The sequence below is a fragment of the Ostrea edulis genome, chromosome 1 (genome assembly GCF_947568905.1).
Source record: "Ostrea edulis chromosome 1, xbOstEdul1.1, whole genome shotgun sequence".
Classification (NCBI taxonomy): Eukaryota; Metazoa; Mollusca; class Bivalvia; order Ostreida; family Ostreidae; genus Ostrea; species Ostrea edulis.
The window spans coordinates 100543768-100667637 of NC_079164.1; the positions used below are offsets into that span (position 1 = coordinate 100543768).

Consider the following 123870-nt stretch of genomic DNA (forward strand, 5'->3'; position numbering starts at 1 on the left):
CATGTTCTTGAGCTTTGTAACATCGACTTCACGTTTGTCTAGTAAAGACGATTTAAATATTGTTTTCGAGTATTTTTCCTCTCGACCACAAATATTCCAAATTTCCCCCACTCTTTTCTCTTTTCTTCAAAAATCTCTTGACCTTTTCACTAAAAGCAATGTCTGAAAAATGAACACTGTGTCCGACTGCACTGATAGCTTTTATTCTTTGATCTTTGATGTCTGACAGTCGTAACAAATCGAAATTAATCAAAACTATATCATAAAATATAGCAGATTTATACCTATTCCACGCATGTCTCCATTCTATTGCAAAAACTGACCCATTCTCAAGTGATAAAGAACTTGTTAAGAAAAGCACAAATTTCCCGGAGTCGTTAATTGTCTCTATCACACATTCCTCTGTTACGCCGCCGATATCGGAATCCCTAACTAACAAAAACGTTTTAAGACGTAGCGTTTGAAGCATGGGAATAAACGATCTACGTACATACCTTAAAGCCTGTTCATTGTCTTCATCAATCGATATATAGACATCGTATTTAAAATCGTGATTTTCTTTGATTTTCAATACCCACTTGTGAAAGACAACAATATACTCCTTGTACCTTTGGTAAACACAATACACAATGCTGATTAAAATGACTGAAGATGCAAGACCTACTGCAAAAAACAAAAAGTTATAGTTTTTCAAGAGATCATTATTAGAAGTACCTGCGAGATAGTCTCTTGCATGAAAAGTTTCCATTAATCTGCCAGACACATGAAGTTTGATCGTTGAATCGTACATTTTACTATGAGTTTTCACATTTTCGATCATTTTTGTAAAATTTGGAAGTTCTGTATCCATTTTTGTACAATTGACAATAATGGTATATTTACTAGATTGAAAGAAACACGAGCAACCTTCATGACAATGATGGAGCTGACAAACAAGTATGTCAAAATCGTTGTTGTGAATAAGATCAACAATTGATGTACCTCGCAGAGAGAGCGGTGAATTGCAAGTATAATCTTGAAAAACTCCATTAATGGCGAGCGTGTCTCTCGTGTTTCCCACCTGCCAAAGGTATTCTTCCAAAAAGCAATCACAGGAAATTGGGTTCCGATTTATATTCAACATAAAACGGTTTAAAAATTTAAAGTTAGGTACCCGTTGCACATGGTTATAAGAAAAATCCAAATATCCAACATCTCCTAAATTATCGGTTTCCGTTATGGGGTTTGCAGCTTTATTTGAGAAATCTTGGATTTTATTGTAGGCATAGGAAATTCTGCAAAATGTTTTTGGAAGAACGAAATTAGAAAAATCCAAAACCAGTATTGAATTATGCGAGACATCAAGATTTATTAGACCAAGGGTTTCGTCGTTGAATGATCCGGGTTCTATTGAATGAATGGCATTATTTGAGAAATCCACATTCGAGAGAAATGAGAGGCCGCGGAAGAGAGACGCCGAGAGGCTGGTTATTCTGTTGTAGGACAAGTCAAGCGAATATAAGCGATGTATGCAGCCAATGTCCTCCAGTTTTCTGATTTGGTTGTGCGCAAAGTTTATTTTAACAATGTTTGGAAAACTACACAAATTGGACGGAAATAGCGTTAAAAAGCTATTGGTCTCCGACACCTGATATAAATCTCTATCCAAACCTGGAACATCATAGAGAATTCGACTTCCACCTTTACGATTAATGTATTCTATAGTAAGTTCCTTGAGACTAGAATCTTCCCACATTGGAACAAATTTGATTGTTTCTTCCTGTGGTACATTTAACATTGTCCTCGTTTATATTAGGACAAAGTAAACCCAACCTTGTGTGACTCGGAAGGGACAAATTTGTGAAAATAATATTTCCATTTTCTCTCTTCATACAAACATAGGGATCAAATGAAGCGCACGACGAAGTGATAAACACGAAAACGAGTGAAACATATTTCATCATTTTGTCCAACAGTTGCAAAGTTATCGGTTCACCGGCAATGGTGACGTCTCCATACGAGTGAAATATTCTCGAGAGGGACGTTAAACAATAATTAATTAATCAACCAATCAATCGATTGACCCGTCTCGTAATTCAATCTATTGCTTGTCTATGTTGGATACGATTGATAAATGTTGAGCTCTTGAACAGGAAGTTTAAAAGAGTAAGTGTATTTTATCAACCTGATAGCGCTGATCGATTAGTATGGGTCATATATAGACCTTGTATTTTCTTTTTCCTCACACCTTTCTGAGAGTAAAGAAGATTTTTTAAGATTTTAAAATACTTTTTTTCACTAGAGAGCCATATTGGTTCCACCCTAGGGCATATACTCCTAACCCATGGGCCACGAGTTTTACAATTTAGGTAGAAATATCCATGTACATCATGACCTTGCATTTAGTTTTTCTCACACATGTCTGAGAGTAAAGAAGATTTTCTAAGATTTAATATATCTTTACTATATGGCCATATTGTCCCCACCCTAGAGGCTGAACCCCTGACCAAGGGCCATGAATTTCACAACTTTGTTGAAGGACATCATAATCATGTATTTGGTTTTTCTCCCACATGGAATAGAGAAGAAGCTTTTTGAAAATTGACCTTCTTTTGCAGTTTTGTCCTCACCTATGGGGCCATGGGGGAGCTAAGATAATAAATTTTACAATCTACATTCCTCTTATCCTAAGGAAGCTTCACACCAAAAATGGTGACAACTAGCCTTGTAGTTTTCTAGAAGTTAAAAAAAAGACGCACGACGACTGATAAAGATCAAAGACAATAGGTCACTCGAGTTACTCAGGTAACCTAAAAAAAAAAAGTCGGCGCAAAAGACTTTTGAATAACCCAATCCTATCTTGAACTTGAATCGCCTTCACCCATGAATGATTTGTACCAAGTTTGTTCCAAATTAATGTGAAAAATGTACAGACGGACTGACGGACGAACCGATAACGCCTTAACATAAGTCCTTGTCTCACGACAGGCGAACAAAAATGTCAATGACTGCTTTATTTTGATTGAACAACTTTAAACATCGGAAACGGATATCAAATCTTAGGAAGCGATACCCGGTCTGACATTTTTTATTACAACTCGAGTCGTGTCAATTTTGGAATTTTTAATTTAACTTGGACATGATGTTGGAAAAATAAAATAATATTTTTTTCTACTTTGTTGAGTCTCAGCCAGTCAGAAAACTTCAAGATGATTCAATCATGATAAAAAAAAAAACACACCCCCAAAACCCCCAAAGAACCTTCCATAATTGGGGTACATTTTGTGGTAAAGTTTGCAGATATTCATGAAAGTGCTTATCTTGGAAGCTTCTTTATAAATATGAATAAACCACATTTAAACAGGAAAGACAACTCGTGCGCTCTTAATAGACACATCAAATTTTGAAGAAGTTGTCCATAGATAGGGATAGTAGTTGTCAAAGTTACGCTCTCCTATTGTTGCCAAAATGACTAAAACAGCTTTACAGTGTTTGCATAAAATTCATCACTGACATATTTTAAATCATACCTCATGCAATCTTTAGTTGTAATACGGATATATGAATTTCTTTTCTTTAAATGGAAAGAACGGCCGAATCAGTATTGAATGGAAGTCAGTTTTTGTTTTTAAAGGTGAAGTGTCACAAATTTCTACCTATGCTTAGCGGTCAGGGCCGTGTAAGTGAGGGTACCATTGCCTGGGAGTTCAGTTTATTTCGCTCAAACCATGGAATGGTAGATTAGGTACGCGAAACAGATGTAAAATCTGGAGAACTGACAATACTATTAATTTTCAAAATAAACATACATAACTTTCTTAAAGATACCGGCTCTTTAGAAGACATGAGTTCACAAATCTTTTTGTGTTTGGGGCAGAACAATATTCTATATCTAAAAAAAATATTTACGTATAATTTGGACAAAGCTTTACATTCCAGAATATAATGAAATTCATCTCCAATTTGGTTACATTTGTTTAATGTACAAAAGCGTTCATTTCTTTCAATATTACTCTATCTGCCTACTTCAACGGGAAGGTGATGGTTTGTAGTTCTAAATTTAATAAAGATTTTTCGTAACTTTCTTGGTAATAATGACAAATATTCCTCACATTTACTATCGCGCCAGGACCTCCATTTTAAAGGTGAGATCCGAAAGACCCGTGATAGCTAAGCAAGAACGTGGCTCGAACTCACGACCTCCAGGTTACGAGGCAAAAGCTCAACCACTGGTGTGAAAGTAATTCATGGTGGAGAGATAGGGCATCATTTTCACAAAATTCAATCTTAAAGGTATCTCTTTTTTACTCCGAGATTTATTTATCTACCTTTTCATCAATTCCAATATTTAAAACATTGTTTAAAATTTTAAAAGTGCTTTAATACTTCCCTGTTGACAGCTAATTCTCTTTTATTAACACAATTAATTTATGCTGCCAGATCTCAAGCATATGAAAGAAAATATTATTTTAGATACCAGTATGTGTGTGGGGGTGGGCGTGGGGGTTGTAGCGATTCCATTTTCTAATGAGACCTTCATTTGCCCCTAAAATCTGACCATCGTCTGAGAAAGTCTGCATTCGATGGACGGGAAACAGACACGCTAAAATAAAGTTTACTCTAATAAAACCTTTTATTAAATTCTTATTTCGTGCTTGCTATTTCCCTGCATAGCTTCTCCCTCAATTCTTCACTGAATGACGGAAGCAATTTTGACGTTTTCACGCATATGGCGTCTTGACTGTTCAACACAACCGACTTGAAATCATGTATCTCTTCACCATCACACTGCCCAACAACTAAACCAACGATGCGTATCCCGTTTTGTTTCAAAGTCATCGCCTCCTGTAGCGTCTGTTCGCGGTTGCCTTCCAACAAAGCACCGCCTGTGATGAGTAGAACTAGATTAGGCACAGTGCTACGGTCCCCGCATTCACCAAAAAGTTTATTTGTCACGTGTAAAACAGAGGCCGTATTTTTGTGCCCTCCTGGTTTCAAGTTTTTCCTAATTCTGCTCTCAACCGCGGACCTTCCTCCCGTCCTAAGGTCATGGTCAAACTGCTCAAAATCGAACACCAGGTGCGATTTCGTGTTAAAGGTTATCATAGATAATTTGATATTTTCTTCACCAAACTTGTATGGTCGGAGTAACTTAATAATAAACCGTTGCAGACGTATCATATCCCTCTTTCGGAAATCATCGGACGCATCAACCAATATTGCCAGGTCCATTTTTCCTATATAACAGCTGGTCGCAGCATCGAAACCTGAAATTAGGCGTAAATGTACAAGAGCATTATTCTTGATTTTTGGTCAAATGTCAGTGTATGTGTATGATGATGTTAGAGTCTTACCTGGTTCCGTATCTTCTATATCATTTCCGGTATCAAGACTTTGCACATGCGCTCTGTCGGGGTTTCTCTCTTCCTGCTGAGGAATATTAGTAGATTTATTAAGACAACTTAATGCCGCTGGTGCATCATTTGTTTTCATCGCCGATATAAGAACGGGTCCCAAGTGTCGGTCTATGGCTGCGCGTACTTCCTCTCGTGTTAACGAAGTTAAATTCCCGAGAAGCTGTTCAGCAGATGCAGAATGGTCGTCTGATGAGTTTATGGAGGTAGTTAATGGGGGTGAAACATCTAAGCCGGGTCGGTCCTCCGCTGTCGTGTCCTCGAGATAACCATTCTCTGCTGTTATGGTCGATTCTAAATCATGGGACGGCAAACCAGCCTGAAGAGGGGCTGGATCTTTCTCCTGATGTAAATTTGGAATAGGGTCCTGATTGTCCTCTGCGTGTGAAGGGTTTGTGTATTTAGATGAGTCTTCCTGAGTTGATTTGTCTTGTAGTATACTCACTGAATGCTCAGGAGAGTGTTCGGAATCGTCAGGAGAAGTGAGAACTTTAGAGAGATATCCATCTGAATGTGAAGCATCTGTCTCTGATTCCTCGACAACATCTGTTTCTCTGAATACAGTTGTAGATGGCAGTGAGACGGTAGACGGAGTCACTTGTTTGTGAAATAACAACGCACTGCCTATGTGTGTGTTTGAGAATTCCGCTGGAGTTGTTGTCTTTGCATTGATTGCCTCTGGGTTTTCGGAAAATCGAATCCAGTCATATGTTGTGGTACTCGTCGGTTGTTTTGACACGCTTTGTTCAATGGTCGTATGGTAGAGGTATGCGTCATCAGTGGTCGTATGGGAGAGGTATGCGTCATCAGTGGTTGTACGGTAGAGGTATGCGTCATCAGATGAACTCACCCCCTCCGTCATTTGTGTTTGAGGATCATCTGTTCCAAATCCAATGTAACTGTCGGAGAGTTGCGTCTGTACAGAAGCATCGTCCTCTTTATCCGTATTCAGATACATTGCATTGCTTGGGGGCGACACGTGCATCTCGTTCTCTTCACTTGTATTTGGTAGAGTATCCTGTGGTGACGTCACCAAAACTAAATTCACGTCTGGTGTGTGATTTAGTCCTCCAGTGGAAGTTTGAGAAACAGAAGACAGAGTTGTTTCATATTCCTTCATGGGAAGAGTGCTTGGTAGATGGGTAATACTAGTGAGATGAGATGTTGGTGGATGGGCATCACTAGTGAGATGAGATGTTGGTGGATGGGCATCACTAGTGAGATGAGATGTTGTTTGTGTTATCTGTTGTGTTTCATGGTTTGTGTCTCTGGAAAATGACAGCTTCTCTTCAGGATCCCCCATCGCTGTAGAACTAATTTCGGAAGCTTTGACTGATGGTTGTGGAACTGATGTCGGTTCTGTCTTTAGGTATTCAGTTGTCGATTCCTCCGGTCCCGGTAATCTGGGCGTTGCCTTTGCAGATTGAGGTATAATTTGGGACTTGTCCAGTATATCTCGATAAGTATATTCATCTGTATCTGCTAATGACAAAAAGTTCAAACTGAGCGTTAGAGTTTTAATGGATTAATTTTCATCCTATATTAAATTCTAAAACGGGTGTCTTAGTCAGAAGAGTGTTCACTTAATTCGTGTGCAGGAACTCCGGGTTCAAGTAACAACTCGTCTTTCGCCAAGACTTAAGCATTAGACTGAAAGTCGCGCTTATGAATGAAATATGTGAATGACAGATTATTGAAGGGATGCAAAATTAGCAATCAATCAACTAAAACTAATTAGTAAGGGTGCAGTTTATTACTGTGAGGAAATAACAGTTATGTATACATATCCATCATTGTATACCCGTTTTATCCGTCGCGGTAGTCGTTTAATTAGCACACTCACTTCACAACCGTAACATCCAGGTTCTGCTCTCGATCCAGGCGTCCGACAAATTTATATTGAGCTGCTTAACACAGATAGTGAATATATCTTCACCAGGCGTCCGACAAATTTATATTGAGATGTTTAGCACAGATACTGTTTGTATCTTCACCAGGCGCCATTTTAATGATTTTTCGTTTATGATATTCTTTTATTTTATGAAAGTATTATTTTTTGTAGAAACAAGTGTTCCAGAAAGCAGGAGATTCACCATCGGCGGATACCCACGGCTTGGGAGGAGTAGAAGACGACATCAGCCCTGGGTATCCAACGACGGGCCTTCATGCGAAACATGTCATATTCCCAAGTCCCCAAAAGGCTCTCAATGACGCCGTCCTATCCTTGTGTAAGATAACATCTCTAAATAAAAAGATGACGATAATTCCTACAAGGAACACAATATTAAGAGAAGGGCAAACACGGACCCACGAATATACCAGAGGTAGGATCAGGTGTCTAGGAGGAGTACGCATCCCCTGTCAATCGGTCACACCCGCCGTTAACTGTAGCCCTTTATCTTGATCAGGTAAACAGGGTAATCCGCAGTCAAAATCAATGGGTAAATGTTTTATTGAAATTGGCTGCCAAAGTCATGCATACAAAGAGCTTCCTTCCTAATGACCTTGACATTTTACTTCTGACAAAGATATCTATGCAAGTTACAATTCTGCTGCTGATAAATTTCAAAAGAAATTCAAATCTTGTACATAAGGAATGTCTGGGGGAGGGGTGTCAGTGTCCTTGACTTTTTACCATTGACATTCAAAACCAATAGATCATTTCAACAATGTGAGTTACATTCTGAACCGTGATAAAGGCCGAAACAACGAATATACACACGTACAATGTACCAATTAACGAACGAATAAACGAACAAATTACTATAGATTCCTCTGAAACCACAGGCACTTGTTTCATACATGAGTCCCCCCTCCTTAATAATACCATGGTATCATTAAGGAAGGGGGGAGGACTGGTGTATGAAACAAGTCTCAATTACGAAGGGATAGAGATGCAAAAGACAAATTGGAATGCGTGATTCAGTAGTCTTCATGTTGCTCTAAATGTCACCGGTTTGAATCCCAGGGTCGACATTTGAAGCGCGTTCGGAACCTAGATGTCCTTAGGTTCGCGAATGTCAAGAATATGTGAGCATGAAAGAGTTCGTGTAACAAGCGTAAGTTTCCAATAATTCAGATACTTTTTAAAGATGCAATAAAATAAACCCCGCAATATAGAAATACACGTATAAGCATGTACTACTAACTACCCTGTTCACATGCCCTGATTTACTCGCGGGATGCAAATTCTGCATATATGCAAAATCTGTACCCGAGTGTAAATTTGAGCATGTGAACGCAATTGCATATATGCAAAAGTAAATATACATATGTGCAAATATATACCCGGGTGTAAATCTGCACCCACTGAGACCAGATGCAAATTTACTTTTGCATATGTGTATTGTGCCGTTACCTATTTTCGATAGTATCCTAATTTCGATAGGTTATTATTTTTAACGATCATTCGATAATTGTAATGTCATTTTTCGGAATGTTTTTCCCAAAATCAGCGTCAGTAACAAGAAGTGTCAGATAGCCAAAAAGATCGAGAATTACGCTTTTCAAAGAGGTAAGACTACAATTCTGTGTGCATCTATTCTGAAAACGCCATTTTTCCCAATGCCAAAAAAAGACCACAATGAAAATCTGATTATTTTCCGTCGAAAACAGCGTCCTCTTCACCTATGCTGTCGTCTGATAATAAACTCAATGCTGTGTTTTAAAAATAGATAAGCCTCTCTTTGGGTGAACTATCGGTTCAAGAGAACAGTATGGAAACGCATTATAGTCATATTACCATACGTTTTTTAAAAAATTCTCTGTTTTAAAATTTGTTTTTATTGATTTCTTGTTTATTTCTTTGCAGATATTTTCCATCCAGAGAGGAAATTATAAGAATGATGATCCAGAGGCCTTGGGCAATGCTTTCCAGTCGATAAAATATGGAATGAGTGTCCATGCTGAATTGTTACTGCCAAATGTTTGCAAGTCCCCTAGACAACTTTAAAATATGATAAATGTGCGTAATAACATTGGGTGTGTGTCTTCAGGACCTTCACCACTATTTAAAATTGTTTGAAGTTGCTTTATTTGTTCATTATTTAATGTAATCAATTTGGTCGAAAAAATAAGAATAAAAGAATCATTCTATTTAATGTTGTTTTAACACTAACAGCGCGCCATACTTACTATCGAAAATAGGTGACGTCAGTCAAAACAAATTTGATTATGGCGGATCTAACGAAAGTTGAAATGCTACCTGAATTTTGATAGTTTTAAACAAAAAACAGCATATATGCATTAGATAGAGTTTATTGATTAGAACAGATAAAATTCAGGTGAGAAATAATTGCTGAATATATTAAATATGTTAAAATAGTACTGCACTATCGAAACCGGTGACACCAGGATATATTTACTCCTAGTGTATTTTTCGTCATGTGAACGCACACACCGAATACAACGTCACACTCGAGGAATCGTCACTGGATCACGAGGGATCGGCTCCGAAGCGGGGCAAACGCAGTATCACCGAATATGAGATCGGTTTTCTCATAAAATACACCGTATTTCTGCGAACATCATATTGCATAGAGTGTCGTAGACATATCTTGATCAATCAAATTTGTCACCGAAGACTACACAGTAAGGGAACATCCTCCTTCTCAATCGAAAGTAATCCGCCATCTTTATCAAACTTCGAGAATCATTGCCATTTGACCCTAATTTGTTAAGTACCATGTGAACGCTTAGCAAATATACTTTTACACACGGGTGCAAATTTTGCATATATGCAAAATTTGCACCCCGTGAGTAAATCAGCGCATGTGAACGGGGCTTTGTGGTTCTGTATATTTTGTTACGGCATTTAAAATAAAACTACAGTTTACAACGAAAAGAGGTGCACGGTTTTAAGTTTTGTTTATGGTACTCACAAGTTGATATAACATCCTGTAGAACGACAGGTAAAAACACACCATAAATCCAAATGAAAAGTTTGTGTCTGTCCATGGTCATTCATCTAAATTAGATATTGATCAATTGGGTGCAGTTTTTGTTTCAAAAGATTCCAAGGTAATTTTACTCTCGGTGATAAAAGATGAAATATATTCTATACTTTCCTACCTATCTTTCTTGCGACTGATTGCTGCGGAATCTGAATTCCGTCTGAGGAAAATAGAATCATCCGGCAGATGTCCGTAAATTCGCTGTGTTATTATATTCGCGTTATTTCATTATTCGCTATTTATTGCGGTGGGCGTGTCGTGTTTGAGGAGGCCTCGTGCCACAGGCGTTCATAGACAATCTTTTATTTACACATTATACGATATCCTGTTTCATTATTTACCTATAATTTATGTAAATTCTTGAATTTTTAATATTGATATACTGGGGAAAAAATATCGAAATATCCTGACATTATTAAATTGATGATTAAATATTGGTAAAACATAGTTAGATTTTGAAGTAAGATTTTATCAATAGGGTATCTCGTACACCCGTGTTACTGTACTCAGATTGTTCTCTAAAGAGACCCCAGCTAGTGTGTTCCATAATTATCAAAGGACCTGGTGCGACAATAGGCATTCAGGACTCTAGAATTTCACCATTCTCTGATACAATCTAACTGCAAAATTCATTAATTTTTCATGTTGAAATAGTCAACAAGAGCTCTTCAAGGCGGGACAAATCCCCTCGCAATGAGTGTCTACAAGCCTTATAAATGAAATCCCTTTCTGACCTTGACCTTTGACGTTTTGACCCCAAATTTAAAAAGGTTCTTCCTCTTTTGATATGAAAATGCTTCACGCCAGCTTACATCATGGTTCTACCTCGAGGGACATGAGCTGTGAAAGTGACGGCAACCATTTGTTTTCTCACAAATATCTCAATGGCAAAGGAATATATATCAATGACTAGAAGAAAAAAACCCCGTTTATTTTGTACAAAAACAAGAGAAACCTAGTAAAATTACGTTACTACATGTTCCAGTGTCTGCTTTGTTACTACATGTTCCAGTGTCTGCTTTGTTACTACATGTTCCAGTGTCTGCTGTGAGGGTTAAAAGTCTTTGAAATAATTCGATACTGTTGTTATTACTGAAATATATAATATAGAGTAATTTTCATTGTATTCAATTTTTTCTCTCACGAAATTACAACTAATGCCCGTCTAAAAACATTTATAGAATAATTAGATATTTGCAACTAATTAGAGAGAGGATTATGTTTCTTTGAGTATATTATGTTAATATCTTGTGGACATACATGTAGATTGCTATTGATTATTAGCTGTTTAATGATGATATTTATAAATCCGGTACTCTCGATGACGTGTGTTCGAATGCAGCTTTGACCTTTATCACATTCTACATTTTGTCGTCAGGAGCACATCAGAGAAAGTTGATATGGATGAAAAGTGGAGGGTATTTTCAATAATATTTTGATTTTTAAATTTACTTTACTTAGTCAAAAAATGCATTTTAGTAGAAAGTAATAGGGGGGGGGGGGGGGGGGCAATCAACAGATCAGCAGTCAACACATTATATAGCGACTGAGCTACCCAACTAGACAATCAATTTCAAAAGGAATAGACAAATATTGCTGATATTCATATTTTATCCATGTTTTAAAAGGAAGTCAGACATAATGTCGATGTAGCATACCTCTTAAGTGCCGCGAATACTTGACAAAAACACGTGAAATAAATGCGGTATCGCAAAACTGTCTTTACTCTATATCTAATGAAGGGTTGATTATACTGGGAAGTGAAGTTATACATGGATCTCTAATTCACCTTTGAACATAAGTAAATTAAAAAGATGTAATCTTGAATCTGGCCTTATCTGCAGGGGGTAGATTAAATAACCACAGCGTGAACGTGTGTTCCTGACAGAGATTGCTTAATCTATAGATACTAAATTGATAAATGGTTTCAAGTCAATTTGTAACATAACACCCGGAGGTTACCGGCATTTGTCGTTAATATAGTCTGGGGGTGTGTCACCTTTAGTCTAACAGATCAATTGAGCTGTGTTTTTATGTCATTTACGATTTTCTTTATATCATTGTTTTGTGATGACATCGCAATCTGTACTTCATCATTTCCGATACGAGTTACAAGGAATCGTGATTTGTTTGTGTTTATTTTGCTGTAAGGATATATATTCTTTAGATTACAGAGCGTGACGTGCACGTGCGTCGATGTTTGTGCTTTATCTTCATTCACCGGTTCATGTTTTACACGACGCCTTACAAAGATTCGATTAATGTGCGCCTCTCCCCCGCCGTTAACGATAGGTGGTAGTGTTTTTGCCATTCTGTCGGCATGCCTGGCTTCGAGCTCACGTTCATCACGCGCCTGGACCCCGTCAGATGCCTATGTCCCCTGTGTCGTCTGCCCATGAAGGACCCTGTCATCATCTCATCGTGTGGACATCGATTCTGCGACGTTTGTCTGCAGGAGTATTTCAGGTAAAAAGGAGAAAAATAAGTCATTCATATAATCAGTGAGAGTATTATATTATGATATTACAATGGTATGTAGATATATTAATAGCTCTGTTGTAACTCTCACGTTTATTTATTTTTTTAATATGATGTCATGTTTGTGTGTTGGATCAGCTGTTAATTTTATCTGTGTCAAGGTGTGCACATTAAGGTGTCAACAATGTGTGGTGTTTAGAAACCTGATGCAATATACGCAATATTTAAAAGGAAATTTGAGAAAACATATAGGACCATTATTTATTTTTTTTGGTTAAAAAAATAATCTATTTTGGTGAGATGACTTGGTTGTATGCAAATAAAACACCGTATTTTGTTTTTACTTTCTATTTATAAGGATGCGATGTGATTTTAAATTATATACCTTCAAAATAGTTCTTGTTATGAAATCATCTTGAAATTATTCTTCAATTCACTGAAAGCATGGGAAGAAGAAGAAAGCATTTCATGTAAGAATTATTAATTTCTCATAATTTGTTAATTGTTCAAATCTGTTTTGATTAAAAAATATTTTATTAAAGTTATTTTCATCTAAAATGATGATATATGATACTATTGGCCCATTAATCGTGCGTGTATTATGGATTTTTGCTCCTGAAATCATTATACTGAAATATCGTGTTATTGATTCATGATTTTTATAAGCAGTTAATGGTGTGTGATTAAAGGTGGACATTAATTCAATATAAACAGGGCAGGTGGCTGGATGTGATACACAAACCACTTTAATTGATTCATGGCTTTTGTATGGACAAATCAATGTACTGCTCCCAGCAAATGACCATTTGTATGGCTATTTATTGGTAATTATCACAAGCACCTGCAAAATTCCAACTGAACCATCTCATAGTGTATGATAGACTACCATACCATGTTTTATAGACATTTATACTTACAAACAATTTATCAGGAAAAAATATCTTTTTACACTTTGACCCTGCACAAAAAAATATTTTTCTCTCTTGTGAAAGACTTTAAAGAGCTATAATCCAAATGGTTTAAATATGCTCATTAGTGTGTTGGTAGCTTGTACAATTTAAATGTAAACAAATATTTCCTTTTCTTTATTTGTGTGAAGATGATCTGACTAATGGAGCCAGTTTGACAGGACATTCTGATCTTTTGAGCTGACCCTGTCCCGGCTGTTTCCTGTTTATACTGAGGGTTGTTGGAGGGGGGGGGGGGGGGGGGGTATATAATCCCAGTGTAATACCATTAAGCCTTGGACTGCTTACACATCCTTTTTGTAATCCCTTGCCATTTTAGTTTGATTTATGCACAGGAAGTGTTTAGTACTTATTTGTATTGACAGAATATTTATTCAATTATCGGCTGGTTGACACTGACAGCTCACAAGAAAGTGACAGATTTACAGAGTAACCCCTATCAGATTCAGCTATACAGGAACAAGGCCATTCTGAAGATTTTTAAAATTAACTGCATGACTGTTTTGAAAGTTTGTAAAATTTGTTTCAAGAGGACTCAATATTATTATAGTATATATACAAAATCATTTTATTACTTACCAATCATCAAAGCTGCTGTGAATGTCTTATCGCAAGGCATGCCCCAAATGGAACTAGAGGCCCATTGGCCAAAAAGCTCACCCGAGTCAACTTGGTCCTGCTGTACATCAGGAGATTTTAAAATGATTCTTTATATACACTCCTTATTCCCATGTAAAAGTTTTGAGCTGACATATTATGACCCCAACCTAGCCCCACAGTGTAATGACTTTGGCCCATGTGAACTAAAAATGGTGGCAGTGGCAAAATTGTTTAGGAGATATTATGAAGACAATCTTACTACAGTATAATACAGACAAAATGAACCCCCAGGGACAGCCATATCTTGTTATAATCATAATTCACTATATCTATATAGAAATCATTCCTTACTTTTGAAAATTCTACTTTGTTACTATGACTACCGTTAACTTCACTATAATAATTTTCAATACAGTTGGTGCTTTACATTATAATCAATTAAAAGAAAATAGTCAATGCTCAATGAAAGATAAAGACAAATTTCAATGTTGTCCATATATAGTTAACTTTTGTTAAACTCTGCAGATTTCATGTTTGAGTATTAATTAAATCTTTGGTGAAAATTTTGTTAGCTGCGCGGTCAAGGTTGCGAGGCTAATAATTGTGAATTTTGTTACAATAGGACTTCGGGGCATTGAGGGTCATGTTTCCATAGAAGAATTGTTAAATTAATGTTATTGTATTACTTTTTGTATTACTTTTTTCTCCATTATTTTTGAGATTCTGTCAATATAGTGATGAAACCTGATACTTATAGTACACACTGAATCGTTATATATAATGTCCGTAAGCACACACATCAATCTGTGAATTTTTCTTAAGGGGGGGGGGGATTTTGATTCTTAGTTCAGTCAGCATTTGTAGGAGGAACTTGGACGTGAATAATCCCATTACTGTAGTAGGTCCTTAAGGTCCTGCTATCAATGAAATGGGAAAATAGAACACGCTAAACAGATGTCAGGTACAGATAAATTATCTCCCCCTTATCTTAGTATGCTTTAAGATCCTCAAGGGGCAACACATTCAGATACTGCACATTCTTTACTTCATATAAACACTTAACAAAGTTGTAAGTCATCTGTGTCAAGTTACAAAACTAATGAAATTACTATTTTGCATGGAACTAAAATGGTAAGATTTTAAAAACAAATATGCTAAAAATATGAGTATGCTAATTTATGCCATAATTATCTTAGATTTTTCATATCTTTTTGCCTTGTTGTTTCAATATATGGACCACATTTTCTATCTATCTTTTATATAAGCTGTTTGGATTTTATGGTTATATATGGTTCCTTATAAACCCAAACATTATCTTAAGTCATGGGGACTGGGGACTTAAGCTGTAAATTGTCTTGTTTAGACGTTTATACTCCTTGAAAACCTTTTGTGTTTACTTCAAGTACACTGCACTTTTATAAATTGACTATACAAAGACTGAGGACTTTGAGAGACATAGAAATCAATGGATCTGAAATAGCTACAAAACTTCATGAATTTTCATTAATCGTGGGCTTATCGCAATAGGATGATCACTGCCCAGAAAAAAAGGTGTGGAATGATAAAGAAAATCCATGCTAAAATATTGACAATTTTTGGTTCCTTCACAGAAAATTATTAATTTTTACATCTCTGAGTGTTATGATGTCAGAGAATCCGAGGATATTAATGACTAGGATCAGAGAATGGTTTTTATTGTGATATTGTGTGAAAATTAGTCTAAAGGGAAATCAGGCTTACACAGTGTAGTGAACTACAAAGACATTCTTATATAGACAATCATGATATATCACATACAGGTTTAGGTAACCTAGCAGTTGTACAATTTTAGATCTCAAACTGTGAAAAATGGTCAACTCTCATTCCTTTAGGCAGGTGAAAATTTCTGCATTTTTGCTATTTAGCAATTCATATTTAGTTAGCAGGTGATAAGACAATCACATGTATTGCAGAATTTTAAAAGAGCGTCAGATGTTGAATGAAATTAAGTGGCACCGCTTTGTTTAACACTGAGCTGAGGGTATTGACACAGGTAAACTTAGCACCTGCCCCTGAAGTGAAATCAGTAAACAATCTCTGAAAACATCAAACAATTTTCAGAATAAACCCAATCTGCCCACCAAGTATAATTTTCTTCACATTCCTGTTCAGTTTTTAAAGCAATTGTCCTTCATTGTTGGGCAGGGTTTGACCGGCCCCTGAACGCGTGCCGATGCTCTGCAAATTACAATATTCATACAAAACATCCTTTATGGTCAATTGAAGCAAAAGTTCAAAATAAGGCTGAAAATTTAAATGCTGACAGCTGGGTCGTGTGCCTTCCAAAGGATTAACCAATCAAATCAACAAGATTTTGCCACCTACAGTTAAACCCCATCTGTCAGATTTTGGGGGAAAACTTAAATTTTTGTCATCCGGTCTTCTGAATTATTTTTCTGCTTCTCTGCTGCAAGATGGGGGTGGAGGAGATTTCTTCCCAGATTCAGAGAAATGATTTATACAGGGCTAGCTTAAAACTTCTGCAACACATTAAACAGTAAGTTATTCATTGTAAATTTATATTAGTTTATCACATATGTGTGCGTATATTGTAACTTTTTTGTTTTCTAATTATTCAAGTCTTGTGTAAAGAGATTGTCAATGGATAAATTTTATATACATCTGTAAGTGAGGCCTGGATTTCTCGAAAAGAACTTTTATAGTCAAAACTTTAAACTCGAGTCTGAGATTTTACTCAAATTTTGGCTGCTCAAACAGAAGAAAACTGTATGCAGTAAGAGTCTTTGTCTAACACATCAGAGCAAATGATTATTGCATTAATTAAAATCGGCTATCAGCATCAATTTATGAAAGCATTAATGTAAAATGTTGACTAGCTGCTTTATACTAGCTCTAAAGGACATAAAACTATATATGAATTAATGATAAATGAGAGCAATAGTTTCAGTTTTGTCAGAGAGACATCTCACAAATTAAGGTGATTATTAATATCTTGTGTATAATTAGGAATCTACAGTTTAAACAGGTTATTCAATTAACAATATAGATATGATATTGATAATTGATGATTATTTTAAGATAATATGTATATACATGTATATGTATCTTCTTTAAGTGAAAAGAACCAATAAACGAAAGGGTACGTCATCAATCAGCTTCATGAACATATATAACATACAGTATTATAATGCGTCCATGTTTATACAGGGCATGTGTCAAATTCATGCAAGACATAGCTGAAATAAATCATCAGGTTATATTTCAAAAGATATTGATACAGTTGAAATCTTTTAATCTCTTTATAATTGTATGTAAGTATATATACATATTGTGCTACTTTCTTTGGAGAAGTGGACAGGGATGGCCTACATCCATGGATTTTATGCCTCAGACCACTTCTCGATTAAGAGAATAGCATATACTGTCATTATGTGTACTCCTTGATGGGGACCTCCTTCTACAGGTGGGTAATAAGTGCATTTCAATGTCCAGTGATTCTGCTGGCTGATATGAACTATATGGATCCAGTTTTACTGCTAATAGATGATGTCAAGCATCTGTGCGACTGAGAATAAAAAAGCAAGATTGGATGAGATCAATATTTTATGCCTCTTGGATAAAAATCTCAAATTGTTGATCGATACGCGCTGTGTGCCTGATACCGCCAGCTAGTTTCCTCCTTCTCTGGGTGGATGTCAAATTTTATGGGATTTTCAGTTCTGTGTGATTTTCACAGTTGGGAGTCCACGGTTTAATCATACTGGACCTTTACAGAGGGCTATAACAACAAGGAGGATTGGTGTACTCTGAAACCACTAATTATCATCTGGACCTTTAATTCTCAGACTTTGGTGGGTTGTGTATTATGTTTGAAGGTGACTTTAAATTTGAGAGTAAAGTCATTTATGAGGAAGTGTTAAGTTTCATGTCCTATTGAATGTAATAGTTAGCTACATGATAACATTGCTAATGTCGTATATATCATATATATACGTACTATAAATGACCAACGACACGACAACATGAAATTGTCAAATTTTCAGGACGACACTATGAATATTTACATATACATGTAAGCACATAAGAAGGGACAGGTCGTCCCGAAAATTTGACAATTTCATATTTTGTGTGTCGTTGGTCATTTTAGTGCTTTATATAATCCTGATTTATTTGACCTCGTATCTATATTCAGATCCAACACTTTGGATGTTGAGTGTCGTTGGTTTTTAGTGACTTATATAATTCTCATGAGTTGCAAAAATGCTGTGATTGGTGGCATTTACTCTTATGATTTAGCTGGCATCTGGCGTGGGCATTTGTGTTCCTTTACCACATCTTGGTTTTGAACAAAAATGCTCCAAGTCTAAATGTGTTAAGGTTGTACGGAAGAGTTGTTTTCCGATTACGGTGTTACCTGAGGAATTCTCAGACAATTTTCTATAATGAGGGCCAATATTCCCTCTCTTTTGGATTCCCTGTTTTGGCTGTCATTCAAGGTTGTCTAACTTAAGGTTCCTTTCAATAATGTATAAAACCATCATAATTCTAATTTGCAGAGGGTTCTCCACGTCTAATAAACATGCATGATGCATGAATTGTTCTTTTTTACTTGTACATTGTATCATTGTATTACAAATTGTAACAATCCTGCCATTATGTTATATATATTAATATACATGGTAATGTGAACAATAATGTGAAACAATGGCCTCCATGGTTACGGTTAACTGCTTGACGATATCAGGTCTTTGAGAAAAGTACTTGAATAAAAAGATTTGTCAATTCAGCTTCATCACAGTTTCAATGTCTAAACTCATACATTGAATGAATAGCTTGATTTTGGATCAATATGTGGATATCATTTCGACTAAATCTTTATGCAGTGATTCATTGCAACCTTTAGGAAAGTGATTTAACGACATCATTAGTGTGATGGCCGTTCAGTATTTGTATTTGATACTGGCCAAACAATTTACGTAGATTGTGGTATACTGAAGGATTCCACTAAGTTTGTTTAAAATGGCTGAACCCTTTAATTCTTTGTACTTTCTCTTCTTCTAAATTGGTCTCTTTGTTTGATGTGGGTATAGTTTCTTTGTGGAATATTGTCTCCTGTTTAAATGGATTTTATTAGCTAACAGGACCAGACAATCTGTTCACAGTATGAATTTTTTGTTAACCACATGTATGTATAACAATATTGATCAATGACTATTTTACTGACATTCGCTGATAATGTGCATTTTGTAATTGTAGTGGTGGGGTATCAAAATGCCCGGAAGATGACAGACCATTGGACTATGCACAGGTAAGAGTCTAATTGTGTAATGCTCAGGTAAATTTCTTATTCATGCCTGATGGAAAGCATTCACTGATACTAAGACCCATATTGGATTGAACTTCCCTGCCTGCTGAGTCTTAAAATGGGGCTTAGGGATGTCAAAGGAAGACCTGGTCCGGATCCCTGCTGTTGGGCTATTATTGTTCTTTGTGAATCAAAATCAGATTGCCTTTTTAAGATGGGACATAATGGTAACCTCTGTTACTGATGCTGCAGCGTGATGCTGTCATTAAAAGAAGAGGTTATCTAGTTCAGTGCTGAGCTGCAGTTGATGAAATCAGCATTGCTCGTGCAGTAAATCTATTCTGAAGTTTTTTTTATTAATATGACTCCCGATCGATACATGCTTGGTTCACCGACATAATCTGGACCAAACATCAGGGAGTTTGAGAATAAAGATCTGCACTTTATGAAGCTCTGAAGTGGCTTGTGAGTGCTGATTATAGAGATAAGAATCTCATTTGGGGTATACTATTCTAATCATCTGGCCATAGGTCTGTGCATTACTCAATTTTCTTCTCCATTAAACTGTACATTTGACCCAGGCTTGACCAGATTGGTTCAGTGTGAGGAGATGAATTTAAGAGTACCCTTTTTGATGGAGCCTCTATGATGTTTCAGGTAAGAAACACAATATTTAGAGACAGGTTTTCTTGTTGGGTATCATCAGGGATCGAGTCCGGTGGTCTTTTGTCCAGAAAACTGGATGAATCATTGAGGTGGTTAAATATGTTTTCGTAGAGTATCAGCAAAGCATCCAGGAGTATTTAGGGTCGATTTAAAGATTTATCTATCTAATACACCTACCATTGTGAAGGCCCAGACGATTAGGATAGATGGTGAGTTGTGATAGTGGATGTTCATTTGTGTGCAATGCTATACAGTGGGTGATCATTCAGTGGGGAGTTTTATAGACAGTGGGTAGTGGTATATGCCATTCAGTGGGTAGTTTTATAGTGTGATGCTTTACTAGCTCCCAGTAAATCATTCTGAAGACCCTGAGTGTGGATTATATCATAAGGAGAGGTCAGAAGGGTGTTTCTACAGAGATGACCCATTGGATGGTGTACTGGCCACCAACATTACACACCATAAAACATCATTGATCTGGTGTGATGGATAGAACAGGAGCTTACAAACGAGCATGTACCTGTTAAATTGACACCGGAGCTGTAACAATGTGACCCCTGACAAGTTATTGGAAACAAGCAATGAATTAAAGGAGGCAGACTGGGGGATAATCCTTTGACATAGATGGATGGGATTTTCAGTGCTGAGGTATATAATTACCGTGATTTGTTGTAGCTTCTTGTTCATAGCAGATTAGAAACATTTTATTTACAAGAGCAATTAAAAATATTGTTGTTAATTAAAATAGTGCTCTGTCCTTCTCATACAAAGGTTCTATATGGTTCCAAATGTGTAGTTTGTCAGTGGGTGTCTAAAGAGGATATAAAAATTCTGACTGATTTTCTTATATTGTATATCACAATAATCAATAGGAAAAAATATCAACATGTAATTTTGCCTTTGAAGTGGTCAATTAAGAAGTGAATTTCATTTTGGAAAATACATGAGGGCATGACCTGGGATGATTCTTGCTGGCATGTCGTACTTCATGAAAAGTAATTGCCAGCTGAAGTGTTGCAGTTTACATGTTAATATTGAATTGTTTTAGACTGCCAGCATTAACTGGGAGAAATAGGGGTAGATAATGGAAGGAAGTTTGTGGGGATGCAATAGAGAGAAAATGGCAATAGGAAGAGAACTGATGGATATCACTTGGGGTGAGGGGGGTGGGGGTGGGGGGGGGGAGGTTGAGAATTGTGACAGAGTGAGAAAGAAAAGTCACTGACAGGGGAGAAGGGGGCAAAGGAAAGATAATCATTAGGGGTGGGAGTCAAGGCAAAATTGTAAGTCCCAGAAAATTCCTGTGAATTTCTCATTTCCATATCCTGTCCATCTTAAGCAATGTGCAGTAATCATCACCCCATCACATCACCCCTGTCCTCAGAATGCCCCACCCCTGTCTTCAGAATGCCCCACCCCTGTCCTCAGAATGCCCCATCCCTGTCTTCAGAATGCCCCACCCCTGTCTTCAGAATGTCCCACCCCTGTCTTCAGAATGCCCCTGTTATTACCCCTGTCTTCAGAATGCCCCTCCCCTGTCTTCAGAATGCCCCATCCCTGTCCTCAGAATGCCCCACCCCTGTCTTCAGAATGCCCCACCCCTGTCTTCAGAATGCCCCACTTCTCTTCATTAATTATTTCATCCTTTATGTTTGATATTTACCTGGAAGGATGTAATCATTTCCCTGTGTATTTTTTAGCTGAAATATATTTCCCAGCACAGCAATTACAAAGTGAAATCTTATTCCGCAAGTGTCATGAAAACTTGTACATGTTGTAGATTGACATCATATTAGATTTCATTGATCAGAAAAGAACTTTATTTTCTCATAAGGTAATAAATTAAGATATGGATTTCTCAACATCATTTAGAAAACTTCAACAGGAAGATTTTATTAGATGCAAGAATTGTTTCCTCAACAGCCACACGTAGTTTAGTAACAACATTGATATTAAGAGGGTTCTATGGTTGCACAGTTCTTTACTTTAGTGGAAATATTTGGAGATTGTGAAGTACTCTAGATAGCAAAATCCAGGTGAGGTATGAAAATGAAGGTCTGTTTATCTGTTATTTTGTCTGAAGAGGAGACAAATTGAGAAGAGTGACAGCTGTGTTGCTTTGTGAAAACGTGCAGTCACAATTCATCGGTAAAAATGGAGGCCTATCCATCGGAAGTCATCCCTCCGGAAGGAAATCAATGAAGTCCTTCTCATTACGCAGTTTATGATATATTTTACTGAAAATCATTGGATGGGAAATAACTAGGCATTTTGTGGTGTGTTTGTACAGATTCTGCCGACTTTGTGTTATGTTTTAATGGATTTTGTGATATGTTTTAACGGATTCTGAGGGTCAGTGCACCATGTTTTGTCATCCATTGTATACCTGTGTTGTTTATGTCGCTGAGTGGATAAAAGAGTGTCAATTGATTCAAACTCATTTTTAGACAATTTAAGACATTTGCCAAAAAGAGGTCTTGAATCTTTAAATCACAAAGCAGTCTTAAAATATGATATACCTATGTAGAGATAACACAGGAGATGGTTTGAAATTTAAAACTCTCTGAAGACAAATTTCATAATAGATATGGAGAATAGGGGAAAAAGCTTGATCACCCAAGTCAGCAATCTCACAAAGAAACTTAAACAAAACAAAAATAAAAATGTCCTAAAAATGAATAACAGAAAAATGGGGTAGAAACTGATGTTCTGAAGATAATGAGACTAGCACCTCGATCATGCAGCATGTGAAAAACAAGAGCAAGACTACCAGCCTAAGGGGAATGTGTTAGCCAACACGATTCCATGTTTGTCATTAGCATCAAAAATTCATTTGATGTTTCAGATCTTATTCCGAGGCTGTGTTAATCAAGTGTAATACAGAGAGGATTGTAAATTCATCTCCTAAATCCCTAATGTCAATAATTAATGAGTTTTTTTTTTTTATGTGAATATCCTGTGAAGTACTCTGAGAGATATTTGATAGATATATACTAAATTGAAACCTGTTTACCATCTTAAGCCCGAGTTATACTGCCAACATGGTTTACAATTGCTTTTTGATTGAATTTTTGACTTATTTAATCAAAACGTTTATTCTATGTTGATACGGAATTTAATGAACACCAGTGGATAGGAATATTTGGTGACATTTGGTTTGTGAGAATTTAACTCTGGCAACATGTGGTCGGAATGAGATAATGTTGTGCATCCCTGGACAGGAGAATTGTAGCAGCCTGTGATCTCATTACAGATTTATCCGGATGAGGATCTAACGACGGAAGTCATGAACAGCCTGGTGCGGTGTCGGAATTCCAAGGATGGATGTCGATGGATTGGCAAGCTCCACATCTTACAGGTAAAGTGCAGGTATCAGTATCTCGTAAAAAATAACTGATCTAAATTAAATTCAAATTTTAGATGATTAGAATTGTTCATATACACAAAGCATGTCTTTATTTTATCAAATGCAAAGAAATTTATAAGATTTTGTTTTTAATTGCTTTGTTCCATGTTAAATTTTTAGAGGGCTGAGATGAAGTCTGAGAGGAAATAATTTGTTCATAATTTGTTTTCGATATGGTCTGCTTAATTTGATTGAATATGAATTTGTTTTAACGAGTAACACACACATTTGATATCTGTAACACGTTGTGACTGATCATTATCACTATTCACTAACAGTATCGAGTAACAGTACTAGCATCAAATATCTCCCCATTATTACTGAATTTCATCATGTGATACAGATAAAATTGACACCCCACATATACTTCGCAACAAATCAATTTTAAACATCATGAAACTGAAAACTTGAATATCAATATGAAAGAAATATGTTGTATTTAAACAGCAAGTCCTTGCATGTATTTATGTCATTCTTTAGGTGAAATAAAATTAAGTAGTCAGATTTGACATTTTAAGGGAGATAACTGTTACAGTCATATCTGCTTGTTTTCTTCAGACACATCTGGACGAGTGCCAGTTTGACTCAGTGCCCTGCCCCCTGAGGTGTGGGGCGGTGCTGTCCCGTCTGGACTTGGAGGACCACCTAGAATTTACCTGCTGCAGACGCCAGGTGGTTTGTGACTTCTGTGGGAAGAAATTCCCCGGAGATGTCTATGAAAAGGTAATGATTAGCAGCGCGGGTAACAAAAGGTAAAACCACGGATGTTTCACATGATCAGCAGAAAGTTACAAGTAAAAACATAGGAATGAAATGATACCTAAGCACCACAGGTGTTTCACATGATCAGCAGAAAGTTACAAGTAAAAATGTAGGGATGAAATGATACAGCACCTTCATGATTCGACACAAATCAGAATTTAATAATCTCCATTTCATTGTGTTTAATTTCCAAAACATACAATGAATTATTGTCTTGTAGACATTTATACTAAACATGAGTTTTATTCTTCTTACACAGCAGCATTCAGGGCAGTGTATCTCAGAAGTCCTGTGGTGTGAGAACAAATGTGGCGCTCGTCTGGAGAGGCGGTTCCTAGCCAACCACATGAGAAACGAATGCCACAAACGAACAGTTCACTGTCAGTTCTGTAACAGGGAATTCGTACAGGAGACATTGCAGGTAATTGGAGAAAAAAAGAAAATATGAATAGTTCCAGACTGATAGTACGGGTATATATATAGATCATTGAGACCCTAGTATGGAGGGGGAGGGGGATGAGGCTTTTCTATTTATTGTATGTTTATTGATGAATAAGTCTTGATATCAAATATTCTAACATGTAATTCTTGATATCAAGAATTCAGTCATAGTTTCTTGATTTTAAAAAACATGAAGGAATTCCTTCTGTCAATAAAATGAAGTTTATAGATTCATTCTATAGATATTTTTTATAAGAATCTCTATTAATTCTACATCCAAAGTCTCTGAGATTATGGGTGATCAAAGTTTGGAAATGGCTTGTTTCTTTTTCTTGCCAGTCTCTCCCAAGGTTGTCGTTCTTTAGAACCAACTTTTGGTAGAGGTTATTGACTGCAATGAATTGACTGCAATGAATTCATTGCAAGTTTTCTATTGAAACTTTTAGATATCACAGCTTACTCATAAATCTAGTTAATCAACATTCTCTGCATTGCTTACCAGATATATTTAAGAACTAGATTTTTGAAAATACATGTACATGAGGGATATGAATTACAATACTTCATGCTGGCATATTTCAAAGAGCTTGTTAGTACTTCACCTAAAGTATGCCGGCGTAAAGCATTGCAAGATCATTCATCATGTGTTCTCAAACATTTATTTTTTATATTTACATTCTACTATCATTTCTGTCAGAATTCCTTACAACCATTAAAATAAATGTACTATAATATTTGTCAAATAATTCTGTAATCATACTCGCATTGTTTACTATACTGTAGCATATACACGACGAAATGCCTATCATTACATTTTGTAAATTATCAAAGACAAAAACTTTGGAAATGAGAATATTTTTTTATGAATCATATAAACAAAGCATTCTTTTGTCAGTATGAGGCACATACTTTTCGAAAGGGGGCATATATCTTCAAATGCATACATTTTCAATGGCACTCAGAAGAAAAAAAATAGCCCACTTGATATTTCAGCAAAGAAGTAATAAACAGAAAATCCACACTTCATATGCTACTTTGCAGGATAATTTTATAATACAATTTTTATAAAAATTTTATTTTTTTTTAAAATCAGCATTGTAAGAAAATATGTTAAAGTAAAGAAATGTTTTTTGTATATAGACTCATCAATACCATTGTCCCAGATTCCCCGTGGTGTGCCCCAACAGGTGTGACCCCACAAAGATCCCGCGGGAGGACCTTGATCTTCATGTCTCTGAACTCTGCCCCTCGGCCACCATTTCCTGTTCCTTCAGAGATGCAGGATGTAAACACAAGGTAAGAGTTAACTCCCTTTGAAAGCATTTTCAATCACTGAATTTTACCGTTAGGTGGTATGCTAATTGATGAATTTATGTAGGGAATCTACATAAGTCGCGATGATACTTAAAAAAAAAAGTTGTCATGATTTCAATGAAATTATAGTTGAAGAAATATATGAACATTTATTTTATGATATTAACATTTGCCTTTGAGGACATAGGATGTCCTCAAAAAATTGTTGTAGAAAAAATTGTTATAGAACTTTGTAAAACCATTTGTAAATGATTTGATAATGCTGAAAACCCATATTTACCATGAAATTTCCTTTGAAATCACTTTTGTTTTTGTGTAATTTACAAGTCTTTACTTGAAAATTCAGTGGGAAAACATTACCAAAAAATTGTAATCCCTCAAAACTGTTTTTATTAGTGCATTTCATGTAGTAATGACCGAATTGGATGTACATTGTTGTTTTATAAAATCCCTCGTAAACACTGCAAAATCCTACTTCATTTGATGCATCCAAAATCTTGGGTATCCTATGGCTTTAAACTTTTGGAGCAAGCACACATTAAAGGACTGTAGTACAATCCCCTGAACAACGCCATGTTTACCTCCAAAACATGAGCATTTGACTAGAATTTTACTATTTTATCAAATTATGATGCAGACAGATTGTGAAATAGACTTTTCTGACGTTAAAATACAATGGATATCTCATACTATACAGCAATGATTGAAGAATGTAAAAAAAATTCCTGTTATCTGGATGAAAAAAAAGTTGAAATGAAGAATCTGAACTGTGTTAAAACAAAGAAAACCTATAGTGACTTATGTTTTACAAATATTACTGTGTGCAACAGTGTGTTGTCTCAGGAAAAAAAGTGAAGAACTTTCCAACATCTAAATGATGCATCATTCTGTTTGGTTTATTGAAAATGAAGCTTTGAAATAATTCTGTACATAATACAAATCTCTAAGTTTTGAATAAGTCTATATGTAATACTGTGACATATCTAGTTTTGGATGATTTAGGTGGTGTTTATGTACAATAATATTTTGAAATGGAAAACTTTCAAAACTTTATTTAGTCAAAATTTAAGTTAAAAAAAGAAGATTAAAACCAGTGATGGACTCAAACCAGTGATCTACAGATTAGCAGTCAACAAGTTAACTCAAACTGAGCTACTCAGCTGAGCAAACAAATTTAAAAGGAATATACAAATATTACTGATATTTATTTACCATTTATGTTTTAAAAGGAAGTTGGCCATCATGAAAGTATAGTATTACTTCCTAAATAAAGCCATGTTACAACAAGTTGCCACTGGATATCATTATGATAGGGATAAATTGGTAAAGATTCAACACGAATCTCTGAAATCTTAATTTTCCTGTTTGTAGTGTCCAAGATTCAGCATGGAGAAACACATAACAGACAATGTACAGCATCATCTCAAGCTCATGTGTGATTTATCAAAATCTCAACAAAACCAAATCACTCAACTGTGCAATGCCCTGTATTCACTCACGCACGTCACAGATGGTGTGTTCATCTGGAAGCTCGAGAACTATAAGCAGAAGTTCCTGGAATCGGCGTACAAGAGTGTAGAACTTGTAAGTGAGCCATTCTACACATCAAGATATGGCTACAAAATGGCTGCCTCAGTGTTCCTGAATGGAAATGGTGCAGGAGAAGGGAAATATTTATCAGTGTACATAAAAATCCTCCCAGGGGAGTATGACAACATTCTGGAATGGCCATTCACGTTGCCCATTTCATTTTCCATTTATGACCAGAATTTGGAATATGACCTGAGAGCAAACATCACTGAAAGTTTTCTGCCAGATCCAACATGGAAGCACTTTCAGAAACCAGTCAAAGACACTTCCACTCTGGGTTTTGGTTACCCCAAGTTCGTGTCTCACGAAATCCTGAAAACCAGAAACTACATCAAAGATGACAGCATTATCATTAAAGTGAAAGTAGACAGCTACAAAAATTGCATGTCTCCATGACTACCTCCTTGAAAAATCAAATGGATAAATGTTTTCATTATTACGATATTTAATTTTATGTATTGTAATTGTAAATTATGGTATTTTAAAATCTGTGTGTCTTCATACCTTGTTTGATGTATGACAGAAGTATGTAAAGAATGTGTCCCTGTCAAAAGAAGGAAGCCTTGTTATTATATTACTAACAAGGCCTACATTGACTGATTGCTTTCCACGATTTATCAATGTGTGTTTGTGTGTGAATGAAAAGTGAAATTGATTGATTGTTATTCCATATACACCTCATGTCACTATTTGAAATAAATAATTGAAAACTTGACAGATTTAAAAAAAAAATGTATTCATGATAGTGATGATTACTAGGGTTCTGATATGTATGCAAATGTGATGTTTAATTTTAAACAGATTTAACAAGGAATTTAATTCATCAGATCATGATTTTTAATTTATGATGATTGAAAAAAAAAAGTTGTTTTCTTAACGATACAGCTGGTCTTGCCAGTGACATTAATTTTCTTGATCCACCGTGTGTAACTCAAAACTGAAACTTGGTTCCGTTTTTGTTCTCATCCATAAACCTCATTAATTTATTTATCATTTTACTGTAAACGCTTTCCAAACCATGAAATCCGTAGCTGAAATGGTTTGATCTAGTTGAGGAAGCTACAATAATTTTCACAAGTTACGAAATTAAATCACCGATACTTGCCAAACAAATGAAATCTAAAAAGGCGAAAGAGATGTGACTTCCTGGAGGAAAACTTGCACCTTAAACAAAACCTTCATTATTTTGGAACACTTTCGTATTCATCTCACGGCGTTTAATCATTAGGTGGATGCAGTTTGAAGTATAAGCTTTATATAAATTATATCCACATTTGACATCTTTCAATTAATGATGCACGTGCCCTCTTCTACTAATAGAAACAAACGAATGTCTGCGACGGACGTCCGGTTCTGGTCTGCATTTTGACGACATTGGATGCAGTGGAGTAACTTTCTTTCCAGCCAGTTTATGAACTTGGAATATATTACAGAGATTGATTTATGTATGCAATAGATGATATACACATCATTGAACGATTAATCAACAGGAAATCTGGATAAAATAACCTGTCGATGATCGCAGGTAGATGTGCTAGCAGTTCGCCATTTTCTGTGACTGATTTTGGTGAGAGACATGGAGTTTCTTTACCAGTGGCTGTGTTTGGTGTGTGCGTTGTTTCAAGCTTCTGGACAGATCCTTTCGGGGGTAAACAGCATTTCTTTTACTTTTGTTATTCAAATTTTGTTTTTAAGAAATGGACTTTAACCAATGATATGTTGAGCGTTTAGATGTAAATTGCTAGTGTCAGTGGGAGTAAATCATTTCTAGTATTGATATCGTGAGACAAATATATTGTTCGTTCGTTTGTTTTAAGTCCCTTCAATGTTTATTTCACTGATACTGGGATATAACCAGCTGTAAAGTACCGGTCGCTCAGTGGTAGAGTGTTCGCTCCATAACCGGGAGGTCGCAAGTTCGAGGCTCTTTCATGTCATGGCCGCGTCAAACCTAAGACGTAAACATAGATAAATCTAGTGATTGCTCTTTCGCCAAACGCTCGGCATTTAAAAGAAAGGTTAAGATAATGAACAGTGAGAATCATGGATCTTTAGGACATGACCTTAAAAACAGAGGTCACGTGTCGTGACAGGCGTTGGCACGTTAGAGAACCTCACTGCTACAGTCGTAAGCGCTAAGCATAGGTCTAAATTTGTAATCAACTACAACTGGTGACGTCTGAATATGATTAAAAAATTTCTACGGGGCGTAAAACAAACAAACAACTAACAAGCTGTAGATGAGGTGCCACAAATTTAGCTCATGCGTGGCGCTCAGGGCCGTAGCAGGGAGGATTCTTTATCGTGCCAACGTCTGCCGCGACACGGGACTTCGGTTATTAAAATATTACTCAAAAGACCTACAATTCTTATTGTAAGTGCCATGCGTTTGGTCAAGGAGCAAGCACTACCTATTTTTACGTCTTATGTTTAACACGAGTGGGGCTCAAACCCACGACCTTTCTTCACGAAACGAACGCTTAAACCACTGAGTCACCGCGACCGGTGCACGTAGGACTAAATATGATTCAGTACAAGTGTTGACACGGTGAGACTGAATGGTGTTAGTTTGAATAAATTCAAATTAGTACAAATCCCGTTCAGAGGGGAATATGACACCGAATCTGATTCCTTTTTCAGAAAGCGCATGGAACCACACGGCAGACAACACAACCAGGCAGGCTAAATAGGCACGTGAATACTGTTTCTCAAGGCACCAGCAGTAAAGTGCGTATTCCTGAGACGAGACAAGCGGCACTGATGGGTAATAAAGGATCCAGCCCTCAAATGATGACAATGATGCCAGGATATTTTCTCTCGAAATTTCCCTCAACTCGAGCGACGATGGCGCCTGGAATTCAGAGAAGCAGTTTAGGAAGTCCACATCCATTTAATACGAATGAACCTCGACACGGAGTGGTAGGGTTCTTAATGCAAACTACCCCTTCCCCGAGATTAAAGATGATACAATCCGTGAGTGCAATTGTCAGAAAGGAATTTGTTCCCCCAGCTCAAGAGAGAATACCCATAAAACGTTCAGATCAGCCTTCGCATTCAGTGACTGTTAACTCGCCTTTCCGACAGCTAGTAAATTCACGTGGTACTGAAATTTCACAAACACCCTCATCCAATACCCTGCAAAACGGACCGTTTTCCCCGCGAGGTTTTCCAGGAAGAGTGAAACATACACATGTTTATAATAATTTACAAAACGCACGTATTCAGCAACAGGGAAAGGAGCATGCCCATACTTCTCCGTCCAATGTTTTACAAAATGGTAATAGTAACCAGCACTCATTATCATCAAGAACAGGACCTCCGCGAACCCCACCTAATGTTTCACAAAATCTGCCTGTTCAACAGCACATGTCAAGAGTAAAGGATGTGAAAACTTCATCTCGAATTGTTCAAAATCCTCAGCATCAACCGTCACAAAAAATGAAGCATGTAAAAATGTCATTATTTCATGCCTTGCAAAGTCCTTCATTTGCTCCCCAAAATGCACCACAGAATAGAATTGACAATGCACAAACTTCTGTTGTCTCACATAACCAGCCTGCTTCCAAGAATACTGTACCAATAACTAAGAAGCATGGTCAGACTGCTGTTAAAATGCAAAATCAAAGTGGCCATCAGCTTTCAACACCCATAAGAGCTGGACATACGCAAACATCATCCAATGTTGTACAGAATCCGCCTGTTCTTCAACATATACCACCAAGAGCGCAAACGTTAACCAGTGTCTATCAGAACCCATCTAATCTACGTCATGTTTTACCACGAAAAATTAAACATACAAATGATCCTTTACATTCAATACCAACCCATTCGCAACAACTAGTAAATTCCCGTGGTACTGAAATTTCGCAAACGTCCTCATCTAATAACGGACCGTTTTCCTCGCAAGGATTTCTTGGAGGAGTGAAACATACACATGTATCTAATAATTTACAAAACGCACGTATTCAGCAAGATGTTCAGCAACAGGGAAAGGAGCATGTCCATGCTTCTCCATCCAATGTTTTACAAAATGGTGGTAGAATCCACCACTCTTCATCCTCGGGAATAGAGCCTCCGCAAAACTTATTAGATTTTTTACAAAGTTTACCTACTGCACACCAGGTACCAGGATTGAGGGATGTACAAACCTCATCTAGAATGTTTCGAAACTCATCTATCCCCCAGTATGACCCACCACGAAAAATAGAGCAAGTGCGAACTCCGTCATATAATGCCTCAAAAACTCATTTAACTGTTCCCCATAAAGTAGCATCGTCATCAAGAATTAGAGATGCACCGACTTCATATGCTGTTCCACAAAATCTTGTTCCCCAAACAGTGACACCAAGGAGTATGGGGCATTCACAAACTTCGTCCACTGGCTTGCGAAAACCACCTTTTCCCCAACATGAAGCTCCACAAAGAAATGAACGTACTCAAACACTATCAAACATTTTTCAAACTACACTTAATCCACAGAAGTCAACAATGAAAATGGAACAGGCAAAAACGGCACCACCCTATGATTTATCGACTTCACATACTTCAAGACATGTTTCACCTCAAGGAATGGAGCATAGGACTAAGGCCTTACAAACTCCAAGCATTTCAAATCGTTTAGCATCTGACAAAAAGAATCCTCATGATATTTCTTCATCAAGTGTTATTCGAAATCAACATACTTCCCAAAATCAAATAAAGATGGAGAATTCACACACTTTATCATCTAACATTATACGAAAGCTTCCAGTTTACCAGAATGTTGCAGCACGAAAAATGGAACCCCGACAAACTAAAAGTGCGCTAATTTCATCCACCAATATTGTTGAAAGCATCCCTTTTCCCCTGCAAGAAACTAGACGAGTAAAGGAACCAAGGGGGATAAGACATGCTCAGACTTCGCCGTCTAATGCGCTATACACCTCACCTATTCCGAATTCTCTAACACCAGGAAGAGTAGAATGGACTCAGAAAACGTCACCTAATTCATTAATTAATGGACGTCAGGAGAATGTAGCACCAAAAGGAGTAGAAAATGCGCATATATCAAATTCCAATATATTGCTTAACTTGCTAGTCGACCAGCAAGAATTACCACAAGGAATGAAGAATGCTCAAATTTCATCAGCTAATATCATACGACACTTGCCTGTCGACCAACAAGTATTACCACGAAGAATGAAACATAAACAAATTTCATCGGCTAATATCGTCCGATACTTGCCAATCGATGAACGAGCACCACGGCGACAAATGAGACACGTGCAATTTTCATCATTCAGTAACGTGCAAATTCCAAATATTCCCAAGCAGATGAAATCTCGAGAAATTAATAATATGCAATTTTCACCACCAAATACTTTATCAAACGTGCCGGTCCGACAAGAAGCAATTGCAAAAGAAATTGCGGCTGTGCAAACTCCATCTTCGCAAAAGAGAGCTATTCAGACTAAGCAGCAACAGAAACGACAAGTTATATCCAATTCGCAACTTGGGGAACAAGCCAACAGCAAAGTCCAAACTACTAGCCATAGAAAGCAAAGAGGTTTGCCCAAAGCGCAACCAGTTCCTACAATAATTAATGGTAAGAAATATATGGTAAACCCGTTGTTTATTGGTCTCCTAAAGAATTACTTTGCAAACGCAGGCCTTGATATGAAAACAGGACATTCTAAAAGCGCAAACGGAAAGAAGACTGCCCAAAATGTGAATATGATTGACAAGAAACAGAGATTTCAAACGAAGTCTCAAGGAAAACGCAATGAGATAAAAATGTCAGATACTCAAACGAATAATGGAGGAGTGGGAAAGGGACAAAATCCATTTCCAACAAGAAATGTAATACAAGCACGGATCCTCAACGAATCGTCTGTGAACAATCAAAAAACACAAACTCAAGACATGAAAACTACCAGAAAAATAGATATAGGTGCGCACCCTAGTACAAAAATTCCCAATGCTAGATATACCACTAAAGCAACTACTCATCCATACAGTTCATCGTTAAGTAACGATTATTCAAAAAAGACCACCCAACCACACACGCCGTATGTACACACTATTCGTGTTACAAGTACAACCACAAAACCAACGACTGCGTGGAATACAGCGAGAATGAGAAGTACACCTCCACCTTCATCCATTCCCAAACCCTCACAACCACAAAGTGTGATAAAAACTACTACACATACAACCATAAAACCGCCATTACCAGTTACACAGACAACAACCACTGCACCTAAGAGGAGAAAGGCACTCTTGATGCCCTTCAGGAAGATGCCTGTAAAACAGATGATAACCCAACCTATTACAAAACCAACACCATATCTTCCGACCCCAATTATTCACAGAATCCCAAGCGCTTCCAATGCTAATATATCAACAACATTATCTCAGAATCTCTCTACAAATACTCCGAGGACATTTACCAAAGAACCAACGATACATGCAAAGGATGCTACCACTACACGTTCCACATACCCTTCCATGACCAAGGTAACGACATATGCACCTACATTAACTTTCCAACCTTCTGGAGGGACACAGACTGTTATTGATACACCATTAAAGCCGGAAACACAGCTTTCTAATCCATTCAATGATAGTTCATCGATTAATAATACAAGCTCTACGACGAAAGTCGTTCCTTCAGTAAAGACCACCACTCCCCCTGGGTCTACACCCAAAGGCATTACCGTGGCAAAGAATACCACTCTTTCTGGTTCAAACAAACTACGGACGCCGGATCAATTATCTAATCCTTCACAGAAGCAGACCCAAAAGAAGACAGAGCCAAAGGGAAAAAGAAAGGAACAGACAACTAGTCCCATCGACATTCCAAAGAAGAAACCCGTGAACGTACGACTTGGATTCGAACTCAATCATTTTAGGCATACTGATATGAAATCTCAAAAGGAAAGTAATAAACTGATCGATGGTGAAGGAGTATTATTTGGTGATATTTTTAGATACAGTAATGGATTGCATCCTTCCGGGAGGGTAGGAGTTCATAAAGGTTTTGCTGGATTCAACAACCGCGTAAACGACGTGGAATTATTAGTGTTGAGGTAGCTGCTCCTTTTGGTATCAATGCGCTATATGATATATAGGACACAGATGATGATGGGTTACGGTTTCACGGGAAAAGGTGGAAGATTAATTGTTTCTCTATTGTTGATGTGCCTCCGTGCAACTCCGTGTAAGCTTGTGCAGATTCGTACTAATAGATATCCAATAAATCATTTAACTGTACTAGTTATGTTTTTAATAGAGAGAAAATACACGACACCACAACTCTCCTTACAATGCTGCATGGTGTACCCCTCCTTTCTGTTCATACATTAATGCTGGTCATCTTATCTGTATATACTGGGAAACATTTAATCATGTGCATTTTATCTATGTATACTAGGAAACATTTTATTTGTGTCTACTAGGAAACCTTTAATGCTGAATATTTTATCTTTGTCTACTTGGAAACATTTAATGCTGAATATTTTATCTGTGTCTACTAGGAAACATTTAAAACTGAATATTTTAACTGTGTTTACTAGGAATCATTTAATGCTGGCCATTTTATCCGTGTTCATTGGGACACATTTAATGCTAATCTTTTCTGTGTATATTGGATACATGTAATGTTGGGCATTTTATCTACTTATATTGGGGCATATTTGATGCTGAATATTTTAATTGTGTACTCTGCGGAAACGTTTAATGCTGAGCATTTTATCTGTGTCTACGAAAAGTTTAATGCTGGATATTTATCTTTGTCTACTAGGAAACATTTAATACTGGATATTTTACCCATGTCTGCATGGAAATATTTCATCCGGGCATTTTACCAATTTAACCAAGATACATCTAATCCTGGGCATTTTATCTGCGTTGCTTGGAACACCTTTAATGCTAAAAATCGTTTCTGTGTATACTGGGATCTTTTCTGTGTATACTTGGCATGTATCTGTGTGTATGCTGGATACATGTAATGTTGGCCATTTTATCTTCTTATACTGGGAAATATTTGAAGCTAAACATTTTAACTGTGTACTCTGCGGAAACGTTTAATGCTGGACATTTTATCTGTGTCTACTAGGAAACTTTATCTGTGTCTACTGGAATTTTTTTTATCTGTGTCTACTAGGAAACTTTTTATCTGTGTCTACAAGGACATTTTTTATCTACGTCTACTAGGAAACTTTTTATCTGTGTCTATTAGGAAACTTTTTATCTACGTCTACTAGGAAACTTTTTATCTGTGTCTATTAGGAAACTTTTTATCTACGTCTACTAGGAAATTTTTTATCTGTGTCTACTAGGACACTTTTTATCTGTGTCTACTAGGACACTTTTTATCTGTGTCTATAAGGAAACTTTTTATCTACGTCTACTAGGAAACTTTTTATCTGTGTCTATTAGGAAACTTTTTATCTACGTCTACTAGGAAACTTTTTATCTGTGTCTACTAGGACACTTTTTATCTGTGTCTACTAGGACACTTTTTATCTGCGACTACTAGGAAACTTTTTATCTACGTCTACTGGCAAATATTTAATACTTTGATCTGTGTCCACTGGGAAATAGTTAATACTAATAATCTTATCTGGGCATTTTATCTGTGTATATTGGGAAATATTTAATACTGGGTATTGTATCTGCGTATAATGGGAAACATTTAATATTGGGCATTTTATCTTTGTTTACTAGGAACTATCTAATACTGGAAATATATCTATGTATATTGGGAACCATTTAATCCCGGGTATTTTATCTACATTTAATACTGGGCATTTTATCTATGTATATTTGAAAACATTCAATACTGGGTATTTTATCTGTGTTTACTGGAAAATACTTGTATTCATAGTAAGACATTTTATCTATGAATGCTGGGAAACATTTACTGCTGGACATTTAATTTGTTTATACTGCTTGTTTGAATTTGACAGCAAAAAGTTGATCAGATACAATCTCTATGTCAATATGACCCTCTGACATTGATACATCAGAAGACATGTATCTTGATAAAGTGATTGTGCCCCCAGGCAGGAATTAATTTGATTTTTTCCATTACAATGTTATATCGAGAAAATGTTCCAATGATATTGCAAGTTGATGGGTTTTCATCCTTTTCTTTTAGAGTTTTGATCTTGCATAAGATAAGCCTTTGTTTATGTCATCATACACCTTAGTTGAATTGCATATTCATAGAAATACTGCACACAACATATTATTGACACAAACGATATTTCTACCAAACCCTTGACAGATTAAGTTGAAATTTCCATTTGAATATAAAAACTCTGCATGGCTCCATGAACAATTGCATGATCCAATGAACTTCATCGTCTTATTCAATACCAGATAACGACACGTGTTCCAACACACACTCAACCATAAGCTGGTATAGGTAATGGGGGACCCCCTAGGGATCTTTGCAAGCAAGTAGTTTTTGAAAATACATAGTCCCTTGATTATAAATCAGGTTGTTTTTTTACTTTCTAAAGGGGGCGTTTACGAGTTTTGGGAAAAAAGAACACCATGAAATTTGTACAAATAATATACATGTAGATGAAAACTATAAAAAAAAAAAATCTTCACATCCGATATAGATGGCATTGACATTTGCGAACAAGTATGTTTTGAACGTATGTAACCATTTGATTATATATCAAGTTGTTTGACATAAATATGTCGGGGCATTTACGAGGTTTTGGGGGCTTAAACATGATTTGTTTTCTTTAAAATTCGCCGAAAAATGGAAAACCTCTTTAGATCCTTTATAGATAATATGGACCTTTGAAAACAATTATTTCATGGAAGTATGTGACCCTTTAATTATAAATCAGATGGTTTGCATTGAGATCTTTTCGGGTTTTTAGGCAAAAACGTTGTTAAAAAATGAAAACACTTCTAGAATCCTACAAACACAATATGGACATCAGAAACATGTAACACATTGCAAATAGCAGTTTCAAGCCTCGGTAACTTCTCCAATCACCTATCATGTTTAATAGTGTAATTTATTTAGCAGTTTCAAGCCTCTGTAAGTAACTTCTCCAATCACCTATCATGTTTAATAGTGTAATTTATTTAGCAGTTTCAAGCCTCAGTAACTTCTCCAATCACCTATCATGTTTAATAGTGTAATTTATTTAGCAGTTTCAAGCCTCAGTAACTTCTCCAATCACCTATCATGTTTAATAGTGTAATTTATTTAGCAGTTTCAAGCCTCAGTAACTTCTCCAATCACCTATCATGTTTACTAGTGTAATTTATTTAGCAGTTTCAAGCCTCAGTAACTTCTCCAATCACCTATCATGTTTAATAGTGTAATTTATTTAGCAGTTTCAAGCCTCAGTAACTTCTCCAATCACCTATCATGTTTAATAGTGTAATTTATTTAGCAGTTTCAAGCCTCTGTAAGTAACTTCTCCAATCACCTATCATGTTTAATAGTGTAATTTATTTAGCAGTTTCAAGCCTCAGTAACTTCTCTAATCACCTATCATGTTTACTAGTGTAATTTATTTAGCAGTTTCAAGCCTCTGTAACTTCTCCAATCACCTATCATGTTTAATAGTGTAATTTATTTAGCAGTTTCAAGCCTCAGTAACTTCTCCAATCACCTATCATGTTTAATAGTGTAATTTATTTAGCAGTTTCAAGCCTCTGTAAGTAACTTCTCCAATCACCTATCATGTTTAATAGTGTAATTTATTTAGCAGTTTCAAGCCTCTGTAAGTAACTTCTCCAATCACCTATCATGTTTAATAGTGTAATTTATTTAGCAGTTTCAAGCCTCTGTAAGTAACTTCTCTAATCACCTATCATGTTTACTAGTGTAATTTATTTAGCAGTTTCAAGCCTCAGTAACTTCTCCAATCACCTATCATGTTTAATAGTGTAATTTATTTAGCAGTTTCAAGCCTCAGTAACTTCTCCAATCACCTATCATGTTTAATAGTGTAATTTATTTAGCAGTTTCAAGCCTCTGTAAGTAACTTCTCCTATCACCTATCATGTTCAATAGTGTAATTTATTTAGCAGTTTCAAGCCTCTGTAAGTAACTTCTCCAATCACCTATCATGTTTAATAGTGTAATTTATTTAGCAGTTTCAAGCCTCAGTAACTTCTCCAATCACCTATCATGTTTAATAGTGTAATTTATTTAGCAGTTTCAAGCCTCTGTAAGTAACTTCTCCAATCACCTATCATGTTTAATAGTGTAATTTATTTAGCAGTTTCAAGCCTCTGTAAGTAACTTCTCCAATCACCTATCATGTTTAATAGTGTAATTTATTTAGCAGTTTCAAGCCTCTGTAAGTAACTTCTCCAATCACCTATCATGTTTAATAGTGTAATTTATTTAGCAGTTTCAAGCCTCTGTAAGTAACTTCTCCAATCACCTATCATGTTTAATATTGTAATTTATTTAGCAGTTTCAAGCCTCTGTAAGTAACTTCTCCAATCACCTATCATGTTTAATAGTGTAATTTATTTAGCAGTTTCAAACCTCAGTAACTTCTCCAATCACCTATCATGTTTAATAGTGTAATTTATTTAGCAGTTTCAAGCCTTTGTAAGTAACTTCTCCAATCACCTATCATGTTTAATAGTGTAATTTATTTAGCAGTTTCAAGCCTCAGTAACTTCTCCAATCACCTATCATGTTTAATAGTGTAATTTATTTAGCAGTTTCAAGCCTCAGTAACTTCTCCAATCACCTATCATGTTTAATAGTGTAATTTATTTAGCAGTTTCAAACCTCTGTAAGTAACTTCTCCAATCACCTATCATGTTTAATAGTGTAATTTATTTAGCAGTTTCAAGCCTCTGTAAGTAACTTCTCCAATCACCTATCATGTTTAATAGTGTAATTTATTCAGCAGTTTCAAGCCTCAGTAACTTCTCTAATCACCTATCATGTTTACTAGTGTAATTTATTTAGCAGTTTCAAGCCTCAGTAACTTCTCCAATCACCTATCATGTTTAATAGTGTAATTTATTTAGCAGTTTCAAGCCTCAGTAACTTCTCCAATCACCTATCATGTTTAATAGTGTAATTTATTTAGCAGTTTCAAGCCTCAGTAACATCTCCAATCACCTATCATGTTTAATAGTGTAATTTATTTTGCAGTTTCAAGCCTCTGTAAGTAACTTCTCCAATCACCTATCATGTTTAATAGTGTAATTTATTTAGCAGTTTCAAGCCTCTGTAAGTAACTTCTCCAATCACCTATCATGTTTAATAGTGTAATTTATTTAGCAGTTTCAAGCCTCTGTAAGTAACTTTTCCAATCACCTATCATGTTTAATAGTGTAATTTATTTAGCAGTTTCAAACCTCAGTAACTTCTCCAATCACCTATCATGTTTAATAGTGTAATTTATTTAGCAGTTTCAAGCCTTTGTAAGTAACTTCTCCAATCACCTATCATGTTTAATAGTGTAATTTATTTAGCAGTTTCAAGCCTCAGTAACTTCTCCAATCACCTATCATGTTTAATAGTGTAATTTATTTAGCAGTTTCAAGCCTCAGTAACTTCTCCAATCACCTATCATGTTTAATAGTGTAATTTATTTAGCAGTTTCAAGCCTCTGTAACTTCTCCAATCACCTATCATGTTTAATAGTGTAATTTATTTAGCAGTTTCAAGCCTCAGTAACATCTCCAATCACCTATCATGTTTAATAGTGTAATTTATTTAGCAGTTTCAAGCCTCTGTAAGTAACTTCTCCAATCACCTATCATGTTTAATAGTGTAATTTATTTAGCAGTTTCAAGCCTCAGTAACTTCTCCAATCACCTATCATGTTTAATAGTGTAATTTATTTAGCAGTTTCAAGCCTCTGTAAGTAACTTCTCCAATCACCTATCATGTTTAATAGTGTAATTTATTTAGCAGTTTCAAGCCTCTGTAAGTAACTTCTCCAATCACCTATCATGTTTAATAGTGTAATTTATTTAGCAGTTTCAAGCCTTTGTAAGTAACTTCTCCAATCACCTATCATGTTTAATAGTGTAATTTATTCAGCAGTTTCAAGCCTCAGTAACTTCTCCAATCACCTATCATGTTTAATAGTGTAATTTATTTAGCAGTTTCAAGCCTCAGTAACTTCTCCAATCACCTATCATGTTTAATAGTGTAATTTATTTAGCAGTTTCAAGCCTCTGTAAGTAACTTCTCCAATCACCTATCATGTTTAATAGTGTAATTTATTTAGCAGTTTCAAGCGTCTGTAAGTAACTTCTCCAATCACCTATCATGTTTAATAGTGTAATTTATTTAGCAGTTTCAAGCCTCAGTAACTTCTCCAATCACCTATCATGTTCAACAGTGTAATTTATTTAGCAGTTTCAAGCCTCTGTAAGTAACTTCTCCAATCACCTATCATGTTTAATAGTGTAATTTATTTAGCAGTTTCAAGCCTCTGTAAGTAACTTCTCCAATCACCTATCATGTTTAATAGTGTAATTTATTTAGCAGTTTCAAGCCTCTGTAAGTAACTTCTCCAATCACCTATCATGTTTAATAGTGTAATTTATTTAGCAGTTTCAAGCCTTTGTAAGTAACTTCTCCAATCACCTATCATGTTTAATAGTGTAATTTATTTAGCAGTTTCAAGCCTCTGTAAGTAACTTCTCCAATCACCTATCATGTTTAATAGTGTAATTTATTTAGCAGTTTCAAGCCTCTGTAACTTCTCCAATCACCTATCATGTTTAATAGTGTAATTTATTTAGCAGTTTCAAGCCTCTGTAACTTCTCCAATCACCTATCATGTTTAATAGTGTAATTTATTTAGCAGTTTCAAGCCTCAGTAACATCTCCAATCACCTATCATGTTTAATAGTGTAATTTATTTAGCAGTTTCAAGCCTCTGTAAGTAACTTCTCCAATCACCTATCATGTTTAATAGTGTAATTTATTTAGCAGTTTCAAGCCTCAGTAACTTCTCCAATCACCTATCATGTTTACTAGTGTAATTTATTTAGCAGTTTCAAGCCTCAGTAACTTCTCCAATCACCTATCATGTTTAATAGTGTAATTTATTTAGCAGTTTCAAGCCTCAGTAACTTCTCCAATCACCTATCATGTTTAATAGTGTAATTTATTTAGCAGTTTCAAGCCTCTGTAACTTCTCCAATCACCTATCATGTTTAATAGTGTAATTTATTTAACAGTTTCAAGCCTCAGTAACTTCTCCAATCACCTATCATGTTAAATAGTGTAATTTATTTAGCAGTTTCAAGCCTCAGTAACTTCTCCAATCACCTATCATGTTTAATAGTGTAATTTATTTAGCAGTTTGAAGCCTCAGTAACATCTCCAATCACCTATCATGTTTAATAGTGTAATTTATTTAGCAGTTTCAAGCCTCTGTAAGTAACTTCTCCAATCACCTATCATGTTTAATAGTGTAATTTATTTAGCAGTTTCAAGCCTCTGTAAGTAACTTCTCCAATCACCTATCATGTTTAATAGTGTAATTTATTTAGCAGTTTCAAGCCTTTGTAAGTAACTTCTCCAATCACCTATCATGTTTAATAGTGTAATTTATTTAGCAGTTTCAAGCCTCAGTAACATCTCCAATCACCTATCATGTTTAATAGTGTAATTTATTTAGCAGTTTCAAGCCTCTGTAAGTAACTTCTCCAATCACCTATCATGTTTAATAGTGTAATTTATTTAGCAGTTTCAAGCCTCAGTAACTTCTCCAATCACCTATCATGTTTAATAGTGTAATTTATTTAGCAGTTTCAAGCCTCAGTAACTTCTCCAATCACCTATCATGTTTAATAGTGTAATTTATTTAGCAGTTTCAAGCCTCAGTAACTTCTCCAATCACCTATCATGTTTAATAGTGTAATTTATTTAGCAGTTTCAAGCCTCTGTAAGTAACTTCTCCAATCACCTATCATGTTTAATAGTGTAATTTATTTAGCAGTTTCAAGCCTCTGTAAGTAACTTCTCCAATCACCTATCATGTTTAATAGTGTAATTTATTTAGCAGTTTCAAGCCTCAGTAACTTCTCCAATCACCTATCATGTTTAATAGTGTAATTTATTTAGCAGTTTCAAGCCTCAGTAACTTCTCCAATCACCTATCATGTTTAATAGTGTAATTTATTTAGCAGTTTCAAGCCTCTGTAAGTAACTTCTCCAATCACCTATCATGTTTAATAGTGTAATTTATTTAGCAGTTTCAAGCCTCAGTAACTTCTCCAATCACCTATCATGTTTAATAGTGTAATTTATTTAACAGTTTCAAGCCTCAGTAACTTCTCCAATCACCTATCATGTTTAATAGTGTAATTTATTTAGCATTTTCAAGCCTCAGTAACTTCTCCAATCACCTATCATGTTTAATAGTGTAATTTATTTAGCAGTTTCAAGCCTCAGTAACTTCTCCAATCACCTATCATGTTTAATAGTGTAATTTATTTAGCAGTTTCAAGCCTCAGTAACTTCTCCAATCACCTATCATGTTTACTAGTGTAATTTATTTAGCAGTTTCAAGCCTCTGTAAGTAACTTCTCCAATCACCTATCATGTTTAATAGTGTAATTTATTTAGCAGTTTCAAGCCTCAGTAACTTCTCCAATCACCTATCATGTTCAATAGTGTAATTTATTTAGCAGTTTCAAGCCTCTGTAAGTAACTTCTCCAATCACCTATCATGTTTAATAGTGTAATTTATTTAGCAGTTTCAAACCTCAGTAAGTAACTTCTCCAATCACCTATCATGTTTAATAGTGTAATTTATTTAGCAGTTTCAAGCCTCAGTAACATCTCCAATCACCTATCATGTTCAATAGTGTAATTTATTTAGCAGTTTCAAGCCTCTGTAAGTAACTTCTCCAATCACCTATCATGTTTAATAGTGTAATTTATTTAGCAGTTTCAAGCCTCTGTAAGTAACTTCTCCAATCACCTATCATGTTTAATAGTGTAATTTATTTAGCAGTTTCAAGCCTCTGTAAGTAACTTCTCCAATCACCTATCATGTTTAATAGTGTAATTTATTTAGTACTTCTGGTCAGATGGTGCATAGTCATTTCAAGAATGAGGTGCTTAAGGAGGTACTCTACATCGTGATAATGGCCGACTTCCTTTTTAAAATATGGATATCAATATCAGCAATATTTGTCTATTCATTTCAAATTTTATTGAGTAGCGCAGTATGTTAGAATGTCAATTGCTGAATTGTAGATCGCGGGTTCAAATCCAGTAGGAGTTTTAAAAAAATTTCTGATTGCTTTCTTTTAAACGTTTAAAATTTTAACTAAATAAAATAAATATGAAATTAAAGTTTTCAAAATATTGTGGTACATATCCTCCACTTTTCATCCACATAAAATTTCTATGGTGTAGCATACATTCTTAAGAAATATCTATTTTCCATTCGTATCAGAGGCACATATGACCCGAGAGTACGATTTGACAAACCTTTTTGCCCTTGAAAAAAGAAAAATTGGGTTGTCTGATACGACTTGGGAGAGAAATGTAATGAAGAAAATTCCGAAGATCATTATTCTATACACAGTATTCAGAGATGATGGAGGGGTGGTCATGGTAAGTTATTGGCAGTTTTGTTGCAGTCGAAAATCTTCCTTCTGATTATTACATCAGATTCTTTGACTTGTCCTTTGGATGAAAGGACTAACACAAATGCAGGTTCAATTGCTTTTTCAGTAGGAACACCTGCAAAATATGCAAGTTCGTTTTTTGGAGTTTTCCAAAATTTGATTTTGGTACTAAATTTTCATTCTATTTTTGATTTCAGCTTACAAGTATTGTAATAACTGTTTTATCGGTCGGGATGAATGACAATCACCCCCTTCTCTCTCTCTCTCTCTCTCTCTCTCTCTCTCTCTCTCTCTCTCAGCATTGTCAAACTCTCACCCATGTAATTCTGCAGGATATTCATCTCCATATACTCAGATAATGTCAAATGACATTCCTTGATGCTCAAGACTTACAAGTATCACCTTTAGTTTCTGACTTGTTACGGTCATGGGTACTAGTGTAGATTTTTCTACAGATTAAACATCATCACTTTAGCAACAAAATCAATATCTCGAACTTTACTTACAGTGGTTTCATTTTAATTCGTGGGGATCAATGTTCGTGGGTAAGGAAAATTTTCCTGGATCGTGGGGACGTAATTCTATGGGTAAGCAATACGATATTACTAGGCGAGATAACTCTACTTGGTTTAAAAATTGTTCGATGACACGTAAATTCGAGGGTAAGAGTGACCCACGAAATCCACGAACATCAATCCCCCACGAACAATGATGATTCCACAGTATTGTGTCACAGTCACTTTCATTCATTAATGGATTCTCCTACTGTTTCTGTCACACACTTTATCAGTTTGTGTTTCCCCCTTGTACTTCAGTTTCTGTATTACTGAGTGATTTATGGGAGAGGAGAGTGCAGATAGTTCACATCCCTACAGTTCACTTGACTCGGTGCGACTTTCCTCGATGCTCAAGTTTTATCTCTAGTAACTAATATTTGTAAATTATTGATGACACCATCATTTAAAGCTTCTACTAAACAATACCTCTTTATTATTCTGGGGACTCTGTCTTCTACTCTTTTTGTCAAATCTGTGAAAAATGTCGTTATCCTCTACATTCTACATTTGCCAATACAACCTGTCACTGGGTCAAATGATGTCTGACGTGTGTCATACCGATTGTAATTAGGCTGTTGTTTACACGCTGATTTTGATTACGGATTATTCCATTTACCTGATCAAGACATAGGGCAGGGGCCTCCGTGGCGAGTGGTTAGAGCATCGCGCTCAAAATCACACGGCCTATCACCGCTGTTCGGCGCGGGTTCGAATCCCGCTCGCACCGGTAAGTGAGAAAGTTTCCCAGTTTACTTTCGGAAGGTCGATGGTCTCTTCCCAGGTACATTGTATCTGGGTTCTCTCTTCCACCAATGAAAACTGGGCGCCACCAGATAACTGAAAAATTGTTGAATATGGCGAAAAACAGCAAAACAACAAAAGGGCTCACGGTGGGTGTGACCACTCGACATGGGAAGCTTACTCCTCCTAGACACCTGATCCTACGTTTGGTATATTCAGGGGTCCGTGTTTGCCCAATTCTTAATTTTATATTCCTTATTGGAGATATGAGAGTGGTGACAGTCGTTATCTTAACCTTTTCATTTTGTTCATGAAGTATTATACATCTTTATTCTTGATGTTGATGGGAGTTTGAGACAAATAACTTGATTTAAAATGTTTGTTTTTCTATGTGACATCTTTCAAGTTGTTCAATTGAAAATTGAAAAATTCAAATTATATTTTAAAAACGTCAATTTGTCAAACAATCGTCGTTGACCTTTATATATAAGCTAAGTACTTCGTTACTAGCTTGAAAATACGGATGTATATTAATTGCTGTGATAAAATTTAGAAATTCATTTTTGGTACACTGTTTCCCCCTAAAATAGCTCTAGCAAGTTTATCGTTATTTCGGATTTCAAACATTTTGGTTGAGCATCACTGAAGAGACATGATTACATCTGGTACATCAAAATTGGTACCGTATAAGTTTTACATATACACACTTTCAAAATCATCACAAAACTCCCTAGTGAGGGGAGGTAATGTATCACTAGCTCATGGTCTACGTATGTTGATATGAGCTTACTATTTATCTGTTTACTGTGTGCACTGATGTTCTCTTAAAGAGACAGAGTACATGTATATGTCTTAAATTATGGATACTGTAGAATCATTATTGTTAGTGGGGTGTGTTCGTGTGTGTGTGTGTGTGGGGGGGGGGGTGATATTCGTGGATTTCGTGGGCCACTCTTACCCTATAATTTATATGTCCTCAAACATTTTTTAACCAAGTAGAGTTATCTCTCTCCTAGTGACATCGTGTCACTTACCCACGACATTACCTCCCCACGAACCGGCAAGATTTTGCTTACCACGAACATTGACCCCCACGAATTAAAATGCTTCCACAGTAGCCTGCATTACCTGTGTTTGAATCAATAGTTCTGCTCGCATACTCACTACACCGTCACTCTTACGAGACATGGTTTATTTTAAAAAAATTCTACACAAGAAAAAACCTCTTGCTTCAATTCTCAACTCAACATTTAGGTATATTGACGACGTTTTGTATATTAACAATATTTACTTTCATTCGTATGTCAATATGATACATCCAGTGAACTCGAAATAAAAGAAACCGCAAAGTTTTCCACATCTTTTTCATATTTTGATATTTTATGGAACATAAATGTTAAAGGCAAATAAATAACTCAACATTACGACATAGGGATATAAATTCAGCTTCTCCTTCGTCAATTTTCCTTTACGTAACAATATTCCATTATATAGCCTGCATATGGTGTTTATGTCTTTGAACGATTCGATACGCGAGAATATGCTCTGCATATGACAAGAATTTTCATCGAATCAAGCTGCAGACAAATAATTTCATGTTACAGTCAGCATTTTTCAAATTATATGGTCGTTAATATGATCTGTTGCACAGTCTAAGCATGCAAGGTGAAGATAACGAACAGTGATCAATCTCATAACTCCTACAAGCAATACAAAATAGATAGTTGGGCATAAATTACATTATGTTTGATGCGTTTCATACCAACTGTTAGGTCGTTCTTTACACACTGATTTTGATGACAGTCAACAGGAAATGCTTACTCCTCTTAGGCCCCCCCATCCCAGCTCTGGTATATCCAGAATGTTGGCCCTACTCTTAATTTTGTATTCTCTTTAGGTTTTATGAGATTGATCACTGTTCGTTATCTTCACTTTTGTTCATGGCGATATTTTCAACCAACTTTTCTGAAATGTAACCTGTCTAGGATTTGTTAGAAATGTGTTGGATCACATATTCTTGACGTGGGTACAATTGTTTTATGCAAAGTAGGTACAGTTTCTAAAGTCATTTGGCCCACAATATCGATGATTTCACTTGGAGCTCAAACCCTGGCATTCCAATATGGAATGGACTAGCAAACCCAAAATCTGCTCAGTTTGATCAGCAAAATGATTTGTCTCATATGACGAGAGCTAGAAGTTGGCATAAAATTCCAGAAATGCCATTTTCAATGAAAATATCCACAAATTCAGGTGGTTTTCCTTTCAGAAAACATACAGCGCATGCGTCGAGCAAATTCATATTCAAGTATGTTTTTCATCTTAAAATAATTCACAATATATATAATTTTCATTTTGCTCGACAAATGCGCACATCTTTTCCTGAACAATAATCTGTATGACATTTGACAGTTTTCAGGTTTATATTTTGAAAAACGGCGGGAAATGTCTTATTCATGATGTCATAATGCTATCCAATTAGGAATACCATAATGATTTTGTTGACATAGTATACCTGGCATATATTTTACTTTCTTAAAATGCTGAATAAGGTTAATTCCAGACACATTTTATAGAGAAAATTCTTAGGCCTTTTCGAGTTTACAATCGTACCTTGTTCATGCGAAATCACGACTTCACTTTACCCTTATACGCAATCCATTTTATCAAACATTAGTAACTTTCCTAACAAATCAAATACCAAGGTAAGTGTAAGTAATGAAATCCAATTGTTTCCTACTAAATTTTAACATATTCTTAGCAATCTTTTTAGTAGTGTTTTTTATCAATTGTATTCTATTTTCAAGTCAAAGTATGGTTCATGTGTCTCTAAATTTTTCTTATTTTCTCTAGAAACTATATCATCTTCATTCACAAAATCGTCGCTGCAATACGCTGCCTCTTCATCAATGTAAACATCTTCATTTTCCTGAGAATTTTCGATGCTATCGTCCACTGTTTGTGCATTGTCCGGGGAGGAAAAGTTGCTATTTTCAGAATGATTTGTTTCGATGAAATTTTCAGAAGTGGATGTGGAATGTGGTTTGTCATCTTCAATATTCTCAATTCCTTCGTCAGACTTTTTAAATCCGTCCTCACATTCAGGAGCATGTCTATAAAGGTTTCTAGTTGCTGATTCGCGCATTTCGTCTATTCCTATATGCCTGTCGTTGGAAGATTCGTCAACTGTATCATCAATGCATTTCATTTCAGCCGTCTTTTCCGAATCTACTTTGTTTATTAGTCGGGTTGAACTCTTATCAGTTTTCTTCTTGTTGGATAGAACTCATTTTTTAACCTTTGCAATAGCAAAATAGCTCCTGTTGTAATACTCCATCTCTTCATTGGACATAAAACCATCTGAAAATGAGCTACAGCTTTCGCTAAAGTCATCGTCATATGCATCACCAGATCCAGTCGCTAAAACATCAAAGGTACCGGTCTTGTCAATACTTTGGACAGCGACTTCCTCTAAATGGGGCAATGGATTAATCTCTGTTCTTTCGGGATTTTCACATTTATTAGCCTGTTCCGAACCGTCACAGGAAGTCGATCCTTCATTAATTGGATATTCATTGGCAGATTCTACAATTCTGATTCCTTGTGTTTCATGGTATTTATCCATGTCAAATATCAAAGCTTTGTTCGTATCATGTTGTCGAATGCCATTACATGGGAGTTTGAATTCGCTATCGTCATCATCGAAAGCTTCATCTGTAGATGGGTCTGTGTTGTCGCTGCTATTTTTCTCTTCTTGATATATCTTATCATAGTCCACCCCAGCAGCTATGGAAAGTTTGCGTTTTTCATCTATATCAGGATCATTTTCTAATTCCTTATTTTCAGCGTCAGACATCGACAAACTGCTTAACCAGTCGTAACTCTCATCAGAGTCATAATTTGCCTCTGTGCTCCACTTGTTGGACCCTATTGGTCTTCGCCTTCGACGACACTTTGCTTCGGATCCAATTTCTGTTTTCCCTTTTTTGTTGATCATCTCTTCTTCGTTATCACTGTCGTCCGATTCTCGATATACTTCATCAATTTTGAACAATGGTCGATATGACGTTAAGAATTTTTCTGGCAAGTGAAAATCAAAATCTTCACCAGTGTGGTCGGAAATGTTGCCGTCGGTAGAGCCAAACATCTCGTTTTCTGTAGATTGGACCAATGCGTCATCTATCAAATGTTCAGCTCTAACTGAACAGTGCTCGGCGTGTTGATTGATATTTGATGATGTTTCATCTAATTGTGATTGAAAACATACATTTTCATCATGCTGTTGCGTTTGGTTATGTTCATTTCCTTCAGCTTCTTGTGGTCTGTGGTCGCCTTCCTCCAGATCTTTATCATTTGCGTTGGAATCTTCAGACTGAGGCAGGTTAAATGCAACCTGCCTTGTTATCCCGGGCACTTGATGATTCATATCAACTTAGTCCACTTCAAAATTGACTCACCAATCATCTGTAAAATCGATATAAAATTCGCCAACAATCACCAATCACCTGTAATATCGATATAAACTTAGCAAACAAATTACTTACACAAGTTTGTTTTTTCGTATTGTAGATATGACAGTGTTTTGTAATTATGATAAGTTCTGTTGAACATATGTCAAAAAGGTCCGGATATCCGGAAGTTGTCATTTCTAGAGAAAACATGCAAGTTAATTTTTGTACATGTGAATTACATACAATTTACCGGAAATGTTAAACAACGTCTTTCTGACAATTTTGGATTGTGAAAGTATCCTTTTAATACCTATTTCTTGTCAGTTATATACAGTGTTTGCTTAATCTATGAATTTGTGAGGGTAATACCAGAGGAAGGCAACTGCCGTTAGTTACGTCACGTCCATTGATATATCGTTACTGAAAATCAGATATATAGCAAAGTGTTTTCATTTTTCGAAATGCGTGTTCGTTACTTCTAAGATGTATTGCTATAGTACTAATGAGTCAGTGAAGCATTGGAACCAGATCGTTTCGGTATCCAGACTGCCGTTCAACATCATCCTCGGATGTCTCCTTGTCGTAGGAGTTCTTGGAAATTCAGTCGTGGTGCACGTGTGTCGCCTAAAACAAAAGAGGGGCAACCGGTTCTACATCCTGCTATTGGCTCTCCTAGACATCCTAACCTGTGTAGATACAGTGCTCAGTGTTATATTTTTTAACTCCTATGGTGTAAACTTTCCATCAAATGTGTTGTGTAAAATAATCACTTATTTCATGTGGACGACACCGTCATCATCCTCGATTATGATACTGATTATCGCATTGCAAAGGTTTCTTCTCGTCTACAAACCAACCAAACGTTATCTGGATCCGCGTCATCATCGAATCATCGTCGTCCTTATTGTTCTACTCGTTCCACTTGTCATTGCTTTTCCGATGTGTGTTTTTTCTGGAACTGTCGAAATGAAACTCTCATTGTCAGATGGGAGAAATATGACAAAATGTTCCTGTGAGCCCAGTTCCGGACAATACAAGGGAATTGAAAAAAGCTACTTGGTTTTTCTTTTCATCCTTTCTCTTCTTCTGATAATGATAACAACACTTCTTTACATTCCAGTAGGAATTGTAATTCTAAGAAAACGCAAAGAATCCAAGACATCAAAGGACATTCCTTCTAATTCGATGGATGATTTGGACACGGCTACCTCTGATTCAACTGACGTAAAAACCACGCTGAGAGAGGAGACACAGAAGAAACGCAGACGACCAAATAGTACGCTGAATTTCCACATGATGTTCGGGGTAATCGTCCTCACTTACCTTTTGGCATACATACCGACGTTCTGTATGCTTCTAATCCAGAGAGGAAAACCTGGATTCTGGATAGGGATGTGGGGCTGGGAGTTGACTATTCTGTTGCTCTTCAGACGATTTCATCTCGTCTCCAACATCATCAACCCGTTTGTCTATGGGTATTTTGACATCACGTTCAGAAATTATTATGTGTCTCTTCTGAGTGCAGTGTTTTGCCGTTGCAGGTCTGCGAATTCGTCTTTATCTAACTGCAACCAAGGTACGAATTCGAATGAGAACGAATTAACAGGTAGCACGAACTACTAACAGCGGAAGAGTTTTTTATATGTGGACTGTAAAATACGAACCAATACATAGATTCCTAGACACTTTCCTTCAAATCTCAATTATAAATTTCACATAGGCTTTTGTAAACTCTTAATGTAAATTTCACATAGGTTTTTGTAAGCTGGGATGCATATTTGGTGAAATATCACTATACATATATTGTTTGATGTTATTCAGTGTTAATATAATTGTTATCTTGAAAATTAAGGCTTATATTATCTATATACAGAATAAACCATTGTCGCAACCAAAGTCTACAGAAAGTTTCCAAGTCTCCTTCCCACAAGTACAAAAACAAAGAAAGTATACTAGTAAGACACAATATTAAGGAATTCAGTATAAAATATAGTAATCAGAATTCTTACGCCCCGAGTACAGCAGTGGTGCTCTGGCATTTGAAATCTTTGTGCTCGATTTCTTTGATTCTTATGTATTCAATTAAATTCAAAGGGCACAATCATGCAGATTTGGTAAACTTGCGAAATTCTTTTCCTTGTTGATGGTATATAAATCAATTGACCTTGAATACCTTGTCTGGCACGTAGAATCTTAACAGCTCGCATGTCGCCTTAATGATTACTAATTTGCATTAACTTATTAATTGCGTGATGTAATTATGCCATGACTACTTCACCTACGAGAGGCTAATTGAACCCTTCTTTTAATTTCTTCAGAATAAAACTTATAACGAATTCATCCATGCAATGATAATATGAAAATTTGCTTACTTCATCCAACATTGTTTTATCTTAAAACAGTGATTCAGTTCGTGTGCAATAATTTATTGGCATTCAACAAAACAATAATAAATTAACATTTATATCTGTGAAATAAGTTAAAACATGTAACATGCACAATAGGGAATAGTCTCATGAGGTATATTTACAAAATCAATACGATTTAAAATTTCTTGCATCCGCATACATTCGTACATTGTAAACACATTTTCGTAATACTGAATAGTGCGGTTTACACGGAGAGTTTTTTGCTGATGAAAGCTCTAGTTTTGCTCTTGGAGGCCAGATTCTTGACTACAGACACCTTTCCATGTTTGGTGAGTGCAAGCTGGGGTATATAGTTCTGAAGCCAAGCTAAGTCCGCAGGACCATGTTGACCGCCTCCAGACGGATACTGTTGAGCCGGAAGAGAGCCAACTAACAGCATTGGATCCAACAAAGGATTGGGCGTTGTGGATTGTTTCGCTAATGCTGCTGCATACACGTCAAGAGCCACGGAGTTTCCGAACCCAGCTCCCAACCCTATCTGTGATCCAAGTCCTGTATTGGCCTGAGCTCCGCTGGTGGCTGCCTGAGGCGAAAGTCCGAGGCTGTTTAACAAAGAAGAACTACTCTGTGGACCGCCTCCTGCTGTAGTGCTATGTATCCCTGTTCCACTGTTCAATGAAAACTGTTTTCCAGTATTTCCGACGTAGTTAAGCGTTGCTGGACTTCCGGCGCCAGGTTCTATTATATGATGAAGTAAAGCCTCCATCAGAAGAGACTTCTGGTTTATAGGTTCGATTGTATAGGTGGGGAACGGCATCGCAGTTGTGGAAGTTGTAGTGGTTGTCGTGGTGGTTGGTGTTGTGGTAGCCTCTGTAGGTGTGGTGGTAATGGTGGTGGCCGCTGTAGTTGTTGTGGTGGCTGCGGTAGTGGTGGCTTCGGTGGTAGTGGTGGCTTCGGTGGTAGTGGTAGTCGTTTCAGGTGCAGCTGTTGTTGTCGTTGTTGTTGGAGGTGGTTTTTTGTTCACTTTCACGATCATTTTTTGTAACAGGTTCAACAAAATTTGCATATTTGGGTTGGGGCTTGGCGGTTGCATTATTTTCTTTTGATACCTGATACGGTTATGTAATCCAGCCACTGTATGGACTTCATTTTGGCTTCCAATAACGGTCACCTGGTTGCTGGGATACCTAACAGATTTAATGTTCACAAAGTGTGGCTTTGGTTGATGCGGTCTTGGAACTCGTCCTTTTGCTGGATAACCGGACGGAGACTTCTTTGGAGAGCCTCCTGAACTTTTCTTTGGTGTCTTCTTTGGAGCTTTCGGTGGGGAAGCAGGAGTCGTAGTAGGCGGCACTGGCTGCTTGGCTTTAGGTGGGGACGGTGCTTTCTTTTTAGGGCGCTTCATTTTCTTGGGTGACGTTTTCGGTACCGGCGACTTTTTGGGTGCCGGTGACTTTTTCGGTGCCTTCGGGGTTTTGGGAGCTGACGGTGCCTTGACAGGACCTCCTCCTCCTCCGTAGCCGATATTTAGTGTAGGACTGAAGCTGTTACTGATCGGAGCGTGGAAATTCAACCTGACATGAGTATCGTGTACTCCTTGAGAATGAGTTACGAAATTTGTATTCGGATTCGAGGCTGTGTTAGAATGACTGACGAAAACAAATGGTTCCGGAGAATTGGAGTTGATATTGATATTGGAATTCTGGTTCTGATACCATCCCTAAAATAAAAATAACGTTGTGTGAATGATCATACACGTGTTTGATTTCATATAGAAAACAACAGAAGACATGGTGCAATATTGAGATTAGTCTGAGTTCCAAGCTATTATAAGGATTCATGAATACTTTAAAAACCAAAATCTGACTCCATTGTCATAAACATGTGATGCCATCATTTCATATAGCACTTGTATGTTGTTAATGCCCGAGCAAAGAATAGTAAAATAAAACCTCAGATATACAAACATACTCAGAATTGATATACTCAAAATTAGATAGATAAAGACATATTGTCATAGATTAGAGAATAAAAAAGGTTACTATATAGTATATACCCTCGCAAAGGATTACATTATATATGGATATAAGAATAAGCGTTACCTGTATAAGAGGGATGAATCCAACCAGAGAGAGAACCAAAGCGCTCCTTGCCATACTGCTGACTGTCGAACATCCCTTGTTTGTTGTTCTTATATACACAACAATCGCCTGTAGGTCAATCATATCAAGTCATTATAAATATTCATTTATTTTACATTTTTTACAAATTATCAGGGTTACACGGTGTCGATAAGTAAATGTTAATACTCTTATGCTAATTAGGTCACTAATGTCTTGTCATCGACAGTTTTGCAATTTCCTCTCTGACAGCGAGCGGTCAATTTTTGACAGTCAAAACCCGATTTTGTTTTCCTCGTTCCATGGTATGCTCGTTACCAATTAATTTGTAAATTATTGTTTTTGTCATCATTAATTAGTCATTAATTTATCGAATCTATTACACACATGTTAAAGTGGCTGTTCTCGAAGATGGTAACCCCTTTGAAGCATCGTTTGCATATTGCATGAATTAAATAGTCCTTTGATATGATACATGCGTTCACAGTGACAATCATTTCCTTGCATTTCTTTTAATTACTAATAATGATGTATGCAAAATATTTGTGAATAATATTTTGTCCTCAAGCAATAATATCCTTTGTCAGAAATATGAACGTAGTGTGTTGTTAAATATTCCATTTGCAAGAAAATGTCTTAGTTATATCCCGAAATCAGTGAGCAACACTGGCGTTTGTCGTTTTCTGTTCGTTGGTAATTTTTCTCCATGCATTTATTTCATTCCCATGAAACACCATTCCGGAAATAAATAATTGGAGACTGCATTTAAATTTAAAGGCTTTATTCAATAAAAGGCCAAATCAACAGGACAATAAAACACAAATAAATAAATAACACGGAGAACACCACAATATTCCTGCAGTTTATCACATTCGTACCCCAGAAGACGGATTTCATACATGTCTGTTTTGTTTCGAAAGTATGAAAATCTTTTGATACGGCAAACATATGTTCTGGTCACTGATCGTACCTAATACTGATAAATAAGTAACTATCACAATGCTTCTTCAACTAAAGAAGAAGCATTCAATGTTAAGGTGGTTTTGACTGAGACACGAATATTTGAAGAACAGTTGGAAAGTCAAGATGACCTCACTTCAGGATCTTTCTTTTGCCGTAACCCCCGGAAATGACCTTGACAGGTGCTCGTTTATGAAGAGCCAGTTGAGGCATGTATTTGTTCAACCAGGTGAGATCGACAGCCCCAGCAGTACCTGCCGGAGCAGGGGTAATTCCAGGTAATCCGGCGCCGGTGCCGTAGGCTCCGGATATACTTCCACCAGCTGCAAGAAGATCAAGCTGAGCCACTGGGTCAAGGTAAGGTGGAGGTGTGGTAGGTCCCTGCTGTGCAGCACCCAAGATGTCTAAGGTGGCCTGATGACCTGCTCCCGAATTGGCGCTCATAGAAACCGCTTTCTGACCTCCTCGTCCGTAAACGTCCAGCACTGCCGCTTGCTGTGTCTGTACGTTAGAACCGGCTGTGAGTTGCGCTAAGAGGGCTTCCAACAGCATTGAATTCTGGGCAAACGAGAAAGGTGTGGTTGTGGCCTCTGTAGTGGTTGTGGTGGTAGGCTCCGTGGTGGTGGTTGTGGCCTCGGTAGTGGTGGTGGTGGTTGTAGGTTCTGTTGTAGTCGTGGTGGCCTCAGTAGTGGTAGTGGTTTCCGCTGGAGTTGTGGTGGCTTCAGTGGTGGTGGTGGTAGTGGTATCTGGTGGGGGTGTAGTTTGTGGTGCGTGGTTGACTTTCACAACCATTTTCTGAAGCAAGTTCAATAATAATTTAAATTGCATTCCCTGCATAGGGTTGGGCTTGGGAACGACTTTCTTCTGGTATTTTACATTATTGTAAAGTCCAGCAACGGTGTGAACCTCGTTTCCATTTCCGATGACCTGGACATCATTGCTTGGGTATTTTATGGCCTTGATATTGGTGTACCGAGAGCCACCCCATCTTCCATATCCGCCTTGGCCACCCCCTCCCTGCTGTTGACCTCCCTGTTGTCCGCCCTGACCGCCGGTTTGGGCGCCTCCCTGGGTCTGGATTCCACCAGTAGCACGATAGCTCTGGGTGACCTTCTGAGTTCCTCCTGCGTTGTTATTAGGCATGTGCACACCCTTGCCTCTCACATTATTGTGAGCCCCGACGACGTTCATCATGTTTTGTGGGAAATTGTTGTTGAAGACAAGGTTCATGGGAAGACCAGAAACCTTTTTACTGCCAGCTCCGGCACCTCCCGATGACCCCTTAGGTGGGGAGCTCTTGGGTGCTTTTTGCTTAGGAGCCTTGGACTTCTTCGGAGAAGGGGTCTTCTTTTTGGGCTGTGGTCTCTTCCCCTTTTTAGGAGCCTTCTTTGGTGACTTCTTCTTGGGTGAAGCTGAGGGACTTTTGGGTGCGGGTCCTGCGCCACCGAAGCCGCCGATATTCAGTGTTGGTACAAATTTGTTCTTGATGGGAGCATGGAAGTTGATGCTGACCACGGTATCCTTAGTGGAGTGGACTACAGTTTTTGCGGTCTTTGGTTTTGGTGCCGGGGGCTCTGGAGCGGGTGCAGGTGGCGGATCATAAAACCCGGTGTTTACGTTGACATTGTTATTCAGATTCTGGTTCTGGTTTGCGTTAGACCACCACCAGCCCTGTAGAAATAATAAATAATACGTAGATTTAAAACACATTTCTTAAATTGCTTTTTTGTGAAAATTCATATACGGAACGAAAAGCAAATTAATATCTATATAATTTAGTAAAAGTAAAACTTAATTTCGTTTGAAAGACCATAATCTAGCAAAATTTACGTCAATTTGGAAAATATCCAATCTTCACTGCGTTTGAAATAGAATAGGATAGAAAGTGTTGATAACTTTGTGTAAATGCGGTCATGAGACGTGAAGCATAAGATCTACATATCAAATAATAAAAGCTACTTACAGCTACTGAAGGCAACACGACAACCAAACACACGAAAGCAAAACAAGACGGTGCCATGTTGGATGGAGTACCGAAACACAGAACATTCGCTCTTTATATACCTTATGCTTGTCCCAAAGGTCGACATATTACCTGTCATTGATATCAGTGCACTTTAATTAATTTCATTATTGAAAATCATAATTCGTTGTTCGTGAGTCCTAGGAATCGGTACCCCCTACACGAAGCGCATGACTTGTTCCTGATGAATATTCATGAACCTCGGAGCATTTCCATCTCCATAAGCATGACAACGTAGGTCGCTGCTTGACGTGTAAAGCTGATCGCTGTCTTGTTATATCATTAATTTCCTTGACACCGTTTGGTACATCTTCATTAACATAAATTGATTATGTTTTACAAGCATTGTTCATGTTCTGTAATTAATGGCCATCAAATTTATTTAAAAATTCAAAATATTTCCATTAGCGCGCAATGATCTTGAATGAATGACCTTTGACCCTCTGAGATCTAGAACTCTTTGAACCATTGGAGGAACATAATGCTTTATTTTATAAAGTTGTCAATGAAAAGTTATATTACTAGGATTTGTTCGGCTTATTTCAGAAGGTAAGTTTATGTTTATTTTCCACAACTAATTTAGATATTCCACCGCCACAAATTGTTGGTGTATAATAACTCGCCTATTCGTGTGTCTGTTTGTGTGTCTTTCGTAGTAATGAAATGGGCATCGTGTATAGAGTACAGTTTTACTTTCCAGTCAGACTTGTAACAGCTAGAGGTTAATGAAGAGAAGAAGAAACTATTGATTGCAGACAGAAGACAAAAATGACATGGTCCCCATACAGAGCCAAGTTCGCATAACCTTCGGAATTTCACTATAAATTGCAATTGCGATAAAGACACTTCGTGGTCGCGTCGGAAATCAGTGATAAGTTTGGCCGTGTTCTCGAGTACTTGTTGTCTGGGATTTGTTGCATGAAAATGTATCGTCAGCCTCAACATCGAGTCAAGCGGGAACAAATTGAACCCCTTTCAGTAATGTAGAATTTAAAATAATATTAAAAATGATACTTGTATGGTTTGTAGTATTTTATATCACTGTAAATCAATATACCTTTAGCGTGTATATCCTGGATATTTGATGCGAGTTACAAATGATTGAAAGAGAAATCTACAATAATGTCTAATTGCTTTCATCCTTTTCAATAAGGTTGAATTCCAATAAAACTGGAAACCATTTAGGGACTATTTATGGTTGACCTTACTAATGTCTGTCCGTGTAAAACATTACAATGTACATATTAAAACGAACTCTAGATTTCTAACAAACTTACTTTTATATACGTAAATCGATGCCTGTCGAAAATAGAAAGCTGGCGATAACATTGATTGTTTTAAAATAATTGTTTATTACGTCACAAAGTGAACCATTTTCCACGATTTTTCCAAATTCTAAATTCATATACAATGGAGCGCATGCGTCATCTGGCACGGATTGTACACTCGGATCGCCTTGGCCGATTCCATCTAGTTAGATATAGGGTACCGGAATTTACCAATGTTTGCCGAATGACAGATTTTACATGTACGTATGTAGTTGCTCACTGTATGCGTGAACATTGTATGATCACGCATGCGCTAAGTGTTTACCAACCGAAAGTACATGTTTAAAATGTACCAGAGACGAAATTACGTCATGTTCGTGACGTCACAACTAAATGATGGCCTCATAATGTTTTTCTGAACTTATAAGTCAAGATCCCATTCGGATCACATTCGTCCTTTTCCGTAACAGTTTGTAGTTATGGAAATACCCAAGTAGTTACAATTGGTCAAGATCCGTGTGTATTCGAAAGCAAACTTCCATCAGAGATGTAGAAGTGTATTCGATATATCTTTAAGTATAACTGGTTTTTAATTTGGCGCATCGCAAACAAAGCGATATATCTAATAAAATATATACGAGATAGACATATCATGTAAAATAAAACCACGGACATTTGAACAACTAACATATATATTGTATTTTCCTATGTATTGAAACTCCTGTAAAAGAATGCTGGTCGATAATACTGTCAAAAAGTAGATAATTGTTAGATTTCCAATTGTATTCAAGCGGCATTTTGTACAAATTTCATAATTTGTAATTTGACTTGGTACAAAACATTATGTATTATTGGTACAAAACATTATTGGTATGAAATCATTTGAACAAAATGTTGTTAATTTCAAATAAAATCTTCAAATCTGGTTGGTAAACATCCTAACATTACACGACTAGTATTTCACCTAGGCGTCAGAATACATGCCGTCACGTACAATGTAGAATGTATACGCTTATTTCAATTCCAGTGGCGGTAATGAATTTGTATATAATTGATTATGATTACAGTCAACATTATCATGCAAATAGACTTTTTTATATACTTGAAAGCTAATTACCTGTTTGCATTAAATTTGGTGCATACCACGGGATGCATTGAATTTGATTAATATTTAAACAACTCAGACCTTATGATTAACATATAGACAGAAGTCGGAAAAACTGCAATTTTTGCAATGTTTTCAAAATATTTTTTCATGTACAAGAATCCTCTTTAGTACTTGTTCGTAAAACGTTCATTATCTACACGTGTTCTGTCGTAGAATTTCAATATACATATAATTATTCTCCTGGACACACCAGAGGTGGGATCAGGTGTCTAGGAGTGAGCATCCCCTGTTGACCGGTCACACCCACCGTAAGCCTTATATCTTGATCAGGTAAACAGAGTAATCCGTAGTCAAAATCATTGTGTAAAGAACGACCTAACAATTGGTATGAAACACGTATGACAGCTTTCGACCTCACGACACGTTTTATTTCTAAATTGAATCATTTTAACGACCATAGAATTTGTGAAATGTTGGCTTAAAACGAGAATGTTGAAATCCCTGCAACATCAACATATTTGTCAGTAGCCATATATACGTGTGTGTGTTCTGTTGTGCGCAGGAGTTTGCCATATAAAAATGAATTTCATCTTCAGTTTACCAAAACTTAACCCCCATCTTGGTTAATATCACATAGAAATGTTTAATTATTAGTCTTTCGGGTCTCGGGGTCTACAAAGATGAGGCGTCACACCAATCAAACATACCGGAGCGAAAAATCTCTTTATGTTGAATTAGAGATTTCAAGATGTTCTGTTATTTTTGTACTAAAACACCTAGTACTTCTTCAAAAAACTTCACTAAAGTTTAACAGTATTTCGTTTCACTGCTAGAGAATGACTGAATTCTGTTTACACCGGGTTTTTTTTAAAATAAAATTTATTTGTCTATTTAACATGCACTTAGAAAGTTGCCAATTCCTGGTCATAAATTGTACAGCGTTGTCTCAGAGCAATAATTATACATTTGCTTGTTTCAGATAAGTCATACATATTTATCACGATCAAAAACCATTACATAGACAAGTTTTGGATTGTTTATAGCTGTCAAATCTTAGGGCCCCTTTGATGACACTGGCGCTAATTCTTTTGCTTTAGTAACCCTAGACGGAAATTAAATCCCATCATTATTCATTCCAGGTTTTGACGCAATGACAGAATTTTAAATCTTAGTGATTAGGACTGTGTTTAATGATGGCATTAGGATATTGAGATATGACAAAAAACCACAATGTTGAGCAGTTATATCCTGGATATAAAGATCGGGTTTTTTTCTGTTTGTGAGTTAGATTTTATAAAAGGTATTATTGTCTTTTGTATTTTTATCCATACCATATTTCGATTTTTTCACCCGAAGTTCTGATTACGAATGTCAACGCATCACATAAACATTTAAAAAAAAATCACGAGTGGTTTTTCTTCTTCTTCAAATTCGCTACCTCCATGGTTAGTCGAGTGAATTTAAGCCGTTACGAACAAATCAGCCAGTGCTAGAGTCCCCACGGGGATCTTTTAATTTTCATATGATTTTACACAAAACTTGCAATATTCGATTAAGTAGCAAAATTTTTAATTTCAAATATCACAACTTAATCACACGTATGTCCTGTATATTTCATTCACGTATGTCCTGTATATTTCATTCACGACACTTTGGATTGGTGTCATCCCTCCTTAATGAGGTTTCAAATTTCAGAGCTAAAACCCAGATAAAATGATAAATACAAGAAAGAGATTTTTGAACTTATTTAATTTTTTATCATTAAATGATCTGTATAAAGTATTTTTTCACATGTACAAGCTTTGGCAGATTAGTATAGATGTCTAAGGTAACAAATGAATCGCTCTTTTCGATGTTGTGCGCATGTGCACGTCTTATCTACAACAAATATATATATATATTTTAAAAATTGCATATATTGCTGCATACACTTGTATCCATTCGATATTGGATTTCCAACAAGAAATATCACTGCGAAATTACTACTTGAATATAATATCATAGTTTTATTGCTATATCAATGTTAATTGAATGCTGCAGAAAAAGGTGTACTGTATTTAATTATATACAAATTAAATATATAGAAATAAAATCTATACAGCTTAATGAGTAAATGTACAACATAGAAACAGTCACTCAAGAACATAAAAATATTGGCACGTGTGACTTTATTAATTAAGAACTGTGACTAAGCGCCATGTAAAAAGGTCAGCAACCCCCTGACGACCTTAACCACAGAGTCCCAAAAACTGAACACAAACTGAACCTGGCATCAGAAGTATCAAAGAACGTGAACTATGGATTTCTACTAACAGTAAAAAATAAAAGAAATTAAAAATATCCTCTCTTCCCCCCAAAGTCTTATGATATTAGACGAGTTGGTGGTAAAGCTATTGCCGCTACGATCAGTCCCCTCCCGCTGCCGTTTTGTTGCGTTCGTGTGTGTGTAGTTTCCGGTAGAGACTTTGTACATAGGTGAAGACGCACTTCCAGTCTGGCTTCTGCATGCGGACCATGTCCTCCACGTCCAAGAGTGGGGCAATGTCTGCACATTTCCTAAACACAACAAATTTTAAAGTAAAACTCGATACTGTCGTATTCTAGACGCACTTTTTTTTTATTTGCTTATCTCTCCTATCTAAAAACTTTCGATTTTCTCTCTTGCCCAGATTTCTGACAATTTCAAGTTTAATCTTGATTTGTTTAATGAACAGTTTGCCGGTCTGGCAAGTTGCTAAATGTATTATCTTGCCACAAAGTTTTTTTTTCGGGGGAGGGTGTTATTATTTTGCTATTTCTCTACTTACTCTGCCGTGTCAAAGGCCAGGGTGAAGTTGTATCTCCTCTTTTTGGGATCTAGGGAACTAAAGTCAAAGGAATCCGGATAGAAGTGGTGAATTAGTGCACAGAAAGCCATTCCGTTGTTCCAGCTGCTGGAGAAATTGGTAATCTCCACATTCTGCACGAGACATGAAACACGTCATCAAATACAGAAGCCACGAGGAAAGCCAATAGAAATTTCAATTCTTTGAGTTAATTACAAAATATTTTGAAATTTAATCTGAACATAAAATATATTAGTACAGAAAAACGAATATGTAATCAAGTGATATTGTATCATGCTAATGATTAGTATAGATAAAGTGATTATGTATATTAGATATAGAGATATAAAAAAGGTTAGTATCACGTGGTTAAGTCCCACAACAACCTGCCCACACGTACCCCCTCCAGTTCCCGTATCGTCATACACCGCATTTGTATATCTACGTTATGAGTTTATTGACTCCACACCAAACGTTAATGTATCTATTCTCAATGCTAATCCACATATCACCAAATGATTATCACCAAACCAAACTCAACAATTTTTAGTAATCAAACCATAAAAAATACAGTGTTTACAGTTAAAACCAAAGCCGTTTAGAATCTTAGCTGAAATCGCAGATGTTGTACATGTTCATCTACTACTGGTACAACAGTTCTAAGGCACGCAATACTTCTAAAGCATTCAACTCCATGCCGCTATAAACATTACGCTGTGCCTTCACAGCATAACGCCAGACCTCTACAGCATAATTACATGCTTCTAAAGCATACACTTTTGCAAATGTAGAAAGCATTCTACACAAATGGCAGCATACGAAACAAATATATGTACTTCTAGCACTTGTACATGTACAACTTCTGCTTTATAATTCTAATCAGCGACCACGACAACCTTGGTAGCTCATGCATGACTATTCGTTTCCATGACAATGGCATGCAGTCATGCGTTACCTCATATTCCCGCGTCATGGCTTTTGTCCAATCCAGTAACATTTGTTTGATTGCGCTGGGACTTCGAACCAGAGCCCTACCACCGCCTCCCCCGGGCGCTAAATTGCTTCAGTAAAAGATGCACCGATTGGTTAATCTCTTGTTAAGATATACATGTACGTAACTAATGAAAAGGCTTCCTGGAAATTTGGTTATCAACTGCAACCAAATTTCTAAGAATACAAACGTAATAAAACCTGGAAAAGAAAGCTTTGTTTGTTTGTATGTGACAGGATTTTACTAAGGTACACAACATAGACTAAGAATGGCAAAAATGTTAGCATGTGAAGGCATTGTTATTAGCAACACATAAAACAGTTCAAAAGTTTATTTTCCAAGGCTGATGTTTAATCAGATATCTAATGCATATATAACAATCCAGATTCTTTTGACTGGCAGTGCGTCAAAAAATAGGTTCATCTGTTTTTGAATTGTTTGAGAAGATGCTTTCGTTCACAAAGTTTGAATTTCAAGGGATGCTTTTAAAACATGTTTGATAGAGACACTCGTTTGTCAGGAAATGTAAAATACAGTACAATCCAAATCTGCCGAAATTCCTCATTAGATATCCGTTATAATGAATTATCCGTTATAATGAATATCAGAAAACTGAACTGTGTAACTACATGTGTATATATCAACATGGGCATAAAAGGGAAGCACATTAATACACAAGACAAAAATTCAAACAACACACGTAAAAAAAATCAAGTACGAAAATCAGAAATGTTAGAGATTAAAACATGGCTGTACGCGTACAACAAATATGAGCAGTGAGATATCTACAGGTTAGCGGTGAGCCGGCGCTGACCAGCAAGGCTAGCCGGTATACCTCATAATCTGCCGTATTCTTTTGACAGAATCGGAGAATTTCCTGCTTAATTGTGACAGCATTTCGCCGCAATGTGGTGGCTGCTTTTTTGGCGTACGACACAGATAATAAACCACTGCACAAATGACAGAGAGCATGTTAATACAGGGGTCATACAGACAAACACACGGGTACAATTATTCTTAATTCACAGACAAACACACAGGTAGAATTCTTCTTAATTCACACACACGAACATACGGGCAGAATTCTTAATTCACATACACAAACACTTGGGTACAATTATTCTTATTTCACATACACAAACACACTGGTAGAATTATTCTTGATTCACAAACAAACACACTGGTAGAATTATTCTTAATTCACACACACAAACATACGGGTATAATATGGTACATTAAATTTTCGTTTTAAAAACTTAAAAATTTGTACCAAAAAATGCACTTAAAATCTTTACTTATAGTGGCAGTTTCTGTTTTCTGTCTTTTAACAAAGATAACATGTTTTTTGTTTGTTAAGACATGTATATAGATAAGTTCAATGCCTTTCATCCTTGTTTATTCAATCTTGCAAATTAATGCTCTCTGAATACAAAACAGTATTTTTTTCCTGATTTCAGCAAAGTTTTAATCAGATAAGCAATGATGAAGGCATGAAAAGCTGTTTGCCATTAATAAAACAACAATGCCAAAAACACTCAAATTCATGCACAATAATAACACTTGTGTTGAAGAATTTAACAGTATTTGCAAAATAGCATCTTATGCCTGTTTGCTTTGATGTTCAAACTTGAACTTGCCTCAGCCTTGTGCAATATATTTGTCAAAAACTCTTATAGATCTCACTGAACATCAGAATTAAATTTACAATCAAAGTACTTCTAGTGAGGTCAAATGAAATAGATTTTAATATCTAAATTTGGTATCCAATTGATCTTATTGTAGTTGTCAAGTTTCCATAAAGCAAACAGGGTTTCTACTCAGAACACTTCAATCAGATGCTAACATGATCAGATATCCAGACTATGGAGGTCTAGAGCATCTCCTTAAAAAGTCTCAACTACCCAACTTATCATGTATCTTTTCAATGAAGTGTCCATAATTCAGATCAAGAATAAACAATCCAGCTGAGGATTAACTTTTCAGATCAAACAATTCTGCTGTTCTTACAAAACCTACCCTTTAAACATACACGAAATTTTTTTAAATGTACACGAAAAAATTCAAATCAAATACGTACTTTGGTTTGGGAGCTGCATTGTCCATTTTCTGGAACATGGCTTTTGCCCCTTGTGCTCCCGAGGGTTTGGCTTCAAAAGAAAAAAAATCCAGATTTTGAAAATACACATCATTGGATTCAGGAAAGGAGATATTCTCTTCTTTTTTTTTTTTTTTCAAAAATGGAAAAATTCTTACACATTTTCACTGAAAATCAAACAGTCCTCAAAGTTATGTTAAAGTATAGCTATGGTGCACTAATTTCTGTCTATCACATAACGTACTGCAGTATCTGTGATGCACTGATGCAGCAATTGGTTACATACTGCCAATACTGTTTGCATCAAACACGAATCTATTTAGTGCCAATAATTGACTCCAGATTACACTGGGAGACAGATGAGACACTGCCAACATGTAAAAAAAAAATCATCTCATCTTAAGTTCACTGTGCTGCTTGGGAATCCCAAAACAGCAAAACGATGTAAGCAAGATGACGCAAAAACTGATTTGTTTTTTTTCAAATTTGATGGTGATGCATTGTTTGTTACTTGGATATTTTTATCGCGGTGCCACAAAAGCAATCATCAATACCAAAACAGTTTATATACGCAACACAGCACATCTGTAACGAGGCCCACTACTATAACATAACAAGCAACACCAGAAAAAATCCCCATGCTCAGGTTGTTCAACTAACTAAATAGCAGTGCTTTGTTCCTGCAGTCTGGCTGGTGAATTTTACATCTATCAAACCACTGATTGATATGCAACGTTAATTGTTAATTTGACACTTGACCAATTGACCAATAAGTGACACAGTGACAGGTAGGTGTCTGTTTGACCTAATTTCTATCAGACACAACATACTGTTCCATTTAACAAGTTCTATTGTCAAACGGTCTGTATTCTTTCTTTTTCTGCAGATCCTGACCTCAAAATGCCAACACTAAAGGTCAGAGGATACCATGAATATCCAGAAAAGATAGGATGCGTACAATGTAAATCAATCATCACGATGTTGTTAAATTATATATGTATATCAATTATATGAAAAATTATAGAGAAGTTTTTCGAGTTAATTTTCAAATCTATCATCTTTCTGAGCTTCAATAGAAATATCAAGATCCAGCTTTGGACCATATGCAAGGAAAATTCAAGTAAAATTCAAGGGAAAACATCACCATAGATGTAAGATTCAGCTATAATAAAACCTGTATAAGCAATTTAAGATATATCTATAGCATATCAACTCAAAGTATCCAATGACCTTAAGAAAAATTCCTATCTAGAGTATATCAACTCAAAGTATTCAATGACCTTAAGAAAAATTCCAAGTGGTTATTTAACTTGATTAAGTTTTAGGATTTGTTAATAAAAATGATGTGGAAAACAAGTGTACTGTGCAACAATGAAAACAACAGCTACCTCCCCAGGATTGCGATTTCTGAGACGTATTTGTGATGCCGTTCCGGCTGTTCCACGACTCGGTTTTGATGGTAATGTTACCACTGGTAACCGGTGATAAGGTATTGATCAGCTGATTGGTCAAAAACGTAGCGGCTTCTTCTATTCCATGATGCAAACCAAAAAGGAAAACACACATGTCAAACATGCTCAGACATTGTTACGGGGGGAAGTCAAGCATGCCTTCAAAATAGCTCTATACATGGGAATCAAATTCACAACTGTTACTTTACATCTTTACTCAATTGACATGGTACATATTTTGTACGACCAAGTACGTTTTATTTTCTTTCTATCCATTTACATAACAAGATGCAGTTGTTTAGTCATAAATTGTAAATATGCATCTGGTCCCATTCAATTTAATTAGAATTTTACTGGTTTTTTTTAATTTCATACTTGACTTCCAAATATAAAAATGTCAACACTACTTTTGATTTAAAACATCTCCATTTATCTATGAAACACTTTTTTATGAGTACTTCAATGATCATTGCTGTAAATTATGCAAGAAAGCACTCAAGAAAATCTTTTTCTAGAAGAATGAGAGAATTTGCAGAGAATGTAAATCTGAGAGATATAATACAAGTTTGAACTCAGTGAAGGGAGGAGTGTAGTTTACCTGAATTACACTTGGAGGAGTCAGCAGGGGTTAATAATGTATCTTTGATTATTGTAGTCCGAATTACGCCATCTACCATTAAATAGAAGAAATAATAGGGGTGAGTAGGCCTGAATTAGTCCCAGATAGCTATCCAACACTAACCATTAGATGTGCAGAATGTATATATATACAGGAAGTGTGAAGAAATATATTCACCCCCACCACCCCGTTGTAAGTACTAAAACTGATCCAGAAAAGATAAATATAATTAGTCCATACAATGTATGATAAGATTAACTCATGCAAATGTGCATAATATATAATAATGATGAAAATAAGTATGCTGTTATAGGGAGTAAGAAAAACAAGCTATCTTTCATTAAAATATCCATGCTATACATTATTTTGAAAGGTAAAATTATAGACACAAAACACAGCCCTATGAATACAAGTTATAGACATATACCACAGCCCTATAGATACACAGTAAAACAAGATTACAGCAAACATGATTATTATGAATTCACTCTTACAGCGAAGTGATTTTCATTTCATGTAGTTTTTAAACATATTAAGAATTTACTAAATATGATGAATGACTTTTATAATGTATCATTGTTCTTCCCCAGCACTTCGCTATAAGCGTGTTTTACTGTGCAGAGAACAGAGCCCTATAGACCAGGCCGAGTAAACAGCCCTGTAGAATGGGCCGAGTAAACAGCCCTGTAGACCGGGCCGAGTAAACAGCCCTGTAGATCGGACAGAGAACAAAACCCCTACCTGGGGTCTTTTGAATAGTGACTTTCTTCTCATCATGTTTGGCTAGCTTGTCGAACGTCTCCAAGTGTCGTTTCTTGTCTTCATCCGCCTGCTTCAGCTTGTCTTTGATGAGGTCCTCCCCCTTCTGTAGAATTCGTTCTCTTTCGGCTGAAGCTTCTTTAGCCGTCTGCTCAAAATTCTTCAGGTACCTCTCCTTTTCTTTCTCAGCTTGTTCAAACTTCTTTTTCACCAAGTCCCCCGTTTCTTTTTCTCTCTGTAGGCGTTTGGCTTCCCATTCCTCTGCAATGCGTCAGTGAGACATTCCATTAAATATCTGTAACTTATTTTCAAGTACTCAAAGCTGCATTAAACAGCACAATTTTCATTTAATGATGAATAAACATTTTTTTTTATTGTGAGAAAATCAAGATTTTTGGCAGAAACTAGTGCTTATGAGATATGATCCAAATTACATGTAGCAGAATTCTTGGCATGTTTGAATTATGAAAATGTTCATACATATCATAAGTTATGTAATGTACAAGTTATGTAATGTACAGTCACACTAATGGAGCTAATTTCACGGTCTGAATTTGATATGCTTTATCTTTAAATGGTGATCTTTTAACAGATAAAACTCATGTCATACTTTGTTTCTTTTCTCTAATCTCCTTCATTCGAGCTCGGATCTTTTTCCTTTCTTCAAAGTTCTCGGATTTGCTGAGCTACAAGACAAACAGGTGTTAAAATTACTACGGGTGAAGTATGAAATGAAACCAGGGTTCTCAGTGACATGATCTGTACATTTAAAGTATATAGGAATATCTTTAGAAAATTTAACATGTGTCAGAACATTTGTAAAACAAAATGATACATGTATCAAAATGTAAAATGATATCAGGTTTGTTTGCTTTTTCTATCGATTTCACATTTCAATGATGAATAAAATACCCCATAATGATGACTTTATCCCCCCCCCCCCCTAAAATGCAATACGATATCAGGTTTGTTTTCTGTTGCTTTATTTTTTATCAAGTGCAAATTTTAATGATGACTAAAATATCTCATAATGATGACTTTACGAAATTGAGATACAAAGCATAAAACATTACATTGCAATCTTGAGACGGAGCAATGTTATCATCAGAGTGATGCATTAGGAAAAAACATTTTAAAAAAACCTCTGGTTGATGTGAACTGTATGTGTATAGGATAATGAGTAGTGCAGAAGCTCCATCAGCCCCTCGTTGTTTGTTCATTACATTGGCATCATTAGAGCTCAACATGGATAGATGTTTTGAGATAACCTTGGGATTTAGCCAGGCAAGCAAGTCACTGATCCCCACAACACACAGCAGTACTCAACAACAATCACATACACAACTAAGTTATTGATCCCCACAACACAAAGCAGTACTCAACAACAATCATCTACACAACTAAGTCACTGATCCCCACAACACACAGCAGTACTCAACAACAATCACCTACACAACTGAGTTCTTGATCTTCACAACACACAGCACACAAGTCAACAACAAAACAATGATCAGCCAGTCAACCAAGTCACTGACTCACACAACACGAGTCAACAATAAAACAACGATCAGCTAGTCAACCAAGTCACTGACTCACACAACAAGAGTCAGGAAATATAGTCACTGACTAGTTTTAAAACACAACAAGAGTCAGAAAATAGTTCTATCTCTTCAAAACATGGAAGAGTTGCTGCGTTAATTCAACCATAGTCTGACATAGCTACATGTTCTACAACCAAATCACCTGCAAACATCCGAGTCTGACAAAACGACTACAACCAAATCACCTGTAAACATCCGAGTCTGACAAAGCGACTACAACCAAATCACCTGCAAACATCCGAGTCTGACAAAACGACTACAGCCAAATCACCTGTAAACATCCGAGTCTGACAAAGTGACTACAGCCAAATCACCTGTAAACATCCGAGTCTGACAAAGTGACTACAACCAAATCACCTGCAAACATCCGAGTCTGACAAAGTGACTACAACCAAATCACCTGTAAACATCCGAGTCTGGCAAAGTGACTACAACCAAATCACCTGTAAACATCCGAGTCTGACAAAGTGACTACAACCAAATCACCTGTAAACATCCGAGTCTGACAAAGCGACTACAGCCAATCACCTGCAAACATCCGAGTCTGACAAAGCGACTACAGCCAAATCACCTGCAAACATCCGAGTCTGACAAAACGACTACAACCAAATCACCTGTAAACATCCGAGTCTGGCAAAGTGACTACAACCAAATCACCTGTAAACATCCGAGTCTGACAAAGTGACTACAACCAAATCACCTGTAAACATCCGAGTCTGACAAAGCGACTACAGCCAATCACCTGCAAACATCCGAGTCTGACAAAGCGACTACAGCCAAATCACCTGCAAACATCCGAGTCTGACAAAACGACTACAACCAAATCACCTGTAAACATCCGAGTCTGACAAAACGACTACAACCAAATCACCTGTAAACATCCGAGTCTGACAAAGTGACTACAACCAAATCACCTGCAAACATCCGAGTCTGACAAAACCACTACAACCAAATCACCTGCAAACATCCGAGTCTGACAAAGCGACTACAACCAAATCACCTGCAAACATCCGAGTCTGACCTATCTGGATTATGTATACATGTGTGATGTGTTGTGTAAGGAATTAAAAACTGGGGGAGGAAGAGGGAAGGGTGTAGCAATCAGAAACCAGATAAAGTAAGGTTAAACCCTGAATACGGGCCTGCAAATGTATTTCTGATACAGAACATAAAAATAATAATTTGCTTATTTCAATGTTACCCCCTTGTGGAAATCAAAATATTTGATCAGGCATCTGAATCACTCCCTCTAAAATTGGCTAGCTGTGTACATACAAAATTTGTAGGTACATCGAGTTTGGCAACACCTGACGAGAGAGAACAGTCTGGAAATAGTTTTGCGTAAGAATTGAAAATGACTAGAGTTAATTATCGAACAAGCGTAGGAGATAAAAAGACGGCATTCTGCACACGGAAGTGCTGTCAGTGCCTTGTTGAGGCTTGCTAGCACAGCACTGAGTCACCAGGAGCTGCTGGCAACGAGCCTTACATTTTGTTTCTAATTAACAACAATGCTCAGGTGTAGGAAGGGAATTCAGGACCCACATTCCAACAACATTTTGTTTCAAGATCACAAGAACCACTTTAAAACACCAGTCAAAATTCTCCAATATTTTTAGGCTCACAACTAAAAATACTAGTACTACTTAAACATCCATGAGCGCTCGCTGCCATGGCCTATGACTCACTTTAAACTCTTTTTACTTTTCAAAAAAAAATTCTTTTCGAACCTTGTACAACTTATCCACAGACATAGATGGACGTGTATTTATCCTGAAGGATACACTTGCTCCCACTTTACCCCTGGTCCCGGCCAAATGACTCTAAATACTGTAAATATGCCAAGAACTGATTGCCCCTGAAGCTAATTCTGTTTATATATTTGCAATATTAAAAAAAGAGCTGCATTAACAAGAGCCAAATGGAATTCGCCTGCCGAAACAAATTATGATAATCACCGAGCACTTAGGAACTGACCATCAATGTTCTGGAGGTCATAGCACTACTTAGTAGAATAGAACAGGCATCTATTGTGATGCCATCATCAGAAAACCTAGGATCAGTCCCTCGCCTTTCATACCCGGCCAGTTTCAGTAATAATAGGTGTATCATTGATGGATTAACATGTGCAATATTTCGAATATTATAACCTGGTACAAAAACACTTAATAGGCGCATGATTTCTGTAGTACGGCTGTACTTTACAGGGAGATGTTCTTGGAATGCGACACACTGTGTCTGTGGCATAAGTGTGTTGAATATTGCGTCTGTGGGCTTAGATCTTGCATACTGTGTCGGTGAGTGGGTTGTAACCAGCTAGGCACTACCTACCAATTTATGTAATTCCTCTTCATCTTCTATTGTGTCATAGGATGCCATGGTAACGGAAGTGTCGGGGCGCTTGTTTGCGAATCTGGACGAGTCTTCCTGTTGAAAAATAAATGCGACACACATGAATTCTCAAAACTAAGTCAAATCTATCTAAAAATTCTCTCAATAATTTTTGTCTGGAATTTTCATAAACAAGATAATAAAACAGGCGGAGTCTTTAGTAGGAATCGAGATTTGCTTGTATGTTACTCTGCAACGAAGGAGATAAGAATTCACAAAGCAATACCGATATTATACAGCCAGATCATTTTTATAAACCAAAATTGCAATTTATGAGAAGTGTGCACCCCACTGTGGGGCCTCTTCATCTTTCTCTGCATTTTAGGTATTCAGTAAACTGATGCTCCCACTACACCACATGATAAACAAAAAAACTTTGTAAACAAATACAAGGTAGTGCACATTAGCTTCAGGCAAAAATCACCAAGTAGTGAGGAAATCAGCGGGGATCGGCAGGTACTGGGCAGGGAAACAGACAAGAATGACGAGAAATCCTTAATCATCAGATCCACAGAGGAGGCTGGTTGTGAGATATGGTCAGTGAATCTCAGCAGGGGGGATACAAAGTAGCATGCTAATGGACACAATCTGTCTCAGAAGCAGATAACTCCATTTACACATTACTCAATCTAAACATTGAAAGAACAGGAGAAGTTACCGTAACAATTTGTAAATGATAATGGAGATTTGTCAAATCTAAAATAAAAAACAAAAAACATGAAAAGGTGCATATATATTTTTGAAATGTGGACAACATTTGGAGAAAGAAGGAATGAGATAAAAACCGACATTTAGAATAATTTTGTCCTGAAAAGACAGGGAATTCCTATGCTTGATGGAATTTCGGTTTATTAAAGGGAGTACAAGGTTGAGAGGTCCCTCACCTGATGCAAACATTCTGTAATCTAGGAATACAATAAATGTCTTAAGATACCTAGATATTCAAATTTTTAAAACAAACAAACAAACAAAAAAACCCAAAAAACTAAAAAAAACTAGCATTTTCTTCTAGACTTAAGCTATATTAATTCATGCAAGAAAATAAAAACACTAAAATTCTTTTTAAATATTTCTTTTTTTAACAAAAGAAACAAAAACAAAATATTTTTTTAAAAAATAAAATTCTTCAAGCATTTTGTGATCAACACATTCTTACCTTTCAACAATAAATAATTCCTAATCTCCAAAAGAATGGACCAGAACTTGTGATTCCTCACATTGCAAGTGACCTTCAGTAGTTTTTGAAGGAAAAGAAGAAAAAAGGTGCTGCAAGCTTACAAGCAGTGAAGAGGAATCGTGGCCAAGTAAACAGAAAGTATATATACATCTACAGCAGTTCCTGGTGATAAGACCAGACAGATGTAGCACATCTCATCATCAGAGAGCCTGCTTGCCTCCGATCAAACACACACACATTATCAGGATTTATTGGGCAATAATGGCTGATTTTATTAATTAGGTGGCACGTCAGTTTCTTTGGTTGAAAATGTAGAGATTTACAATATAGTGTTGATTGTTTTGAAACTCTTTGATATTCAAGGATTGTAAATAGAAGAAAAAGAATTATGTGTTTTTAGTAAATATTTGCTACACACTTTTCTCGCTGGCAGGGAATGTGTATGGGATAACACAATCAGATAAGAATGTAAACAATTCTGGGATCCATTTTACAGTAGAAGTTACAATTGATTTTTTATTTGTTCTTTTTCATCTAAAATCTTGTTGTTTTAAAAAGCTTTATTTTAAAAACTGCTTGTGCATCGTTTTTTAATTTTCTCCATGGTTTATACAGTTACAAAAATAGCTGATTAAGAAATATAATTAATCTGAAGACTGTATACAGGGAAATGTTCGCCCCCATTTTAATTTCACTCCTTTCACTCTCGTTATCATTGGACGAATTTAAGACTGGGCAAAACCATTTTATCTCGTATCTCTTTTTCAAAAACAATCCTGTATATAACTGTGTTTGGTCTCAGGGTTTGGTTGCAGTGTTTGTGTTTGGTCTCACTGGGAAGTTCTTACAGACTTTATGAGGCAGGTACTCACTTTTGCCTTGTGTTCCGCTCTGAAGGACTCCATCTCTCCAGGTAGGACCTTTAAACTGGAGGTTCTTCGAAGTCCTTGTTCCCTTCTCTGAAGCGTCACCACTGGGGTGGGAGCAGGAGGCAAGTTCTTCTTGGCCTCCATCTTTTCAAACAGCATCCTCATGCTTTGACTTCTATTGAGTCCAGTGGCCTCCGTCTTCAGTTTGGACACAGCACTGTCTGTTTGTGGAGTCTCAACAGAGATGATTTTATTGTCGTTCAAGTCCTTTTTGTCCTTGTCTTGAGAATTTGACAGAAACTTTGAAATAATATCAACATTGGTTTTGGTATTGTGTCTAGCACTCTCACTTCGGCGGAGATTCACGGTTCTTTTCTCCACGCCATTCTCCATCACCACGGGCCTCCACCCAGCAGGTCCATCCGCTTTAGATTCCACATTTTCCACTACAATCGTGGGAACAGTCGTTTTGGTTTTTTCTGTTTCCTCTCTCTTCCATGTCAAAGGCTTCTCTCTGCCATAGTTTGTCACACGAGCGCTTTCTGTTCGACGAAGGGATATGTTTTTCCATGGTGGATCATTTGCTTTTGCAGTACTAACATCTTTCACAGACGTCTGCTTTTTCTGTGTGTCTGTTGATGAACTGACTGGAGATGACTGCTTTTTCTGTGAATCTGTTGATGGGCTGACTGGAGTATGGGAGTTTTGAGGTTTAGTTTTAGATTGCAAAGTGGACTTTTCAGTCAATGCCTTGCTGGCAGTGTCCTCTAAGGGCTTCTTTGTTGCCTTATCATTGCTGGCAGATTTCTCTTCTGTATGATCCCTAATCAATGCTTTCTTGGGATCTGGAGTATTGTGTGACTTGGTCTCTTGCTGTTTGGTGAGGGTTTTATTGCTTTCCTCTTGCACAAAGTTAGTAGTATTGCGAGCTGGGGGTCTCTCCCGAGACTTAGCACCACTGGGTTCAAAAACAGGCTTTAATGCAAGGTTAGAAGTGGAGGTCACCCGCACGCTCTCACTGCGACGAACACTTGCAGACTTCCTCTGCTGACCCAGTTCCTCTGGCTGGGCTCCTCCTCGCCCCACTAGCCAGTCTGTTTTCTTACTGACATAACCAGTCGGTTCTTTTTCTGTCCTCTCCCCTATGGACAAAGGAAAACCAGAACACATTATAGAAGAAATCTTCCTTGTATGCATGCTTTGAATTATCTATCAAAAGAAGTTTTCTCTTGTTAGCATTATCGAAGTTGACTACCGCCTTACTTAAACTACATGGATAAGTAATCTAATTGTCTTCTTGCCTTTCTGCACCATAATAGCACAGCTAGAGGAAACAGCTCCGAAGGAATTCCTGGCAACACATTCGTAGCAGCCACCATCTTGATCCATGACTTCTTGAATTTTCAACAGAGCGATGTTGTTCTGGTACGTCTGCTTAAAGTCAGCTGTGTTCCCGATCAGCCGTCCATCTTTTCTCCACAGAATCACGGGAGCTGGGCTGCCCTTTATCTGACATTGAAGAGTCAGAGATTTCCCACAGGTTGCGACTGTGTCACTAAGGGCTTGGTGAATTGCAGGGGGGCCTTCTTTAGCTGGAAAGAAAGCATAATTGAGACCACTGTGAAATTTGTGACCTGAACAAATTTAAAAACAAAAGAAAAATTCTGTCTGACCTGTAAAGTGTTGAGCCATTGTATTTTATGCTAGATTACCCTGAGAGTGCAGACACAATATTTGGGGAACATGTCGATATCTAAAATCAACATATCAATCACTTCTAATTAGTTGGCTGTTTCTAATTCCAATATCGCTTTAAAGTTTTAAATGTGAATTTTTCAAATGCTGCACATTCTGTTGACAAAATGCTTACCTTGCATTGAAATTTCTTAGGCAATTTCAACTCCACATAACATTCAGTAGGAAATATAGTACTCTTACTAACCAATTCTCTAGAGAGGACCTAGCCTATATCTTCTGGTGCTTTAAAGTTCAGAGACCAGCCCTTATCATATCTGGGTACGCTAAAAAGTCTCTCCCTTTTTCACAGATGTATCCAGGTCAAATGTATGTTTGTTAATTTTTGATAAAAAAAAAATTATCTGACATATTTAGCTTTGGCTGACAGGTTGAAGTGTTTTGATGTTGTGTCAGCTGGAATTTTCATAAAAGATCACATGACCTTATTTTTCAGTGATTCAACACTTACTTAAACGCGAACACCTTTACAGGTCAATAAATATTTGTTAACTTAATCAAAAGTAGCTTAATCTCATCAGACTCACCTTTATATTGACCAGTATTAACAACACTAGCTACGACAAAACTTTTTTCAAAATTCTTATAAGCATAGAATAAATAAAATTTGTCAAAAGAAATGTACGATTTGTTCCCATGATAGCTCAATCAAACAGTAGGAAATATTTGTATAGAGTTATATACGGTGGGGTCATAGATTTCAACTTTTGAACATCATAGAAAATTTACAAGCCCCTATTTTTTTAATGTTTGGACTAATTACAACTACACCAAACAAAAAAAAAACAAAAAAAAAACGAAAAAACAAAAAAAAAGAATATTAACCCTTGGTTCATTTCACCAATCTAGTTTTTCAAAAAATATAACAATGATATCACAGAATATAGAATATTAATGAACGGAAACTATACATGTTATGGAACATTTTCTTTTTAAACTTTATAAAAAATTCTTAATAGAAAATAGGGGTGCTTTCTGCCATCCCCCTCTTCTCCCAATTTTGTCGCATAATTGTCCTTGCAAAAAAAATACATGTATCTGAAGTTATGACATAATAAAGACTGAGCATGCAGCCGAACTGAAGTTTAATCAGGGCTCCTATACTGTATTAATTCTTCTGATTAAATCTATACATAACACACTGCTGATAATGAGAATGCACCAGATAATCTCTCCATACCCCTAACTATGTATTGCTAACAACAGAACATTTTCAATTATAAAAATGAAACCCAACACTTTAATTGGGTATGTCGCATGTAAGTGATGAAAATCTCTTTATCAGGTATTAAACTTTCCATTGTTGAGATGTAATTCAAATCATCGGATGATACATAATACACAGAGGGGTCTCAATGCTTAACATTTAAATAAAACCACTACTCTCGATTAGATCTTACTCCTTATGGTATAGGCTAATCAGCCCAGGTTTCTTTTGAACATGACATGCTTTGTATCAATTGAATAATGATAAGTCTGTAATTGAGACCAGGCTGGGTACAATCCACAACAGACAGGAGGAGGTGGGGGGAGTAGGGGGGGGGGGGGTCACTCACCTTTAACAACCACTAGGCAATCTACAGCCACTTTCCCACAAGAATTCTGGGCCACCACCTCATATTTCCCACTGTCCTCGGTGGCTGATTGCGAAATTTTCAGAAGAGCCACCCGACCATCATACAGTGACTTGGTGCGGGTGCCAGGAGCAAGCTTGGTTCCATCGCGGTACCATGAGATGGAGGGAGTCGGGGAACCAATCACATCGCATTCCAGGAGAATCAGGTCTCCGAAACTGTAGATATTGCTCTCCGGTCGACTGAGGAACTGGGGGGCCACCTCTCCGTCCCCCTCACTCTCTGTAACAACACAATGCATGTGAACATAAGAAAGTCCGCAGACATCAAGATCACAGGTCACTATTTCAAAGGGAGGGTCCCTGTACAGTGACTTTGATAAGATTACATGGAAATTAATCCAATTATCCCAACTCAATCATTACATTATGTTTGCTGAAAGTCTTAACCTTAAATGACCCCCCTAATCCTCAGAAAACAGAGGACAAGACCTAGGGATGGTAATGTGTCGTAAGTCATAGATAACACAAGACTTAGTAATCACAGCTAGAGGTTACAATTCTCAGGCTCAATTTTACAATCACAGAAAGCAGATACAATTCTCAGGCTCAATTTTACAATCACAGCTAGAGGTTTACAATTCTCAGGCTCAATTTTACAATCACAGAAAGCAGATACAATTCTCAGGCTCAATTTTACAATCACAGCAAGCAGTTACAATTCTCAGGCTCAATTTTACAATCACAGAAAGCAGATACAATTCTCAGGCTCAATTTTACAACTTATGTTGGGACATGAACACATGAATTATTTTGTATTTGAAAATTCGGTTTCAACATTGTATATACGCCAATTTTATGCATCATTATTCATAAAAAAAATTTGTATGTGGTAAATATAAAATCAGCCAAACAACTAACCCCCAAGATATAATATATATCATTAATAAATAAAAATCAAAGTACCTATAATTAACAGGGTTGTAACCAGACACTGAAAATGGTTTACCTTAAAGCTACTTGCTACAAACAAACTGTTTTTAAAAAATGATGAAAATGGATGCTAAATCTATGTTTATACATGGAATTCATTTTTTTCTCCATGATTTCTCAATTATATTCAATACAGTAGAGAAAACTTTGTATAAGGGAGGAGCAATATATAATTATAACATGAAAGAAATCATACAAGTTCCTAATATTCTAGGAATTTAATAGTTGTACTAATTACAACAAAACTAAAGCAAAAAAATATACATCAACCAATGCATCCATTATTTTGTTTGTAGCAAGAGTCAATTAGACATTCTTAGGATGTCTATTTTCACTCAGAACCATATACATTCTATGAACACTGCTAATTTTCACTCAGAACTATATACATTCTATGAACACTGCTTATTTTCACTCAGAACCATATACATTCTATGAACACTGCTAATTTTCACTCAGAACTATATACATTCTATGAACACTGCTCATTTTCACGCAGAACTATATACATTCTATGAACACTGCTTATTTTCACGCAGAACTATATACATTCTATGAACACTGCTAATTTTCACTCAGAACTATATACATTCTATGAACACTGCTAATTTTCACTCAGAACAATATACATTCTATGAACACTGCTTATTTTCACTCAGAACCATATACATTAAATGAACACTGCTTATTTTCACTCAGAACTATATACATTCTATGAACACTGCTTATTTTCACTCAGAACTATATACATTCTATGAACACTGCTAATTTTCACTCAGAACTATATACATTCTATGAACACTGCTTATTTTCACTCAGAACTATATACATTCTATGAACACTGCTAATTTTCACTCAGAACTATATACATTCTATGAACACTGCTTATTTTCACTCAGAACTATATACATTCTATGAACACTGCTTATTTTCACTCAGAACCATATACATTCTATGAACACTGCTTATTTTCACTCAGAACTATATACATTCTATGAACACTGCTCATTTTCACTCAGAACTATATACATTCTATGAACACTGCTCATTTTCACTCAGAACCATATACATTCTATGAACACTGCTTATTTTCACTCAGAACCATATACATTCTATGAACACTGCTTATTTTCACTCAGAACTATATACATTCTATGAACACTGCTTATTTTCACTCAGAACTATATACATTAAATGAACACTGTTTGTGTTCACTCAGAACTATATACATTCTATGAACACTGCTTATTTTCACGCAGAACTATATACATTCTATGAACACTGCTCATTTTCACTCAGAACTATATACATTAAATGAACACTGTTTGTGTTCACTCAGAACTATATACATTCTATGAACACTGCTTATTTTCACTCAGAACCATATACATTCTATGAACACTGCTTATTTTCACTCAGAACTATATACATTCTATGAACACTGCTTATTTTCACTCAGAACTATATACATTCTATGAACACTGCTTATTTTCACTCAGAACTATATACATTCTATGAGCACTGCTTATTTTCACTCAGAACTATATACATTCTATGAACACTGCTAATGTTCACTCAGAACTATATACATTAAATGAACACTGTTTGTGTTCACTCAGAACTATATACATTCTATGAACACTGCTAATGTTCACTCAGAACTATATACATTAAATGAACACTGTTTGTGTTCACTCAGAATTATATACATTCTATGAACACTGCTAATTTTCACTCAGAACTATATACATTAAATGAACACTGTTTGTGTTCACTCAGAACTATATACATTCTATGAACACTGCTTTTTATCGTACATGTATATCAGTTATGTCATGAATCTACAGAAGCCACACTTCCTGTGACATTCAATAACCTTGAGCACAGTGCGTTCATTATCCAAAGAACAGTAACTCTGAGGAAGATGATGATATGCATAAGGTTGATGTTTTAACCAGTCAATGACTCATACAGCTCACGAATACAGAGTGGCAATGAGAATTCATATCTACAGGGAATACTTTCAATATCTAATGATGAATATATTGTACTCTGCTTCAGCCAGCTAAAGGTTCAGAGGCAACTCTCTCATTCTATGTTATCATGGATATACATCTATTTTTTGTTTTTATTTTCATTACGTTTTATTTCCATCGTATATATTTATTTTTTATTACTGAGGCATATAGGGACTGTAGGGACATTAACCGAGGCTTTTACTTGTAAGAGAATTTTGTGATCTGGATGATGAATTTATTTTTTGTGCAGTACCCTTGTTCAAGAAAAGTTCTCCACACACAGAAAGACTCAACCGAGTCTGCATAAAGAAAAGTTCTCTACACAGAGACTCAACCGAGTCTGCATATAGAAAAGTTCTCTACACAGAGACTCAACCAAGTCTGCATATAGAAAAGTTCTCTACACAGAGACTCAACCGAGTCTGCATATAGAAAAGTTCTCTACACAGAGACTCAACCGAGTCTGCATATAGAAAAGTTCTCTACACAGAGACTCAACCAAGTCTGCATATATAAAAGTTCTCTACACAGAGACTCAACCAAGTCTGCATATAGAAAAGTTCTCTACACACAAAAAGACTCAACCGAGTCTGCATAAAGAAAAGTTCTCTACACAGACTCAACCAAGTCTGCATATAGAAAAGTTCTCTACACACAAAAAGACTCAACCGAGTCTGCATAAAGAAAAGTTCTCTACACAGACTCAACCAAGTCTGCATATAGAAAAGTTCTCTACACACAAAAAGACTCAACCGAGTCTGCATAAAGAAAAGTTCTCTACACAGAGACTCAACCAAGTCCGCATATAGAAAAGTTCTCTACACACAAAAAGACTCAACCGAGTCTGCATAAAGAAAAGTTCTCTACACAGAGACTCAACCAAGTCTGCATATAGAAAAGTTCTCTACACACAAAAAGACTCAACCGAGTCTGCATAAAGAAAAGTTCTCTACACAGAGACTCAACTGACTCTGCATAAAGAAAAGCTGTCGAATGACGACTGCTAACATTGGTACCTCTAATGTGATAAAAATTATGTTATTTGGTCCTAATTTTTACTATAATTTTAAGGTATAACTAAAAAGGAACAACAGATATTTTTATATCCAGTAAAATTCACTGACCTTTGACCTTAATTTGACAGGATGTTTTCGTCTCCCCTTTCTCATTCTTGGCAATACATGAATATTCTCCATGGTCATCCAAGAATATCTCCCCTATCTCCAATTTGGCTTTGTCTCCATCGAACGTCTGTCTGAAGTCTGTGGAGTTCCTCTGTATGATCCCGTCTTTGTACCACGCAATGTGAGTGGCGTCTGCCACCTGGCATTCCAACACCACCGCGTGGCCCTCTGTCGCCACCATATTCACCAGATTGGACAGGAAACAGGGAGCTCTAATGTTCATACCTGTGATTAATTGAATAAAATTAACATTCCAGTATAAATAACTTTACAGGCTATGCATATCTAATGATTTTCACTTCTATAGTATATGTAAGAGTTGTGTCCCTTGGTCAGCAAATAGAGTCCACACAAAATGAACTATAATATGGTTCTTTTTAAAGTTCTTTTTTTTTGTGTGTGTGTAGCTATTTTACCACATTACTATACCTGAAAATCATAACTAGGCACTTCTATTTGTATTGCATATGAATTTGTTTTACATAGAACTGTATAAGATCGAAATACTTGCTATGCTAGCATTGTGTATGAATTTGTTTTACATAGAACTCAGTATCAGACAATATACTTGCTATGTTAGCATTGCGTATGAATTTGTTTTATATAGAACTTGATACATGACAATATACTTGCTATGCTAAGCATTGGGTATGAATCTGTTTTATATAAAACTGTACACAACAATACTTGCTATGTTAACATTGCATTATATGAGAACTGTACAAGACAATATACTATGTTAGTAGCATATGAATTTGTTTTTATATAGAACTGTACAAGACTTACTTGCTACGGTGAGCTTGGCCTTGGTCTGGGCCTCCCCCAGGGTATTACTGAACACACACTTATATTCCCCCATCTGGTCTCGCCTCACATTGTGGAGGGTCAAAGACGCCTTCCCAGATACGGGATCAAACACCGCCCCTTCGTGAACGACCCTGTCCCCGAGGAACCAGGTGACAAAAGGGGGTGGAGAACACGTAGCACAGCACTCCAAGGTCACGGATTTCCCTTCTGAAGCGGAGACATCTCGCATCACTGACTTAATCTCTGGACAGCCTGCAGAACAGAAGACACAGCATTACGACTTCAAAAGATGTTAACTGATCTTGCAGGTGACATTTAAAGCTCCTGAACATGGATATACTCCTTCCAATAGAAACTTAATTTTCAATTTATTATACAAAGTCATGTCTTCAATTTACATTTACTGCAAACTATTAAAGAGGATTGGAACAAAAGAAATGAAATGTTTACTTTGAGTAGGGCACAACACCATCCTGATACATAAACAAAACTCTATAAGTCTAGGAAGAACCTTGACTTAAAAACACCCACTGCATACAAGAGTATTATTCTCTAATGAACTACGACAGTTATGATCATGAAACCCATCACAGTTACACCACAACATCAAGTTTATAATGAGGGTATTATCACAAGCAAGGAAAGACATCACATTTTAAACAGTGCCTACATATCTTCCAGCCGGAGCTGGAGTTCAAGACATCCGTGAGATGCAATTTTTGATTGCGACTATTCGTTTCTAAAATGCTGACAACTGAGATGCCCGTGAAATCTGCAAAATGGAAGGCCAGTTAGATAAAACTAAAGGTTAGTTATTACAAGCAGCCACTAATTATCATATTAAAATTCCTCATAAAAAGTGAAGTTGATTAATGATGAAATGGTAATGCAAAAATTTAATTCTTTCAGGCTGTACATAATTTCTAGAATAACCTGTGCATATATATAGATCAATTAGTGTTGAATGGATATTCATGCAGCGAGCTACACCACTTTAAGCATATAATGTTTCACTGTTAAGTTGATGCAAATTGAGAGATGACAACAAGCAATATCTAATCAAAGTCAAAAATCTAAAGCACACTAAAAGCTGAGGCGCTACACTTATGATTTCAATTTAAAACATGAAAGTCAAGTCTGGCTGAACAGCTTACAGAGGAGTTGAGTTACCTGCTGGTTTGCCGTGGAAGACGTGAGCAATTTCTTCTTTTTCCTCCTCATCTGAGCCCGTCCCGTACCCGCTACTGGCTTTGGAGATGTCCATGCGATTATGAACGCTCTGTTTTGGATCTGCCTCCAACTGTTTATTGCTGGGAGAGAGGGCCCTCTCTCGGATGTCTGTATTCGATTCCCTTTCTCTGAGAGTATCTAAAATGTGTCTCTTTGATTCCTCATCTTTCAGCTGTTTTGACCTTGTGAGTTGAACTTTGGCCTCTGCCCTATCACCCCAACTTTCTCCCTTGGAAACAGAGAAGTTTTCGTTCTCCACAGTAAAATCTCTTTCCTCAATCTCCTCACCTTCAAAGTCAGTCTTTTTGCGGATATTATATGCTGACCTTGTGAAGTAATCTGAACCCCTAGAGGTCAGCTTTCTACGCGTTTTTATGACGTCCTTGACATAGTTATCTGTCCCTCCAGGGGAGGTAATCTTGCTTTCAATCACAGTGTCCCTTTCCTCCTCTTGTGAACGACTGTCCGTGCGTCGGAGCAGGGTTTTTTGGGTAACAGTTCGGTCCCCCTGGTCACTCTGCGTCACACTTTGGACGGTCACCGAACCGTCATCACCTTCTATAATGGAGATCGCTGACCCAGAAGGCTGGACACGAGACTCCGAAGACTGGGTATTGCAATTCACTTTCAGCATTGGTCCATGGGAGGCTTCCTCTTCAATGGTATCCCCCTTTGATTGGGCTGTTTCCTGCTAATTACATAACAGCATCTTGTTTATTTAATGAAACACCAGAACAGTCGTAAATTTCGACATCTCATGAATTACACACAATAAATTATTGATGAAAGCAACATGTGTTTCAACTTGGTTTTTGTCTAGCGTAATGAAGTTTCCACTAGAAATCATTACCTACATTCAGATCCATAATTCATCATCTGCTGTCCCACAATTCACAGATTTCACAAACAATGTATAATTAAAATTCAGTGTCATCTAAAATTGCTTTAGTCCAACTTGTCCTATTGTGACATAATGGCTGCATGACTTGGTATTCATTAGTGCAAATCAAATGGGTTATCTCCCTTGATGGGGAAACTTGCAAGAGTTCAATTACAAAAACCGTGTAACAAATATGTATATCTAACAAAAACATATGACCTACTTACTGCACGAAATGATATATTATCTTGTACCATAAATTCAAAATGATCTCAGGTAGAAAATAAAAGCGAGGTATTGGCCTAGGAGTGCCACGCAAGGCCATATCAAGTGATCTTGTCAAATTTTCTACATGAACTCCCTGCAAGAACAGAGACAGTCCCATTGGAAGATAAAACCCAGGTCTGACATATTAATTCCACCTTTTGCTGGTGTCCTCTGTCAACAAATAAACATGGAGTCGAATTCACTCATAAGCTAGAATAACTGCTGATTTAATTAGATCACAGCTTTTATCAGCCCTCTAAAATGAGTTCTAAATCTCACAAGTCAATATAAAAGAGATCTTTAAAAATAAAAGAAATTGTCTAGTCTGCAAAATGGTGTAAAAACAGCCCCCAACATCCCTTCGGCTTCACTACAAGCTGGCATAAAGCCCTGTGTTCTGGACTAATTAAAAACACATAACCAGGGTTTTTATTTTCCACAGACTTTTTAACAGTGATTTGTTTGGTTTTATTTAATATATAAGTTCATTATAGTCCAGGTCTGCTTTTATTGCATTTGAAGTCGCATAACATGGGATGGTCCACTTTTAACATCAACATGTAAAATTAAATAATGGATCTAAAGAAACATGAGAAAAGGACTAAATTTGTGTGAATCATAAAAATATGTTTCATTGACGCCGTTACCCAGATGTTATTCTATTTGTAGGTTCCTGTAGCAGCCCAGACCTTAGCAACCAGATAAACGCTCAGGTCTGTTCCCACTAATGAATGGGTGCATTATGACTGACAATACACAGGTCTTCCCTCCCACACCTATTTCAAGAACATTTAAATAATATACTGGTCACCAACTACATATAAAAATACAAATGCAAACAAAAAAATATGACATTCAAAATCCTCATAAATGTATATTGATGTTTGGAATTTTGAGACTTGGAAATTTAGAACAACTATAGTGAGAAGTGATATGGGACAAAAGGTTATCTGTCTCAATCAATTTCACCCATTTTTATTTTCTCCACGAACAAATTTATTTTCTGATATGAACATAAGAGCGTTGCCAGGTAACTGTTACATTTCTTTAACTTTTACTGGAAGACGTCCCTAGAAATGACAAGCATAACTACCTCTGTATCCGACACACCCTCCACATCATCATCCACTGCACTCAGAAGTTCCGAAAACGCAGCCTCCATGTCCAGTGTGCTGAGCTCGGACCTGTCAGACGTGGGCAGGGAACTTGACCGCTTCTTCTTCTCCAGCCACTCAGACGGTGAATTTTCGGGTATGGTGTCCACCACACTATTGCTCCGGCTATTACTCCTCTGTAATTTTACTTTTGATTCCGTGTTATTTTTAGATTCTGACGAATCATTGTCGAGAACTGATGAGATGTGATTTGAGTCCTGAGAATTATGGGTAGGATCTCTTCTGATGGGCACAATGGGAGGTTTATGGTCCACAAGATTCTCTTCCGACTTTTTCTTTTTGCACTGAATTTTATTTTGATTGGATAGTATGTGATTCTTATGAGAGTTATGTCCCCTGATAGGCAATGTTACACTCTGTCTCCGAGATCCTTTGTCACCAGATGTCTCTGTCACCTCACTCACATTAATTCCGTTATGTACCTTGTTCTCACTGATTCTCTCAAAAATTAATCGTCTCTCTGGTCTGTGGATGGGAGTGTCACCACTCTCTCGTACCACTGGGGTAGTTTGTGATCCTAAACTTCGACGCCTAGAGTCAATCTGCCCTGCCTCACGGCTGTTTTCTCTCTCTACAATAAAAAAAAAAAAAACAATACAAAAATTCACTATGGAGCATAATTCCTTTGTGTAGACACTGATAATTTTTTACTTATAAACAAAATTAGCAATGAAATTAAGCATGTCAAAATGATTATGCAATGTTTTTGTGAGCCTTTGATCACTGACATTTTAAAGAGGTTCCTTTTTAGACTGGATCCTACTCAGTCAAAAGTCAGCTGAATACACAGCCAGCATATTCGGACGCAGAATTTTGGAGAGAGATGAAGGGGAACAGTTTCTTTTCTGTTTATATTGGTGCACATCGAATCCTTTTCCAAAGAAAATGTTTGCTATTTTTTTCCCCTTACGTACAGACTTTATGCAATTTCTGGGTTGTCTCCAGGCAAATTGAAAATTCAGTTAAAGTCTTGGAATTGTTTCATCTTCTCGTAAATTGTCAGACTACAACTGCATTTGCAGTACTATTTTTGAAACTTAATTTACAAAAGCATTCCAAAGAATTCTTACCAAACTTTAATCAAGATTAGATTTTGTATTTTATGCAGAGTGGAAGGTGATAATTCTATGATACAGAACAGCAACTTCAATCATTTTATGCATAATTTGCTTTAGAGAGAGACGGGGAGAGAGATGGAGATAGAGACAGAGAGGGATAGTGAGAGACACACACACACAGAGAGAGAGAGAGAGAGAGAGAGAGAGAGAGAGATAGTGAGAGACACAGAGAGAGAGAGAGAGAGAGAGAGAGAGAGAGAGAGAGAGAGAGAGAGAGAGAGAGAGATAGTGAGAGAGAGAGAGAGAGAGAGTGAGAGACACAGAGAGAGAGAGAGAGAGAGAGAGAGAGAGAGAAAGAGGACGAGAGAGAGAGAGAGATAGTGAGAGAAACAGATAGAGAGAGATAGTGAGAGACAGACACACACACACAGAGAGAGAGAGACAGATCAAGAGACAAACAGAAATCTCTGAATGCATTCAACAATTGCAAAACTAAAGTTAAACAAACTGATGATCACTAAATATCAAAAGACTCCCTATTACAATTTAGTTACTATAGGTTGTCATAAAAAACTTTTGATTACATTGTCGGGTCAAGAGAAGCAATCGAGAAGCTAAGTGGGCTGTAGGGCCCTGTGTTTACATCCAGCATAGTAACTAACCATAAGCGAGAACATTTAAACAATTCACTTTCAATGGGCTAGATAATATAGATAGCACCTTATTACCTAGACATTTCTGAAAATAATACATGCGTTCCATCACATAGGCCAGTGCATTCAAATACATCCCACTCGAACCAAATTCACATTTGACATTGTGAGAAACAGCTGTTTATGCTGCTTAAATATTGTAAATTCACGACACTTTTATGTCAGGTAGTTTTTTTCCATTTGAAATGCACTTTTTGCGTCACATGACCCGACTGATACGAAATATTTTCCACATTGATCAATACCCCCAAGACTCCTGGTTATTGAGTTATTGCATCAAATTTATCCCGTGACAAAATCAATCGTTTGAGATCAAATGTTCCCTCCGGCTGCTTTATTGACATGGAGAAATTAACGAGAGAAGATCCCTGAGAGTTCTACAGGTAAACGGGCAAAAAAATGAAGATTCCCAGGAATTGAACGTAATCTGCGAATTAAAAGACACCCAGCGGTGTCAGTATATATTTCACCCTCGACCTTCCTTTGAGAACCAAAATGTCAATACTTCCAACATTGTTCAAATAAAAGAAATACAAGAACTGTATGTGATACGAGTGTCCAATGTTATTGGATTCAGTTCCTAATATCGTCCCACTACACGGGCTTACTCCTCCTTCACACGTGCTTTGTCTTTGATAAATATTTTGCCGAATGACAATAAGTTTATCGCAAAAGTGGCTATAATTATAAAATGATTACAGAGCTATTCTGCCTTGTAGACAATTGCATTTCTACCCAGTTGATGAAGTTCATGAATTATATATAAGTAAACTACACCTTTACCAAATGACGTAACATTATACAGGAAATTTTACCTTTTAAAATACTTTGGGATACAATCCATTGTTTCATATTTAATGTATATTTTGACACATAAGTTGCACTGGTCATGCTGACTTGTTTACAAACTCTGAGTCAGAAACGTCCAGTCCTATTTGCTTATCAAAATACAGATAAAGTTAATACTCAATTCTTTGTATTTAAAAATTCCATTCAAATTAAATGGCCAAAATCTGAATGTACAGCCCAATGATCCATTCAAAATCTCGCTCATAGAAAACAAGGGGGAGTTTAAAGTCTATAAATATTGGAAAGTGAATTCGCTGTATCAATTTTCTGATAATAGTCTTGCAAATCAATTATTCCTTTTTTGCCCTTAATCAGATAATTGCAGTACATAATTGCAGCCCATCAATTCAAAAACAAGATAACAGTTTTTGCAAAGAATTTTTTTTCATTTAAAAGAAAACGTAAAACACACATGCAAATGGAAAAGATTCTGATCTTTGGGGGTATAAGACTTAAATATAACAAATGGGTGCGGGGCTAGTCTCTCAGAAAGGCTTCCTGTGTAGCCCGAAAGTCTTCAGTACACCGATCATGATGTATTTATTCAAACGAAATCAACCCCAACATCATTGTCATATAAACAAAAGTATCATCTAAATTTTCGTAGCTGATGACTTATCCTTTACAGTGATAGGGAGAGATTTAATGTTTACACATTTGCAAAAATCATGCATGAACACAGTTTTTTACAATTCAAAACACTCAAAAGAATACTTGTTTTGAAAGAATTTTATCTGAAATCCAGTCACTGTCATATTTTTATCAACGGCAAGAGGTGCATGTTTCATGTGCCGATTTATGGGGGAACAAAAGAGGTTTAGTAATTTACATTGACGAAGAGCGGTGAGAAAGTTAATCTTTAATTTGTGTACTTTATATAATCCTTTGATATGCGATAAAAAGCTTACTACACTTTTACACCTCTTGTTCTATAAATTCAAATGAATATTAATGTGGCTCAGATGAATTTCATTATGTAATAACATACATATTTCTACAGAACGTAGCTTATCTTCATTATCATTAAAGGATCAAATTCATGACAATTTGTTTAGCAACAAGACTTAAATGAGAGCTCAATCTTTTAATCCTCTTTACAACAGGACAATATACCATTCAGACTATGATGGTACAATGTAAACACGTAAACACTCAGAATTTCTCATGAAATGGACAAACAAGTTGAGACATTTTCTCACTTTGTGGGAAAAACAAAGAAATTGTTGATCGGCAGAATTCTTAAATCCCATGAAGAGATAAAAATATTAGTGGGATCAAGTGTTGACCCAGGGTAGAATGGACAAGATTAATAGGACAACAATGGCCACTTACTGGGACATCAAAGTGTATACTAAAGCAGGATTCTATTTGTTACCTACTGGAAAATAAAAAATCAACACCCAGAAAAGTCTAGACCGTAAACTCAGCGATTTCATTCCGTCTTCATATTTCTATAACCAAGTAATTAACCATGTCATTAACTAATTAAGATTTCGAAAATCCCTGAACTGTAATTCCAATTGACTGTTACTTAAAGGATATGAATATTGAACTTGACGAAGGTATTTAAGACATAACCGTTAACAAATTCCTCGTTAAAAGCTGTTGGTGAAATACAGACAGTCATGGAATGTACAGTGTATGTATTTAACAAATGCAGCCATAATGCTCACTGTGTGAACAATGAACAGTCTTTCAGCACAAATTAACCTCCTTTTCATAGAAGTTCTATACACCTTTCCCCGGATTCTTAATTCTTACTAACTTGCCTATGGACATGCAAATCGCAGCAAACTCTGACGTACCCTGATTCAGTAATAACTAAAGCCTCTTTCTTACAGGTATCAAGGCAGCATTTAACACAATACAACTTCAAGTTTTCAAGCCTTCTCAATGCTTCTATAAGCATCTATGCAAATCTCGCTGATAATTAGTTGGTCCTATTTAACGCTTGTTTAGATACCTCAGCATGTGGGGTTGTTATTGCCTTTAAACATTCTCTGAAATGTCACATTATGAGTATGTTGAACTAGCGCATGTACACGATATGTAATAAAATTAACATTTTTACCAATACATTAAGATGTCATAAATCACACTGTAAACTAAACCAGCTTAGCTTAGAGGCAATTTAATTTGAAGAAGAAAAATGAAGAGAAATCAAAGATTTAGCTTTCAATATGTAGCGCTGGATATTTTCTTATCTAGATCGAACAATTTAATTTCCAAAAAATTTAATTTCCAAAAAATTTAATTTTACATGTAGGCAAACAGAGAAATTTTCAACTGTCAACACAATTATTTTTTTTATTATTATCATATAAGCATTGATTTCAATATTCTTTCTGATGGTTGGTGCCTTTGGAGTTGAAATTGTGATATTACAAACCAGCAGCCATATTGATACACAGACATACAGACAGACGGACACACAGACAGACGTCTGCACAGACGGATGGACGGACACACAGACAGACAGCTAGATACACAAACATACAGACAGACACATAAGATGGTCACAGACAAATGAGAACTCACAAATTATGATCAAATTCAACAAGATGTGTTTGTGAAACTCCAGGTTACCTAATTGTGGACAAATTGCCCTTTATCTTGATATGTGACCTTGAACTTGACCTTAAGAGTTTCACTTAGACTTTTCAGTTTAACAAGTAAAATTCAATCACAAACCAGGCAAGCTAAACTATTTGCCTAAAATTTAACATACTTTAGTAATGCTCACTGCAGCAATTCATTAGAAATTTATTAAATCAATTTTGTTTTCGTATCTACTTGTTATACGAGGATTTTAACACTTGCAGGAGATTTAAAGAGCAAATAAAATACAGTTCATTAAGTGTATCAGTTTATATGCTTTCATTAAATGTAAACTGCATTAAGTTATCACTTTGGATGTTTGAATTTGTGATTTACTGCAATATGATATTTACTTGCAATTTGTAAAGGCATAATATATATACATGTATATGTAAGGGAGAGAACTCTGACTAATTTAAAATAACATAACCGTCCTTTACAATTTTTTTAGAAGATGAGAAAACAAACTATGTTTTTCTGCTAATGTTGGCAATCCATCAAAACATCTATATATTACTCCTTTTGAGAGGACGGAATCAGACTGTTTGAGTTGCCTTCACTGGTCCCTATGCTGTCCTGAGATGAAACTGAATGCCATTATAGGACTATTTTTTGTGTGGGTCTAAACAAAAGTTGTGGACCTGCACGTATGGGTGACTTATAAATCTGATTCTTGGCTTCATGCAGGCTGTGACTCACACACATATTTTCTATACAATGGTTTTCAAATATTTAAACGTTAAGTCTAAATCTAATAATTGCTTTCAGATACAACTGATTATGAAGTTTTATAAGTTAAAGCTAAGAGAAAGCGTGAACCATTGATTTGCAGGAGAGGATAGTGTTCTTAGTTAACAAAGGTTAAACAAAGCATGATTTGTGGCAGAAGACAATAAAATGATAATTCACGGACATTTTATGAACATATTATATTGTAGCTCGTTCTACAACATTTATGCCCCACCCACAAGAAAAACACAATAAAACCCAAGGTCAAAATACGATAATTACCTGTTCTGCAGATTTTCACAGAGAGACTTGCATGATGTCCCAGTTATTTTTCAACTAATCTAAAGTTTATTTTCACCCCACTAGTATTCTATGTGTTGGGGGTTCTTTAATGACCAAGCTGTTTTAAAAAAAAATTTCATCCAAGGCTACTTTTAAATTTACAGCCATTACGACACTGAATGATGGATTACTCACACACCAAAAATTTACAGATATATTAAACTGACGACTCTCACGGAGCACAAGTTTTTAAAGTTAAACAATTCAGTTACCACTGCTCAATTTGCCAGACAAAAACGAAGTCCGAGCTAAATTGTTTCTGTCAAAACAAATAAAATGCTGCAACCTTTTGTCTGGAATTCTTCAGACAAATTTAGATCTGCAGCACTCATTAAAATTTCTCTCTAAGAAAAGTTATATTTGCCTCAGTCCAAATCTATGACTCACATCTGCAAAAAGTATTTCATGGCTGCAAAATAAAATTTGACAATCTGAGTGAAGTTTGAGGGATCACCCTTAAAATAATGAGATCTGTAACCTGCTGCAAGTTCCAATACCCTCGCAATTCCAACAAAAGCATCTCCAGCTTTATTAAATTAAACTTTCAACTTCAATATCAACTAACTTGCACAAAATCTAAGTGAAATTCATCATATGCAAATTTTCTCCATTCTTGTATAGTGCATTTGCCTTTGATTTTATGCAAATTTCTATGCATTTCAAAAAAGTACTTTCAAAATAAGATATAAACAATCTTACCAAACCTGAGTTAGTCACTGATGAGCCTAAAAGTCCTCTGTGTGTGTGTGCACTAATACACACAGATTGAAATGAAACGACAGCAAGCATTATATGACAAGCTAAATACCAGGTGAGGCGAAACCTTTTATACCTATCAACTCAGAACTCCAAGAAGTTTAATGACATTTAGGCCATTCGTTTGCAAGCTCTCCGTCCAACATCAGGATGCCCCCATTCATGTCTCGAAGGAGGGGGAGATACTGTTCTAGTATCAGGTTAAACGACCTCGAAATTGACAAGCAAATAATATACACTTTTGCAATAATCCATCACATTTAAGACAAGCCATTTAAAAAGAAGATAACTTGAGAAGTTTTAACTGCATCCAGTCACTTGAAGCAATCAATTTGTATGTGTGACTGGCTTTCATCTGGTGATAACATTGGATTTGTGAGTTTTTATGGAAAAAAGAAAATTTAAAAAAATAATTACTTGTAACAATCTTAGTGTTAATTAATTAATGAGGACAGCAGTACACACTGAAGGCAGCTACACACACATTTGTAGGTTCCTAATAAAGTAGTCATAATTTTAATATGAACTTGTCTAAATCTCCAAAAATTAAAATAAATAGACACAGTAAATATTGAGAGATTAAAAGATTTATGGATATTTGTCCGCAATTTATTGCATTATTCTCCTTAGCTTAAACAATATGTTATATCTCTCTCTTTTTTTCAATAACTTTGGAAGGTCACCATCAAATCTATTCCAAAGAGGACATATTTATTGAGCAATTTCCTCAGGCTCACTGCCTTTTCATGGAAGTGTTATTAACCTTTGAAAAATGACTTTGCTGCCAAATTTTCAGCTATGCATAATTATTTGCACATATAACATAAACTTGAATGGAGAAAAGCTTATTTATTTCGCTAATAAACCATTACAGCCATGGCTCCTGTGTTAAATATGGAAGTGTTCTGGCATTACGATCACTAAAGGACCCCCTGATCTATCCGGAATCTGATTTATTGGACAGTGTTCTCTGGACTAAAAGCGATTAGTTCGTTTCAATTTAACAGGGACATCACCTGCTCAATTCCAATTTAAATTGGCCAATTTCAAAATCCTCAATTTAATCAGATTACAAATTGTTTGGTACTTAAGAAATAAACATTTTAAAAACTTGCAATACATTTTTAAAAGACATATTTATTAAAGTGCATGCGTACATAAAACAAACAAGTCAAATTTCAGTATGACTTAACTTTCTCCGATTTTTAGAACACCTTGAAATGCTAGCTTATAGTGACAGTTCCAGGAGAAGTCTAGCTTAATTGCAACACCTGTTCATTGTTTAATTATTCCTGTCCAATTGCCGTTTCCATCTATTTCAAAAGTTTAATTTTTTTTTTAAATCCGGAAGTAGCATGGTAACTTCGGCAGCTGTAGTACTTGTGTTAATGACATGTAATCTACTGCAGACATCCACTAATTTGATGTCTATAAATCTAAAAACCAACCTAGCTGTGAGTCCTTAATGATTTTGAAAATGAAAAAAAGCAATACAGATTTCTTGATTTTTACCTTAAGAATAATTCAATTGTTTCCTTCTGCACGACCACCTGTACAAGGCCTTCTCTTTCAGAGCAGCTACAAAATGCTCTCACTCAATAAATTCTGTGTACTTATGGTGTGTGATCCAGCCTTAATTTATGGTCAATTGACCCCCAAAACCTTTGAAACTCAAATTCCAACAAAATCTAATTTTGACCTGACATAGTAATTCAAGCACTTAGTGATTGGACATTAAGATGTAATAAATGGGGGACTGATTTAAAACGGCGAGTGCTGTACGAATGCATGATAAGGTGTGTCACAGGTGAAAGTTGTAAGCAGGTAAAAAAAAAAGGTGCCATAGGTAAAACACATATACCTGGCTACATCCCAAGAGAGGCTAGTAGGTATAATTGTTTTCTTAACATTGTCACTTCAGGTCACCAGAAATCAAAGTCCCGACCAGATTCTGACAAGGGGTGTATCACTGGCAGACAGAATGGCAGGTCCAGTCATTTAGATCACAGATCACTTCCAATAAAGAAGACAAGGTCAGCCATTATAAACAAATATTTATAACAGGTACCCAAATATCAATAAATTAAAACATATTCTGGGCGGCTTGGTAAGGTAGAATTTCAGGATTCCTGATCCATGAGGGTATGTACCTGGGATTTCCTTGTTTACTGCGTATTTTCTTATCAGGTGAAACATTCAGTTAATATCGCCTGGACAACACAAATTATTCTTCACAACAGTCAAACTGTTGAAGCATTACTAGAATGTACATTAATAAAGTTGACTGGCAGACACAAAATTAGACCTAAAGGAACAGAATGCTATAAGGGAGATAACCGGCCTTCTAAAGAAACAGACTGCTAAGGGAGATAACTGGCCTTCTAAAGAAACAGACTGCTAGGGGAGATAACTGGCCTTCTAAAGAAACAGACTGCTAGGGGAGATAACACTAACCTTCTACATGCATGACAAAGTAAAGATAATGAACAGTGGTCAATCCCATAAATCCTATTAAAAATGCAAAATTGAGAGTACTACAAACACAGATCCCAGGAAAAACCAGGTGGTATCAGACCTCACGACCATAAACTGAGAATAGAATTTTAAAAGTCAAAATTTTTATTACTTATATCTTAAGATTTATCTAGCACAGATGTTTAAGAAATGCAGGTTTATAAAAATAATCAAACACAAACATATTCTAAAAATTTTATTTGTTTATGAAATACCTAGGAGGAGTAAGCATCCCTTGTTTACTGGTCAAGCCATCATCAACCTATATCAATCAGGTAAATGGAGTAATTCATAGTCAAACCAGCATGCAAAGAATGGCCCAACAACTGGATGTCAGACAGCAGTTGACCTAATGTCAAGCTATATTTGCAAATTAGATCGTTATAACAACCACATTGTCGCAAACCACAGGTTATTGTTTCATTCTATTTTACAAAAGTTTGTGAAATAGAATGAAACAATAACCCATGGTTTGCGACGATGTAACAACCACGAAATTTGTGAAATGCCAACTCAAAACGAGACCGCTGAAATCCCTGCAACATCAAGCTAGTTGTCAGCAGCCCATCCCAGCTTAAAAACTGATCACATGTAGAACATGGTCTTGTGCATTGCTTCAGCATACATATACACATGTATTTACATTTTCACTGTTTTTGCCATCATATCTTTACAAATTGTAGTCATTTCCTTATGAATGCAATGCAGTTGCAAACAATGTGCATATGAATTTTGAGAAATATAGTGCATCTATATCAACAGCTGGGAATTCTGACAAAAATGAAAGATGAACTTAAAATGTGAATTAAAAAAATGAATTTCATTTTTGAAAAGACACGAGGATATCATCATACTGCAGGAAACACGCTGGTGCGTGAAGTATGTCACAGTTCATACCCTCAAACGTTTTCAAAAATGAATTTAATTTTTTACATATGGTATGGTTCACAAACAGATATAATGCTGCAGACAGCAGGCTAGCTTCTCTGCACATGAAAGCATTATGTACTATTAGACACCTTCACAGAAGCCATCAGAAACTCTCAGGTCAAACATCAATAGCTTAATGTGGCACACTTGAACTGAAAACGAAAACAACTAATTCTCCTATTGCTCAAACATCTGTGAAATATGAAGCAGGGCAACTTAAATGTGTGACATTAGCATATTTTGATCAATGTCAAATCTATGCGATGAGCTAGCTTATCTTTACAATGACTAAATAGGCAGCAATGGAATTGGCATTATAAAAAGATTTAAAGTGCATGTATAAGTAATACTCTCTGTTCACCTGACGTTTGTATAAATGTGGAACAAGTGTAAATGAAGCATCCCAGTCTACACAGAGACAACAAAGAACCAGTTCTCCCCGGGGTCCCCAAGGTCACGTCAGAACTTCTACTGATGTATACAACAATACCCAACAAAAATAAAAATTACAACACATCTGATTATCTAGTGAAGTGCAACAGAGTCTTGAATGCAACACAAACAGGAGGTCGCTGTTGAAGGTCATGCAGAAACGGAATTTTCGTGGTGAAGAAAAAATTATGCAGAAAACTAATTAGAGCACTGTAAATATGTTTTTGGCACAGACGTTTCGGTTGGGATAATACATAATTAAATCTATATTAAATTAAAAATGACATTTCAAAATGAGAGAAATGCATGAAATATTGCAGGCACAAGCCTGGAAATGGGGCTGAAAGGCCATATAACTTCCATTATTGGTACAGATTTTAATCTCCTCAAAAGTAAACACACCTATTATAGTTAAATTAAAGACACACACAACATCTAAACAAATTCGAATTTATACATATTTGGTACTTATGACTTATTTATATTTCCTTGGTTTTTCTTTTTTTAAATTGGTTAACATGGATACCACGGACCAGCATCAATACATAGTGGGCAGGATGAGTGACCAGCATTAATATATAGTGGGCAGGATGAGTGACCAGCACATCAATACAAAGTGGGCAGGATGAGTGACCATCATTAATATATAGTGGGCAGGATGAGTGACCAGCACATCAATACAAAGTGGGCAGGATGAGTGACCAGCACATCAATACAAAGTGGGCAGGATGAGTGACCAGTATTAATATATAGTGGGCAGGATGAGTGACCGTGCAGTATCAATAAATAATGGGCAAGACTTCATTAAGTATTTTTCACATTCTACATAAAACAATTAATCTCCGAGATTTGTCAAGTTATCATTCTTATTAAGTAAATAGTGGTATTTCAGCAAGTTTAATAAAAATTTTAAAATTTGCTATTCTTTTGTTATTGTCACCAGCTTGATAAATATTTTGATAACCAGTGATGAAATGTGAGAATATAGGTACAAAGGTATTAGAAAAATGTGATACCGGTGTTCTTTAAGTACAAGGTAGGATTCATAGGTATGATACCTGGGGGGTGGTAAATATTTAAGCCAAACAAGAGAATTTGCAGTTCTCCTGCCATTCTTCTCACAAATACCCCAGTATTAAAAACAGCTGATCTGTTTTGTGACAGTAACAAACATAGGTAAACACTTCATATCTAAAAAGCTGTCTTAAAATACCAGCCATTCATATGTTCACAGGGACCACTGTCCGAATGTATATAAGAACACAAACATCTGAGGTCAGCCAAACAGACTATTGCATCACCTTCCTCCTCCATGATTTACAAGGAGATTGACTTTAATCGTCAGAAATTGAAGGCCATCTAAATACTTTATGAATTTACATAACTGAAGGTCAATAATGTGGATTCATGTATCGGTGAACTGTGGGCCAGATTGAATAGCCAACCCTAATAAGCAGCCTAATTCTAATGTGTAGTGCAAATATTGTACTAAGTCATCACTCTTTTCTCTGCAAATCTCTTCAATAGCCCTAGGGACTGAAAATATGATAGAAATCTGTGTTCTCATAATTTTAACACAAGATATACAGCACACCTGCCCGACCTGTTCGATTTAACAAACGTATTCAATTTGATAAAATATATCAATACCTCTTTTACATAAAAGATAATTTAATACTTCAAATTTCATTTGAATATGTTCAAACATACGAATATCAGAACAGAAAAACATCACAGGTTTTGAGCAATACTGTAGTCTATGATTTTTTGGGGGGTGAGGGAGGAGGGGAGGGTGTTCAATTTTAAATCTGCAAATTTCATGGGTTCTCCACCCCATAAAATCACCCTTACTCACTGTGAAATACAAAATATATCAAGTTTCAATATACACAAAATGGAAATCCTAGGGAAAATGAAAAATCTTTAAAATCTCATAGAAAATAGAAAATCTTGGCAATCTCCAGAGGAAAAGTAAATTCTCCAAGGAAAATAGGTCTATACATGAATTTCAATTATCCCCCAAAGTGTGGATTTCTTTCTGTACAGCTTTTCAAAGAAGCCATATTCATTTAATCAGAGACAATTAACAAACAAAAAATGACTTCCAAAAAATTAAGTGATGAGAACAAAAATATAAACCAGAAGCTACAAAGGGATTATTTTACGCAGGTGTGAAATGTTGATGACCCCACCTTTTCCAGGTGGGATAAAATATGACCCTCAACACTTGTGTCAAATTTTATACATTTTCTAATCCTTTATCCTTGACATTTCAACACATACTAATGATCTTAAATTCTAATCAACATAAAAAACAACATCTGCGTGGTTACTAAATGAGAAATTTAAAAAAAGACCATCAGGAAAATTGTTTTCTGAAATCCCTAGGCATGGATAAATTTTGTTGTTGTTTTTTCTTTCTCTGATGCAATACCCCATGACACTTGGTGAAATATCTATTATATATTTGTTTAACATATACATGTATATAGACGACCATTGTACCATGTTTATTCCGGCATGTCATAAACTAAATTACAAAACTGTAGCAAACTGACATTCCGATCCACACACTGGTAAACCAGACTTATTTCACGGCTACAGTGATGTACAGAAAATGATGATCATGAAAACATCCCATCACTCCCTCTCTCTCTTTCTCCACCGATGATGTAGATAATCTTTACAATGACACAAAAATTCACCTACCCTGAAATATAAAACTTGGCTACCCCAAAAAATATAAATCCTACCTTTATCTCGCTGCCTGAGCTGTCGAAGGGCCAATCGAATTTGTTTCTTCTCATCATAATCATTAGTTTCATTCAGCTGAAAAAAATTATAGGAATTCATCAACACAATAAAAAAAAAAGATATTGAATTAACATATACCATCAACATATAAAAAGTAATATCAGATAAATAAAGAGGCTAGTATATGTGGAAATGAAAAAAAGAGTCTTAAAAAAAACACCAAAACCTAAACTGCTTTTATACACAGTATTGGGTTGGAGGATGTTCAAATGAAATGAAATTTATAGTTCAGTGTTTTATGCATTCAGATGTTAAAAAATTTAATGAAGAAGAAGAAAAAAACAAGAATGACCGTCTTCAGCCTCCAAGCAGTGACAAAAACACTTGTTGGGGTTTGGCCAAAGTTTGGATCATCTTATTCATCTATATTGAACCTCAGAAGATCCCCATTGATTTTGTCCTCAATCACTCTTATAAAAGTGAAGCTTTGCCAAATCAATAATGATATTTAATCAGCTGTAGCCTGTTTGATGAGGACATGTACCGATCAGAGCACCATATTTTATGAAGGTGATATGATTTCCGCAGGCACACACGATTTCTCCCATCTACTCAGGATTTAATAAAGTTTGAGTACAAAAATGAAATTCATTTGAGGGAAATTATAATTAACGTACAACAAATCATTTTGTGTAAACAACTACACAGGGGACCCCGCGCGGTCCACTTCTACCCTGTAATTCAAAATATCTCCCCATTCCTACCTGAGCTCCTAAAGACATGCTGGAGTTTATTTTCCCACAGAGATCCAGTAAATCTACGCTATGTCGTCGATGAAAGTCCATGGGATACATGATAGGAACTTAAAACGCACACCTAATCAATAAGTGTGCAAAGAGGCACCCCAATCCATATATATATCTATGTATAATTACACGCAGTCCCACAAATTAAACAGTCAAGGTTAGACGCTTTTTTGAAGACATTTAAAACACTTTTTCGATTCAGTTTCAATTCCGTGTGTCCTAGTTTTATCTTTTAATAAGTATAAATATATTTTAAATGGCCCCCGCATTAAAGTCCCAGAAAGGGATTTCAATAATCCCATTAAAATTCCCGATCTCTTCTTTCTTATTCATTTCTGTTGACTCTGATTTGTACTGTCTGTCTATAGAGAGAACAGCTTAGGAACAATAACTGTTTAAACTTGTATTTCATTTTTACCGTGTGCTCTGTCCGTGCTGACCACATCTTAATGGATAGTTTGGAAAAGTTATACATAAAGTGTACTTATAATTCTAAAGAAAGTTCAATCTGTGATTAAAATTTTCATCCCTTTAGACTTTTTAAAGTGTGAAGTCCAAGTTCAAATTTCAAAATACATTCAATTGAGCAGAAAAGATCTCGATCCGTCTTTTTCGTGATTTAAATTTTAGAGATCAGATCACTGTGTTCCTTCATTTAAAATGGACTGTGTTCATGTATTTATCCTGCAAGTCATTCACGAGAAATTACCAAATGTAACAATAATTAGTGAATAAATATCATGTATTTGAGAATTCAAAGACATTTTAATTGCTCCCTTAGAATTCTTTTAACAGGGACTTTCCCCGATGTATTGAACTGTGCCAATCAGTGACATGAAATTACTAAAAGTAACAATAAATTGTAAAATAAGTATCATGCATTTGAGAATTCATTTTAATTATGCTGTGCTTCCAGCACTAAATGCAATTTTGCAAACAAGAAGTTGGGACTAGGGAGAATGAACAGCCTGCGGTACATAAACTGGTTCCCTAGCTGACAAGATAATTACCAGCTTTCTGAGCTCCGTGATATCCCGAATACAGTCCAGGTTCCTGATTTTCTCCGAGACTTCTAACGACTCGTCCCCTCTCCCACACCGCGGGGGAGAACACCTTCCCATCTCAGACACGTTCACTTCTGAAATCACCAAAACAAAAAATTGAAATAACTTTTACACCATAACCTTGTTTCTGCAAGACCTTATGATAATCAGAGGGGAAAGAATTAAGAGGTGTCCGACTCTGTGACTTACACTAGGGGAGTACAATAGATAATGATATTGTTAATGATATACATATATATCAACTGATCGTTGATTATTATGTGATCATTTTGGATTTTATTCTTGATAATTATTGATTCTGTAATGTTATAAATTATACAGTGGAATCATTAGAATTCGTGGTGGCTCAATTTTCATGGAATTCGTGGGTACCCCTCACCCATGAATTTACATCCTCAACGAATAAAGAATCATAATTACACCCCAGAGTTAACTTTCTTACAAATATATAAATCCACGAAATTACGTACCCACGAACCCATAAAAATTCAGCAATCCTTGAAATTTGGCCCCCACGAATTTAAATGATTCTACAGTATACAAATAATAACTAATGATATTGTTAGCAATATATATACAGATAAGTAATGATATTATTAACAATAACTGTTTCCTGCAAGTTCCATGTCCAAGACAATGAAATACAAATCTTGGTAAACATGTCATGATCAATGATGACAAAACGTGGATCTGCATGTCAATTTTTTGCCAGCTTTTTTCTTTCTTTTTTGAGGACAAATTCACAGCAAATGAATTCCCACTGCATGTTAAAATCAAAATGAATCTAGAAATGTTTCCATTTTGAACGATTAGAAATTTTGTATTCAGCTTTGATATGGTAAATACCAGGATGTCTTCAGAACTTATTCCCTGTCATCATCGCTAGCCATGCTTCCCGAGTCCGGGAGTACCTACCCTACCCCGTGTGAATGAAGACAACAGGTGTGGTTAGCTATGATGATTTCCTATAGGGTCCTATTTTTTTTGGCTTTTAACAAATGTTTGTATGGAAGAGGTGTTTAGCGGGAGAGAGAGAAAACGTTTGAAGGAAACCAACATACCAGAGTGGGCGACCACTGCCGATAATGAGAATCAAACTCTGGCTGTGGATGTGAGAAGAGAGTGTCCACCCGTCCGGATACCGTTAATAAAATTCTATGTAGCCTTAGCTGAAATATCCTAGTCATTGGTTTTATATGCGTACTGAAATGATTATTGTATAACCCATGACCTAGTTCTTTCTATCGATTAATGTTATTGATATTAAAGATTCTTTTCACTGCGACATAAAGAATTTCCCATCAGTGTCAAAGGAATCATCTACCCCCAGTCTTTGATAATAATCCTCCCGATGTTTGAACTACTTTGATATACCTTATACACAACCTATAATTATCAGCCCTGACCTCGCGGGGTCTGAAAGCTGTCCACACATCTTCCATTTTGATGTGTTCTATCCGGTTTTACTACCCAAATTAGACGGCAATTTAATGGGGTACATACTCAGAAAGTCTATTACAAGCCATACAGCTTTACCGTATTGTAAACAGCCGGAAAATAAAGTGTTTACAAGGTCAGAGGACGAAATGTATCAAAGTGAAAAGGTACAGGATTTACACATTTAGGTGCTTAGATGACACGACGTAACATTGTAATTAACAGATTTACGATGATATCGAATGTTATGAGATTACAAATCAGGAGATTTGATACAGAAATTTTTATAACCCCTGGAAACTGATCAAGCTCAATAAATATATCTCGCATATTTCATTCACTTTTTATCAGTGTTTACAAACCCATCCAAACGCGACAAATACCCACAGGGAAATTGATTTCTCATTTTTACACATAACATTAAAAAAAATCATTAAAAATGAAAGAAAGAAAAAACCCGAACAATGGAAACAAATTCAAATGAAAAAAATTGATAAGAATTCTAAAGCAGAAACTATTCCATCAATACATCACACAGAATGTATTTAATAATTTGTCATTTTACCTTTTAAAAGAACCATAATTGTTCATAGTCCACATTCATAAGATACTATGTGAAAACCAATTAGTCATGTAGCTATATAAACTCAGAGAGACAAACATTGAACTTCCCTTGAAATTGATACATATATATATATAGATATATATATATACATATATGTATTCTTACAATTGCTTAATCATGTATTTGCAGGTGTTTGAATGAACAGTGATGTTTTTGAGTGGGTTTAGGTCATAAACTCTGTTATCTCTGAAGTCTTATCCACATAAATTATGATTATCTCCCTTGTTCGTAAGACAATGTTCACCATCAGTGGATATCAAAGGGTCGTTCGTGTGACGGGGTGCCAGGAATTTAATACAGCCGTGGCCCTCTGTCGGTAAAGACTGTCAGTACGAGAATATTAAATGGCTAGCCGCCACATAAAAGAGTACGCCAAATTGATTTAATGCAATGAAATGAGATCATAAATGGACTCCTGCATAGAGGGCCTTTAATACAGACTCAAATTCAATTTGACATCTCCAGACGTCATAATTGTCAATGAATAAATTCAAATACACAAGTACTTGACAACCTGTCATTTGAAATTAATAGAGAAAATAAAATCTGAATAAAACGGAATCATTTACCCTGTTTTTTCTCTCTTAATTTCCGAATTTTATCCCTGATTTTTCTTCGCTCCGTAAAGTCAGTGCACTTCCTCAGCTATAAAAAGAAGAAAAAAATAAATTCAAAATATGTAAACACACATTATATATATACTTCTATTTACTTTGGAAGACAATGGGGAGATAATTCAGACAAGACAAAGGAACACTCCCGTCCGTATGTGTAGGTGAGATATCATTCATCACCTCGCATTGTCTACCTGTTTAAAGGTATACCTAATGGAACATATCTTAAATACCATGAATGTCTCACTCTTTTGAAATTATGCAATTTAAAAAAAAACTTATTGATAATTAAGTCATTAAAACTGATTAGGGGGTACTGCCCACACAGGACTCTGCACCTATCCTGGCTGTAGTTAACATGTCGCAGAGGTTACCGATCACGTCGTCACCAAAATTCGCAATCAAACAGAAGTAAGCCAAATCTGTCACACATTGAAGATATACTGTAAGTGCTAAGGAAACTAATTCAGCTGTCTTGTTATTTTCCATCTCTGCACATCATATCTTGATCATATTCTTAAGAAAAAGTTTAATATCAGGCATCGATAAATCAGCTGAATGGAGAGTTCTGGTTATAAAAACTATATTACATCATTAACATGTACTGTTTTTAATAAAAATATTATAAAACTTTTAAAATATTGTTAAATACCAGGATTCACTGTCTAAGTCATTTGTCGGGTTAGTCCGAAATATCTGACGTTTTCCTGACTTTTTTATGATTTTGATATCCACCATATGCCAGGAAAATCATAAAAAAGCAAGGAAAACGTCAGATATTTCGGACTATAATGTCGGGTATTTGAGGTGATCAACTACATCGGAAAATTATTATATGCATGATTATCATGATTTCCATTGTTGTTAATCAACTCACATACCCTACTAACTAAACAGTGATTCCTTATATTTATATTCATAATAAAAATGAATTTTAACTAGAACTGTCCTAATGGGACAAGTACCCCCCGCGGGGCATATAAGATGATGGGAAATATTTAATGCAAGCACATTGGATATTTTCACATTATCTACAGGGCAATCAATGTGAATGCAGAGGTGTATATTCTACAGTACGGCAGTACATGGAATATTAAAAATATGCTTAATATAAACAATGAATACTATTTGGCACATTTTAGGCTGTATGATTGCAAATCCCTGGTCAACTCTTCTAGTCTTTAGTTTATATTCACTTTGTTAAAGATCATTATGTTATGCCAACTTTACTTTGTCATTGATTTTGTCAGTAAATAAATGACATTAGTATATATAGAAGATGTGCATAAAATTTGAATGAAATATGTCGAGCGGTATTAGAAATAAACTTTGGACAAATTGCATCTACGGACAAACGGACGGACGGACAGATGAGAAGAAATGTAGTTGAACTTCATTGTTGAACTTCTTTCCACTTCTTCAATTCCTGATTGACTTATGAGCGTAAAACGGTATTTAATAAGAAATAAACTCTAGACAAATTGTGTCTATTACTACAAGTACAACCAAACCAGAAAATGTCCGTAACTTCCATAACTGTTAAAATATTTCAATGAAAATAGAAGATGCACAACTACATTATATATATAAGATGAGAATAAAATTTTAATCAAATCTGTTCAACGGTATTAGAATTAAACTCTGGACAAAGTGTGCAACCCCCAAAATGAAAAGAAAATGTGCGTAACTTCTATAACTGTTAAAATATTTCAATGAAAATAGGAGATGCACAACTACATAATATATAGAAGATGTGCATAAAGTTTGAATGAAATATGTCCAGCGGTATTAGAAATAAACTTCGGACAAATTGTGTCTACAGACAAACAGACGGACGGACGGACGGACAGAGTGATTCCAGTATACCCCCCCCAAAACTTCGTTTGCAGGGTTATAAATATAAAATCAACATATCAAAAAGACTGCACCTAATAGAAATTGAAATACACACATGGCATTTTATGTTAATTTCCATAGCCCCCGCCCACTGGCCTTTCATTTTGCTTGAACTGAGAAATTTATATCCAGTTGTAAGTTAAACACATTATCGCTTCAAAGGGTAATTATCACAGAGAAAACAGTTGGAAATGTAAATATTTGGTATGAGCATGGTCAGAGCTTCCAGAGTTATCTCTCTTTAAACACTTTATCATGATAACGAGCGTATCTGATCAGCACTGTGTATACTATGTTTACACACCCCCTATCTTGTCTTGACATTACGTGTATATCCTGGTGTGGTACTATGAGAATTGAGAATTAGTTACAAATATACAACTTCTGATTCTTTTCAAAGTTGAATAAAAAATTCTGCAAAATTTATAAGCTTTTCATGAAGTGAAAAATATTACATGTTGCATTTGCTATATCATAAAATAAATAATTACCATATAGCAATGATTTGCATACACTTGAAATACATATATGTACTTATAATATTAGGCAGATGAAGAATTGAAAGACAAATTTCTAAAACCTGGGATGACATTGAATTTGCCGTTTTACGAAGGATAAAACTCTGGATCTACCTCTTCCTGTAAATTCCTCAGCTCCATCTTCCTCTCATTCCCCTCGTGATCTTCTGACCCCTGGGACAAGCTTCTGACCATGGCCTCACAGGTGTCAACACTTGCACCTGGCTCAGACACACTTCTGACCACACGGGGAGCAGGTCCAGAATCACTGCTGACCACTCGGGGAGCAGGTCCAGAATCACTGCTGACCACTCCGGGAGCAGACATAGGTCTTACTTGCTGGTCTGCACTTGGCCTTTCTCTAGATCGAGATGACCGTCTACTCAGTCTCAATCTCTGTTCCACCTTTGAAGTTTTATCATACAGTGGCTGTTCAAGAGAACCTTTATTTTCACCATTGGTCAATAAACTTTGATTTTCACCACTGGTCAATAAACATTGATTTTCACCATTGGTCAATGAACTTTGATTTTTACCATTGGTCAATAATCTTTGATTTTCACCACTGGTCAATACACTGTGGTTTTCATCACTGTTCAATAACCTATATTGAGATACTCTTGTTTCATCACTTGCTTCAGGTTTTCTATCAATGTTGTCAAGGTCAACATTATGCTCTCTTGACATACTTCTTTCTTTGATGGTCTGTTCCCTTGACCTACTTCTTTCTTTGACGGTCCGTTCTCTTGACCTACTTCTTACTCTTCCCTTTCTTTCCTGGCCTGTTCCACTACTAGCTTTATCTGTTGACAAAAACACATTTTCTCTGGATTCTGCCCGGCCTAAACGTAATGAATCAGTTCCTAACACAGCTTCTCTGCAGTTTTTATGAACATTGCGATTCCTGACCCAGTTTTCCTCTATTCTTTGCAGAAGTTTCTTTTGTCTGTCGGAGTCTGTAATTGTCGCGGGTTTTGAAGATTCCAGTGAATGGTAACATACACTTCTATAGCTGTCCTTCATGTCTGCATTGTCTGCCATGTTCACGATCGCGGAGAGAACTTCATTATTCTCTTAATGAACACAGAGTCTGATTAACGGGGGTTGTGAGGTAATAAAAATATATATAATATTCAAGGCAGTAAAGTGATAAAACAAACCAGAAGTGCTGGCTATTGCATAAAATATTGAGGCTGCTGATTGCAAAGGTGAAAGGCAAAACTGACTCTTTTGATGGGATAATGATGTGCTTCTTGAAGCACAATAATTGCACGGTCTCTTTTACGCATATTTCTGCACAGTTGATGTGTTAACTGTGCTGCCTTTTAAAAGATCTCTGATGATTTTCTATGTCTCTGTGATTGGTACCATCAGACTAGACACAGCAAACAGGATCTGCTACCTAAAACAGGAAATGACAATTACAAAAACGTCAATCGATTCTGAAGCCAGCTACTTTATATGATGATTTTATGCACTGTTGAAATTCAACCAATACTAAATCAAGTCCAGATTTCTAAACCATTAAATATTTCAAATCATTGCCTACAGTTTAAGAACATTAAGTTTCAATGCATACTTGAATACACCCTGTAGATATATTTAAATGAGATGAAAACCTAAACACGTTGACAATCGTCATCAGGGCATAAAAACCCAGGAGCTCAACAGTAAGAATAAGAGATAAAACACAATGGCCACCCCCCCCCCCCCCCATTGGCAAATTTCTATCATGAAAAAATCTGATCTTTGACCTTGACCTTAAATGAAGCTTTGACCTTTATCTTGTTGATATAATCTATACCTATCTTATACAGATCTTGAGTTAAGGCACATGATAAAAACATGGACAGAATAAACTGCCATCCTCTCCAATTTTAGAAGCAAGAAGTAACAACATCCCAATGACAGAAAGACAATATATTTGTGAAATATGGAGAGAGCTGAGAGAGAGAGAGAACTAGAGCTGAGAGAGAGAGAGAGAGAGAGACAGAGAGAGAGAGAGAGAGAGAGAGAGAGAGAGAACATTAGCATCAAACTGACTATGTATAGTTTGTAGTTATTTGTATGAGTGTACATGTATATAAGGTAGGGAGTAATATACATTAAATCTTTTACCTTTTTCTTTTTAGTAAAACAAAACTTTTGCTAATATTAACCATGCATTTAAAATGTCTATAAAAAATCAATATCTTTGAAAAAGTAAATCCACCATTGTAACCATTTTAATGCTTTTTAGTCATCATTTTACACCTGCTGATCTCGATCAGGCAATGGAGAAAAAAGAGTTGGGGGGGGGGGGAGAGTTAGGGGTAAAAAGAGTTAGGAGAAAAAGAGGGAGAGACTTTGGGGGGGGGGATTGGGGGAAAAGAGTTGGGGGTAAAAAGAGTCCGGGGGAGAAAAGTTTGGGGGGAAAGAGTTTGTGGGAAAAAGACTTTGGGGAAAAAATTGAAGGGAAAAGAGTTTGGGGGAAAAGAGTTTGGGGGAAAAGAATTGGGGGGGGGGGGGGAGAGTTTGAGGAAAAAAGAGTTTGGGGGTAAAAGAGTTTGGTGGGAAATAGAGTTTGAAAAATGAAAAAGCAGAGCAGCGTTTTACCATCAGTGAAAGACGTGATTCAACAGAGTAAACTCTAAAACTGATTTAACTACTGACGTATGAACACCATTACACGCTGTATAAGGTACTGTACATACATGTCCTGAACGAGACAGACACCAGCTATTCTCCCTATATTGAGGTTAATGACGACTTAATGTCTTATGAAAGAAGTAACACAACCAACCATTACAATACTTATTTTTTAAACAAGAGGCCCAGGGGCCTTATAGGTCACCTGAGTATCATGTAACAACCTTCCAATGTTTTAATTAGGTTTGTGTTTAAATATAAGAATTTTACTTTTGGATGGAAGAAACATTGAATAGCTATGTGGTCAGCCCCGCCTTTGCACCAGAACCCCTGACCCAGGGGCCATAAATTTCAGTTTTGAAAGAAGCATCCTTGATCATCATTATCATACTATTAGTTTGTCTACTTAATACCCAGCAGCAGAGGAGAAGATTTTCAAAGAAATAAAATGCATTTTCACTATATGATCAATAGGGCCCCACCCTAATACCAGAACCCCTGACCCAGGGGCCATGAATTTCACAATTTTGAAAGAGGCATCCTTGCTCATCATAACCATGCTATTGGTTTGTCTACTTAATACCCAAGGACAGAGAAGAAGATTTTCAAAGAAATAATGCATTTTCACTATATGACTTATAGAGCCCCACCCTAGCACCAGAACCCCTGATCCAGGGGCCATGAATTTCACAATTTTTAACAAGAGGTACTGTGAGCAATGCTCACTAAGAATACCCCCCGCTTACCCCAATCTCCCAAAGGGTGTTGGTAATAGGTATAAACTACTTCTTTTCTGAGTGTTGCTATTTCGATGTCCAGTGCACATGACCTTTGACTTTTTGACCCCAAAATCGATAGGGAACATCTTCATCCCATGGGTAGTCCATATGTATGATATGGTGACTGTAGGTGGAAAGGATAACGCTTTAGAGCCCGGAAACCATATTGCTACTTCAATGTCCAGTGCGCTTGACTTTTGACCTTTTGACCCCAAAATCGATAGGGAACATCTTCATCCCATGGGTAGTCCATATGTATGATATGGTGACTGTAGGTGGAAAGGATAACACTTTAGAGCCCGGAAACCATATTGCTACTTCGATGTCCAGTGTGCTTGACCTTTGACCTTTTGACCCCAAAATCGATAGGGAACATCTTCATCCCATGGGTAGTCCATATGTATGATATGGTGACGGTAGGTGGAAAGGATAACACTTTAGAGCCCGGAAACCATATTGCTACTTCGATGTCCAGTGTGCTTGACCTTTGACCTTTTGACCCCAAAATCGATAGGGAACATCTTCATCCCATGGGTAGTCCATATGTATGATATGGTGACGGTAGGTGGAAAGGATAATGCTTTAGAGCCCGGAAACCATTGCGTCTACAGACGGACGGACAACCCGATTCCAGTATACCCCCCCACAACTTGTTGCGGGGGGTATAAAGAGGCATCCTTGCTCATCATTACCATGCTATTAGTTTGTCTACTTAATACCCAGAGACAGAGAAGAAGATTTTCAAAGAATTTCTACATTTTCACTATATGACCAATAGAGCCCCACCCTAACACAAGAACCCCTGCCCCAGGGGCCATGAATTTCACAATTTTGGTAGAGGGCTCAACGCTCATTATAATTATGCCCACAGTTTGGCTTCTTGATGTCCAGGAGTAAAGAAGAAGATTTTTTAAAATTACACTCATTTTGATGGTTTTTGCCCCACCCCTCAGGCCCCAGGGGGGCAGGGACCACGAATTTCACAATTTTTGTTCCCCTCCACCCACAGATGCTATATGCCAAAATTGGTTGAAATTGGTTCAGGGGTTTCAGAGAAGAAGCTGAAAATGTTCAAATGTTAACGCACGACGCAGGACAAAAACATATAGCAATAGGTCACCTGAATGAATTCAGGTGACCTAAAAATCAATGTTGGGGGCTACTAAATATCCTATATTAAAGATCCTTTTCTTTTTAGGACCTTTCAACAAAATCATATTTGAAAACAGAAATTTCAATATACAGGAGTTACCGACAACAAGCCGTCAGGCTACAGATAGTTCAGGAATTTATGTTTACGTTATTGATAGAATTATCCAGTACATCACCGGCTAATAGTATTACCAATATATTCCTTTCTTTCAAACCATTGACAGCAATAATCCCTGGGTCTTATTGGGTATCTACAAACTTTAATAAATGGTCCCAAGTTTAAAAATCACAGATGGAGACATGATAGTGGCCAGATGTTAATCTGCCCCCCCCCCCCCTCCTAAATCTGTAAATCAGTGGATAATTTGCATTTCCTCCCCACTAAACCTATAAATTGGTTCACTTTCAATTACCTCCCTTGTGGTGACAATTTGGAAGGAGAATTTTTTTCAACTAATTTGCATCTTCAGAAAATCAGTTGATTTATTATGTTTATATATTGTATCGTTTGTGCAGGGAACATCTGAGTCAGTACAGGAGACTAGTACTTCATTAACCAGTACTGGGTACTAACAGATCATTGGTCAGTGACAGGTACCAGTAGTTCATAAGTCAGTACTAAGAACTAGTAGTTTGTCAGTCAGTACTGGAGACTAGTACTTCACCAGTCAGTACTGGGTACTAGCAGATCATTGGTTAGTGCCAGGGACTCGCTAGATGCTTTAATCTGTGATGATCAGATGGGTTCAATCTCTGTTGGCCAGATAGCTCAGTTGGTAGAGCACCTGATTAATAAATTGAGGAGGCCAAAGTTCGAATTCCAGTCTGGTCCACTGCATTTTCTCCCTTCTCATTTACCTCATAAACAAACATCTTTATCTATGAAAACAATCCTAAAATTTTACATCACCTTTATGATAAAAAAGCAACACGAGGAAAAGCAAACATTGAAACAGCTAATCAAAATAAAATACGAACATAGCAGGGATTTTTCTACGTTTATTACAAGGGTCCTGTGGCTTTCAAATTGGGAAAAATTGTTGACATTTCATTCAAATTGGGAAAAATCAATTTTATCGTAAATAAGTTTAAAAATCATATCAAACATTATATTATCTTTATTTTACACATCTAATTTTCTTTAACCTTCAAAATTTTTCAACTTTTCTATCCAAATCATCATTCCCACAACTCTTTGTTAAGTCCTATGTATATAATTCACATCAAATGTTTATTTTTTTCAAATGCATTTTCCTTTCATAATTTTATTATTTGGAAAAATGCAAGCTAAATTGGGGGGGGGGGGGGGGGATGGCAAATTTTAGGAGGGGAAAGGGCCGAAATTTGGACCCAAAATGGGCCTAAAAGATCACTGCATAATCACTAATGTATATATATAATATAACATACATTGCATGATGATAAATATGTACCATGCTACATTCTGTGTTTTGATAAATCTTAATGCACAGAATTTCAGGTTTACTTATCCAATAAATATCTCATTGTTCATTATCTTAAACTAAAACATTTGATGTCCTGAGTAGAAGGAAATAAGGCTAATAAATCTCTCTGAGTGTTGCTACTGTATGTGCCTAGAAGATCTGGTGAACAACTGAAACATCTGTAATAGTTAGGGCGATGTGAACAGTGGATAGATTATTAATATAGTAATGCAGGGGTTCTGGGTTCAATTCCAAATCCAGCCCAAAAATTTCTTTCTTATAAGACATTTGGTGCCATTGAATACCCCTGGACTTGCAGGTTGTCTTGCCAGGAGCAAAAGAATCTGGTTTGTGTATCTTCGAGGGAAAGATAATTAAAGGAGGGAGAAATGTAGTGACATGGACTATACAGATCATGGACATCAGCCTAGGTAGCTCAGTGGTTAATTTAGCACCTGACTAGTAATGCAGAGGTACTGGGTTCAATTCCCAGTCCAGTCCAAAATTTTAACCTTTCCTATACTATACAGCTAAGCTCTGGCTTCAAGTTTCTGTCATTAGACATCCTAGATCTAAACATCATAGAGCAGAACAAAGATTTCAATGAAGCACCGAAAACAAAACAAAGCAAATAAACAACTTTCACAAAACAAAAATAGAAATGGGGATGATACACTTCAGAAAGTCTTCAACAGAAATAGTTCACCATGCATTATAATGGAATTCACATGGTTAGCGAAAGGACAATGGAACACATAATACCAAACAGGAGATGATATCATAGGGTCATCTAATAGAGGGGAACAATGGAACAGATGTTAACACAGGGTCATCTAATGGAGGAGGACAATGGAACAGGAAATTATATCACAGGGGCATCTAATGGAGAGGGACAATGGAACAGGAGATAATACCACAAGGTCATCTAATGGAGGCGGACAATGGAACAGATGATATCACAAGGTCATCTAATAGAGGGGGACAATGGAACAGGAGATGTTAACACAGGGTCATCTAATGGAGGGGGACAATGGAACAGATGATATCACAGGATCATCTAATGGAGGGGAACAATGGAACAGATGATATCACATGGTCATCTAATGGAGGGGAACAATGGAACAGATGATATCACAGGATCATCTAATGGAGGGGAACAATGGAACAGATGATATCACAGGGTCATCTAATGGAGGGGGGCAATGGAACAGGAGATGTTAACACAGGGTCATCTAATGGAGGAGGACAATGGAACAGATGATATCACAGGGTCATCTAATGGAGGGAGATAATGAAACAGATGACATCACAAGGTCATCTAAAGGAGGGGGACAATGGAACAGATGATATCACAGGATCATCTAATGGAGGAGGACAATGGAACAGGAGATGATGTCACAGGGTCATCTAAAGGAGGGAAACAATGAAACAGATGATTTCACAGGATCATCTAATGGAGGGAGACAATGGAACAGATGATATCACAGGATCATCTAATGAAGGGAAACAATGGAACAGATGATATCACAGGATCATCTAATGAAGGGAAACAATGGAACAGATGATATCACAGGGTCATTTAATGAAGGGGGACAATGGAACAGGAGATGATATCACAGGGTCATCTAATGGAAGGGGACAATGGAACAGATGATATCACAGGGTCATCTAATGGAGAGGGACAATGGAACAGATGATATCATAGGATCACCTAAAGGATGGAGACAATGGAACAGATGATATCACAGGGTCATTTAATGGAGGGGGACAATGAAACAGATGAAACCACAGGATCATCTAATGGAGGGGGGCAATGGAACAGATATCACAGGGTCATCTAATGGAAGGGGGCAATGCAACAGATGAAACCACAGGATCATCTAATGGAGGAGGACAATGGAACAGATGATATCACAGGATCATCTAACGGAAGGAGACAATGGAAAAGATGATATCACAAGGCCATCTAATGAAGGGGACAATGGAACAGGAGATAATATCACACTGTCATCTAATGGAGGGGGACAATGGAACAGATGATATCACAGGGTCATCTAATAGAGGGAGACAATGGAACATGAGATGATATCACAGGGTCATCTAATGGAAGGGGACAATGGAACAAATGATATCACAAGATCATCTAATAAGGGAGACAATGGAACAGATGATATCACAGAGTCATTTAATGAAGGGGGACAATGGAACAGGAGATAATATCACAGGGTCATCTAATGGAGAGGGAAAATGGAACACATGATATCACAAGGTCATCTAATGGAGGGGCCAATGGAACAGATGATATCACAGGATCATCTAATGGAGGAGGACAATGGAACAGATGATGATGTCACAGGGTCATCTAAAGGAGGGAAACAATGGAACAGATGATATCACAGGATCATCTAATGGAGGGAGACAATGGAACAGATGATATCACAAGGTCATCTAATGGAGGGGGAAAATAGAACAGGTGATGATATCACAGGGTCATCTAATGGAGGGAAACAATGGAACAGGTGATATCACAGGGTCATTTAATGAAGGGGGACAATGGAACAGATGATATCACAGGATCATCTAATGGAGGGGGACAATGGAACAGGAGATGATATCACAGGGTCATCTAATGGAGGGGGACAATGGAACAGATGATATCACAGGATCATCTAATGAAGGGAAACAATGGAACAGATGATATCACAGGGTCATCTAATAGAGGAGGACAATGAAACAGGAGATGATATCACAGAGTCATCTAATGAAGGGGGACAATGGAACAGGAGATGATATCACAGGGTCATCTAATGGAGGGGGACAATGGAACAGATGATATCACAGGATCATCTAATGGAAGGAGACAATGGAACAGATGATATCACAGAGTCATTTAATGAAGGGGGACAATGGAACAGGAGATGATATCACAGGGTCATCTAATGGAAGGAGACATTGGAACAGATGATATCACAGGATCATCTAATGGAAGGAGACAATGGAATAGATGATACCACAGGATCATCTAATGGAAGGAGAACAATGAAACAGGAGATGATACCACGAGATCATTTAATGGAAGGAGACATTGGAACAGAAAGTATTCTATTTAGATAACCAGGAACATGGTCAACTAGAAAGCACAGCCCAAGGCAGGAGAAAATGGAGAAGATGGATGATTTATGCTCCACGAGGAGTAAGGTGGTTTAAGTTTCCAAGAGTATTTCAATCTGTCATACAGAAGAAAAAATCATTTTCTATTATACATGGTACTTTAACATATGGTACCTGTCACAGATTACCAAAGCCACCAACTTTAATTCTTAATTTGCATTATACATATGATTATAAAACTATCTCCTTACTGTGGGTGATATTGACAATGAATAATGATAAGCAATTACTACGAGAAAAATTAAAGGAAATTGACATATAGGAAGAATATTTTGTGATGTGTTGTTTTCATGTGAGGTGCATTTTTCAAAACCTCTCCTTTTTCTATCAACAGCACTTGAAGGGTTTTACAAATCCAGTTAGGAAGACAAGACGGAATATATCAAAAATTTCACACTGAAATCTAAAAATGTGATATCTACAAATATTTACCATTTGTTAAGAGCATATAATGTCCCACCTCCAGAAAACATGGATTTCATCCATTATACACAACCATCACACAAGTGCAACGAAGGAGGTCCCTCCTATTGAAGTTTTATCACAAGTATGAGCAAACAGTCTGAGAAAGTCTCTTCAAGTGGCCAAGTGCTGCTACCAGGAGGCCATTAGAAATTACATAACTTTTTAGAATTTTAGCCATTTCTGAACAATTAAGGCCTGTGATCTTTCACACATGGATCTGCAGGACATGTTATAATCTTCAGACTCTAACACCAGTCCCCCCTGATTGCAATGTTTGGCAATAAAGCTTGACCTTTGCACATCTAGTTGATAAATCTACCACTTGCTGCCTTCTTTTTATAATCAATATGCTTTATATTACCTTAAGAGTGGGAGCCCCTCAGTGACAAACAGCCAAACAATCGAAAGAGAATGCACACTTTGCAAATATCACACTTATAGGAAGTCTCTTGTCTTTCAAGTGCATGTCCTTTAATTCCCAAAACTAATCACACTAATCCATTAATCCAGGATTAGGTGACTTAACTAAGAAGTAATATCATATTCATTTTTCTCAGGCAGCTCACGTGTATTTTACCGACTAAAGCCAATGTCTACACCATGTTGTGCCTTAGATTGACACACGCAGAGTCTAACAGTGAACTCTGAATGATACTATTATCACAATCGCTTTAACAATGCCCTCATTCAAAAAAGTCAAAATCAAGATTAAAATCACTGGTATCATATTAAACCAGTTGCACCCAGTGTTTAAGATAAAGTAATTGTGCTATGAAATGGACCGTTGTCAGATGAGGAGATAGAACGGTGGGCAATTAAGCCTGAACGATGGACATTCTATACACTTTAATATTACTCAACGAAAACATTTTAGTCATCAGACCACAATTCCATTTTAATCTGACGAATCATGTTTGAATACATTGAAATTTTTTTAAATGCACATAAGCCAATAGTTGTGAAGACAAAGGCAGTAAGTTTCACTATTAACTTTTGAAAATGGACCTTGAAATATCATACCATTTAAACCCTCATAGAGTCAGATTGAGATAAATAAGAAATTCCTGACTAATTAATAACGAGGAGAACACACTAACTTTGCACAAGTACTCCATTGACAAAATATAAACAGCTCCTACGGTTATAACTGCTACAAATATTCCATTTACGGTGAGATACATTGATTCTTAAAAACAATAAATAAAACCAACTCCCCTTAATTTCTCTTTGGGGGGAAGTTTATGAGGTCATTGTTTACCAATATGCATACCTGTCTACAGGTGAAATTCGTCCACTGAAGTCCAAGGTCTGGCGGTTATGACACTATATCTCCTGTAACTGCTGTTGAACCCACAACCAGCAGATAAAATTCTGGAAGAGAAAATGTCATTTTATCTGCCATCGCTGGAGAAGTTAGGAGAAACCTCGTGCAGGTGGTCACCAATGTGCTTACTATTTACCTGTGATGGCGCCCCTGGGGCCTCTGTTTTAACAATAGCAATTACATGCTAAAGGTGTGTACATAAAAAAAATTCATTGATAGACATACCTTGACATGTAAACAACTTGTGTTGTTTTTTTATCAGCTAGGCAATACACTACAACACAAAGATGCATTAACATTGTATTAAATTGATTCTTTTTGGAACAATTGCGGTTTTTGTGTGTGTCAATATAATTGATTATTCATGAAATTCTGGGCTAACAATAACACTGTAAAAGAGAAAAATGAAATCAGGATTAGGCAGGTAACTGAAATCAAAAATTAATTTCCTGACAATTAGGATCCGATACTGACATTTCATCCGAGTACTATAATACTGACTGCTAGTACCTGACGAACTCTTCCCGCCCCCGAGGGTGAGCAGTTGCTGGCGTGTATCTATTATTTGTGTATTATTGACCGCTTTACTTACCTAACAGTTCCCCGGGGTAGGGTGGACCGCGGGTCAGAGTCTGCCTTCATGCCTCAGCACTGTAAGAAATGTGGACAACTATCCTGGCCTTTGTCCTGAATAATGATGGACAATTCATATTACACTAACTGTTAACTGGAGGGAGAAAATGCATACATCTCAAATGTCACTGAAATCCCTAAGTCTTTCTTGGTACATAATTCTGAGTAAGCAAACGTATATATCATCTGTAAAGGTCAATCTAGTAAGACAAAATGAATCAATGCCTATATCACAGCTCAAATATCCAGAATCATAAATTATATTACAACATGAATAATTCCTCTACATGTTTTACTGAGTGCACCATTCATGTGCACGTCTGATACAGGTAAGAGAAAAATGCTGATAAACCTGCACAAAAATGTCATCTGACTAAGAACCTCAATGTACATATATACACACTTTCAAATTCTAACAATTCCCCTCTGATGATATACATATGTACATTTAAATTCACCAATACCTAATTGATATATATTTATATGTACTGATACCTAGTTGATATATGATGTTTATATTCACTGATATCTAGTTGATATACAATGATATTCAGCACTTAATCTGACCAGTGCATTTCCCACAATATTTATAGCTACTGTGGAATAATTAGAATTCGTGGTGGCTCAATTTTCGTGGAATTCGTGGGTACCTCTCACCCACGAATTTACATCCTCAACGAATATAGACAACTAGAAATTACGTCCCCATGAACCCGTAAAAATTCAGCAATCCACGAAAATTGGCCCCCACAAATTCAAATGATTCTACAGTATTTCATTCCTGGTCATTCAAAATGTCCTGAAAAACAACAGACAACACCTGTATATACAAACAACACCTGTATAGATAAACAACTGACAACACTTGTATAAGAAAAACAACTGACAACACTTGTATAAGAAAAACAACTGACAACATTTTACAGTAAAAACAACTTACAATATTTTACAGTAAAAACAACTGACAACATTTTACAGTAAAAATAACGGACAACATTTTACAGTAAAAATAACTGACAACATTTTACAATAAAAACAACAGACAACATTTTGCAGTAAAAACAACTGACAGCAATTTACAGTAAAAACAACAGACAACAATTTGCAGTAAAAACAACTGACAACAATTTACAGTAAAAACAACAGACAACATTTTGCAGTAAAAACAACTGACAACAATTTACAGTAAAAACAACAGACAACATTTTGCAGTGAAAACCACTGATAACACCTGCGTATAGTAAAGACAACTCATATAAGCAATACCTGTGTTCACCCAACAGTATCTATATATCCACTGATACAAAACAGGTGTAGGCTAGTTTTTATCGATGTCATATCAAATGAGGAATAATTTGGTGTACAATTGCAGTTAACTTCACCTGATCTGTTACAAGCCTACAGTCACAAGCAATTGGTAATCTGAGTTTCATTGCCTTTGTACAAAATTAATGCAGATTTGGTGCACTTTTTAAATACATGCACATTACAAGAAATCGTGTACAAACTGAACTATTATTACATATATAGTAAAATATGGGGGAGGGGGGGGGGGGGGTGGAGGAGGGGAGGGGTGTGGGTGTGTGTGGAGTGTTATGTCACAATACACAGCAGCTCTAGCATGCAATGATGTTACAATGTAATGTTTTTTGCTTCTGTTTGCCTTTGTATCTTATTACCAAGTTTTTAATTAATAAACATCATAAAACCTACCCTTTTCTCTAGATCATATCCCACTGATATTGATCCTCAGAATGATATTGGGGTCTCAAGTTTAATATGGGGTACTGAAATATTACCAAGATTATTGCCTTCTGAACAGTACTATTGAATGATTTTTTCATTATGTCTATTAAAAATTCATGTGAATTAATGAAAACATGTTCATAGAATTATTTATAAGCACTGATGCAATTAGAGATGAAATACCCCCTTTTTTACACTATATAATAACATCTAATACAACATGTTATATTGACTGCTGAACTCATTTATAACACCCAGTTTCACTTTCATCAGTCAATACAACCATCACCACAGGTCCTCTAATATAAATGATATCAAGGGCAGATCCAAGAATTTTTTAAAGGGGAGGGGGGTCTACCATTAATTCTGGTTTTCTAACCTTAAAATGCATTATTTTTACCTCTTTATACCAAACTTTTCTGACAAAGGTGTGTGTGTGTGTTCCAACCCCCAGCCCCCCCCCCCCCCCTCCTCTGGATCCACCACTAGATATGACCATCAAACATTTTAATTCCATGTAACATAAATATATTTTTGTTTTATTTTTATCACATTTGAAAATATGAAAAATATTTGTGTTTCGTTCAATTTGCAGATAAAGATAAAAAGAAATTATTGTTATCTTTTTTTCACACCATCAAAAGTACATAAACAGAACTAAACTAGACATTATCTCTTTGAATTAATCCTCCTCGAAACTTCTGAGTCCATCTTTATGCAGTGCTAAAATTTCAGAATTACATACATAAAATTCGTCAAACTGTTACTCACCATCTGATCAAATCTGCCAATAACAGAACACCCAGTCTTTGAATGCTGGTCTGTAGAAAGAGAAATTCTACATTAATGTGAAGTCGTTTATGAATTTGAAAAATAAACACGACAGCACCATCTCAGTAACATCTGATTACTCAGGTAAACAAATCTCATTTCTAGTGCTGTTATTTCCTCTAGTTCAATAATACACCTGCTTATTAATTAGACTGTAGTTATTTAAAGTCTTGACAATGAAACAAGATCAAATATTTGTTAATTCATGTTTATCAAGACATTTCTGCCTTATTGTCAAATTTCATGGGTGAGCACTTTAGATTGAGCTGAATGGCAGCGATTTCCACCCTAATCTATCTGCCCAGATTGAATTACGTGTTGTCATTACGCATAACGTTGAACAAAGCATTCAAATAAGCAAGTGTTCTGTTTAAAACCATTCACTTGGGGCATGAATTATGCAAGTATGGTCTTGTATCAAAAAAATCATTAAGCTTGTTTTTACACCTATCCATCGATCTCTTCGATCTGATGACAAAATGAAATCCTACATAGGTGTCATCGCTCTCATCTCGCAGTCATTTAAAACCCAGACTGCCTGTGCTAGCATATACATATACATTATGTATACTTACCTACAGCAAAGTTTGCCTCTGAATAATTCAAATTTTAATTTCCTTTCCCTTTTTGGCATGCATATAGTTAAACCATTGTCACACCAAAACAACAGTATCAAATGGATGTAAATGAACTTTACAAAAATTCATTACTATAGAAAGAAATTATGACATTGATATGAAACTACAAAGGGATTCATAGTGCATAAGCTTGAAATGTTCATAGAGAGTGATTTGTCGTCTTAAAAAGATGAAAAAAAAACCAACAACATTTATTTGGCTACAGTCTGTCATTTGTATGGTGTGTGAGGGAGACAAGCTGACATGCTCATCAGAGGATGACCTTCAACTGACCTTGTGAGTCTGTGAAGAGACTGGCCTTTAATTGCATCATATTGTCTGCACATCCAAAAACGCTGTACAGCTGAAAGAAAAGATCAAATAGCATTTAAAAAATGAAACAAGAAGCCCATTGGCCTAGAATTGCTCACCTGAAGATTGACACAAACAATAGTGACTATAATGCTTAACATCAGCAAAATTTCCACCCCAAATTGTTAAATTTTTCCCAATTTCTTATTATGTGGTTATATCTAAGCATTTTATTATTATTTATTCTATATTCTGCATATATTAATGATTATTGTATAAAATATATACATAAATTTCATCAAATTATTTTTTTTCTAATTGAAATTCAGAATGATCTTGGAAAATTCAATTTTGAAAAGGGGGGTAATTCAAAGCTCAATATCTCCCTTGTATACTTAGAAAATGGCCATGAAATTTATGCATAGTGTAAAGGACATCCCGATGTTGTTTCATGAAAAAAAGAAAAAATATTTATTGACTGGTTAATTTTGGCCACATCGTCCCGCATGTCCTTTTAAGGTCAGCAATTTCATCATTTGGTGAGGAAGACGGTCTTCCAAATAAGTGCTTTTTTACTGCATTACATTTTTATGTGCAGGCCAACTATTTCTTAATTTTTTTTACTGGAGACCTTCACCTTTGTTCATGGTCACGGCCCACAATCTTGCCATAAGCACTCTTTGCACAAAGTACGAGTCTTTAACGTATACATATCACTGGCCAAGACATGCATTCTAACCTTTTTAAACTGGTACAAGGTCATAACATACATGTACCATGTGGCTATAATCATTCTTTGTACCAAGTATGATTATTAATTCATCAATTGTGACCTTGAACTTAACCCAAATACCTACGTGAAAGGTTACTACACATCACGTGACCATAAACAATTTGTGTACCGTGAGCCTATAATGTCTTTCTATAAGAAATTTATTACTTATGAGTACATGTAATTACTTTACTTTATTACTTATGAGTAATTACTTTACTTTATTGAGTAATTGCTTAATTACTTATGAGTAAGAAGAGAATTTTCAATGCTTGTTTTCCTGGTGACCTTGACTTCATTAAAGAATATCTCTCCAAGTTCACTACATATCATCATGTCATAAACATACATCTAATGCCATACCATTACTTTGCTAGGACTTTAAAAGAATTTCTAACTTTATTTAATGGTAACAATCACCTTATCCTAATGACCTTGGCATGAGGTCACTCCACATCACTTGATTTTAGAAATTCAAGGATGAGTCTATAATGCCAAGCTTCATTACAAAATGATCTAAACTGGAATTTCCTTCAATATTTACTAGTGCCCTTGACCTTGGTCATATGGCATTTCAAGGTCATGACATACCATCTGCTACAAGCGTTATATATATTAATAATAACAAGAGGCCC

At 36.3% G+C, this 123870-nt stretch overlaps 7 protein-coding genes and 2 long non-coding RNA genes across 31 annotated transcripts; 5 read left to right on the forward strand and 4 right to left on the reverse strand.

Annotated features, from left to right (window-relative positions):
• Positions 1-4593: 4593 nt before the first annotated feature.
• Positions 4594-6377, reverse strand: LOC125664777 (uncharacterized). The gene is made up of 2 exons (XM_048897587.2): positions 5334-6377; positions 4594-5246 (listed from the first exon to the last, which is right to left on the reverse strand). Exons 1-2 carry the CDS (start codon positions 6349-6351, stop codon positions 4624-4626), a joined length of 1641 nt encoding a protein of 546 aa, XP_048753544.2. The 5' UTR covers positions 6352-6377; the 3' UTR covers positions 4594-4623.
• A 2365-nt stretch (positions 6378-8742) lies between these two features.
• LOC130046985 (uncharacterized) lies at positions 8743-9488 on the forward strand. Its single transcript, XR_008796075.1, has 2 exons — positions 8743-8907; positions 9205-9488. It is a non-coding gene; the product is annotated as an uncharacterized LOC130046985 (long non-coding RNA).
• A 2798-nt stretch (positions 9489-12286) lies between these two features.
• Positions 12287-28376, forward strand: LOC125670024 (TNF receptor-associated factor 4-like). Of its 9 annotated transcripts, none has more exons than XM_048904924.2 (7): positions 12287-12811; positions 19648-19699; positions 23616-23720; positions 24327-24491; positions 24790-24951; positions 26112-26267; positions 27657-28376. In XM_048904924.2, the coding sequence occupies exons 1-7, from the start codon at positions 12666-12668 to the stop codon at positions 28269-28271; spliced, it is 1401 nt and encodes a 466-aa protein (XP_048760881.2). In that variant the 5' UTR covers positions 12287-12665; the 3' UTR covers positions 28272-28376. The 9 variants fall into 9 exon arrangements, with proteins under 9 accessions (XP_048760881.2, XP_048760898.2, XP_048760889.2 ...); XM_048904941.2 differs by lacking the exon at positions 12287-12811 and adding an exon at positions 13121-13293; XM_048904932.2 differs by lacking the exon at positions 12287-12811 and adding an exon at positions 16830-16927.
• An 814-nt stretch (positions 28377-29190) lies between these two features.
• LOC125664840 (mucin-17-like) lies at positions 29191-35126 on the forward strand. The gene is made up of 2 exons (XM_048897639.2): positions 29191-29523; positions 30516-35126. The coding sequence occupies exons 1-2, from the start codon at positions 29452-29454 to the stop codon at positions 34944-34946; spliced, it is 4503 nt and encodes a 1500-aa protein (XP_048753596.2). The 5' UTR covers positions 29191-29451; the 3' UTR covers positions 34947-35126.
• Positions 35127-51183: 16057 nt separating this feature from the next.
• On the forward strand, positions 51184-51840 carry LOC125664838 (uncharacterized). The gene has a single exon (XM_048897637.2). It carries the CDS (start codon positions 51184-51186, stop codon positions 51838-51840), a length of 657 nt encoding a protein of 218 aa, XP_048753594.2.
• A 782-nt stretch (positions 51841-52622) lies between these two features.
• Positions 52623-54749, reverse strand: LOC125664776 (integumentary mucin C.1-like). The gene is made up of 2 exons (XM_048897586.2): positions 54689-54749; positions 52623-54306 (listed from the first exon to the last, which is right to left on the reverse strand). Exons 1-2 carry the CDS (start codon positions 54740-54742, stop codon positions 52831-52833), a joined length of 1530 nt encoding a protein of 509 aa, XP_048753543.2. The 5' UTR covers positions 54743-54749; the 3' UTR covers positions 52623-52830.
• Positions 54750-55470: 721 nt separating this feature from the next.
• LOC125664775 (mucin-19-like) lies at positions 55471-57840 on the reverse strand. The gene is made up of 2 exons (XM_048897585.2): positions 57630-57840; positions 55471-57337 (listed from the first exon to the last, which is right to left on the reverse strand). The coding sequence occupies exons 1-2, from the start codon at positions 57684-57686 to the stop codon at positions 55799-55801; spliced, it is 1596 nt and encodes a 531-aa protein (XP_048753542.2). The 5' UTR covers positions 57687-57840; the 3' UTR covers positions 55471-55798.
• Positions 57841-61795: 3955 nt separating this feature from the next.
• LOC125669936 (muscle M-line assembly protein unc-89-like) lies at positions 61796-121691 on the reverse strand. 15 transcript variants are annotated; one of them, XM_056140993.1, is made up of 24 exons: positions 121475-121691; positions 118917-119011; positions 118550-118598; positions 118271-118371; positions 107475-108762; positions 104902-104977; positions 102217-102344; positions 100400-100475; positions 86644-87296; positions 84344-85094; positions 83153-83425; positions 82307-82591; positions 78155-78454; positions 76145-76435; positions 74847-75985; positions 72738-72833; positions 69416-69491; positions 68788-69066; positions 68026-68097; positions 67365-67505; positions 65959-66028; positions 64717-64831; positions 62873-63024; positions 61796-62621 (listed from the first exon to the last, which is right to left on the reverse strand). In XM_056140993.1, the coding sequence occupies exons 5-24, from the start codon at positions 108399-108401 to the stop codon at positions 62471-62473; spliced, it is 6051 nt and encodes a 2016-aa protein (XP_055996968.1). In that variant the 5' UTR covers positions 108402-108762; positions 118271-118371; positions 118550-118598; positions 118917-119011; positions 121475-121691; the 3' UTR covers positions 61796-62470. The 15 variants fall into 15 exon arrangements, with proteins under 15 accessions (XP_055996968.1, XP_048760798.2, XP_055996975.1 ...); XM_048904841.2 differs by lacking the exon at positions 121475-121691 and having other exon boundaries at positions 61796-61943; positions 62553-62621; positions 118917-119006; XM_056141000.1 differs by lacking the exon at positions 118550-118598 and having other exon boundaries at positions 121475-121668.
• LOC125670012 (uncharacterized) lies at positions 83646-100720 on the forward strand. Its single transcript, XR_007368093.2, has 4 exons — positions 83646-83980; positions 86220-86263; positions 95692-95803; positions 98183-100720. It is a non-coding gene; the product is annotated as an uncharacterized LOC125670012 (long non-coding RNA).
• Positions 121692-123870: the final 2179 nt, after the last annotated feature.

Coding starts and splice junctions, on each gene's coding strand:
- LOC125664777 (XM_048897587.2), bottom strand. CDS start 6,351: ATGTATCTGAATACGGATAAAGAGGACGATGCTTCTGTACAGACGCAA. Junction 5,247..5,333: donor TATAGAAGATACGGAACCAG/GTAAGACTCTAA, acceptor GCCTAATTTCAG/GTTTCGATGCTGCGACCAGC.
- LOC125670024 (XM_048904924.2), top strand. CDS start 12,666: ATGCCTGGCTTCGAGCTCACGTTCATCACGCGCCTGGACCCCGTCAGA. Junction 19,700..23,615: donor GACCATTGGACTATGCACAG/GTAAGAGTCTAA, acceptor ATCTCATTACAG/ATTTATCCGGATGAGGATCT. Junction 24,952..26,111: donor TCGTACAGGAGACATTGCAG/GTAATTGGAGAA, acceptor TTTTGTATATAG/ACTCATCAATACCATTGTCC.
- LOC125664840 (XM_048897639.2), top strand. CDS start 29,452: ATGGAGTTTCTTTACCAGTGGCTGTGTTTGGTGTGTGCGTTGTTTCAA. Junction 29,524..30,515: donor CTGGACAGATCCTTTCGGGG/GTAAACAGCATT, acceptor TTCCTTTTTCAG/AAAGCGCATGGAACCACACG.
- LOC125664838 (XM_048897637.2), top strand. CDS start 51,184: ATGAAACTCTCATTGTCAGATGGGAGAAATATGACAAAATGTTCCTGT.
- LOC125664776 (XM_048897586.2), bottom strand. CDS start 54,742: ATGGCAAGGAGCGCTTTGGTTCTCTCTCTGGTTGGATTCATCCCTCTT. Junction 54,307..54,688: donor GATTCATCCCTCTTATACAG/GTAACGCTTATT, acceptor TTTTTATTTTAG/GGATGGTATCAGAACCAGAA.
- LOC125664775 (XM_048897585.2), bottom strand. CDS start 57,686: ATGGCACCGTCTTGTTTTGCTTTCGTGTGTTTGGTTGTCGTGTTGCCT. Junction 57,338..57,629: donor TCGTGTTGCCTTCAGTAGCT/GTAAGTAGCTTT, acceptor TTATTTCTACAG/GGCTGGTGGTGGTCTAACGC.
- LOC125669936 (XM_056140993.1), bottom strand. CDS start 108,401: ATGGCAGACAATGCAGACATGAAGGACAGCTATAGAAGTGTATGTTAC. Junction 82,592..83,152: donor GGCCAAGCTCACCGTAGCAA/GTAAGTCTTGTA, acceptor AATTAATCACAG/GTATGAACATTAGAGCTCCC. Junction 75,986..76,144: donor TGCTATTATGGTGCAGAAAG/GCAAGAAGACAA, acceptor CTTTGTCCATAG/GGGAGAGGACAGAAAAAGAA.